A 132,783-nucleotide genomic window follows, 5' to 3' on the forward strand; every position below is an offset into this window, starting at 1 on the left:
CGCATCATACACCTCTCTGTCTTACACCCAAGCTAGATTCACTGAGCAGCGTGATCTCGCGAGACCGCGCTGTGACATCACTTCCGCCCACAGGTCTCCCTCCAGGCCGATGAGAAGTCCCAGTCATCGGATCGGTAGTAGCAGCAGCAGCAGCCTGGAGGGAGACGAAAGATGTTGTCTTCAGACGCAGGGATGAAGGACCTGTGGGCGGAAGTGACATCACGGCGCGGTCTCGCGAGATCACGCTGCTCAGTGAATCTAGCTTGGGTGTAAGGCAGAGAGTTGTATGATGCGGATTGGCCAGCGTCATACACCTCTTTGTCATACGCCCACTTGGTTAAAAATTAAAAAACGCCCAGTTGGGCATTAAGGACCTCATTTGCATAAATGTTCTAAACGCCATAACTTTGTTAAAAAACATCGTTTTTAAAATAAAAACACATTGCTAGTAACTACATTCCAGCGCCGATAAACTGATGTAGGAGATAGAGCATTTTTATTCTGGTGACAGAGCCTCTTTAAAGGGGATCTCCCATCAAGGACATTTATAATATATCCACAGGATATGTCATAAATGTCAGATAGGTGCAGGTCCCAGATCTATCTCTAGAACGGGGCACCCTAAACCCCGTTCTACCTCTTTGTGTTGTGGCTGAAGCGTGTGATTTCCGCTCATGAAGACGAAAAGAGTGTAGCTTGCTGAGCTACGCTGTTTCCGTAAGTCCCATAGAACTGAAAGGTAGGTTTGGAAACAGCATAACTCGCATGCTACGCTGTTTCCGTAACTGCTATTCACTGCTATGGGGGTTACAGAAACAGCGTAGCTCAGTAAGCTACGCTCTTTTTTTCTTTATGGTCGGAAATCAGCCGGAACACAGAGAGGTAGAACGGGGTTTAGGGGGCCACGTTTAGGAGACAAGTGCGGGTCCCAGGAGGTTACAACAACAACTTACTGCTGCGAGTTCTTTTCAAAACTTACCATTGTAAAGAGTCGACCGCTCCAGACTGACGGCATCATCAATACCGGCGAACATTACACGCCTCACCGAAGAGAAGAAGCAGTTCCAGCCATCACATCAGGGGTGAGTTAAGTAGATGTTTGACCAAACATAGCAGGATCATTTCTAAGTTGATAATTTTGTATGGCCCGCGAATGATTTAATAAATATCCAAATGGCCCTTGGCAGAAGAAAAGTTTCCCCGCCCCCGATATAAACGTTTGTTTGCCTGATCATTGGCACTTGTAAAAGGGCCTTTACACTTATAGTTCTAAAATAAAGCTACAATGTTGTTTTTAACAGTGTTGACTTTTCGATTACTTATCAGCACCGTCTGCAGATAACCAAACCATGGCATACAAGTTTATATCGCACATGGGTTGGATAAGCATGGAAGTTAATCTGTAACAAATTAGTGGATAGTTTTTAGTCTATTTATTTATGGGTATGAACACACTAGGCAGATACGCTGTGTAAAACTACACAGCGTATCCGACTTAGAACTTACAGCACATTCCGTCCAAAAAACCACACCACATTGTGGTGCACTTTTTCGTGCGGAATTTCCTCTGCGAAAAGTAGCCTAGGAAAAACTAACAATGTTCAAACTTACCCCGGCCGTAGTCATGGCGATGCGTCCCTCTCTTCTGAGCATAGCCCGTCTTCCTGGGATAACGCTGTAGTCTATGTAACCACTGCAGCCTTTGATTGGCTGCTGCAGTCACATGGGATGAAACATCATCCCAGGAGGCCAGGCTGTGCTCAGAAGAGAGGATCGTATCGCTAGGACTACGGCCAGGGTAAGTATACAACTTTTTTTTATTCATTTCAAGTAAATAATACTTTTTTTTTTATTTGCAAATTTTTCCGCGGGATCACAGCGTTTCCGCCACAAAAGTCACAGCATAGTTCTTTGTTGCGGGTTTTACCTCCCCATTTGAATTGAATGTGGAAAACTTGCAACAGAGAAGCAGCAATTCCGCAGAATAATTTGACATGCTACGGCTTAAAAAAAATGTAACGCAGGTAAATTTCTGAAAGGTTTTTCTGGCTAATTTTTTTTGCTATGTGTGGATGAGACTTGTTCAAATCTCACCCATACAGCTGTATACTGGTGCGGATTTTCCGCAATGAAGTCCGTTTTGGAAAACCCAGTGTTTACGCCTAGTGTGTTTCTACCCATAAAAGTTTTTTGTTAGACCTCTAAGGGTGGATTTACACAAGCAGATTTCTGCCCATACCTAGCTCCAATCGACGATATAAAAAGTCGGTCGGCACTCGTTTACAGACCCTTTTACATGGATCGATGCTATACTGTATAGGGACGAGCAATTATTAATATGACCATTCAGTCCCGACCAGTTTATCCAGAGAGATGTGCTGTCGACAACGATAATTTTAGAGGTTGCATAAAAGATGCGATCAGCCGACGAACTGGCGTTTGCTCATTTGCCGGCTGATCGATGGCCTGTTTACACGGGCAAAGAATCAGGAACAAGCGTTCAGAAGAATGCCCATTTGGACGATTATTGCCCCATGTTCTTAGACAATCTCTACCTTAATTTTTTTTTTCAAATTTACTTTATAATCTGTACCCTGCGCAGGGACGTGTTGTTCAGAGCTGTGTCATGTCAGATGATAACCAATTGCTGGCTATAGTGGTGAAGTTTTATCACTGCATTACTACAGCCAATGATTTTCTGCCGCGTTCACATGACATGGAGCTGGACGACGCGTGATTGCGCAATGATGACAACAAGACGTGGTGTGGGTCCCCAGTGACTGATGACAATAGAACGGTGCCAAATTATAAAGGCAAGTACATTTTTTTTAATGTAAGTTTATTTTTTTGAGACTGTGAGCACGTAGGAACAAATTCTTAGGGGTCAGAAAACTCTTTAACTCCTTCCTACCCTGCACTGTACATTTATGGCTGGGCCTTAACGTAAAGCACCATAAATATACCGTGTTTTTCTGACTAGAAGACGCACCTGACCATAAGATGCACCCAGGTTTTAGACAACAGAAAATAGGGAAAAAATAATTTATTAAAAAATAATTTATTCTGTTTCACCACATTCTGAGAGGCAAAACTTTTTTTATATTTTTTTTTATCGATTGAGCCGTGTAAGGGCTTATTTTGTTGCGGGACGAAATTATTTTATTTTTTACATTGTGCTTGGGGAAAAATGGGAAAAGGTTTTTTTTTACACTCCTAAAAATGTATGTAACATTTTAGCAAGATTTATTCTTGCTAAAAACGGTCTTATAGTCCGAAAAATACGGTTCATCAGGGCAATGGTGCGGGCCCGCACCATCAGCAGCGGGAGTCAGCTGCATCACACAACTGACACCCAGCTGCATCACACAGCTGACACCCAGCTGCAAGACCGGGAATGGAGCTAACTTACTTAATTCCTTAGATGGTTAATAGCAACCTTATTGGTATTGCCGCAAGACCATCGCAGTGTGCCGGGTTTCCATGAAAGCCAGGGGCCTAATGAAGTCTCTCAGGTCTGCCATCTTTGTACTCCTTTATACTATTAGACTCCTTTTTTCCCATACAATAGCTAAAAAAAAAAATAATTTCATATCTCCACGTTCGTAACAACTATAAAATTATGGTGAATGGCGTAAAAAAATTATCTGAAATACAATGCTATAATTGCGGTATTCTTTTAATTTATCCGGTCTCCCCAAAAAAACTAATAAAAAGTGATCAAAAAGTACTCCAAAATTGGCAAAAAAAACAAGCCCTCATACAGTTGTCGTCAGAAAATAATTTTTTTTTTTGTGTTTCTATTTTGTAAAAGTGGTAAAACATAATATACAGTAATAAAGTATAAGTATTTGTTGTCATATTCTTTCAACTGCAAATATCATCCTTTGTGATGTACTATAGGCATGCACTTGCCATAACAAAAAGTAGCTGCTGCTCAAGCAATTGTCCTTGCAGTGGTAATAAGCTATAGAATGTCAACATGGGGCTAAAATGTGCAATTTTTTTTTATTCTGCTTCAGACATAGCAGACACTGTTTGTGAATGTTCAATCGACAGATCTCTCAGAATGGAACAAATTTTGCGCTGTTCACCACCCAGGAAAGACTGATGTATAGATCCCCTTGCAGAGTGGATGGATGGTACCGTGTTTGGCGGCTCCGAGTTTCCAGCTGGGTAGATGAAGCTTTTGCTGTGCATAGCTGTTGGTTCCACTATCAGTCAGGTGGGTTTCCAGTTGTCTTGTCTTAATCCAGATACATGCAATAGCCTTGCTGCTGCGCAGCCAAACAGCAACATTTTGACGTAAAATGCCTGGTTCACCAGCCTTCAATGTAATAGAAACACGGCGGGATGCCGTTGATTGGAATATTTGCTGGTGGTATTGCTAAAACCATTTAGGAGCTTTTTAAGCTCCTTCCTCAGTATCTAATATATGTCTACTAGGCATAAAAACATGGCAGTCCTGCCATGACAACCATCTGCACCCCTCAAATCACTCCTTCCACAGGGATGCCAACTGGAAAACGGGTAGTTTTTTCCTCAGTTAAACCCCTTAGATTCAGCAGTCGTTATTGACTGGGTCATCTCCGATCCCGGCAGCTGCAGCAGAAAGTGGGCTGTATAGTACAGCTGGCAACCACTGCTAATAGTAAGGACACAGCTTTTGTGTCTGCACCATCACCATGATGTAACTGTATGTCGAGGTGCGAGATGTTAGTCCTCAATACGAAGTACAGCTACGTCGTTGTGCGGGTAGGGATTAAAAGGGAAAAAGCTTAATAAAGATATGATGTATATCCTTGTGTTAACTGGCAAATATAAAGCCTGGTACCAAGTTCTAGTAATGCTATGACCTCCTTGGTGCCTCTAGTACATAATAGTATCTGCAGCTGCTAACAGTTGAGGAGCCATATGAAGGGGGCTTGAGAGACACATGTAGCTCCCTAGCCACTCGTTGGGGTACAAATCATTATCAAAGTATCTATGTGTATTTGGCCCGGATAACACAGGATCATTTTCTCTGTTCTTTTATATCCCCATCTACAATCCACCCTGGTGACGTAAGGGCCTTTTACACGTGCCGCAGGGGCGTAGCTAGGTGGGGGAGGCGGGGCATGTGCCCCAAGCGCAACATGAGAATGAAGGTGGGTGGGGTGGGGTCAGGGCCGCACTGACCATGTCGGCAGACTGCTACCTTGCTGAGGGGGCGGCGGCGCCACTGAAACCAGCTGTCGCCACCCCCTCCTGGAGTGTTGGCGATGAATGGCTGGGTACAACGACTCAAGCGGCGCGATTACTTCTTTGCGTTGTTGAACCACGCTGATTGACAGGGCAAGTCATAGTTAATTTTACCAGTGAGAGATAGATTATATATAAAAAAAAAACAGAAAATCACATAGTCAAAATTATATATATTTATTTGCATTGTGCACAGAGAAATAAGTATTTGATCCCCTGCCAACCATTAAGAGTTCAGCCTCCTCCAGACCAGTTACACGCTCCAAATCACCTTGGTGCCTGCATTAAAGACAGCTGTCTTACATGGTCACCTGTATAAAAGACTCCTGTCCACAGACTCAATTAATCAGTCTGACTCTAACCTCTACAACATGGGCAAGACCAAAGAGCTTTCTAAGGATATCAGGGACAAGATCATAGACCTGCACAAGGCTGGAATGGGCTACAAAACCATAAGTAAGACGCTGGGTGAGAAGGAGACAACTGTTGGTGCAATAGCAAGAAAATGGAAGACATACAAAATGACTGTCAATCGACATCGATCTGGGGCTCCATGCAAAATCTCACCTCGTGGGGTATCCTTGATCCTGAGGAAGGTGAGAGCTCAGCCGAAAACGACACGGGGGGAACTTGTTAATGATCTCAAGGCAGCTGGGACCACAGTCACCAAGAAAACCATTGGTAACACATTACGCCGTAATGGATTAAAATCCTGTAGTGCCCGAAAGGTCCCCCTGCTCAAGAAGGCACATGTACAGGCCCGTCTGAAGTTTGCAAATGAACATCTGGATGATTCTGAGAGTGATTGGGAGAAGGTGCTGTGTTCAGATGAGACTAAAATTGAGCTCTTTGGCATTAACTCAACTCACCGTGTTTGGAGGAAGAGAAATGCTGCCTATGACCCAAACAACACCGTCCCCACTGTCAAGCATGGAGGTGGAAACATTATGTTTTGGGGGTGTTTCTCTGCTAAGGGCACAGGACTACTTCACCGCATCAATGGGAGAATGGATGGAGCCATGTACCGTCAAATCCTGAGTGACAACCTCCTTCCCTCCACCAGGACATTAAAAATGGCTCGTGGCTGGGTCTTCCAGCACGACAATGACCCGAAACATACAGCCAAGGCAACAAAGGAGTGGCTCAAAAAGAAGCACATTAAGGTCATGGAGTGGCCTAGCCAGTCTCCAGACCTTAATCCCATCGAAAACTTATGGAGGGAGCTGAAGATCCGAGTTGCCAAGCGACAGCCTCGAAATCTTAATGATTTACAGATGATCTGCAAAGAGGAGTGGGCCAAAATTCCATCTAACATGTGTGCAAACCTCATCATCAACTACAAAAAACGTCTGACTGCTGTGTTTGCCAACAAAGGTTTTGCCACCAAGTATTAAGTCTTGTTTGGCAAAGGGATCAAATACTTATTTCTCTGTGCACAATGCAAATAAATATATATATATAATTTTGACTGTGTGATTTTCTGTTTTTTTTTTTTTTTTATATAATCTATCTCTCACTGGTAAAATTAACCTAGCCTAAAAATTCTAGACTGTTCATGTCTTTGACAGTGGGCAAACTTACAAAATCAGCAAGGGATCAAATACTTATTTCCTTCACTGTATATGCAGGGTACTATCTACAGGGGTGGGCTATATGCTGGACACTATATACAAGGTGGGCTATATATGGAGCACTATAGGGGTAGCTATATGTGAGGCACTATATACAGGGATGGGCTATATGTGGAGCACTATTTATAGTGGGAGATATAGGTAGGGCACTATCTACAGGGGTGGGCTATATGTTGGACACTATATACAGGGGTGGGCTATATGTGGAGAACTATATACAGGCGGGCTATATGTGGGGCACTATCTACAGGGGGCTACATGTAGGGCACTATTTTCAGATGGGCTATATGTGGGCACTATATACAGGGGGCTATATGTATGGCACTATCTACAGGGGTGGCTATATGTGGGCACTATGTAGAGGGGTGGCTATATGTGGGACACTACAGGTGCTGTATGTGGGGCACTATAGGGGTCACTATCTACAGGAGGATCTATGTAGGGCCCTATCTACAGGTGTGTGTGTGTGTGTGTGTGTGGGACACAGCGCATGGTGCTATTATAATTAGAGGTGCAGTGTCTGGCGCTATTATATTTAGGGGCACAGTGTCTGGCATCATGAGAACTTTATCTTTGTTTATAGGTGCAGAAATGTTTGAAAAGTGACAAGCTGAAGATATCGGAGTTGCAAACTGCAGAAACGGGCTGTGGCCGAGAGAAGTCGTCAGAGGTCTGGACCGGATGGAGATGAAAAGAGAAAAAGAACAACTAGAATCTGACTTTACCTGTGAGTCACTTAATGTAAATGTTTATTCTGCCTCTAATCAGCACTGTAGTCACTGTATGATCTGCAGTGAGATGATCGGTGGTATGATTTAAAAAAAAAAAAAAAACAGCATCTCCCAACCATTGTTCGGGTCATGCTGGGAGCTGTATACAATATAGTGCAAGCTTATACGGCAGGGGTTGCACTAAATTAAGCTGTATTTGTGCTGGTGTTGTATTTATGTACTGATCTTCGTTCTGTCACTGTATTTATGTACGGAGCTTTGTTCTGGCGCTGTATACATGTACTGATCTTGGTTATGATGCTGTATATATGCACTGAGCTTTGTTCTGGTGCTGTATATATGTAGTGAGCTTGGTTCTAGTGCTGTATATATGTATGAGCTTGGTTCAGGTGTTGTATATAGAGCTATATTGCTTGTTAAATGTACAAATGGCTTTAAGCTTGAGTTATATAGAAAAAAATGTGGAAAAAGAAAATGACACCTCATGGATTGGTAGAGAAAACAAACATGGCGAGGGGGAAGGAGATTCTGGAAAGAGTTGGGGGGGGGGGGGCGCCAAACTGAATCTTTGCCCCGGGTGCTGGAGAACCTAGCTACGCTGATTTTTTTTGGGGGAAACCGCATCTCCCAGCATATCCTTAACATTTTTCGGGTCATGCTGGGAGCTGTATACAATTTAGTGCAAGCCTATAAGGCAGGGGTTGCACTAAATTGAGCTGGTGTTGTATTTATGTACTGATCTTGGTTCTGGAGCTGTATATATGTACTGAGCTTTGTTCTGGTGCTGTATATATGTACTGGTCTTGGTTCTGGCACTGTATTTATGTACTGAGCTTTGTTCTGGTGCTGTATTTATGTACGGAGCTGGTTTCTGGCTCTGTTTATATGTACTTAGCTTGGTTCTGGTGTTGTATATAGACCTATATTGCTTGTAAAATGTACAAATGGCTTTATGCTAGAGTTACATAAAAAAAAAATATGTGGAAAAAGAAAATGACACCTCATTGATTGGTAGACAAAACAAACACGGCGAGGGGGAAGGAGATGTCGGGAAAGAGGTTGGGGGGGGGGGGGGGTGCCAAACTGAATATTTGCCCCGGGTGCTGGAGAACCTAGCTACGCCTCTGACTGGCAGATGCAGCAAGCGCTGATCAACGAGACATCGTTAATCGGCGCTTGTTTGCTCCTGTCACACAGGACTATGGAAGGGGACGAGCGGTCGTTACTCCGATCGCTCGTTCCCATACATTATCATCATGTTGGCAGCATGTCTTTCCGGTTTACACAGGGAGATGTGCTGCCGGCAACGATATTTAACTTTTTTAGAACGATACGATCAGCAGATGATTGAGTGTTTGCTCGTTCATCTGCTGATCGCTGCCCTGTTTACACAAGGCAATTATTGGGAACGAGCGTTCTATGAACGCTAGTCTGCCTGATAATCGCCCAGTGTAAAATGGCCTTTAAAGAGGCTCTGTCACCAGATTTTGCAACCCCTATCTGCTATTGCAGCAGATAGGCGCTGCAATGTAGATTACAGTAACGTTTTTATTTTTAAAAAACGAGCATTTTTGGCCAAGTTATGACCATTTTCGTATTTATGCAAATGAGGCTTGCAAAAGTACAACTGGGCGTGTTGAAAAGTAAAAGTACAACTGGGCGTGTATTATGTGCGTACATCGGGGCGTGTTTACTACTTTTACTAGCTGGGCGTTGTGTAAAGAAGTATCATCCGCTTCTCTTCACAACGCCCAGCTTCTGGCAGTGCAGACACAGCCGTGTTCTCCAGAGATCACGCTGTGACGTCACTCACAGGTCCTGCATCGTGTCAGACGAGCCGGCACCAGAGGCTACAGATGATTCTGCAGCAGCATCGGCGTTTGCAGGTAAGTCGATGTAGCTACTTACCTGCAAACGCTGATGCTGCTGCAGAATCAACTGTAGCCTCTGGTGCCGACACGATGCAGGACCTGTGAGTGACGTCACAGATCTGCACTGCCAGAAGCTGGGCGTTGTGAAGAGAAGTGGATGATACTTCTATGCACAACGCCCAGCTAGTAAAAGTAGTAAACACGCCCCGATGTACGCACATAATACACGCCCAGTTGTACTTTTACTTTTCAACACGCCCAGTTGTACTTTTGCAAGCCTCATTTGCATAAATACGAAAATTGTCATAACTTGGCCAAAAATGCTCGTTTTTTAAAAATAAAAACGTTACTGTAATCTACATTGCAGCGCCTATCTTCTGCAATAGCAGATAGGGGCTGCAAAATCTGGTGACAGAGCCTCTTTAAAGCTAATGCTGAGAAAATATTTTACTACTCTACCCAAAGGCATCTTCAACAGATGCAAACATTTGATATGGTATTTGTATAAGACAGACAGAACACAACCTAATTTATGTTTATATAATCAGAGATAACGAGGATCCCACTAAATGTGATATTTTTCTGCCCTCTGAAAAACCTCCAACATACTGATCTTTGGACTGGGTTATTATACTAGTGCCAAAGTGTTGAATTCCTCTATTGTTTCTTGTCCTGTTTGTTCATTGCTGGGGATAGCCTTTTGTCTTCTGATATAACTATTTAGCGTGACGAGATTTTTGAGGACATGTGTAAGACATCAGAAGTTGTAAACCAGCTTAGTAAACAGGTGGCCACAAACGTGGGACTATTCTGTCATGTTATCAGTCATGGTTGCCCAATGGCATGATAGCCTATGAGTAACTAAATATTTAAAGTGATAGTGCGGATTCCATACAGTATATTATTAATAGAAAAGACAGTTCTCCACATGTCCATGTAGCAAACCAAAGCATCCACAGACAAAATATTTGTTGGGTGATTTTTTTTGCACAACAATTAAAATGTCTGCTATAATGACCGTTGTGTATGGTAATTCGTAGAAGCAGATAGGAGATCAATGACAGACAGAAACCTCTAACACTGCCTGAGGGAAAACAATAGAATTATGACACAATTACAATAGCCCGTTATGAAGTTTTGCTCATTTCTGAGTGTTTGTATTGTTAATTGTCCAGTGCAAATGAATTGGTGGCAGAATCGGCATATGTAAATTCCACTCTTAGCGACATTTACATTTTCTGCAGGGCATTGCTGCCTAGCACCAGACAAGAGCTATTACTAGTCAGCAATAAATTTAAATCGGCAGAGTGGCATTTCTTCCCCACCAGCAGCTGTACTGATGGAAATGGCAACTGATGGAAGCTTGAAAAGTCGTAGCATGCAAATGGACCTTTAGGCTCTGTTCACATCTGCATTGGAGGCTCCAGTTCAAAATACTGGAAAAAACAGTGCAACATGCTGTGCTATTTTTTCCAGTAAAATGACGGAATCCAATAAACTCAATGGGTTCCATCAGGCTCCAATTATGTCCGTCATGCAAAGAATCCGGCACTCCTATGACGGAGTAGCATAACGGAAACTCTGAATGCAGGTGTGAACATAGTCTTAGAAAGGAAGACTCCAAGACATTTTTTCTCAGACATCAGATGAGGGTCTGGAAGGCCATATGGACATAAACTTAAAGGGGTTTCCTATAATGGACATTTATCACCTATCCAAAGTGTATGATTTATGGGGGCCCCACTACTGGGACTCCCATTCTTTCTTACTTGCGCTACACTCGGATGTCTCTGCCGTTCCATTCGAAATCCTCCTCACTGCGATCGTGTAGTGAGCAGAAACGGGGGTCGGGACCCTCATTCTAATGATTGGTGGGGGTCCTAATCGTGGGCCCCCCCAGCAATCATACATGTATCATCTGTCCTGTGGATAGGTGTTAAATATCCAATGTGGGAAAGAATGACATAATAAATAAGAAGTGCAGAATGTCTACAAATAAAATGTTGGCTGGTTGGGTAATTACAAACTATTAGATTGGGTTCACACGACCTATTTTCAGACGTAAACGAGGCGTATTATGCCTCGTTTTACGTCTGAAAATAGGGCTACAATACGTCGGCAAACATCTGCCCATTCATTTGAATGGGTTTGCCGACGTACTGTGCAGACAACCTGTCATTTACGCGTCGTTATTTGACAGCTGTCAAACGACGACGCGTAAAAATACAGCCTCGTCAAAAGAAGTGCAGGGCACTTCTTTCAGACGTAATTTGAGCCGTTCTTCATTGAACTCAATGAAGCACAGCTCAAAATTTACGGCTGTCAGAGAAGCCTCGCAAAATGCGAGGAGCATTTACGTCTGAAACGAGGCAGCTGTTTTCTCCTGAAAACAGTCTGTCATTTCAGACGTAAAAGCCTGCTACCGTGTGCACATACCCTTAAACGAAACCCATTATTGTTAAAGAGGTTTTCCCAAAATCATAAAGGACCCCCACCGATCAGAAAATTATCACCTAACCCATGATTTGGGGAATACCCCATTAATAGAGGTGAGCAGGTGTTTTTCAAACTAGTGAATTTCCTATTACGAAGCCTTTTTTCCCTCATATAACAATGTAATAAAGCATTTAAGCCTTTCTTGCTACGTAAGGCCTAATACCCACTTCAATTTTTTTCTTCAGGGTGCTATACCTTTTTATTTAATGGATAGCACACGGACACATTTATTTCTATGGGGCCGTGCACACTTCCGTTGTTTTAACGGAACCCTGTGGCCGTTCCAACAAAAATAGCACCGGTCCTACTCCTGTCCGTTTTTGACGGAACAGTCTCGGCCACTTCATTTATTTGGTCCATTGAAACAACGGACTGCACACGGAAGCCATCCGTGTTTCACAGACCTGTCATTAGCGGCCATACAATGGGAAACAGAAGTGTGCAGGAGGCCTAATAGAAAATTCAATGGTTAGCAAACATCAGCAAAAAAGTTTTTTTTTTCCACGTATTTGCTTATCTCTAAATAGAAGAAAACAGATAGGCCTACAGTAACCGCACTATATGTGTGGGCAACAGTTGCAGAATATATGCTGTGAATACTTGCATATGGTAAGGCTATGGTTAGAGCAAATATTTGTCTCTTGCTTTAAACATATGCAGAATGAAGCAATACCATTTATTCGTGTAAGGAGCCAAATCCAGGCAGAGCTGATCTGTAAGACAGAGCCCACCCATCCACACCCATACAAATACAGCAAAACAGGGGCAGCAACTTAGTTATTCTGTGCACTGCACTTTCCACACGATCTCTTTTTTTCTTCTGTAAAGAACTAAATTCAATTTGTTTTCCTACATTGATAGCGGTGTAGTGGTAGAGGGTGCGGAGGTTGCATACACACCTAGGCCCTAATTCCTACATTGATAGCGGTGTAGCTGTAGAGGGTGCAGAGGTTGCATACACACCTAGGCCCTAGTTCCTACATTGATAGCAGTGTAGCGGTAGAGGGTGCGGAGGTTGCATACACACCTAGGCCCTAGTTCCTACATTGATAGCGGTGTAGCGGTAGAGGGTGCTGAGGTTGCATACACACCTAGGCCCTAGTTCCTACATTGATAGCGGTGTAGCGGTAGAGGGTGCGGAGTTTATAGGTCTCTAACAATCCATTAGTAATTGTTAGCCATAAAATACATTAGATCAGGTATTTACATGCAATATAATACACAGAAGGTTGTACATTCCCAATCAGAACTCCCCCGTCCCAAAAATTAACTTTTAATTATTACAACCTAAAACACCTTTTTCAAAGCCTAGGGCCACACAAGCAGTTTTCCTCCAGGAATTTTGAGGCAGATTTTGACCTGCCTGCACTCTTTAGAACGTGTTTCACATCTTTTTTTGTTCGCTGGCAAAAAACAGTGAAAAACGCTTTCTCTGCCTCACATTGGTGTCAATGGGAGGTAAGAGAGGGAAACGCCCGAAGGGCATGTCGCTTCTTTTTCCCGCCTCACATTGCAATCAATGGGAGGTGATTTCGGCCGTTTTTGCCGCAGTTTCCGGCAAAAAACTCTGTGAGCAGGGCCTAAGTGTTTAAAGTTGAAGGCTGGACTGGCGCGACCGCCAAAGGATACTTCGGAGGGCCCAGGCTCAGACAGAGTAATGGGCCCCAAAGATACAGTAGGAGACAACCGTAATTGGAGCGGATTTTGGAGCCAGTCACTTGACACTAGGGTCTATTTCTCATGGGTTGATTCACAAATAACCTATCATTACTCCGATCGCTCGTCCCCATTTTAAAACGATACGATCAGAAGATGAGCGTTTGCTCGTTCATGTGCTGATCACTGCCCTGTTTACACAGGGCAATTATCAGCAACGAGCGTTCCATGAACACTTGTCTGCCCGATAATCGCTCAGTGTAAAAGGGCCTTTAGACCTTTGTGTGCAATGATAACAACAAAGTTTATGATGCAATTAAAAGTAAACATGTATATGTTTGTACAGCTGGGGGTGGGCTCAATGAACCCAAGTCCAATACTTTTAAAGTTTGTAAAATTTAAATTGTTAGGTAAAATACGAAGAGGCATTAACAGGTTCCCGACCGCTGGCCGTAAATATACGGCCAGCGGTCAGGGTCTCTAAAGTCCGGCGTATAGTATATATACGGCCGCACTTCAGAGACTGTGCACGCGCGATCGCGTGCACACAGCTCTATGCCCTGGCTGTTGCTAACAGCCATGGGCACTGGGCAGAATGTCAGGGGTCAATCTTTTGGCCCCTGAACATGTGATCGCTGTGACAACCAATCACAGCGATCACATGCATTTCTGCATAGAAAACAGTGTGCACGCGATCGCGTGCACACAGCCCTGTGCCCTCGCTGTTACCAACAGCTCTGGGCACTGGGCAGAGTATCAGGGACCAATCTGATGGTCCCTGATCATGTGGTCGCTGTGAAAACCTATCACAGCGACCACATTTGTTTTATTTTGACTTTTCTGGCATGACTTAAGGTATGTTTGATGCTTCCGCTATCTACGACCTTACACCCCAAACCCCAATAAGAGACCACACATGAATTTTGGTGTAAAGGCCACAGCAGCCATTTATTAAACACACCTTTTTTCTGAAAAAGAGCATAACCATAAACACATCATAACTCCATGATAACATCCTGCTCTATTTCCCAACTCCAGATAAAGGATCCTTGAAGGCACTTCAATCATTAAACTCCATCGTTTCCTTATTAGGTCTGGACCCCTTACCCTACAGCCGTTCTGCACCTGACCCGAGGGCACCAACCATGTCCAAGACCTCTCTCTCCCTTCCTGGGGACCCTGCCCATCAGGAATATATATGAGCTGGGTAACCACTCCCCAGCCCCTCCAATACTATCCCGGGTTAAACGCCCCGAGTTCTCTTGCAACAATCTCCATTGTTGCTTCTCCTTCTCATTCCGTGCCTCCAAAGACCCCTCCTCCTACCGCCATTGCTACTGTGACAAAACAAAACCCCAACCGACAAATTCCCATAAACAGGAGAAAATACTGGGAGGGCGGGCGGGACAAAAATTTCTCCTGTTGTCCAGCGGGAAAGAGGGCTGCCTCTTCCCCGCATGGACTTATATACTTTATTCTCCACCCACCACATATAGATACATTTTGCCCCATGCCCCCTTTCACATAACCCTCCCATCCCTATAAATATAGCCTAAAACATAATACCTAAACATAATAGCCTAGAACTCCCAAACACCTAGTCATGCGCTTGCTTCATTACGGCTGCGCCTACATTACGCTGGGCTTACTTGACTTAAGGTATGTTTGATGCTTCCGCTATCTACGACCTTACACCCCAAACCCCAATAAGAGACCACACATGAATTTTGGTGTAAAGGCCACAGCAGCCATTTATTAAACACACCTTTTTTCTGAAAAAGAGCATAACCATAAACACATCATAACTCCATGATAACATCCTGCTCTATTTCCCAACTCCAGATAAAGGATCCTTGAAGGCACTTCAATCATTAAACTCCATCGTTTCCTTATTAGGTCTGGACCCCTTACCCTACAGCCGTTCTGCACCTGACCCGAGGGCACCAACCATGTCCAAGACCTCTCTCTCCCTTCCTGGGGACCCTGCCCATCAGGAATATATATGAGCTGGGTAACCACTCCCCAGCCCCTCCAATACTATCCCGGGTTAAACGCCCCGAGTTCTCTTGCAACAATCTCCATTGTTGCTTCTCCTTCTCATTCCGTGCCTCCAAAGACCCCTCCTCCTACCGCCACGACAATCATGTGTGACCCCTTACACATGATTGTCCCTCCACAACTGCAGGGCTTTCTCCATGCCCTCCTTAATGTCCAAGGTCCACATATCCAGACCCACCTCGTTTAGATGAACACCATCCGCCCTGAGGAAACCTACCTCTCTACCCTCCAACTCCTTATGCCTCACCACAACACCGCCATTGCGTGCCACAAACCTGCCAACTACCTTGTTGACCTTTGCTCGCGCTTTGTTTAAGCTATGTACGGAACGTGCCTGCCGCCACACCTTGCGAGCCACAATATCAGACCATACAATAACCACTCCTGGGAACGCCGACCACAACCGCAAAAGGTCAATCTTCACATCCCTCACTAAATCCCTGGACGACCGAATGCCCAAATCATTGCCGCCAAGGTGCACCACTAAGATATCCGGCGCCCTGTCCAATCCCGCATAAAATTGTACCTCTGGTAACAGCCTACACCACAGCATGCCCCGCAGGCCCAACCATCTGACCTGCACCTCTGCGTGATCCATGCCCAACTGCCGTCCGGCCGGACGAACATCAGCACGCACACCTCCCCAGTGTACGTAGGAGTGCCCCATGATCCAAATCAAGCAGGGACCTGCACCTAAAACAACACAAAACAACAACGTAACTACTCCATATCCACCTCCAGCACATCTTATCACCACCGCCTCAAAGCAAGTGAGGCCGCACATACAACCTGTATCTGTCTGACTCCCACCTACCAATCTTCTTAACCATCGCCGGGGATAAACCCCACCGAGCTGCTTCCGTAGCTGCGCCAATTCTAAAGGAATGAGAGCTAAAACCTGCTCCACCTCTGCCGGACAACAGGATACATTTTTTGAACACCTGTGAAAACTGGAATTTTGACAGAGACAGCCCGTCTGCATGAACCAACAAGGATGCCGGGCCCTCAGGCCTCACCGCAACAAACTCCCGAAAACAGCGGACCGGGCACACCCGCGACCCTGGTAACTCATACAAACGCACCACAAAACCTCTCCCCTCCTGATCTGTCTTAGATCTACGGAGCAAACAAGAAAGGCAGGAGCCATCCAAATCCACATCAGCATACAATAAACCCCCTGCCACACTCTTACTGGCCGACACCAACTCCGATATCCGGAACGCCCCAAAGAAAGCCAAAGAAAAGGCCAGTGTAAATAGCCGCACTTCAAATGCTGAAACACAAACCTCCCTCAACAATTCACAAATCGCTACCAACAGCTCAAATGACACCGGCTTCCTGAGATCCCTAACTGCGGAACCCCTCCTGAAACCCTTCATTGCCTGCCGCACCAGAAAGGACTTAGTCACGTCCTCCTCACCTTTCTTCTTAAACCAAAAAGCCAAGGCCGACAAACTGCGAGCGACCATTGCTGCAGACGACCCCTCACTGTACGCATTTCCTATAAAATACAGCAAACACGCCTGCCGATCTGCAATACCTGCCTGCGCATTTTCCAACAACGTCTCCCATACTTGCCACACCGCACTGTACCTCTGCCACGTGACCGCACTAACCGACCTTTCCACAAGCGACATCGCCATTGTCACACCACCTTCCACAGATGCTCTGGACAAGGCAGGCCATGAGACTCCGCCCCCGGCGCCAGCAGACGAAACCTGTCCCACTGTTGACGAGAAAGGGAATCAGCCACAGAATTCAGCACCCCAGGAATATGCACTGCCACAAAATGCGCATTTAACATCAAACCTCTCAAAACTAAATGTCGCAATAGCCGCACGACTGGCGGAGAATTAGCCGTCTGGGCATTAACAGCCTGAACGACACCTAGATTGTCACATACGAAACGCACTCTCCGGTCCCGCAGACAATCCCCCCACAACTCCGCAGCCACCACAATCGGGAACAATTCCAGCAGAGCCAAGTTACGGACAAAACCACATTCATGCCATGTATCAGGCCAAACTCCTGCACACCACTGCCCCTGGAAATAAGCCCCAAATCCACATGCACCTGATGCATCAGTATACAGCTCCAAGTCCACACTAGACACCGGCTGATACATGAGCACCGACCGCCCATTATAGGTCTGCAAAAACTCCCCCCACACCAACAAGTCAGCTTTCAACTCCGCCGACAACCTAATGAAATGATGAGGGGAATGCACCCCTGCGGTAGCATTCGCCAACCGCCTGCAAAACACCCGCCCCATGGGCATAATCCTACAAGCGAAATTCAAATGCCCCAACAAGGATTGCAAGTCCCGCAATTGTATCTTCTTCCTGCGCAGCGCACTCGCCACCAACTCTCTCATCTCCAGCAACTTATCATCAGGCAAGCGACACTCCATGTTATCTGAATCAATCATGATTCCCAAAAACTTAATGACCGTCGTGGGTCCCTCAGTTTTCTCAGGCGCCAAAGGTACCCCAAAATCCATTGCCACTCTCTCCATAGTGTGTAGCAATCCTGCACACACATAGGTACCCGGCGGACCGATAAACAGGAAATCATCCAGATAATGTAGGGCAGATTGCACCTGCGCCTCCCGACGGACCACCCACTCCAAAAACGTGCTAAACATCTCAAAATAAGCGCATGAAATGGAGCAGCCCATCGGGAGGCAACAATCCACAAAATATTCCTCCTGCCAATAACATCCCAGCAAACAAAAACTATCCGGATGCACCGGCAATAAACGAAAAGCGGCCTCAATGTCAGTTTTCGCTAACAGAGAGCCCTTCCCGTATTTCCGAACCCAAACAACCGCCGCATCAAAGTTAGTGTAACTGACCGCGCACAGGGCCGGATCAATGCCGTCATTCACCGACTCGCCTTCCGGATAAGACAAGTGATGAATAAGGCGGAATTTATTCACCTCCTTTTTTGGAACCAAACCTAACGGGGAAACACGCAAATTCTGAACAGGCGGGGAGGAAAACGGCCCCGCCATGCGGCCCAAAGCCACCTCCTTCAGCAGCTTATCCGTAACCAGATCAGGCCGCGCCAAAGCAGACGACAAATTACGGACTACCCCGTCACGTCCAACCGACGTACAAGGAATCCGAAAACCTTCTGAAAATCCTAACCACAACAAATCCGCCACTTTCTTATTTGGATAGCCCCTTAAAAACGGGAGCATCCTTTCCACCCTCACCGGCGTCGCCCCTCTTCTGCTCAGCATCTCCCTGCCTGCCCTTATGCTTCTTGAAGCATCTGGACAAACCATGGGCGCCTCCGCAACCGGAGCACTCGTGCTTGTACCTACAATCTGGGCCGAACTTGCAATGCCCCTCATTATACTGCCAGCAACACCCCTTTCCTGAGGATCCTGACCGACCCGCTGCTGACCCCTGACCGCCGGCCGCATCACGAAAGGGCTGCTGCCCCTGTTTTGGCGCAGACATCAGACGCATCCATAAACTGATATCCTTGTGATCCCATCGCAACGACGGGCGCACCGACTTCCGCTGACGAAACTGTTCGTCATACCGCAACCACGCATTACCACCGTATACACGATACGCCTCCCCTACCGAATCCATATAACAGAATAACGCCGAACAGTTCTCCGGCGCCTTCTCACCCACCACACTAGCCAAGATAGCGAAGGCCTGCAGCCAATTCGCAAAAGTCCGTGGAATCAAACGATACCGCCGCCGCTCCTCCTCCTCCTTCTTACTTTCATCCGGTTTCCACCGGTCCAAATTAAACTTCTCTAACGGCAGCAAAGAAAAAATCTCAACATATTCATCTTTCCATATCTTTTCCCTAATCTCCACCTTCAAATGTGCCCCCAGCGGGCCCTCAAAACACACATAAACCTCACCTTTAGCGGCGTCAGCCAAACGCACATCCTCCACCACCTTCTTAGCTGTACTAGCCGCCTCGTCAACTGCTTTTCCCACAGCCACTACGGCACCCACAACCGGCGCCACTTCACTAACACCCGCAATCACTGCCGCAGCTGCACCAGAAATCGCCTCATTAGCAACCGCACTCCCTGCCGCACTAGCAGACGCCTCACTAGCAGCGCCCCATACCCTCGCTGGCGACTGCTCTACGCCTGGCACAATTCTCATAAAATACTCCTGCATCCCTCTAAACAACAATTGCATCTGTGACATTGACAATATCCCCCCCACATCCCCCCCACACATCCCCGGCACCACATCAGTGGTAGACTCACCCGTACGTCCCTGAGGTGACCTCCCAGCGGACGCGTCCATCACTCCAGATAATCCAGGCGTCGGTCGTGACGATCCTAGGGAGTGGTGCTCCTGCACCCCACGCTCCCCGTAGCTCCCCGCACTTCCAGTCGCTGCTGCTCTAGGCTCCGCGGAATGCGGCCCGTCCACGATCCTGCCACCCCCTGGTGGCGTGGCATATTCAGAACGACAGCCCTGCCGATCCAGTCCTTCTGCAGGGCTGTCAAAATAAAATCTTCTTGTAGTCGTCGCTGCCTGTATAGCAGACCGCTGCCCCCCCTCGTCCGGATGGGGCCCGGCGTCATTCCAAGAAGTTGCCCGGGTACCTCCGGTCGCTGTCGCCGCCGCACGCCTCCCTGCTCCTGCAGGAGGCGATCTCGCTCCCCATCTAGATGCCGCCCGCCTCTTCCTGCGGGTCGGCGCTGGTGTCCTGATGTCTGTCCGCTGAGCTCCTCCGGCACCTGGAGCATCGGCGCCGGAGAAAGCCGTCACTTCCGGACCTGCGCGCGCATCCGGCCCCGCACGCACATCCGGTCCTGTGCGCGCATCCGGTCTTGCGCGCGCATCCGGTCCCGCCTCCACTTCCGGCGTTGTTGTTGAAGACAGGAGGGAGGAAGATGGCCGCCGCGGCCCCCCCCCTCCTGTCACCTCCGGTCTCGCCCGCCTGATGGGATTCCTCCCAGACCTCCGTGGACCGACGCCAGGGTGCAGCTCCGGACCAGCAGGAGGAGGAGGGTCCCTGGAGGGGCTCCCTCGGCGCCGACCAGACCGAGGCGTCTCTGCAGATGAAGGCCTCTCCTGAGGCCTGGAACGCCTGCTGCTGCGTCCCTCACTCTCCTCTCCAGCCGCTGGAACCGGAGGAAGAGCCCCGGCAATCAGCGCATCCAGCCATCCCACGCCGTGCTGCATCGCTGCATCGCGGATCCTGGCCATCGTTGTCTCCATCGCCGCTTCCATCAGGTAAGTAGAAATATTAATCTGTATATTTGTCTTTTAAATATAATAACAGGACAAAAATTTCTCCTGTTGTCCAGCGGGAAAGAGGGCTGCCTCTTCCCCGCATGGACTTATATACTTTATTCTCCACCCACCACATATAGATACATTTTGCCCCATGCCCCCTTTCACATAACCCTCCCATCCCTATAAATATAGCCTAAAACATAATACCTAAACATAATAGCCTAGAACTCCCAAACACCTAGTCATGCGCTTGCTTCATTACGGCTGCGCCTACATTACGCTGGGCTTACTGTCAATCTCCTGCCTCTTTTCTTCTCCTCAAACATTGTTTCAGTTTGAGGAGAAGAAGAGACTCGGGAGAATTGTTGCCAGAAGAATACAGTGAAAAAAAATACAGTTACACTAAAACATTCTCTGTATAGATAGATTTCTATCTATCTATACAATCTATCTATCCATCTATATTTTTTTCTATCTATCTACCTTTCTTTCTTTTATTCTATTAGAATAGGCAGGTAGGGAGTATATAATTATATATATATCCACATATATATAATATATATAGCAATAGCGGTTTATTTTTTTGTTAGCGGTAGTGTAGATATATATAGCAGTTAGTTTGTGTGTTTTATAAAAAAAAAAAAAATTTGTTTAGTTAGTGTTAGTGTTAGTTACGTTATGGCGAGGAAGTTGTTTAGCGCCGAGGAGGCATACGCCATGCTGTGGTCTGAGTCGGAGACCGCATCAGAGATGGCGTCCGAGATGGAACCTGTTTTAGGTAGTGACGATGACAGCGTCACTTCAGGTTCATCTTCAGGGGACGTTGTCCCTGATGCAGTCGAAACTGCAGAACATGAAAGCGCAGGGCCAAGTAGCGCTGTAGCACGGGAGAGCCTGGTCCCTCCAGTCCAGGCTCTTGTATGGGCACCTGCCCCATCTTTTGGGCCTAGAATCCACGGATTTACGGCCACTCCTGGCATAACCGTGGACAATACAAATTTTGTCCAAATGGATTACTTCCATTTATTTATAACGGACGACATCCTAAATCAGATTGTCCACGAAACAAATTTATATGCCACGCAATATATAAGGCAGAAACCTTCATCCACCCATGCCAGAGATTGGACGCCCACCAATTTGCAGGAATTAAAAAAAATTTTGGGGCTCACCCTAAATATGGGTATTGTCAAAAAGCCCTCCATTAGGTCTTACTGGTCAACAAGACCCGCCCAAGCCACCCCAGTATATTCTGCAGTAATGCCCAGGTCTCGTTATGAGACAATAATGAGGTTCCTCTACTTCAATGACAACGCACAGGCCCCCCCAAGTACCGATGCAAACCGGGATCGGTTGTTCAAAATAAGACCGCTAATAAATTCCCTGAATAATTTATTTCTGCAACTCTACACCCCTGAGCAGAATGTAAGTGTGGACGAATCCCTCCTCAACTTTCATGGCAGACTTAGCTTTCGCCAATATCTACCTTCCAAAAGGGCAAGATATGGCGTTAAGCTCTACAAATTGTGTGAAAGCGGGTCAGGATATACCACCGCCTTCAGGATTTATGAAGGGCGGGACCGCACAATAAATGTTCCTGGATGCCCCCCTGATCTTTCCACCAGCAGTAAGATCGTGTGGGAGATAATGCAGCCTCTGCTTCACAAGGGGTACCACCTGTACTGTGATAATTTGTATTCCAGTGTGCCCCTGTTTAGGCATTTGCATGCTGCAAGGACTGGGGCATGTGGTACCATGCGCAAAAACCGAATTGGTTTTCCACAGCAATTAGTGGGGAAGCGCATGGTAAAGGGGGACTCCTGTGCTTATGCATCTGAAGAATTGCTGGCGGTCAAGTTCAGGGATCGCAAAGATGTGTATGTGCTAAGCACGATTCATACCGCAGGAACAGTGGCAGTGAGGGAAAGAGGGGCAACATCGGACAAGCACAAACCAGTGAGCGTGTCCGAATATAACAAGTACATGGGGGGGGTGGATTTAAGCGACCAGGTTTTACAGCCCTATTTAGTAAAACGCAAAACTAAAACTTGGTACAAAAAGTGGCCATTTATCTGTTACAGGTGGCCATCCACAACTCATTTGTGCTCTATAAAAAAAACAGAGGCAGAGACACATACCTGGATTTCCAGGAGAAAATTATTGAAGGCCTCATTTTTGATGTTCAGGACACCCGAGAATGCCCCCAGTCTGAGGATGTCACGCGACTGACTGAAAGACACTTCATCAGTCGGATTCCCCCAACAGCAACCAGAAGCAACCCCCAGAAAAAGTGCTGCGTCTGCAGAAAAGACGGGCACCGCAAAGATTCCCGATATTTCTGTCCCTCATGTCCCTCGCAACCAGGCCTGTGCATTGAGCCATGTTTTAAAAAATACCAAACTGTTCTGCATTATTAGATTTTAGTTAATTCGTTGAAAATATATTTGCCCTACATTACGTTTTTATTTTTCCCCTGATTTTACTCCAAGGGTGAGGGAGGGAATGGGTGGGGGGTGGATGTCATGTTTGATGTTTTCTAAAGTTCATCTGCTGGAGAGCTCCATTTGCATTAACCTGAAATTTCTTATTTTAGAAAACCCCAAAAAATAAATTCCCATTATACCCCTAGATGAATATTTTGGGATCTCGGCTTCAAGAGCAGATATTTTGGAAGTGTTATAGAAACTCTGTTGAGTTTTGTAAAACCAGCTTTGAAAAAAAGCGATTTGTGAAATAATCTTCTTCTATCGTCCGCCCTCCTACATCTCTATGTGATAATAAGGCCCACATATTTGGTATCCCCGTGCACGGGAGAAGTGGCAGAATGTGAACGGAGATTAATTTAGTCCGTGGACTATACCGTGTGTGAAAAATGCTGGTATAAACTGACGCATTTGCAAAAAAAATTGCTAATTTTATTTTGATCCATCTTATTCAAGAAACTTTCAGAAGAAAACTGGACTGTCTAAAAATATGATAAACCCCTTGAAGGAAACCTTGTGGGGTCTACTTGTGTGAATGAAGTCATTTATGGGGTGTTTCTAATGTTTCAGAAGCATTAGGCCCCCCAGAAAACAGTATGCGGCTATAAAATCAAATGCAGAATTCCTGGACCGAAAAGGCCAAAAAGCCTCCTTTTATGCCAAGCCCTGGCACATGCCCGTGAATAAAGCACACATATTTGGTATCCCCATGCACGGGAGAAGTGGAAGAATGTGAAATGCGATGAATTTTGTCCGTGGTCCATTTTGTGTGTGAAAAAGCTAGCATAAACTGACGCATTTGTTAAAAAAAAAAGGTAATTTTATTTTGTTCCATCTTATTCAAGAAACTTTCAGAAGAAAACTGGACTGTCTAAAAATATGATAAACCCCTTGAAGGAAACCTTGTGGGGTCTACTTGTGTGAATGAAGTCGTTTATGGGGTGTTTCTAATGTTTCAGCCGCATTAGGCCCCCCAGAAAACAGTATGCGGCTCTAAAATCAAATGCAAAATTCCTGGACCGAAAAGGCCAAAAAGCCTCCTTTTATGCCAAGCCCTGGCACATGCCCGCACAGTGAATAAGGCACACATATTTGGTATCCCCATGCACGGGAGAAGTGGAAGAACGTGAAAGGAGATGAATTTTGGCCGTGGTCTATACCGTGTGTGAAAAATACTAGCCTAAACTGACGCATTTGCTAAAAAAGTGCTGATTTTATTTTGATCCATCTTATTCAAGAAACTTTCAGAAGAAAACTGGACTTGCTAAAAATATGATAAACCCCTTGAAGGAAACCTTGTGGGGTCTACTTGTGTGAATGAAGTCATTTATGGGGTGTTTCTAATGTTTCAGCAGCATTAGGCCCCCCAGAAAACAGTACACTGCTATAAAATCAAATGCAAAATTCCTGGACCGAAAAGGCCAAAAAGCCTCCTTTTATGCCAAGCCCTGGCACATGCCCGCACAGCAAATAAGGCACACATATTTGGTATCCCCATGCACGGGAGAAGTGGAAGAATGTGAAAGGAGATTAATTTTGGCCGTGGTTCATACTGTGTGTGAAAAATGCTAGCATAAACCGACGCAATTGTTAAATTCTTGCATTTTTTTCCAATTTTGCCCACTTTAGAGAAAAAAAAAAAAAGATATATACTGACAAATGCCACTAAAACAAAGCCCTATCTGTCCTTTAAAAAGAGTGTAAAATTCAAAGATGAACTTTATTCACCTGCTGAGTTATAGTCATCTAAAGAAGCGCATAGCAAAATTGTGAAATTTGCTCTGGTCATTTAGCTGTAAAACAGCCTAGTCCTTAACCGGTTAAGGCTAATATGTTCAAAGTTAGATGGATCCACTTCTGCAGCTGTAATGTACAGTACATTTGGATTGTGCAATGGTATGTGTGGGGAAGGTGGGAAGAAGGAGCAAGTCACTTCTTGAGACGTTTTAGGAGCCGTTTTTCATTGTGTCAATAGGAAAACCATCTCCAAAAAACAGCTGAAAAAAGTTTTCAGCTCTAAAAACGGCTGAAAATCAGAGGCTGTTTTCTCCCCCATAGAAATACATGCAGCCGTGTGACGGCCGTAAAAAAAAACAAATGACCATCACATGAACAATTTCAACGTTCGTCTAATAAGCCCTTAGGCTGTATTCAGACGAGCTTTGTAAAACTAAAACTGATGGTGTTACCATCAGGGAAAAACTGACTATTTTACATCGGCATTCAATCAGTGTTGCGCCAGAGTCCGTGTAGTATGAGTAATCAGCTGTTTTATACGTCAGTCAAAAGAAAACTTTCTGCTTGCTATTCAGTGACTCCAGCAACAGTCCGAAAATAGGACATGTGAACGAGCCCAATGACTTTAATGTGTCACAGTTGACAGCACAGGGGTGGATTACCAAGTCCGTTCTACACTCGGACAGCACATGGACGTGAATAAAACTAGTCTCAATAAGCCCCAACTGGGGGTTCAGTAAAGTCTCTAAATTACAGGAGCCTGGTTTTTCAGTTTTTGCGTGGAGTTTAACTTTAAAGCATCTAGGATAAAGGATCTACAATACAAAATGCTATAGTTTCTTATTTTTCTGTTCTCAGGCACTATGCTGCACCCATTTAAAGAGGCTCTGTCACCACATTATAAGTGCCCTATCTCCTTCATAGTCTGATCGGCACTGGAATGTAGATAACAACAGTGGTTTTTATTTTGAAAAATGATAATTTTTTAACAAGTTATGAGCAATTTTAGATTTATGCTAATTAGTTTCTTAATAGACAACTGGGCGTGTTTATACTTTTGACCAGCTGGGCGTTGTAAAGAGAAGTGTATGACGCTGACCAATCAGTGACCAATCACAGCGTCATACACTTCTCATTGTTCCAGCCCAGCTTCTTTCACTGCACAATCACACTGGAACAATGAGAAGTGTATGACGCTGATTGGTCACGGATTGGTCAGGGTCATACACTCCTCTGTACAACACCCAGTTGGTCATTAAGAAAAAATTAGCATAGATCTAAAATTACTCATAACTTGCTAAAAAATTATCGTTTTTCAAAATAAAAACCACTGTTGTTATCTACATTACAGCGCTGATCAGATTATGTAGGAGATAGGGCACTTATAATGTGGTGACAGAGCCTCTTTAATTTCTGTGAAAGCAGTCATGCAGTAGTGTCCACCTTCCATGATCTCATCACTAAAAAATACATGGCCTGGAGTCTTCAGGTGCCAGGTTGTTCACTAAAAACCTACCTTTATATATATATTATCCAATGTGTGTTCTCAACATCATGTATTATTTATGTATAAAGACACATGCATTCTTATGGTATATTGCATTGGCACACACAATGATCTTGTATGTACACAATGAGAAGGATAGTGTGTGCCATCTTACCTGGTAGTTATTAGCAGGGAAGTTTCCAGGTGAATCTAATTCCCAGTTTGCTCAAATATCCTGTGGAGGCCTGGCACATGTACTGGCATCTGTGAACAGGCTCCCCCACCAAAAACAAAAAAAACACCGGCAGTGCCCCTTTTGTCTCTGTTCTAAGAACACCATTGACAGCAGCTTTATTGTAGTAAATGAATTTCTGAGCCATGGAAACCTCTTAAAGATGGAGGAGTATGGCACTCCCTAGGTCGTGTCAGTAGTTTATTTTAAAGGGAATCTTCTATCAGCAGAAATAACTATGATGCTGGAATGGTGCATATTAGGGTATTGGTTCTGCCCAATAAAGGCTTTACATGTTTTTTAATCATGTGTGGAGGTTTAGTGACAATGCTGCCACATATGTATCAACTCATGCACCAAAACAGCTAGAATAGACCCGTCATATAGTTCACGTTGCTGTGGCACCACAATGAAAACAAACATGTACCAACGGCACCATTAATACATGGCACACACTCGGCCTCTGGTATGAAAGTGGTTTCAGAGAATATTTTTCTGCATATATAAAATGACAAGCATTGATCGTTATAACGCCTGTGACAATGGTGTCATTCTATTTGTTAAAATTATGGTAAATAAAGAAATTGCGAATGTTGTGGAGTGAAGTTGGAGTGTTACTAAGTGAAACTCAGGGCTGCTCTGCACATTACAACGGACACATACTTGTACATTGCCCCTCGGTAATAAATACTCAGTAGTGATAAACTCATGCTGTAAAGTACATTGAAGAATAGAAAATGACAGCAGACATTAGAGGGAAGGGGCCAGTTCCATGAAATGATTGGCAATATTCCATCTTTAATCAGCAATACTGTTTCTTTTTTTCACATAGAAGCAGAACAGTTAACCTCAATGTATAGGAGGCAACTACCATTACGAACACACTTAATATTTCTCCTGGGTTCTAGTGTTCATTCATAGCATTCAGCGAGCATTTCCTGTGTCGCATGCTCGCCAACAGAGCTCTATTCTGAGCCTGTAGAACCGAACGAAGCTTGTACATTGTGGCTGCACAGGTGAACCGTTGTACTGACTAGCCGTCCACCGGCTGCTTTCGTGTCCCAGCAGGCCACTGTTCCATAGCCCTTATTCACTAAACGGTGGAATGTCCAGCCGGTGTGTGTTATTTCTGAGAACCATTCAGTAGAAATATCTGGCTTGTGAGTCAGGAATATTGAGGGGTGGGGCAGGAGAATCCATGGAATTTGATCTGAAAACACACTCCTCACCTCTTTACAAAACCTTGCTTTATAGTGGAGACAGATCTGGTGAGTATTCAAGGAATGTCAGAGATGCACCATTAACCATATTATTATAAAAAAGAAACCCATGAGATTGCCCCATCTGAAACAATTAACACTTTCTCTCCATTTAGTTCATTTAAGGCATTTTTTCTTTATGTACGGACACTTTTTAAGCATTGTAAAGATTACAGCAAAATATTTTACTATAATAACAAAAAAAAGCAATCTGCATTAAAACAAAACTAGAATTCTTTGAGCGTTGGAGACTAGAGTTCCTTTTTAAATAAAGAAACCAATGAAATAATGCATAACTCCAATGGTTTCTCTACGAAAGCTCACATAAGCTTATGACAGTGGTATGGGACTCTCCGGCTTTCCTATATAAACTGAATCTAGCTTGCGCAGATGTCTACTCGTGGTGTCAGACCCACATAGACACTACTACGTATTTGGTAGAATTGCCCTTTAATTCAGACATTTTGGCAGGCAATTAATGAACAGATTAATAAAATGTTTAACTTCAATTAAATTAACGTTACAACTCCTAACCGTGTAAAAACAGTACTTACTTATCCCATTAGTTTTGCCGCTTTTTTGGTAGAACCAAACTGGGCGGTCCTCATCGCTTCCCCAGGTGAACGCGGAGTCCTTCATGTAGACTATATTTCCCATAGTCTCCGTGCCATCAACAGTGCTTCAACGCTTGCTCGCCAACAGTGTTTCCTAACATATTTAAACGGCATGTACTGCGCATGCTCGTCCTAATGCTATTGACTACAAAGTAGAAACCACCGCGCACGCACTGTTATACGACGCTACTGAGGTGCTTATATACACTGCATTGCAGAAGAAAGAATTTGCGCTTGCTCGTCCTAAACTCTAGTGGACAACATGAGGATGTAGCCACTAACAACATAGAAAAAACAAGGGATGTAAAGGGGTTATGGACTATGTTTATTTGACAAAAACGGTGCATTTTTTTTTCCTAATAACTATATTGGAGAAAAAGATTTCTGCCATTTATCTTTTGCAATAGATATGATCATAATCTTGGGAAAACCCCTTTTAGGGGTTAAAGCGTAACTCCGGTTATAAATAACTTTGGCTTAATCAATAGTACAAGCGAATGCAAGAAACTGTGTAATATACCGTGTTACAGAAATATGCCTCTCTCGCCACCTATCAGGCTGCTCCCCCCTTCCTGTTTTCTTAACGGTTTACGCCCTCAGAATTCACTCTTAGAATCCATATTCAGTGAGGCAGGGAGGATACGGCTTCTAATCTCCAGTGAGCGATCAGGTTACAGCTGCCAATAGAAGTCTATGAATGACACAGATGTGCTGTAGCTTCTCTTATAGAGGCTCTATCACCACATTATAAGTGCCCTATATTGTACATGAGGTGATCGGCGCTGTAATGTAGATTACAGCCGTGTTTTTTATTTAGAAAAACGATCATTTTTGACGGAGTTGTGACCTATATTAGCTTTATGCTAATTAGTTTCTTAATGGACAACTGGGTGTGTTTTACTTTTTGACCAAGTGGGCGTTGTGGAGAGAAGTGTATGACGCTGACCAATCACCGTCATACACTTCTCCCCATTCATTTACACAGCATATAGTGATCTTATTACAACACTATGTGCAGCCACATACACACACACACACACACACACACACACACACACACACACTAACATTACTCAAGTGTCCTGACAATGAATATACATTACCTCCAGCCAGGACGTGATGTCTATTCAGAATCCTGACACTTCTGTAGCGTCCGTGTGATATTTACAGCAAGGCAAGCATAATCTCGCGAGATTATGGTGCAACCTGCCATTTAAAACGAGATTACATTTGCCTTGCTGTAAATCTCACACAGACACTACAGAAGTGTCAGGATTCTGAATACACATCCCGTCCTGGCTGGAGGGAATGTCTATTCACTGTCAGGACACTTGAGTAATGTTATAGTGTGTTTATGTGGCTGCACATAGTGATGTAATAAGATCACTATATGCTGTGTAAATGAATGGGGAGAAGTGTATGACGCTGATTGGTCAGCGTCATACACTTCTCTCCCCAACGCCCACTTGGTCAAAAAGTAAAACACGCCCAGTTGTCCATTAAGAAACTAATTAGAATAAAGCTAAAATAGGTCATAACTCCGTCAAAAATGATAATTTTTTTCTAAATAAAAAACACTGCTGTAATTTACATTACAGCGCCGATCACATCATGTACAATATAGGCCACTTATAATGTGGTGACAGAGCCTCTTTAAGTGTTAGGTAACATGCACACGATGCGCATTACATATGGACTTGCCGTGGCAATCAGCAACATAATACAGTAGCAGCAAAGTAAATGATATTTCAAGTAATCTCATTTACATGTTGCAGAATTTCTCCACAGGTAAATTGACCTGCGGTTTGGATTTTAAAATACGCAGCATATCAATTTATCTTGCATTTCCATCTCCGAATTCTGTTACGTTTTTAAAAAAAAAAAAAAGCACCAAAATCCACACCAAAACGTAAAATCTACATCTAAAAACCCAATATTAAGTGCTGATTTTTCCTTAAGAATAACCTGTGTTTATCTGCGTTTTTTATGTGTATTTTCCAAATTTGATTTCGCAATGTGTGCATGTAGCATAGTTGTCTCACCCTAGTCCTGGATTCTCACCTACTCTGCTTATGACTGCTGTGTAATGTCCTCCATGCAGCAGCTAGTGTTTTATGGTCTCATTCTAGTGCTGGATTCACAGCTCCTTACTGCGTATAATGAGTATAAGAAACAGTTAGCAAGTCCCCTGCTCCCTCCTCCATAGACTTCTATGGGCAGCTGTAACCTGATCTCTCAGTGAAGCTTAGAGTCTGTCTCCACTATCTCAGAATTGACTCTTAGTAGTCCTAGAGTATAGAACAGTTAAGAAAATGGGAAAGGGGGGGCATGGTTAGTGGAGAAAGAGGCATTTTTTTTTCTAATAAGATATTACAAAGTTTCTTATCTTCACTTGTGCTATTGATTTATATAAAGTAGTTTTATAAATGAGCTTTGCTTTAAATGGCTACTCTGAGTAAAACTAACATATTGGTGGGGATAAAACTAGTGCAAAGAAAATGTGGAGTAGTTGCCCATGGCAACCAATCAGGTTGCTTAAATTTTTCAAAAGGCATCTGAAAAAAGGGAGAGGTGGAATCTGATTGGTTGTCATGGGCAACTACTTCACTATTCCCTTGCACCAGTTTTGATACATTTCCTCCACTTTGTTCTGCCTAATGCATGAGGCGGTGGTGCATGACACAGGGATTCAAACAACAACATAAAGAGAATAACAGTCACGCACCAGCCCGGCTGCTCTTTTCTGTGACTTTAAAGATATCTATGAACCGTGCAGGATAGAAAGAACGGAGCTGCCATCCATTGACAACACTGGTTTACACTTTTTCTCTGCATTTTTAAGCAGTATGGGGACAAACAGACACATCTGTATCCTGGTGGTTGGGGGCCACACAGTACATCATTGTGGGGCGCAGGTGGTGCACCCCAACAAAATACTAACATCTTGTAGATGACCTCTCAATGGAGAACTAGTGGGAGCAATAAGAGTTCCATGAATAATAACAACATTTTTTTTTTATTTCCTATATTTCTCGGCCTCAATGCAGGATATATCCTGGATAGTTGTGCTAGAAACATCCATATCTTTGTCTTATTAGAGAGTTAGACATACTATATTTTTTCAGCAGGCCCATGACCTTTTTCTTCCTTAGGAATTAATATGAAGTCATGATGTAGAAAGTTTGGGCAAGTTCTTTTTCCTATAATCCAATAGTAACATCTTTAGGGCTTCATAATTGAGGACTATAAACGGAAGACTTCACAAGGCATTATACAGACAGGACATCATAGAGCCCTCCAATATAGAACATTATGAACTTTGTAGATTGCTATAGTCTCTTTTGACTAGAAGCCATGCTACACCTCCTTAATACACTTTCTTCAGGTAAATACACCAGACTTACGTATTCCCTTGCAATGCCGCTTTAGCTTTCCAGGCTTTCTGTTTTGCCTTCAACCTTTTTAGTCTGTTTCTCTTATTATTCTTCTTCGAGTTAGTAACATTAGGTACAGAAGTAGCCGGCAAAACTTTGGTCTTTTCTTGGCAAGGAGCATTTCTTGGTTGATTTAGCTGTTGATAAGAACATAATAAACAATACACAATGAACAATACACAATGATCCACAATACAGGCGCTGATCTTGAATAAACAGAAAAAATAAAAATAAAAATAAAAATTATATATATATATATATATATATATATATATATATATATATATATATATATATATATATATATATATATATATATATATATATAGACTTTTCCTCAGACATTCAACCTTGCCCTTCCACCTGCCGGATGACAACCATTAATGGCAACCATTACAGTGCATTAGTAGTTGGCAGTAAATATACACTATTACATCTTTCCTGCTTCCCCTCTCCTACTAGTGAGCCTGTGTCATCTTCATTATTGCTCTGGAATTCTATTTTTGAAGAGGGAAGATTAAAAGGAACCGTGCCAAAGTTTTGGCCCATAACAATTTTTAAAGGGAACCTTTCACCTGCCCATACATGTGCAGCTGAGTGCAGCATGTAATGGGGAGGGCTGTACAAACTCTGGAGCACTTCACGTTATTTTCCTATCTTCCTCCGTTATTTAGATATTGGTGCCGTTATTTTTGGTACCGGATATTTAAATAACCCCCTGAACTGTCAGTGGGGCGAATAATTAACAAGGGGGTGTGTAACATCGCTGTGACACTATCCAAACAGCTACGGACTGTGTCACAGCAAGAGCTGGCGAGAGAGCGTGTGCGCAGCTCGGAGCTGTGAGAGCATGCGAGCGCACGCTCTCACTCTTTAGCTCTCGGCAGACAAGCTGAACAAGACTGTGTGATCTCTCGCGAGAAATCACAGTCTTGTCCTCGTCTGCAGAGAGCTAAATAGTGAGAGCGTGCGCGCACAGCTGCAATGCCACTGCGGAAGCTACTCCGGCCGCCATGGAACAGAAGAAGAATTCACATTCTTCTTCTCCTCTTCTGCTCCTTGGTGGCGGCGGAGCTGCGCGTGCACACGTTCGCGGACACGCCCTCCTCTCTCCAGCTTTTGCTGTGACACTGTCTGTAGCGGATTGGACAGTGTCAGTGTTATTTTACACGCCCCTTTGCCAATTACACACCCCATTGACAGTTCAGGGGGTTATTTAAATATCGGGCGCCAAACAGAACGGCACCGATATCTAAATAACGGAGAAAGATAGGAATTTTATTTTATTGTGAGACAGGGTTTGTACAGCCCTGCCCATTACATGCTGCACATGTACAGGCAGGTGAAAGGTTCTTTAAAGGGGTTGTAAGAGTTGCTTAAAAACATCTACTTTTCCCGTAAAACCACCGCTCGCCTGTGCATGGGTTGTCTCTGGTAATGCAGCTCAGCTCAATGCATTTGGAGAAAAACCAGACGACCTTTTTTCCTCATCTCATACAAACCCTGTACAGGGAATTGTGGCAGAACCACCAGAATATGAATCTGAATGGCGAGAATTAATTTTGCCGTAGGTTGTACTTGCAACCTATTGGATCTCTCGCAATTCTTTAATGTCATAATGAGGCTTCTATTTGCTCTCTTTCTTTCTGGGATCCATATTAGCAATTACTGGCAGTCGGTGCCAATCTTTATTGGGCTTTTGTTTCAAATGTAAGTAAGTGTCGTGAGTAACATTGAAGGTGCCAATCTTTATTGGGCTTTGCTTCAAATGTAAGTAAGTGTCGTGAGTAACATTGAAGGGTTTTAGATACATGTACAGTGAAGTCCTTTCATTTAGAGAATATGATACTATATATAACATATACGGGTATATTCACTATTAAAATTGAGCCAGAAATCTGGTGTACATGCCGTGAGCCACATTTATTAACTTATTGGCTTATTGGGAAAGGTGTAGTCTAGGAGAAAGGGGTGTGAGCTAAAAACCAAAATCATGGTCCAAAATGCACCAACATTTTGGCACAAAATCTGGGGTGCACTAAGACAACTAATAGGTGGTTTAGGAAACAGAAAATAGTCTTGCTTGATGCACCAAATTTATCATACAGCATGCACCACTTTGATAATTGTGACGCATTTTCCGACTGCTAATTTTTCACAATGAATACAAGAGAAGAAGCACCTCACAATTAGTTACATAGTTTGTCCCGAGTACGACAATACTCAATATGTGGTTGTAAATTCCTGTTTGGGCACACTGTAGGGATCAGAAGGGAAGGAGCGCCAGTTTGCTTTTGGAGCGTAGATTTTGCTGTATTGCTTTTCCAGTGCCATGTCATATTCGCATAGCCCCTGAGGTACCTGTACAGTGGAAACTCCTGAGAGGTGACCACATTTTGGAAACTACACCCCTTGTTTTTGAACTGCAGACTTTGTTGGAATGGTTTTCAGGCGCAATGTAGCATTTGCACAGCGCTGTGAGGTACTAGTACAGTGGAAACTCCTAAAAATGACCCCATTTCGGAAACGACACCCCTCCAGTTATTCATCTATGGCAGCAGACCCCAACCTTTTATGCACCAAGGGCCGGCGGTGGGGGGAGGCATGTGTTTGCAGTTGGGGAGGGGGGTTAGGGTCAGTTCACACATTGCTTGAATACCACGGATTTTCCACAACAATTAGTTTCGGAAAATCCACAGCATAATACAGCAGCAGCAAAGTGGATGAGATAGAACAATTTTCATCCACATGCTGCGTAAATAGAGAGTGGAAGAAACGGGCAGAAATTGACATGGGTGCAGAGTTTTATTGTGTAGCATTTCAATTGTATTTGCATAAACGCTGCTTATTTGTTGCGGGTTTTCCCCATTGAATTCAATGGGCAGGTAAAACCCATAACAAATAACAGCAACGTTTATTGCGTCGGAATCGCGGATTCCATCGCAAAAAAGCAACTCAGAAAAAAGAAAAAACTAAACCCGTATACTTACCCAGAAGTCTGTGTTCCTTCCTCCAGCGCGGCCTCCTGGGATGACGTTTCATCCCAGGTGACCACTGCAGCCAATCACAGGCTGTAGCGGCGGTCACATGGGATAAAACATCATCCGGCCGGCCTGGTTGACATCAGCAGGCCGGCCTACTGGGATGACGTTTCATCCTATGTGACCGCCGCTGCAGCCAATCACAGGCTGCAGCGGTCTCCTGGGATGAAATGTCATCCCAGGAGGCAAGCCTGCTCATCAGTTTTCCGTAGTGTACATTCTGGGCGAAAAACTGCCATATATGTGGAAGTATACTGCTGTTTGGGCACAGTGTAGGGCTCAGAAGGGAGGGAGCGCCATTTGGCTTTTGGAGCGTAGACTTCGCTTGGTAGGATATTGTTTGGAGCTTTACTGGTATTTCAGTTTATAATGTGGGGGCATATGTGAGCTGTGCAGAGTACATCAGGGTATATGCAAGCTGCGCAGAGTACATCAGGATACATGTAAGCTGGGCAGAGTACATCAGGGTATAACAAGAGGGTATAATAATGAGATAAATAAATAAAAAATATTAATCCATAGATATTTGGTACGCTGTGAAGCAATCCTTTATGCACAGGCTATTGTCACACTGATAAATGGTGTCATTTCTTATCCCCCTTTTGGTCCCCTTCAGTGGGAAAGTGTTGCCCTGGTACAATACAGGCACCCTCGCTTCCAGCAGATGTGCTTGGGTCCCCTTTTTCTTGGTTGCTATATATTAGGGCCTGGATAACTACTTCTTGATACAGAAGAAATATTTCCCTCTGGTCTGCACATCGGGAGGTTTTATCCTCCCACCTTACGAGATCTATAAACTTTTTTATTTTTCCACTGACGTAGCCGTTTAAGGGCTGAATTTTCCTGGTCAAGCTGTAGTTTTCATTGGTACCATTTTGGGGTGCATGCGACTTTTTATTCCATTTTTTGGGAGACTAGGTGATCACAAAAAAAAAGCAATTCTGGCCTTGTTGTTTTACAGCGTTCCCCGTACGGGAAATATAACGTGATAATTTAGTTTGCCTGGTCGTTACTGACAGGGCGATACCAATCAAGTATAGTTAAAAAAAAAATTTCCAATAATAGAGGCGATCTTTTTTTTTCAGTCCCACTATGGGACCTGAAGATCTAAACTTATGTAGTGCAGTGTAGTGTACTAGGACTATCAGTTTTGAACAAACAGGCAGACTATTAGGCCCCAACAACGACCAGCAACCCAGCGGCACACAGCGATCTAGTCATGGGGGGCCATTGGGGTACAAACCACAGTAGCTATCGACTGCAACATCTAAGGGGTTAAATAGCCTGTTACAGCGGATACTTGCTGCTGATGGCTTTAGCACGCCGCACATGCGACAACCATTTCCGACTGATGTACACACTTCTATGGACTTTTTATTTTTTTTTAACACATTTTTTTTTTTTTAGATAGATCACTTCTGATTTTGACTTCTGTTGCCAAACCTATCCAAATCGTCCCACCACTGGTAAGCACAACAAGAGGATTCCGATTCGTATGGCCAGTTTTATATCAGTCTATCTAATGGGAAGATTATTAACCCCTTACCGAAATCGTGAGGTATATGTACAGCGCAGGCACATGAGCTATGCCCATTCCATCTGTAGCAGGTGTCAGCTATCCCGCTGCATTGGCCAATCCGCATAGATTCTGTGGTTAACAGCCACTGCGCCTATTAGGCTGGATCTAGTTAGCAGGTAGTGGGTAATACTCACACGCATAATACATTGCAGTACAGCAGAAGTTACAATTCTGAAAATGTGGCGACAACAAACGGAAAAAAAAAATGTTGCATCCTGAAGTCCCAAAATGTCCTTAAAGGGAAGGTGTCACAATTTTATTTTTTTATATGTTATTGCTTTTAGTAGGTCATTAAAATAAATTTTATTTATTTGTGTTTTTGTGTTGTACTGTTTTCTTATTTCTTTCTTTTACTTCACTATGGGGGCTGCCATTTTTTTTTTCATCTCTGATAGCGTACGCCGTCTGTGTGGCATGCGCCACTCCCACACAGTCCAAAAGGAAGGTCTTCGGCAGAGCGACAACCGGCGCCATTTTCACGTGGACCGGAAGCCACGGCCGGACAGTAAGAGGACTACTTCCGATCGCGACTTCCGTCCATATGTTCAGAAGCAAGGGCTAGGAGCGGAGGCAGCGGCAGGAGCAGGTAAGTTATGTGTGTGTATGTGATGTGTATCTTCGTGTTATACTGTCTGATTACCACTGTATCTAATCCTCCTACACTGTGCATTCGCTCAAAAAATGGCGGCACACAGTGTAGGAGGTTTGAACATTCAAGCCCCTCCTTTCTCCTGGCACTAGCCAGGATAAAGGAGGGGGGATTGTTTGAGCACACTAGAGCGAGTGTGTCTTCTCCAATTTTGCAGCATAAAGCAATGAGGCTGCTTTACCACATGCCAATGCTGCAATTATGGGAATTGCTCCCTCTTGTGACCAGCACATGGAAATGTTATAAATTAGAATCTAAGTTATAATATTTCCTGACTTGTGAAAAAATTAAAAAAATTAGAACAATGTGTAATCATTTATATACTAACCGTTTAACTAAAAAAAAAAAGTCAGTTGGCATCTGCGGTTTTCCAGTCACATAGAATAATTTCTATTTATTTGTCACAGTTCAACACAAATGAAAGTTTAAGGTAACCCTGACCACAGACAGCAGCTCCTCTCTGACTTTCACGATAGGTAAAACTGCAGTCTACAGGAAGGTCTGGGTTACCTGTGGAGAAATCCAATCCTATTATATACAAACATATGAGGCTGTGCCACTATTAACCCAGGCGTGTCAAAGGAAGAAAGGCTTCTTTATTCTACTTAATCCAGAGATATGCCATAACTTGCAGCAATCGGATTATGCGCCCCACCTGAAAAAAGACACACACACACCTCCCCTTTGATATAGATAAGAGTTGAGAGGGAGGGGGTGATAATAAAAAAAACCTGACATGACAGCTTCTGCTCCTTAGACAACAAAAGCAGGGTGTGCATTTTGGAAACAGAATTTAAACTTTACATGAAGGTTTACACAAATTAAGATGGCCAGACACACAAAAAACTGGCAAAAGCCTAACGATGGCCTCCTGGTTTATCTACAGAAGCCTAAAGAAGTGTAAGGGTATGTTCACACAACCTATTTTCAGACGTTTTTCGGGCCGTAAACGCCCGAAAAATCGGAAGCAGAACGCCTCCAAACATCTGCCTATTGATTTCAATGGGAAAAACTGCATTCTGTTCCGATGGGCCGTTTTGAAAAGTGCAGGACACTTCTTGAGACATTTTTGGAGCGGTTTTTCACAGACTCTATTGAAAAAAAAGCTCCAAAAACGGCCGTAAAAAACGTCTGAAAATCAGGAGCGGTTTTCCCTTGAAAATACCCTAAATCTAACAGGTATCATACACTGCAAAACTTAGGTATTGCAGTATGTTACTCCAACTATCAGACAGTTAGATGTTCAATTTCCCTAGTGTGACTACATAAAAAAATAAGCTATAAAAGATTCAAAAAACAAAAATCACCTTTTTTCCCCATAATAAGTCTTTTATTTTGGGTAAAAAAAATGAAAATGAAAACAAACTATGCATATTTGGTATCATCGCATCTGGAATGACCGGAACTATAAGACTAGCACATGATTTATTCCGCACAGTGAACACCATTAAAAAAAAGCCAGAGTCTGTTTTTGGTCACCTCGCCTCCCAAAAAATTTAATAAAAAAAAGTGAACAAAAAGTCACATGTACCCAAACATGGTACCAATATAAACTATAGCCCATTCTGCAAAAAACAAGTGCATCACTGGCCACACTATGTTTATTTACCCCATCATTATACCCTTATTTATTCCACACAGCTTACATATGCCCCCACATTATAAACTGAAATACCAGTAAAAACCCCAAACAGAAATACCACCAAGAAAAATCTGAGCTCCGAAAGCCAAATGGCGCTCCCTCCAGTCTAAACACTACAGTGTACCCAAACAGCAGATCACATATATGACATTGCTATTTCTAAAAGCAGTTTGAGGTATTTGTCTTCAGTGGCACAAGGTGGGCACAAAATATTGCGCATTAAAATGGCATATCAGTGGAAAAATAGCAATTTTCACTATGCACCATACGCTACGCATTAACTTCTAGTAGAAGAATAAATGCTCACACCTTAAAAAAAATGAATTGAGGGGTGTAGTTTACTAAATACGGTCACTTTTTGGGGGTTTGTTTTTTAGTATTTGACCTTAGAGTCTCTGCATTTATGTGCCAATGTTGAGTAATCGTTAAAGGGGTTTCCCCATTTTATGCATTTATGGCATATCCACAGAATATGCTATAAATGTCTGATAGAGCTAGGACCCACACCTATATAAAGAACGGGGGTCCTCCGACCCGTTTTGCCTGGTGCATTGGCCACTGATCGAGGCAGAGACTAGCGGAGAGAGGGTCGCACCTTTATGCCGCTCTCTCCATTCTGTTCAATAGGAGTTACGGAAACAGCTGAGCAGCACTTGCTCAGCTGTTTCCGTAACTCCCATTGAACAGAATGGTCGGTATGGAAACAGCCGAGCAGCGCTTGCTCGTCTGGGTCCGGAACTGCAATTGAACAGAATGGGGGGGGGGGGGGGGGGTTGAGATGCATGCGCGACCCTCTCCCCAATGGTTCACGGCTGGATTCTGCGGTCAGCGGCTACCGCACCAGGTGAAACGGGGTCGGATGAAATGGAAAAAAAACAGGCAAATCTACCATGGTTTTGTTGTTCATCATGCGGTAAAAACGATATGTTAACTTCATTCTACAAGTTGATACGATTACGGCAACACCAAATTTATATTGTTTTTTATGTTTTACCACTTTTACAAAGAAAAAACTATTTATTAAAAAAAAAAATTTGTGTCGCCATATTCTGAGAGCCATAACTTTTTTTATTTTCGTCGTTTGAGCAGTATGAGGGCTTATTTTTTTTGTGGGGTGAGCTGTAGTTTTTATTAATACCATTTTGGGGTACATGGGACTTTTTATTTTATTTTTACAGTGTTTACTATGCGAGTTGAATAGTATTATATTGTAATAGTTCTGACTTTTACTGATGCGGCGATACCAGATATAGTTACATAGTTAGTACGGCTGAAAAAAGACACATGTCCATCAAGTTCAACCAAGGGAAGGGAAAAGGGAAGGAAAAATTTCTACACATAGGAGCTAATATTTTTTTGTTCTAGGAAATTATCTAAGCCTTTTTTAAAGCCATCTACTGTCCCTGCTGTGACAGTAGACAGTAGATGTTAACGTATTTTTTTCCCCTAAAGTAATGATAAAAAAAATTTGAAAAAGTTTTTTGTTTTTTTAACTTTTAATATTTATTTTGCATATTAAAAAAAACAACTTTCTTTAACTGTTTTTTCGTTTCTTTTATTAAGTTCCCCTAGGGGACTTGAACCAGCAATTGTTGGATCACTTGCACTATGTACTGCAATATTAAGGTATTGCAGTATATCGTGATTTTGACAGGCTCCTATTCAGCCTGTCAAAAATGGCAGACCTGGGTGCAATCTTTAGGTCCCTAGGCTGCCATGACAACCATCGGTACCCAGTGATCGCGTCGGATGGGGGGCGGTGGGCTGTTTGAGGGGGCTGCCCCCTCTTTCTAGCAGCTTAGATGCTGCAGTCGCTATTGATCTTTGATTCTGCCCATGGCATTGAAGTTCCAGCCCGCTCCATACTTCTCCTTGACGGTTGTCATATACATGTATGTGCCACGGAAACCACGGCAAAAAACGTGGCAAACGACGGCCAAAATTGCCTCCCATCGCGGAGAAGCAACATGCCCTATCTTGAGGCATTTTCCCCCTCAAAAAAAACATTGAAATGAATGGGAGACAGAAAAAAACGCTGCTAACGTCCGACGCGTATTTGAAGTGTTTTATGGATAAAACCGCTCGCGTTTTTTTCTTTGCCTGTTGAAGTAAAAAAAAGCTTCAAAATTTTGTGCAAAACCACTTAAAAAAAACCGAAGCTGATTTTTACAGGTTTTTTGCCTGCAAAAAAACTGTGAGAACAGGGCCTTCTAAAATTACATCTGCACACCCACAAAAGTTCTGGACCAATATCCTTTGGATTGATAAGTACAAGGTAAAAATGTCTGATCATAATGCACAGCACAATGTTTGGTGAAAACAGCAGAAGGGCCCGTGTGAGCGCTCAGCCACTTCGTTTCTGTTCGGCTTTTACCGGAAATCAATGTAGCGGTGTAGGGGCCCATAGACTTTATATTGAGTCCGTACACCGCTACAACGATTTCCGGAAAAAAGGCGAACAGAAACGATGCGGCTGAGCGCTCACAAGAGCCCTTATGCCGCTTCGTTTTAGTGATTGGTCATGGCCTATGTCACTATGACATGTCAGAAGTTTGTTGAACGTTTAGTGACCCTTTAAGAGAGTTGTCCATAAATTAATGACGTCAAACATTAAACCAGTTAGTGACCGCCAATATGCCTTCTCACGGCGGCGATAATGGGCTTTATTCCGATGCATACGCCTTTTCACGGTGATACATTGGAATAAATAAACAGAGCAGGGAGTCGTTAAATCTCCCCGCTCTGAGCTACCCGTGCTGGGAGCAGCCCTGTTTTACGAGCGAGATCGAGATCAGTATCGATCTCACCAGTTTAACCCCTCAGATGCGGCGCTCAATAGCGAGCGCCGCATCCGAGTGGATTTGGAGGGAGCTCCCTCTCTCACCCCACCGGCATGCTGCGATAAGATCGCAGGGTGTCGGTGTCTTCTATGGCAGTCGGGGGGGCCTAATAAAGGCCCCCAGGTCTAACACTAGTTATGCCTGCTTTTACACGGACAGGCATTTATACACTAATACAAAAGTATTGCAGCGCATTATAAAAGCGATTGGATGATCGCATAGTGAAGTCCCTGGTGGGACTACTAAAAAAAAAGTTTAATAATGTTAATAAAAAAATAAAGTGAAAAAAATGTAAAATCCACTCTTTCCCCTTACAAAATGCTTTATTAACAAAAAAAAAAAAAAGAAGTTACACATTTAGTATCGCCACGTCCGTAACGACCCCAACTATAAAGTTATGACATTATTTATCCCGCACGGTGAACGCCGTAAAAAATTTAACAAAGAACAATGCAAAAAATTCGGATTTCTGTAAATCCTGTATTAAAAATAAAAAAATAAAAAGATAAAAAGTGATCAAAAAGTCACATCTACTCCAAAATGGTACCAATAAAACTTACAAGTCGTCCCACAAAAAAGAAAACGCCCTAATACAACTGCATTGGCAGGAAAAAAAAAATAAGTTATGGCTATGTCTCTGTGGAGACACAAAAACAAATAATTTTTGAAAAAAAACAAAATTGTTTTTACTGCGTAAAAGTAGAAAAACATACAAAATCTATGTAAATTTGGTACCATTGCAATCGTAACAACCCGATGAATAAAGGTGTAAATTTAGGACGCAAAAAGTGTGGCGAAATTGCTGTTTTTTTTTCTATTCCCTCCAAAAAATGTTAATAAAAGTTAATCAATAAATTCGATATACCCCAAAATGGTGCTATTAAAAAATACAACTTGTCCCGCAAAGAACAAGACCGTATACAGCTATGTCCACGTAAAAAATAAAAAAAAGTTAGAGCTATTTGAATGAGACGATGGAAAAACTTTAAAAAATGCCTTGGTCGTTAAGGCCTAAAATAGGCTGGTCACTATGGGGTTAATGAACTGGAGCAATGTTGTAAAGAGTGGGAGGAAAGGTCACCAAAACAATGTGAGAGTCTGAAATTCTATTCCAAGTTATTATTGTTCATGGTGGTTTTACATGTTTGGCCACTTTGGTCAGTATTTGTAAGCCAAAGTCTGTAGTGGAACCTACACAAATACTGAGCAAATACCGCCGTGTGAAAGAGACCCTACTGATATTACGGTTATTGTTGGTTTCATTTTTGGAAATACATGACTACATTTTGAAATCTGTTGTATTCTTTCTTCTCACTGGAGGTTATTCGTTTCTTTATAGGGGTTGGTGAGGAGCACATAATTGTTATATAGGCCTGATAAATAGAAACAGGGGGAATTTATTAACTTTGACGCCAGTTTTCTGGTGTAGAATAGTCGCAAATGCATCAAAAATAGAAATTTGCGGGGGGGGGGGAATATATATAAAATAATTAAAATTGATTTATGATGCATTTACACATGCCTACGGCACGTTCTGAAAAGTGGGTGGGGTTTAGCCAAAGGAGGCTTGGCGCAACAAATTTACTGTAGTGTTTGCCGGAAACTGGCGTAAATAATTGCGGAAATTTCCCTTTCAGACGCACGGACAGCCAGAAAAACGCTTAAAGGGAACCTGTCACCAGAATTTCATCTATTGAACTTTACTTATCCCTCGCTGGCCGCTGCTATCAAAAGTTCATTGCCGTTATCCCCTCTTCTAAACTCCTCCTCTGACTGTAAATAACGGTCTGCAAACATTTTGCGCCTTTTATCGTAATAATCCGGTGTCCCTTTGTGAGCACACCCCCAATCAAAAGTAAGAAGGCGGGTAAACTCGGAAAGACTTGAGGGATGAAGATTTGACTCTTTTCAAATGAAGATTTGACTCTTTTCAAACAAAGATATGACTCTTTTATGTTCATTAGCATACGGCACGGGAACACTAAAAAGCGGAATACTAAAGCTACAGAGCCGACCAAGACAACAATTATAGGTTATATAGAAATGATTTTTCACCCACTACCACCTGGTATTGCCGGTTTAATAGGTGAAATGCTGGTGACAGGTTCCCTTTAATTAGGAGCATCTCACTCCAACTTTGACTGCATTGTGCCACTGGGGTTTTATATGGCACACGACCATAGTTTTCATCTGTAATTATGGAATTCACAATTACGGATGAAATTGCGGACCCATTTAGTTCTATAGGACACCATGGACACCTTTCCGTATATTTACGGATGTGTGTGTGGGCCGTAGAAATGATTCGCAAAATATAGAACACGTCCTACACTTGTCCACAATTGCGGCACGGACTTGTGCATAGAAGTCTATGGGTGCATCTGCAATTGCAGACAGCTACGGATGTGCATCTGTATTTGCGGACAGTAAAAACCCTTACGGTCGTGTGCATGAGGCCTTAAAGGGGTTGTCCACCTTCTGACAACTGATGACCAGTAGATCATCGGTGCGGGTCCGACACCTGGACCCCGCACCGATAAGCCCCTCTAGTGGTCTGTAGGCACCGGATGTTGTGGTACATAATGCTATGTAAGGAGCCGGAAGCAGTTGGCTTTGTACATAGCATAGTGGGCGTGCTGCTGAACTGCAGGTCTGCTCCTATTCTCAGTACTGCAGCTCGGCCGCTATTCTGTTGCCAGAGCCAACTGCTTCCGGCATGTACGTCTGGTGCATGGAGGTACCGGACCAGCTGATCTGTGCGGGGCCCGGGTGTCGGACCCCCGTAGATCATGTACTGATCACCCATCCGGTGGATAGGTCATGAGTTGCCAGAAGGTGGACAACCCTTTAATAAATCCCCATAGAATTTCCCATGACTGAAAGACTACTGTACATAGTGTTTTTATACAGCTGGCGATATAAATAAATAGCATTTCATGAGAGAAGCTAAACGTCAAAATATTATCATTTGGTTGAATGTCAGTAAGTAAACATTAGCATAATTTAATTTTAAGAATATAAATTGCTGACGGGTTTGTGAAACCGGTTAGATGACAGTTTTGTAGTAAAGCAGTAATGAAAATGTATAGAGTGAAACCTGCATCAAAATCTGCATGAACGTACCTTATATATTAGTATTTACAAAACGATTCAACATTTATATGGAGTATGGTAGAGCGTTTTCTGCTCATTTACTCTACAGTAAAGTGCTGCTACCTCGCGTGCAGATCATATCATGTAAACTGGTAAACTGGAAGGATACCCTATTCACTGGTATATTAGAACTTCTTCAGGTACAATATAACAAAATCCTCAGATAAAACACGACATCATTAGTAAGAAAAGGACAAACTACAATACATGGCAGTCTTGATAGGATGACAAATTTTTCCTTTTTTTTTTTCAAAATCAGCAACTCTGTAGAGATCCTCCCAGAATAAAGGTCACATCCAGACTACACAGGCAGGGGAATCCAATTCTTACAGACGTTGTGTGTTTGAGTTTGTAGACCACAGAAAGCACTTCATACTCTCCTTGTTTAACCCATAAAACAAAGCTCAGAGTTACAACATATTTTCCTTCTGGCAAAAAAAAAAAAAAAACTCCATAAAAAAAAACAAAAAACAACGATACACGTCTCAGTGCTTTAGGGAAAGTGTTTGGAAATTGGCAGAGTTCAGCAATTCTCCTTGACTGCTATGGGGTAGGATCCAAAAATGACATCAAACTCCATTTTCTGCAAATATTTAACTCCCCCCTCCTCTGACACGGGAGAGGTCTTCAGACTTTTTCTACAAACAGCAAAACCAATCCCTACACACAAGGCTTCTTTGCCATGATCACATACACAACAACTAAAATTTGTTAGGGTGCATTTACATAAGTTGCTTTTTAGTTGCAATTTTGGTAATGACATCAAACAAGCAGCTGTTTCCACAAAAATTGTGCTGTTTTGCAACAATTTTAAGAATCGTGGCAAAAAAGCAACAAAAGTAAAGGTGAGGGAAAAACAGACACAGGGATTTGCAACAGCAAAAACAGGAAGGGTTATTTATTGTTCTAGCGGGAATTCTATAACATAATAGAAATCACTACAAAGCAACAGAAACAAGGATTTTGGGAAGATAAATATAAAGTGACAAAACGAAACATTTTAGTGTCTTGCTTTGAGGTCAAACATCAAGCTTTCACAGTAAGGCCAGATTCAGACGAACGAGTGTAAACTCGGACGTGAAAAATGGCCGTTTTACACATCCGAGTCGCACCCCTTTTTACGGATCCCTCGTAGACTTGAACGGCCCCCTTGAATTGCATGGGTCCATCTGCTCTCCGTATTTTTAACAGTAGTCTGAATAAGACCTAAGGGGCAGTTCACACAGCATTTTTTGGGGCTGATTTTGCCATGAAAACCCCCATCGGAATAAGCGCCGATAATTTTAGTGGGAGGTGGAGACTTTTTTTGTTTTCACCCGGGCGGCTTTCGGTCGCTAGTAGGAAAAAAAAAAAAAAGCAGAGTGCTCTTTTAGCTATTTCCGCCTTTGACCTGATGGAAATAAAAAAAACAAAAAAAACCTGTGGCGCTCGTTTGGAGTGTTTTTTCGATTTCTGCATTCGATTCAACGGCCACAGGCAAAAAACACGAAGAAAAAGCGTAAAAAAAAATAATCTGTCTAAAAAATTCCAGAAGGAATTTTGAGGCAGATTTTTTTCTCACTGCGTGAACTTTACCAAATAGAGTTCTCCTCTTAAGACAACTCCTTTCCATGTGCACTATAAGGGCATGTTGTGTGCTTTTACGCAGCGTATCCACCCTAAACGCCACAGGGAATTCTGGCCGAAAAACCACGCCAAATTGTGGTGGAGTTTTATGGCTGGAATGTCAGCTGCGGAAAACTGCACACACACAAAAAAACAAACTGGATATTTACCATGGCGATGCGTCCCTCCGAAGTCCTGACGTCATGATGCTCTGCAGCCCTGGGATGATACGTCATCCCAGGAGGCTGGCCTGGACGAAGAAACACAGTCTTCTGGGTAAGTATAAGATTTGATTTTTTTTGAGTTGCATCTTTACCTTCCCATTGAATTCAATGGGGAAAACCCGCAGCAAATAAGCAGTGTTTACGCAAATACAATTGACATACTCCAGATTAAAAAACCGCACGTCAATTTCTGAGCTGTTTTTCCGCTCAGCATTTAAGCAGCGTGTGGATAAGATTTTTTCAAATCTCATCCACTTTGCTGCTACTGTAAATCCACAGTATTTACGCTACGTGTGAACTTACCCTTAAGGCCACTTTCACACGGCAGTATTTTTGGCGGTAGTTTGCATCAGTATTTATAAGCCAAAACCAGTAGTTCCAAAACATGGTAGAGGTACAAATCTTCATTATGCTTTTACTGTTTATGTTCCATTTCTAGTTTTGGCTGATGCATATGGATTAAGGGGTCCCCCAAACAGAACCTACCTCTATTAGCCAGAGCAAAGAGATGCTACAAAGTGGTGTCTATCATTCTGCAGGGCCCCTGCTGTGCAAGTATTACATGGATGCTAAGCAATTTCAAAGAGCCTCGTGTAATGCTTCTCAACGCTTCACCCCCTCTGCACAACATTGTGCCTCATGAGGAACTGTGCAGAAAACTGCAACACAGACCCGTTTAACAACCTGCACAGCACAAGGTCACGAGTAGCGCTGTGCAGGGGAACATTTACTCTTGAATGTTGTAATCAGTGAGGGTCCGAGAGGTTGGACCCCCATGATCTGTAAGTAATGGCATACACTAGGGACATGCCATAACGTATATTCATGTGACAGCAGCTTTAATAAGCTAGTTTCACAAGGCTAATATACAATTTGCATCTCCAGCTGGTACAGTGGTGGGCTCTACACAGTGTATCATGTTGTCTACAACATACCGGACATATTGTGCCATATGAACAACCGCACACACTCACTTTTCCACTAAAACCAGAGGAGAGGTGGGAACAAAAACAAAAACAACCTGTGGTTCTAATGAACTGTGGGGTCCTAGCTCCCAGATCAACACCAATCGTATAGAACATAAAAAACAGGTTTTTTTAAGTAGAAAAAAAACCTCTACTGTAATAAATAGAAAATCTTGTATTAATTTTTTTCTATTAATAACCTATTTCAATGTTCAAGCTCAGCTACCATCTTTGACAGATTAGATGGAAACTACACCTACTACACTGTGTATAATGTCTACCCCCAGTGGCAGGAATGTGCAGAAATCCACATGCATCCGGCCGGCAGTGAGTGATACAATCACAGTATTTTACTAATAATTGAACACTTACTTTTTTTATTCCTGTATCTTTCTCTGGTGCAGGCGGGAAAGTGCAGGGTGGACGGCCATGTTGGATGTGATAGCTCAACAGGAGATTGGGATTTAAGGGCACCCAGGGAACAGACAGAGATGAGGGTGCTTTAGGAGGATTACAGTGCATGTCATGCAGATTATAGGCTCCTCTTTTGTAGTCTGTGGTACTTTTATAGAGGTAGACAGAGGAGTCACCAGACACATGGCTCAATAGGTAGGATCCATCCTGGAGACTGCTTGGACAAAAAAAAATCATCAGACATAGGGGAAGATTTATGAAGACTGCACCAGTCTTAAAAAGAATTAAGATGGAGTAAGATGTGACCATTATTAAAAAGGCACACGCTTCTTAGGCGTAGTTTACACTAGCGGTAGTAAACGTTTACCTCCCTTCCGTCAGTGGAAGAGAGGATCGAAACATTAAAACGGAAAGCAACGGTTCCGTTAGAATTACCATTGATTTCAATGGTAATTCTAGGTCTCGTTTTTTTTTTAACGGAAACAAAAGTGCAGTCTGCAGAACTTTTGTTTCCGTTCAAGATAACAGAAACCTAGCGAACGGAGACAAATGGAAAGCAACTGAAACCAAAGAATTACCATTGAAATCAACCGTTGCTTTCCGTTTAATCTTTCGATCCTCTCTTCCTCTGATGGATGAGAGATAAACATATACGAACGCTAGTGTGAAAGAAGCCTTAATAAATTTGTCGCATCTGTTTCTTTCGCTTGTTACCTCCTTTGTCCTGACACACACAGGTCCCTTTCCTCTAATTTTTTCTTTTTCCTCCGCTCCAACGGTTATGCTAGGATTTTAGTGCCTATATTGGTTTATGATAACCGTTTGAGCTATTGTTTCTATTTTGTATCCGTGTTTAAAACAAACAGACTCAAATACTATTGTGAAAAAAAATAAAAATAAAAAAATCGGAATAAATGTCGGATCTTCGGACATGTATATTTTTTTAAAGTAGACAGCTTTGTAAAAATCGCACCCAGCACTTTACATTCACGGACACCTTCATGCAATTTTGCATCAAAGCTTAATGTAAAAAAATGCATAAAAGGTCATTTTTGTGGCAAAAAGTCTGATCCAAGCAGAGGCTGAGATTCAAAACATAATCACCAGAAATAAAAAATAAAATAAAAAAAACCTCCAGATCCAGATGGCGCTAAACATTAGAGTGGAAACAGGGAGTCTGATCAGACGCAGGGGGTGATTACATGTGTAACTGCTCAGCTCTCTAGTAAGAGAAAAGAAGCGCCCCCCCCCCCAAATGTGACAGTCAGAGAGCACATATACCCTCTGATTGCTAAGAGGACTGATAACATGAAAAATGCCGCTGTCCCACCCTCCTGGGGTCATGGAAAGGCTGTACAGAGGAAAAGATTACAGTAACAGGCTGTGAGCTTTCTTCCTGCTATCCCTTGCTTCCCACCCATCCCGTACACAGACACAAAATCAGGCAGGAAAACTTTCCATCCTGCTCCTGCTGCACCCCGAAAATTGCACCTACAGCTTAGATCTCTGAGCTCTAGCCCTTGTATAATCGAGGCAAGCATTTAAAGAGGCTCTGTCACCAGATTTTGCAACCCCTATCTGCTATTGCAGCAGATAGGCGCTGCAATGTAGATTACAGTAACGTTTTTATTTTTAAAAAACGAGCATTTTTGGCCAAGTTATGACCATTTTTGTAGTTATGCAAATGAGGCTTGCAAAAGTCCAAGTGGGTGTGTTTAAAAGTAAAAGTCCAAGTGGGTGTGTATTATGTGCGTACATCGGGGCGTTTTTAATACTTTCACTAGCTGGGCGCTGTGAAGAGAAGTAACATCCTCTTCTCTTCAGAACGCCCAGCTTCTGACAGTGCAGATCTGTGACGTCACTCACAGGTCCTGCATCGTGACGGCCACATCGGCACCAGAGGCTACAGTTGATTCTGCAGCAGCATCAGCGTTTGCAGGTAAGATTGACTTACCTGCAAACGCTGATGCTGCTGCAGAATCAACTGTAGCCTCTGGTGCCGATGTGGCCGTCACGATGCAGGACCTGTGAGTGACGTCACAGATCTGCACTGTCAGAAGCTGGGCGTTCTGAAGAGAAGAGGATGTTACTTCTCTTCACAGCGCCCAGCTAGTGAAAGTATTAAAAACGCCCCGATGTACGCACATAATACACACCCACTTGGACTTTTACTTTTAAACACACCCACTTGGACTTTTGCAAGCCTCATTTGCATAACTACAAAAATGGTCATAACTTGGCCAAAAATGCTCGTTTTTTAAAAATAAAAACGTTACTGTAATCTACATTGCAGCGCCGATCTGCTGCAATAGCAGATAGGGGTTGCAAAATCTGGTGACAGAGCCTCTTTAAAGCCATGTCATATTACATACATCCTTGACAATGAAAGTGTTAAAGGAAATAACGTTGTTGTGTAGAAATGTATTATATATCTTTCCTCCACCATGTTGTAGTTTAGTAACAGTGGACACAGACTGAGCAACAATGCTGGATCTACAAGCTCTTATCACTCTGGTAAGGTAGCGCTCATTGAGTAGAAGTGCTGGTCGCATATACTCTGGCGCACACACGTCCTGACTACTAGTGACAAAGATGGCTGCCGGGGCCCAGCGCTAGATCTGGAAGTGGAAGTTGATTTTTTGGAATTCTATGCCATATACACACATAGACTTAGCTTTTCATCTACAGCAGGGTTTGCTCTGACAACTACAGGTGTGTAAACTAAACTGGGCATATTAATGATATGAGTCACCATTTCCACCTAAACTAGGAGACAGCCAATAACTTGTTTGCACGGATGTGTGTCTGGGTCTGCCCAATACACATTTCCTCTACATCTTGCTGTGATGATTTACATTACAAACAAATATGCAATATGATAGCGTAGATAAAATCAATAAGATAGTGCTCAGTAAGGCAGTAATGAAATCCTTGGTTTTATGTACTTGTAACTAGGCTTGTATTCCAGAAACAATTACGGACAGGATAACTTGAAAGCTAAAAGTGCCTCTATATATAAAGCCATTAACATCGGATCCTTACCCAGTCACCCATTTCAAGATATGACGTAGAGAGTTGAGGCAGTTAGCCGGCCTGTACAGAAAAAAAACAGAACATCATTACTCAGACACAACCCCCTCCCCCCAGTCATTACAGCTCCATATGAGGTTTTATCCACTCCGTCTTCCATCGCCATGATTTCACGGCAGTGTTGTCGATCATACTGCCATTTTATTTCTGTAAGCAGTGTGTAAAGATAAAACCTAATGCTCTCGAGAGCTCCTGCATTGCACAAGAACTCTTTTGTCTCTGGTTAGTGGATGAAGATATCACATAGTTCCATAGTTAGTACGGACGAAATAAGACATGTCCATCAAGTTCAACCAAGGGATGGGAAAAGGGAAGGGAAAAATTTCTACACATAGGAGCTGATATTTTTTTGTTCTAGGAAATTATCTAACCCTTTTATAAAGCCATCTACTGTCCCTGCTGTGACCAGCTCCTGCGGTAGGCTATTCCATAGATTCACAGTTCTCACAGTAAAGAAGCCTTGTCGCCTCTGCAGGTTGAACCTTTTTTTCTCCAGACGGAGGGAGTGCCCCCTTGTTTTTTGAGGGGGTTTTACAAGGAACAGGATTTCACCATATTTTTTGTATGTGCCATTCATATATTTATATCAATTAATCATGTCCTCCCTTAGTCGTCTTTTTTCAGGGCTAAATAGGTTTAATTCTTTTAATCTTTCCTCATAACTTAAATTCTCCATGCCCCTAATTAGCTTCGTTGCTCTTCTTTGTATTTTTTCCAACTCCAGGGCATCCTTTCTATGAACTGGAGCCCAGAACTGAACTGCATATTCTAGATGAGGCCACACTAATGCTTTGTAAAGTGGCAATATTACATCCCTGTCCCGTGAGTCCATGTCTCTTTTAATACACGACAATATCCTGCTGGCCTTTGAAGCAGCTGATTGACATTGCATGCTGTTATTTAGTTTATGATTTACAAGTACACCCAAATCCTTCTCAACAAGTGACTCCCCCAGTGTAGCTCCCCCTAGGACATATGATGCATGCAGGTTGTTGGTACCCAGATGCATAACTTTACATTTATCTGCATTAAACTTCACTTGTCAAGTGGACGCCCAAACACTGTTTGTTTAAATCCGCTTGCAATTCACGAACATCTTCCATAGACTGAACTATATTACATAGCTTGGTGTCATCTGCAAAAATAGAAATAGTGCTATTAATACCATCCTCTATATCATTAATAAATAAGTTGAATAATAGTGGTCCCAGCAATGAACCCTGGGGTACACCACTTATTACTGGGGACCATTCAGAGTAGGAATCATTGTCCACAACTCTCTGGATACGGTCCTTGAGCCAATTCTCAATCCAATTACAAACTATATTTTCTAAACCTATAGTCCTTAATTTACCCATTAGACGTCTATGAGGGACAGTGTCAAATGCCTTTGCAAAGTCCAAAAACACTATATCCACAGCGGCCCCTCTGTCTAGACTTCTGCTCACCTCTTCATAAAAACAGATCAGGTTAGGTTGACAACTTCTGTCCTTAGTAAAACCGTGCTGGCTCTCACTTATAATACTATTTATTGTCACATAATCCTGTATATAGTCCCTCAATAGCCCCTCAAACATTTTCCCCACGATGGATGTTAAGCTTACTGGTCTATAATTACCCGGGGAAGACCTAGAGCCCTTTTTGAAAATAGGCACCACATTTGTGCTGCGCCAGTCCCTTGGCACTATACCAGTCACTAGAGAAGCTCTGAATATTATGAAGAGGGGGACTGAAATAACTGAACTAAGCTTTCTAAGAACTCTAAGGTGTAACCCATCTGGTTCCGGAGCCTTGTGCACATTTATTTTATTTAATTTAGCTTGGACCATATCTACATTCATCCAATTCAGTATATCAACTGATCTATTAACAGCACTGGCACCGGCTACATCAGCTGCTCCTTCTTCTGTTGTATATACAGAGCTAAAGAACCCATTAAGTAAATCTGCCTCCTCTTGATCCCCTGTGACCAACTCCCCATTACCACTATCTAGGGGTCTTACATGTTCAGACCTTGGCTTTTTTGCATTTATATACTTGAAGAATTTTTGGGGATTTGTTTTACTATCCTTGGCCACCTGCCTTTCATGTCTTCGTTAATATTCCCAATGTGCTTTAGTGTCAAGGTAATGACTGTAGAAAAAGATACATAAACCTGCCCAAATAGTTTGGATTTAATGGGATTGTCAAGGTTAAAAATAAAATAAAAAATGGGTCGGTTTCTAGATTCAGAAATAGCGCTAACCTTGTCCATGGGCTGCGTCTGATAATGCAGCCCAACGCCATCCTAGTGAATGAGACTGATTTGCAATACCCAACATAGCCCAGTGGTGCCTTTTCTGGAATAAAATTAAACCCTTTTTTCTATTTCTAGACAATCCCTTACTAGTAGTTAAAGATGTCACATCCCAACTTTTTGTTCACATATAATTATGTCGAAAGTCATTGTTAGCCTTTGCTTTTGTGTGTATTCATTTTCCCCTACAGGTTTGGGTGAGTAGTTCTTGCAAATCTTGTTGCAAGCCATTTTCGCTTACAGGAGATTTCATGCAATTTAGTATAGCATTAGGAACGCAAGGTACAGATACTATATACACAACACAAACATAATTGTAGTAATTTACGATTCATTAAAGAACACCCGGCAGTAACCCGGCGTGATGTAATATATTACATGGCAGTACAATGATCACACCTACTTGAATGTATTCATGCTTGCCTTCAAATTTTCATGGGTAATTTCCTCTAGCATGAAGAACTTAGAAGTTAAAGCATCAACGTGTCCTATAAAGCAAAAGAAAAAAGTGAGCAAAAACTTGACTTATCTTAAAATCCTTGAGCACATCAAGAAATCGATGGCACTCTCCACAGGAGGGGAGCAGTGAATCATTATTTTTTCATTAGCAGAGGTGGAAAAAAGCTCAAATCTGTACTTGTAATTTCAAACATTTTGCCTGCACTCGTTTTTATGTGAGGCCTAAAAGTCAGCATTAACTATAGCAAACAAGACATATTCCATTTTCAGTGCAGATTAAAAAGTAAAATAAGAGAAGTAATCGGTTGCTATGGCGAATACTAAATGTGTAGTCTAAACTATTGTTTATGCATAAATCGGTCGGAATGGCGCATTTCTACTAGTAAGAAGCAAGACATGTGGTAGCATAGAAAAGGGTACAGGATGATAGCGTCACATTTCATTGTGTAATAGTAACATACCGGTAGAAACATCCTCTCATTGCAAATCGCAACCTGATAATAGATCTGTAATTTTTTTTTATAGTTGCGTAGTCTGTTTTTTTTTTTATCAGGAGACTGTTCTACCCTGCCATCTTACATCATCTAGTCTGTGCTCAATTTGTGATTAACAAAACTTACCTAAACTTTCAGGTGACTTTTCAGAATAAGCTTTCATATGTGTGTACATGAGGATTAACACAATTTCTGACCATTATATGATTTTTAACCGTTTTCCCCTTTGCAGGCTCGATCTCGAATTCTCAGAGCTAGTGGGTGGAGACTAACTGCTATCAGGTCTTCTATAAACTGTACACATAGATTAGAGGAGAATCATGCTCTCCTATCTATCACTCGAAGCAGCATGGAGGGGATTATACAGCAGTAAATGAGAAGTATGCTAAGAATCCAGCACTGGGGTGAGATGGAAGACTTACTAGTTGCTGCAGCATTGTCTGTGTCTGAAAGAGGCTCTGTCACCACATTATAAGTGCCCTATCTCTTATATAAGGATATCGGCGCTGTAATGTAGGTGACAGTAATGCTTTTTATTTAGAAAAACGATCTATTTTAAACCATTTTATGAGCGATTTTTAGCTTTATGCTAATGAGTTTCTTAATGCCCAAGTGGGCGTGTTTTACTTTAGACCAAGTGGGCGTTGTACAGAGGAGTGTATGACGCTGACCAATCAGCCTCATACAATTCTCTCCATTCATTTACACTGCACTAGCAATATAGTTATATCGCTATGTGCAGCCACATACACAAACACTAACATTACTGCAGTGTCCTGATAATGAATATACAGCACTACCAGCCTGGACGTGATGTCTCTCTCCAACCTCCTCCCCCTCCCCCTCCCTTCCCATAAACATCTATGGACAGCTGTAACCTGATCCCTCAGTAAACTGAGATGACTGAGAATGCAGTAAATTCAGAGAGGAGCCTGAAAAGTAGAGAGGCATTTTTCTCTTATAAGATATATTAAAATGTTTCTTATATTCTCTTACACTATTGATTTATACAAAGTTTGTTCAACGTGCAGTGCTTATTTATAGTTTGACAGAACAGAACAAGAACAAAGAGAATCAAACAGTAAAGCAACATAAATGCAATAATGTATGATATTTATAAGAAAATAATTGCAAGTGGAGCTATTTAATGTATGCATTTATGAAGAAATCTATATATGATATTGACGAGAGATAATGCACAATAATAGAAACTATAACTATATATAAAAGCCGCGGCTTTGTAATCAGAGATAAAGCCTTAGTCAAAACCAGAACTCAAATTCAGGATGTCCGGATGGGCAATGTATCTGCTGCATACATTGAAACCACAGTGCCATGTGACATAGATTTTAAACAAAGAGGTTGCAAGATCACAAGTTCAAGAGAGGAAAGTTTACAGGGTGACATTTGCGGAGCACAAGGGTTTTTATTCTAGAAGTTATAACATAGTTGTAGATACGGCGGTCCATCCTACACAGCTGCTGAGATGACTCGCACTCATTCTTGGGAAGGAGGCACGGTTTCTCTGCCAGATCCATTATGACAATACACAATTGACGACTCACAAACAGCCACTCACCATCCATAGAAAGCTTTAACATTTTGGGCAGTTTTGTTTAAATCTTATGCAGAAGACATTGTTCTAGTCTCACGTCTACCACATCATATGTTATAACCCTTCACTTGCTTTCATCAGTATTACAAACAGATTTTATTTTATCTTTTGCTGTTACGATTAATAGCAAGATGTGTAGTATTTACAGGGAAACGGACCAGCAACAGTGTACGGATATATAAAAAATGACAGAACGGTGATGTTTGACTTGGCCACAGGGAGGGGCTTTACTATGGAAACCACTAAACAAAACATACATTATTTTCCAGAAGAGGAAATGGAGTAATCACACAGGATGAGGGATCTGCTCTGACTCACACCGCTGCTTCCAGAATGCACTTTTCATGGTCCTGGGCATTTCTTCAAATCTCACACTCATCACTTCTCTGCCAAGCAGCAGGCAGTATCGAAGCACTCCAAACTGGCACTCAACACACAAGGCACTAGTTTAAGCAAATGGATCATATTGCATGAATCTTTCCTGTATCCATAATTATATGCACTCGACACGGACATCTCAGCTACCACACTGCATGCTAAGGCATCTGAGGAGGAATGCTGGCGCAGAAGTCACATGATAAGCGATACGAGATTTCCATAGGCCAACTGTAGAAAGGATATAGGCGAGCAGGCGTGGTTTTAAAGGCATGCTACTAGATTGATAAAAGCAATGTAAGGACTACTGTTAGGGTATGTGCACACACACTAATTACGTCCGTAATTGACGGACGTATTTCGGCCGCAAGTCCCGGACCGAACACAGTGCAGGGAGCCGGGCTCCAAGCATCATACTTATGTATGACGCTAGGAGTCCCTGCCTTGCTGCAGGACAACTGTCCCGTAGTATAATCATGTTTACAGTACGGGACAGTTGTCCTGCAGCGAGGCAGGGACTCCTAGCGTCGTACATAAGTATGATGCTAGGAGCCCGGCTCTTTGCACTGTGTTCGGTCCGGGACTTGCAGCCGAAATACGTCCGTCAATTACGGACGTAATTAGTGTGTGTGCACATACCCTTAGAGGTCTAAAAAAAATAAATATAGTCTTTTAGATCATCTGGTTACGTATAAATCCAGGGTTAATATACAAGCATGTGGCACGTGAACCGTCCCTTCCAAGAGCTGTACCACACTAGGAAGGATAGTTTTTTTATTTTTTATTTACAGCATAGGCCCATTTACACAAAAATAAATATGTTGTTAACCCCTTAATGACCAGGCCTTTTTGCATGTTAATGACCAAAAGTCATAACTTTTTTTTTTTATTCCGTTGACATAGCCGTATAAGGGCTTGTTTTTGTTTTTGGTTATTTTTCAATTGCATTCCAATTTTGGATGAATATCATATATTGATTAACTTTTTTTTTTTTTTTATGAGAATTGAAAAATAAACAGCTACTTCAGCAATGTTTTTTCGCGTTATAAATTTATGCCGTTCACTATAAATAACATGTTACCTTTATTCTATGGGTCGGCTAAATAAAACCACTTTTTTGGGGGAAAAAATAGGGGTTTTATTTTTTTTTCATAAACTAGCAGTTTTTACTTATTTGTCCCACTAGGGGACTTCACTTTGTGATCTTCTGATCGCAAATCTAAATTCTTTGGTATACTTCGTATACCAAAGCATTATTGCCGGTCAGTGTAAAACTGACAGGCAATCTATTAGGGCCATGCCCATACCTAGGCAGTTGCTGAAGGCAAACCTGGGAACCTTTGTTAGGCCACCAACTGCCATGGAAACCCATTTGCACCCCACAATCTCGGTGTCGATGGGGTGACAGAGGGAGCTTCCTTCCTCTGTCAAACGCATTTGATGCCGCGGTTGCTATTGGCAGTGGCATCTAAGAGGTTAAACTGACGTAATCTGGGAGTTCTTCGATTCCGGCAGGAGCCTTGCTGTGTTTAACAGCCGTGCTTCTGCCGCTGATCTCGTGGCTACAGTGGCAGTACCCACGAGATCAGAGTGACGGATACATCTATCGCTATGCGGGAACTAGCTCCTGTTTGTGACAGATATATCGGTCACTTGTCATTAAGGGATTAGATCCCATGCATATGAACGTGCTTTTGCGGCCGCAATTCCCCCGAAAATCCATAGGAGAGTTGCAGCCCCATTCATTTCTATGGGCCCATGCACACGACCGTGGTTTCCACGTACCGTGCATGGCCCAGGAGACGGGACCGCAGAAAGAACAGACATATCTTATTACGGTCGTGTTCTGCGGTCCAGGCTCATAGGAAATAATGGACGCGGCCATGTGCACGGCCCGCGATTTGCAGGCGGCTCGCGGGTGACACTACGCAGCCGGCCGACCAGAAAATCACAGCCGTGCACACGGCTACGGTCGTGTGCATGAGGCCTAAATCATAAATTTCCTAGACATCGTAGCGATAAGTGCCTTCTGTAAACAATGGGGGAACCGCTGAGCAGTTTTCCCACTCCTCCTACACCCATTTCTACCTTAAAGAAGCTTAATGTAGGGGCGGGTAAAGCATTCTATAATTCTTGACAAGCACAATATTCTGGGTGAGAGGTGATGACTATTTTGCCTAGTATCTTTCAGCAGATGAAAATTAGTTTTGCTACCAATGATCAGGTTCCAAGGAACCCTAGGACTGTAGAAAACTTTGGTTGGGAAACACTGGTATATAGCATTATAATAAATAGGTAGGAACCATGAAGTTAATTTGATCCAGGAAATGGGATTGTTCTAATGGTGGTGGGGGGTGGGGGTCATGAAGAATCTTTTTTTTTTTTTTACCACAGTTCGGAGTTTTATTTTGCCATCCACTAGACCAAACAGATAGCTATACAGTTAATGGACATGTCCGTATTCAACCAATATTAATTCAGAAACAAGATTTACAATATCGGTCATCCTCTCAAGCCTAGTAATGGCCCACTCCTCCTTTGCGCCCTATGTAAATTATTAATGGCCTACGAAAAATGCTTTATGAATTTTGCATGGGACACATACAGCATGTAATAAAGATAGCTACTCATTTAGCTTTAGTACCACCAATACTTATGATGTTTTAACCCCCACCACGCTGTACATTTACATGGTTGGCAGGACGTAGTTTCTGCAGTGGTATAAATATATTGCACGGACTAAGTAGTTGTGCCTGCGTTATCAGTAGCAGGTGTCAGTTGTAACATCCCTTTGTAAGCCCATCGTTAACCCCCCCCTCCCGACCGCGGGATGCTGATAGGTTGCCATAGCAGTGTATTATACAAGCGTTTAAAAAGATCATATATTCAAAGTCCCATAATAGGACTAGAATAAAAAAAAAAAAAAAAACATTCAAAAGAGTTTACAGCAAAAAAATTAAAAAAAGATAAACTCGAAATAATTGGTATTGACGCAACTGTATCGACCCATAAGATAAAATTAACACAAAAACGATTTTTTAAAAAATGTATCATTTTATTGTGCAAAAGTGGCAAAAAATAAATAAAAATACTATATTCATTCGGTCTCACCGTAATCGCCACAACCCACAGAATAAAGTAAACAAGTCGTTTATACCACATGGTGACTGCCGTAAAAACAAATCCCCAAAAGAGAATGGAGGAAATGCGGTTTTATTTCTAAGCATGTTCGGCCTTCCTCATTTAGTTCAGTAGGACGACGTGCAGATTACTGTGCAGATTAAACACCGGGGCACGACATTATAATGGAGTAAAAGGGAACATCTTGCATCTGGAGATTTTTTATAACATAAGATCAATTACAAAACAAATACATTTTTAATGCTGAATTATATTGCAACAACATTTAATTCTAGGGCAACTCCTTTAAAAGGCCCAAACTAGGATGTGTGGACATCTCTCAAGATATTTTTTTTTATTGCATGTTTTACGTAGGACCAAATATTTTTGTAATTGGTTTTAATTAAAAATTTTTGCAGTTTTTCTTCTGCAGCTTGCATGTATTCAGATACATTGCAAGCTTCTCAATGCCAACCATGACAACCGGTCCCACGGTCAGCTCAGTCTGCAGACTCTCCTGAATGCGAATCGATGTTCAATTCCAATTATATTTAATTTACATTCATGTATTTTCAAACTCATCAAGGACATGACCAACAAGTATGTAGGACAAAAGAATGAGAGACAACTCACCAACATACAGTTCACATTTAGAGTGTATAAGGCTTTCAGTCCACAATCGACACCTCTCACTCTCTGTTAGCGTCTCCACACCATAGCAAGTCTGATAATCCACCTTGGTGAGCACAAAAACTGGGATTTGCTAATATGGAAGATAAAAAGCAATTCATTAAAAGACAGATAAAAAAGTAAAGCTATCAGCTTGCTCTTAACAGCATTATTGGAAATAAGCAGCTGTTCAAAATACTAAAAGCGAAGGTTTAAAAAGGGATATACCTGGGATTGACGATGACCAGTGGTCTACTATTATGGCGGCTGTCCCCAATGTTTCACTGAGCGAGGGTGACTCACAGCTATATATATTGCATCGTGTCTATAAGACGCCTGTAGAGTTGCACCGTATTGGTGTCCGTCCTGACGCTACTTGCCCGTGATGTGGTATAGAGCCTGCTGATCTCCTACATATGCTGTGGGACTGCCCGCAACTAGATATGTTTTGGTCCCGTCTCCTGACAATTGTGGGGAAGGTGTTCTCTATGTTGGTGCCCAGAGTCCCTAAGGTTTGTTTATTGGGCTACGTAGATGATCTGCCTCTGGACTCCAACGGGAAGGTGGCCGTGGGGAGATTGCTGTATGTGGCTCGAAAACTGATTGCGCAGCATTAGATACAGCCCTCTCCTCCGACCGAGCAAGAATTTGCAGCAAAGGTAAATCTGTTGCTTATCAATGAAAAGGCTGTTTTTCTTAAACGTGGAGCGTCTGCTAAATTCGACAAATTATGGGCATGTTGGATAGAAACTGATAGCCTGGCCTGTGCCTCACTGCTCCGGTATAGAGGGGGGGGGGGGGAGCTATGTATTTATGGTTCCTACTGCATAGGGGGTGGGATTTTGGGGGTCTGATATATCTCTGTGTTTACATACGCTAGGTTACCCTCTGACAAATGGGGAGCTAATGGCTTTCTGATGATGTAACTGTACATGTGTCTGCCCTGCGTGGCGAGAACTTCCTGTGTCAATGCTATGGTCCTTTCCTTCTTGTTCGCTCTGGCTGCTTGGTTGAGTGGAAAGGGTGGGGGGTTTCTTTTGTGTATGTTATTGTATTTGTTGAAAATGCACAATAAAAAATAATTTGATTTAAAAAAAAAAGCCAAGGTTTAGCCATGCTAAGAACTGCTGCTTGTTTAAAAGATTGTCGTTTTCTTTTCGGTCTCCTTGGCAACAGACTACAAATAATACCATAAATGCTGACTGACAGTTGTTGCTAAGACGACAGTGAGAAGAAACTGACAAAATTATAAATAGCAAGCTGCAAATCTCAGAACTTGAACTAGTCATAAAAAGATTTATCTGCAGATTCCACCAATAATCTAATGGTTAGACTATCCTTTGTCATCTTCTGTCAAGAGAAATATTAACCCATCTGATCCTATTTCTCCTCAGAAGAAAAGCGATATCAGAGGTGTCCGGCAGCCATTTATCTCACTCCCACTATAGAAAGAGCATGCCTGTTAAGACGCACTAAACGGGCACGTTTATGTGGAGTTGCAGGAAAATAGCTGTCAACCAAAAAGATCATTTAGCCAACAGTCAACTTTTGTGTATAGCAATGAACAGTGAAAAGCGGTATATCCAGCACACCTGTAAAAAAAATAAATAGGTTTCTATTTAGGTCATATTAAAAAACAGGACAATTAAAATGATAATCCCGGGACCACGCTTACTCGTTTCAAACCTCGAGGGTTCTTAATCAGCTATGATTAAGAACTCTAAAGGTTTGAAACGCGTAAGTGTGGCCCCCGGGATTATCACTTTAATTGTCCTATTTTTTAATATGACCTAAATAAAACCTATTTTTTTTTTTTTTTTACAAGAGTGCTGGATATACCGCTTTTCACTGTTCATTGCCTTACATACCTGCTGTCGACTCAGGATTTCTCCCAGGATATCTTCGAGCACCAACGTGGTCCGAACAAATGCAAGGAATAATGCAGTGGAAACGTGGTAAGCAAACCCTTGTATATTTTTTCTGTTTTTCCATCTTGTGTGTATGGTCAGTTTTAACATATTTGTGAGTACATTTTAGAGCTTGGAAGTATCCAATGCCAAGCTTATGGGCACTGCAAGACCTGAGCGATGCCCATACACGACAGGTATCGTACTCTCTCATAAATGTGTCTGCTTAAACAAGCTGAGCAGGCATGTTTATTTCTACAGAGTAAGAGTCCTATTACACGGCCCGATATGGGTCGTGTAAACGAGCGCTGATCAACGACACAGCTCGTTGATTGTCATTCGTTTTCTTCAATCGCAAGGCTTGGTTATGTATGGGAACAAGCGATCGTTACCACGATAGCTTGTCCCCATACATTTTCATCACGTCGGCAGCACATCTCCAAGTTTACACCGGAAGACGTGCTGCCGACGTGATGAATATGTATACAAACGCTCGTTCATCGGCTGATTGTTGCCCTGTTTACACAGGTCAATGATCGGGAATGAGCATTCATATGAACGCTCAATTGCCCGATAAATGGCCCATGTAAAGGGCCTTAAGGCTTAGCTGCTCACAGACTTATAAACAGATATGCCAGATCCATTTGTAAACCGATACCAACATACCCCTTTAACTTATAATGGTGTTCATCAGGTTTCCAGTATTTTCAAGGAAAGAATTGTGATGCAGACAGTTCTCTTGCAATCAAAAATGTCAAAGTCTGATGTACTGCAATAGCCACAGTGTGAACAGAGACTTACTGAGATAAGCAACTGCCAAACACCCCTGGGAACAAAGAATCAGTCCAAAGAAATAGATCAGGGGACTGTCAGGTGGATCAACAGATAAATATCTAATGTGTATTTATCTGATGTGATCGACATCAGGGGGGGGGGGTGGAACAGACTTGACAGGTCGGACTTAACTTGTCAGATGCTCATCTCCTTTTGCATATTTGACACAATTGAATGTTTCAGAACAAACTACTTTTAATGTTAGATAAAGAGAACTCAACTAAACACATTAAAAGAAAAATGCTGTTCAGTCCTACCTGACCCTATATGAAAAAAAGAATTGTCCCCTTCGCTACTAAATCAAGCAGTTGACCAAATTCAATTAACAATTGGGTTAAATTTCACTAACCACACACCTTAAATAGAACCTGTCTGGCAATGTGAAGCAGGCTAGAAGGTCTCAAAAAGCAGAACATGATGCCAAGTTCTAAAGAGATTCAAATACAGATGCTAAACAAAGTCATTGAAATCTACCAGTCTGGAAAGGATTACAAAGGCTCTGGGACTGCAGCAAACCACAGTGAGAGACATTATCCACAAATGGAGACAACGTGGAACAGTGGTGATCCTTCCCTGGAGTGGCCGGCATACCAAAACTATACCAAGAGCGCATTGATGACTCCAAAAATGGCATCCATTGGCGAGTTGCAAGTCGCAAAACATCACTGACCAAAAAGAATACATTTCCCTTTTGTCATAAAACATGTAGACGACTCCTAAGACTTTGGGGATAATATTCTGTGGAGTGATAAGTCAAAGGTGGAACTTTTTCAAAATACATGGGTCTTGTTACATCTGGCATAAAGCTTACACCTTATCCCAGTATAAGAACATCATACTAACAGTCAAACAAGGTGGCAGTAGTGTCATGGTCAAGGGCTGCTTTTGCAGGACCTGGACAACTTGTCATAATTGAAGGAACCATGAGTTCTTTGCTCTATCAGAAAATCCTGAAGTAGAATGTCCATACGTAAGCCTGGATTCACACGAGTGTGTTCGGTCCGTGATACACGGATTTGGTTCGCATTTCCCAGACCAAACACACTACAGGGAACCGGGCTCCTAGTAACATAGTTATCTATGACGCTAGGTGTCCCTGCCTCCCCGTAAAACTACTGTCACGTACTGAAAAAATGATTACAGTACGGGACAGTTTTCCCGCGGTGAGGCAGGGACTCCTAGCGTCATAGATAACTATGATGCTAGCAGCCCCGATCCCTGCACTGTGTTCAGTCCGGGAAATGCGGCCGACATGTGGACCGTATATCACGGACCGAACACGCTAGTGTGAATCCGGCCTAAGTTCGTGACCTAAAGCTTAAATACAGTTCGGTTATGCAGCAGAACACTTATCAAAAGAAAACAAGCAAAGTCCACCTCTGAATGGCTCAAAATTATAATATTTGGAGTGACCAATAAAGTCCTGGCTTGAATCCCATTTAGAGGTTGTGGAAAAACTATAACCAGGCAGTAGTTCATGCTAGAAGAGTGGGCCAAAATTCCTCCACAGCAATGTAAAAAGACTCATCACAAGATATATGAAAACATTTGATTGCAGTTGTTACTGCCAAGGGCGCCACAACCAGTTATTCTTAGGGCATGCCCCCACATGGCGGATTTCCTCCGCAACTGTCCGCATCAATGCCGCACAGAATCTGCGTTGCAGATTCTGCTGCGGATCTGCCCAAAATGTGCAGTAAATTGATGCGGACTAGCTGCTGCGGACTGCGGTAAAAGTACTTCCCTTCTCCCTATTCAGTGCAGGATAGAGAGAAGGGACAGCACTTTCCCTTGTGAAAGTCAAAGAAATTCATACTTACCGGCCGTTGTCTTGGTGACGCGTCCCTCCTTCGGCATCCAGCCCGACCTCCCTGGATGACGCGGCAGTCCATGTGACCGCTGCAGCCTGTTATTGGCCTGTGATTGGCTGCAGCCGTCACTTAGACTGAAACGTCATCCTGGGAGGCCGGACTGGAGACAGAAGCAGGGAGTTCTCGGTAAGTATGAACTTCAATTTTTTTTACAGGTAGCTGTATATTGGGATCGGTAGTCACTGTCCCGGGTGCAGAAACAGTTACTGCCGATCGCTTAACTCTTTCAGCACCCTGGACAGTGACTATTTACTGACGTCTCCTAGCAACGCTCCCGTCATTACGGGAGCCCCAATGACTTCCTCAGTCTGGCTGTAGACCTAGAAATACATAGGTCCAGCCAGAATGAAGAAATGTCAAGTTAAAAAAGCAAAACGCATCTGCAGCACACATAACATGTGCATGACAGCTGCGGACTTCATTGCGGAAATTAGAATCTCCATTGAAGTCAATGGAGAAATTCCGCCATGAGTCCGCAACCAGTCCGCCACTGCTCCGCAACAGACAGAGCGTGCTGCGGACACCAAATTCCGCTCCGCAGCCTATGCTCTGCAGCGGAATTTTACGCATCGTCTAAACGAACACTGCTACATTAAAGTGGAAGTCAATGGAGAAACGGCTCCGCTGCGGATTAACGCTGCGGAGTGTCCGCAGCGGAATTTAAGTGAAATTCCGCCACGTGTGAACCCAGCCTTAGGGGGACAATTACTTTTTTGTTACCTGGGGGATATAGGTTTTAAGTATCTCTTTATAAAGAATGATCATTTAAAAAGCGGCATTTTGTGTTTACTCGTGTTGTCTTTATGTTACATTAAAATTAGTTGGATGATCTGAAACATTTAAATGTGACAAATTAGCAAAAATAGAATACGTATTCACAGCACTGTATCTTAACTGTTGGTTGAAAGGTCTTTCAGATGACAGAAGAATCAAAGTTCTTTGCAACTACTTAAAGGGGTTGTGCCAACATCAACATTTATAAACTATCCAAAGGGTAGGACCCCACCAATAAATCGAGTCGGGGTCCCGAGCCCCCCATTCCTTCTCGCTGCACGACCGCAGTGAGGAGGAGTTTAAATGGAGAGGGGGTCGAGAATGGACGATGCCGCTCCATACAAAGTCTTTGGGACTGATGGAGATAGCCAAGTCCATAGGATCAGACATTTATCACTCTGTGAAACTATCTTGGCACAAACCCTTTAAAGGACAGGCGTCACGGGAAATTTTTTTTTTTATATAAATTTGCTTTTAGTGTTATTAAAATACATTTCATTTATTGGTGTTTTGGAGTTTTACTTTTTTCTTACTTTTACTTCACTATGGGGGCTGACATTTTTTTTTCATCTCTGTATGTGTCGATTAACGACACACACAGAGATGGAATACGGCACATACATCCCCATAGAGAATGCGAACGGAAGCCGTTCCACTCACTATAGCGTACGCCGTCTGTGTGGGAACGGCGCATGTGCCGCTCCCACACAGTCCGAAAGGAAGGTCTTCGGCCGAGTGATATCCGGCGCCATTTTCATGTGGACCGGAAGCCACGGCCGGACAGTAAGAGGACTACTTCCGGTCGCGGCTTCCGGACATATGTTCAGAAGCAAGGACTAGGAGCGGAGGCGGCCGGAGCAGGTAAGTTATGTTTGTGTATGTTCGTGTTTTACTGTGTGATTACCACTGTATCTAGCCTACTACACTGTGCATTCGCTCAAAAAATGGCAGCACACAGTGTAGGAGGTTTGAACATTCAACCCCCTCCTTTCTCCTGGCACTAGCCAGGATAAAGGAAGGGGATTGTTTGAGCACACTAGAGCGAGTGTGTCTTCTCCAATTTTGCAGCATAAAGCAATGAGGTTGATTTACCACATGCCAATGCTGCAATTATGGGAATTGCTCCCTCTAGTGACCAGCACATGGAAAAGTTATAAATTAGAATCTAATTTATAATATTTCCTGACTTGTGAAAAAATTTAAAAAATTAGAGCAATGTGTAATCATTTATATACTAACTGTTTAACTAAAAAAAATAAAACATTTCTAGCGACAAATTCCCTTTAAGGGTAGCTCAATCTTCAGTGAAAAAAATGCCAACATTTTTTCTGATAGTAAAAGAGAGCTGGTGCAACGGTCACAAATATAATATCGCTACTGAAAGACTGCTTTTAAAAATGACCTATAAAAGAATGACCAACCAGTTTGAATCTTTTTTTTACTGAACGGGTCCTTGTTGTGTGCACAGTGCTTTTAAGCAGAAGCAGCATATCATCCAGGCTGAACAGTTTATATGCAAAGTTTTCTTCTGGTACCACTGTATACTCAGCCGCATCCTCTTTCAAGGCCATGAGATCACTAGGAAGTATGTCTAGAAGAGAATATATGCATAAATATACCGCTTAACATAAACTACTGAATGCAGGATGGGACAAAGTGAATGAAATTCAAGTGTATAAAACAATGAGAAAAATATAAAACTCCACATGATCAACTTTACAAATACTTTGCATATAAAGTCCTCGTGCACATACCTGTATTACGGCTCTGTACAACCTTCAAGTTGTACGGTGCCGTAGTAGGACACTTATCGATCTCTATGGGGCCCTTTTGTTCATTCATATGCCTCAGATTTCATACAGAGGTTTTTTTTTTGGGTCGATTCAGTATGAGAAATGCATATTCTGTATGATAATTATGGCATGCCCCATCGGATACCGTATTACATATTGTTTTTAGGGTAGAATATGTCTGACATACATCGCTGCATGGAGCACCATATGACTGCACACGTAGTGCAGAGTCGCAGGGACTACATGTGCCTCTGTAAAGGCTCTTCTACTTTGTGCACAAGGCCTTACATATGCAATGCTAGTCCTGGATTGTGCGCAGATCTTAATTTGACACACACACAGAGTGGGCTCACAAAGCAATAAACGGTGGATTCAACTATTATAATAAAACTGGCCAAATGAAAGATGAGATAAGTAACAAAATATAACAGTGTTAGGCGTCACATCTAAACTGGTCATTAGTTCAGGTACCAAAAGAACATAGTTTAGTCACATGAAGCAAACTTTGGGCTGGCATTAGTATATGGGTATATTACTTTCACCAATTTTGTCCACTGAGGATCTCTAGCAACAAAACATACACTTTAGCCACATTATATTTGTGTATATCATGGTATACTGACCTTTCAAACAGGCAAACTAACAAAAATGTTTTATCTGTATATTTTGTGTCTCAGTATTCCATACGGACATAGACCTGCACTGTAAATAGGGTTTAAAGCATTGCCACTGCAGTAAGTCACAAAATGATGACTCCCCCTTACCAATGTTTTGCTCACAGTTGTCCAGGAAGATGAGATACGAGAGATGTTTGGCAAAGTCCTCACACTGGAAAGCTTGTGACTAGTGACTTTATTTCCCCGTCTAACAAAATAGCAGCTCTACATGGTCTAACACTGCACGGTCGCTATTCATCATTGGTGATGCCCGGCTTTCAAGTTTGTGTACCCCGTCTAGCATCTTGCCATATCTCATGTTTTTTAACCCCTGTGAGTATGACATGGGGGGAGTGGGATAATGGAACTGTGAACCTCTGTTTATTGACCATGACACCTACATTTGTTATTAGTTGGGTGACTAACGTCCACCTTCCTCTGAGACTCCAGGGATGAACTTGGGAGAATCTGTTGGATATTGGGTGCATGTTGTGTTGATTGTTCACTTTTCTCAGTATTTACGGAGCTTGTTTGTTCCATCTTCTTTGTGTCTGCTTTTAGAAGCTGTGTTTGCATCTTCAGAATCTGTCCCAAGGGATCAACATCTTTAGAATTTTTCCTAGCAGCCTTTCTCTGCCTAGGGACTTTTGGAGTAGTGTTAATGGAAGGAGTGACCACTACATTGCTGCACTCGCTCATTTTACAGTCAACGTCAATCACAAGTTTGTCATCATCCGAGTCGCTGTCATTGCTGCTGGTGATGGGTTGGACGCCAGTATTTGACGTAGAGCTTGATTTCAACTTGTTCTCAGTCTCAACACTCGTATCGGACTCCTCTTCATTGCATACTTTTTTTTTCTTCACATCGACTCCATATGAACTGGAACCTTTGTAACAAGGAACATCATTTGTGTCACATCTCAAGCACTGCAAATAGTAGTGCAGACTACACGTACATGAGCAGTGATGACTGCCGGTCAATAAATGCTTGTAATGCAATAACCTGGGAGCTGTCATACAACCATTCTAATAAGTCCACCTCAATATAGGAATTCTAAAACAAGTTTTATAAAGTTAGAGAGTAACTTTGTAATAAAACCCCTTTTATGATATGTAGTGCAGATACAAAGTGGAGGAATTGCAAAATAAGACGGCCACAATAATTTTCTAACATGCTATTGGTTATTACTTCCAACTTATCCATTTCTTTGTCCGGCCCAAATTAAATAAATTAGTATTATGAAAGTGCTCACAAGAATTAGAAAGCAAGGCCTCATGCACACAGTCGTATTACTACTCTGCAGAAGCACTGATTTGTAGTCATAATACGACATCCATCGAAGTTTATGGTGCAATACTCTGCCTCCGATCTGATATGGAGGAGTTTCCTATTAGATTCATTATGCCATCAGAATTGAATTGCTTCTTTTGGAGAGTGCCTGAGCACGTCACACAGGAGAAGCCGGTTAGCATCCAAGGGAAGAAAAAAAAAAAGCTATAGCAACGTTTAAGTTCTACCATGGAACTTTTTCCATGGTGGAAATGAAACGTCCCTTGGCTTTAAACATGCGCAAATAAAACTACAGATTTTTCACTGGACCTTGTTGGAGTGCTGCAACCTTATTTTTTTCATCCGCCATTTTGAGCTGTGGATGGAGCTCTAGCTGCTTTGCACCCACCACTTTATTACCCAAGGGCTGTTATAATTGAATATTTTTGGTTATATATTATAATTTTTTCCCATATATATAAAAAAATGGTATAGAAATAGTTTAAAAAAACTTATAATATTAAAAACTCTACATTTACAAGTGGTCATTTTTCAGGATAGTATCAAAGTCGTCCATAACTTCTATAAAGGTGTCTTCTTCAAACTACATTTGGGAGATCTGCTCTCCTGTACATCTTGGTTTTTTTAAAAGTGGAAACAGTGAAACATTCCCTAAGGAAATGTTTGGGAACGTTTACATTCACCTTTGTACTAGAATTCGTTTTTTTTAATCAAAAGACGTACAGGAGAGCAGATGACAACTTAACTAGAAACACAGATTCAATGGTGGTGTTCTATTACCAAACTTAGCTGGGTTTGAGTTGATGATCTGTTTTTCCATTTTCAATCTGTCCTGTAGAGAATTTTTAAGGGAGCACTGCAAGGACTCTGGAGACTTCGAATCAGATAAAGATGGATTTGAGTTTGCATCCTTATCCTCAGATCCAAATATTTCCAGATCTGTTACATCGGCTGTAAAATCCATTTCCTTATCCTCTTGTGACAAAATCCTATTTGCACTCTGTTCTTCAAACTGCAAGAAAAAAAATAAAAATAAGGGACAGAAATCTAAAATTATGAAGGCAAGACGACAACAAAATCACAATGAAACAATGGGGGTTAGAAATTACACAAGCAATAAAAATTTATCGTATGCTACAAAACATGGAGCTCTGCCCAGAGACCAATCAGCGTGGTCTCTGGGCATGTGATCATTGTGACAACCGGTAACAATGATCACAATACTATCCCCATCGGCGGCGCTTCCCCTTACTCGTGGCACCATCCACCCCCCCCTCTTGTTTATCTCATATATATTGATAAATAGTATAGTTTTAGGCTGGGGCTACACGGCGACTTTGGACACAACACAGTCGCGAGGCCAAAGATCACTATGTTCCGTAGCGTACATGGCAAGTCACGAAAGTGAATGTGGGCACGGAAATTTTAGCGGACAAAGATTTTTGGCCATAGGACCTGTGTCGTGCCCCAAGTCGTACTGTAGCTCCAGCCTAGAACTATACTATATATTAATATATAGGAGACAGAGATATGATATAGATAGACAGGTAGAGAGATACATAGATAGATAGATAGATAGATAGATATGAGCTAGAGAGATCGATATGAGCTAGAGAACTATGATAGAGAGATATGAGAGAGAGAGAGATATGAGAGAGAGAGATATGAGAGAGAGAGAGAGATATGAGAGAGAGAGAGAGATATGAGAGAGAGAGAGAGATATGAGATAGAGAGAGAGATATGAGATAGAGAGATCGATATGAGATAGAGAGATATGAGATAGAGAGATATGAGATAGAGAGATATGAGATAGAGAGATATGAGATAGAGAGATATGAGATAGAGAGATATGAGATAGAGAGATATGAGATAGAGAGATATGAGATAGAGAGATATGAGATAGAGAGATATGAGATAGAGAGATATGAGATAGAGAGATATGAGATAGATATTATAATCATCTAAATTGCGTAAAAAAATTGTGATATAAAGATTATTATTTTTATCTCGCTATCTCTTTATCTATATCTTTCAAATAAGAAATCCCACAGCACTCCAATAAAGCAACACACATAGTATATAAAAACGAACATTAAAAATAAGCGTCCATAAGTTTGATTTACACTTACGGTAATCATAAATGCAAAAATGTGTACAGGGGTTGGGATTACAAGGCCACTCACGAAAGTTGTATGTAAATCCATGTTTTCAAGTGTGCGGCTAACATCCATGTGATGTCTAACTACCTGGTGTCCTCCAGGCAACACTGCGCATACTCACGTAATCACAACGGAAGTATCTCGTTGCCTAGCAACTACACGGAGTGTAGTTTATTGCGCAGGCACGAGAGGTTTCAAAGAGCCTCGCTGAAGATAATACATAGTATAACCTAAAGGGTCGTCACAGAAGAAATCTTAACTGTGCATTACTTATATTAGATTATTTTATATAATTTTTTGTAATTATTTATATTTGTAAAATATCTGAATGTTCACTTGTTCAACGATCTCTCATTACGTAAATGAGGCACATACATATAAGGCACCAAATACGTGAAGGTTGGAAAAGTAATAGAACAATTTGCTTTTAAATTGGCACATGGCTAAAACGTGAAAATGGGCCTGTCAGGAAAAGGGGGGGGGGGGGGGGTAAAGCCTCTGGTCATGAAGTGGTTAAATACAGCTTTAGGGGCTATTCTCACGGCCAATTTTTTGCCGGCCCGGTAAACTGGGTCGTCAAAAAGTGGTGCATGCCCTATTTTCGGCCGTTCTCCCGGCCGCACGGCTCCCATAGAAGTCTATGGGGCCGTGTAAAGCACAGCTGTCACTCGGATGTGATCAGAGTGACTGCCGTGCTTTCCGCCACTCATTCGCTCTCTTCTCTTTCTCCTCACAGTGAGAAGTGCATCTGAGGAGGAGGAGGAGGGTATTTTTTTGCTCCCTGTAGGAGCGCAATCCCCAATCACCAGCCACAGCGTTGCCGACCCTGTGGCCGGTGTTTCCGCTCCAGGAGAAGTCCCTGACTTCACTCTCCATATATGGACATTGAAGTCAGGGACTTCTCCTGGAACAGTCCCCTACAGTGGCGCTATCTATAGAAAGGTAGGGGGGTGCCATCTATGGTGGGTGCTATGTAAAAGGGTGCTGTGTAGAACTACCCACAGGGGGGGCTGTGTGGCACTACTTCCAGGGGGGCGGCTGTGTGGCACTCTCTACAGGGGGCTGTGACAGTATCTACAGAGGGCAGTGTGTGGCATTATCTACAGAGGGAAGTGTGTGGCATTATCTACAGAGGGAAGTGTGTGGCATTATCTACAGAGGGAAGTGTGTGGCAAAAAAATGTACAAATTTAATTCATCCTTTTTAAAACGGACAGGGAAAAAAACGGATGCAAAACGGGTCAAACGTTAAAAACGGAAAACACGGAATGGAACGAATGCAAAACAGCTAAGAACTGACCAAAACGGATGTTTTTATCGGCCGACACTCGGACCCGGTCGTGTGAATAGAGCCTAAGCATGCAGTTTTTTGTGCATTGTTTAGCTAAAGCCATGATGGCTCCAAAAGGGAGAAACGCATAAGACTTCTCCTCTCGTTTGTATTCACGCTGTACACCAAGAACTAAATGCGAGTCCAGCCTTATAATGTTAAAGATTGTATTGCACTAACATTTTAGCAATTGCAAAACGTTGCCGATTTAGCAGCACTCCTAGCGAAAAGTGTAAAACCCCTTTAAATGACGGGAATTAACAATTTTGGTGTCAAATAACCATCTGCACAGGACACATACAGCAAATACACATCAAAGGCCACTGAGCTTGTTGATTTCAGTGACAGAAGCAAATAGTCTATGTGTATGAGAGCTGCACGACTGTACCAACATCTGCCATTGCGAGACTGAGGGTTGCGGCTAGAAGGATCAGGGATGTTGGAGTTTGATAAGCGCTGCAAAAATTGTTCGGCAGAGGACCATTCTCCTCTCGGCGTTGAAAGCTGTGGGTTTCATGACGTCATGTACAACCACCCAACTTCAGAGAGAACTGCAGTAACTAGTGGTGGAGCCTACAAAGAGGGCCAGTCATTGGGATTAAATGGGATTTTGTCAAGGGTCTCCACTTGGGCAAGGGTCTCCACTTGGGCGAGGACCGAAGTGTTTGGACAGTGCAAGTTCTTTTGTTGTTTTTATTTACACACTGCTTTCGCATATATGTCGGAGTATGAGAACTATTTCGCAAAAAAGGAACAGAGTGAACCATGTATTTCACAATTGGAGGCCAGTGTTTTCCATTCTTCTCTTTTATAGGGATCTTTGGAGGCAGAAACTTCCCGAGAAAGTGTTGTGGTCAAAAGCAACTTGTGATTTATAAACTGCTACCTGATCTTGGACATCATATTTTATGGTCTAAGGTCAGGTCATTCCCTTTGTATTGGACACATAAGTTAAGTCTAACAAGTTGTGCATAACACTAATTATTTTTCTCTGTGCTTCTATGTAATAAATGTTTTTGTCAGAATGCCTTTATCATAAAATATGCACACTATGCTGCTGAACAAGCCTCCTTCCCTTCATCGCACAAATTAAATTTATTCTCTTACACAGACACACCCTTTGTCTTTAAAAGGCTAAAGCAGAAACCCACAACTTCCAGGTTAACTCTGTTCATTTCATACAAATAGTTTTTCTGGTGTTCAATAGACACTTTCGTTAAATAGGTTTCTATATATATATATACACACTAGTAGAAAAACGGCAGCACTCTAATTCAATGTTCAGGTTCCAGTAATGAAGGGTGCCAGCTGATAGTCCCGATCCAAAGACCATACGTATATCCAAGAAGAAAATTCAGCAGCACTCCAGTGATCAAGGTGAAAAAAAGGTGAAATTTATTGTGCCAACATGGCAATGCAACGTTTCCGTCCCACCTTCAAGCTTGAGAAAGGTCCCAAGGTGGGACGGAAACGTTGCATTGCCATGTTGGCACAATAAATTTCACCTTTTTTTCACCTTGATCACTGGAGTGCTGCTGAATTTTCTTCTTGGATATATATATATATATATATATATACATACATACATATACACACACACACACACACACACACACACACACACACACAATGCCAGATGTTTCTTATGCAATGTGTTTTAAAGCAGTGGCATAGGACTAAACTAAAACAAATGAGGAAATAAGAACTTTACCTCAATTGCACAATATATTTCATTAAAAGACAAATACGCTAATTAAGTGCTAAGATAAAGCCTCGTTCACATGTGTTCAGGGTTTACATGGTTTTCTCTGGATCCCTAGCATGTCAGACAGCAAAAGGGCCCGACTGACTTTCACACCTTGCCACCACAGCCATTTTTCAGTTTTTTATTTTCGTTACTTCCTTGTTGCCTTTCAAAAGCCATAACTTTTTACAATTTTCTATGTCTATGGGAGTGAAGGAAACAGCGGAGTACAGCATCTGGCAGTTTCCATCAGTCCCATAAACAATAAACCGCCATTCCCTCTTACTAAGTTGGGGGTTGAGTAAGATTAAATGGGGGGGGGGGGGGGTTCGGTTCTCCCATTCTCGCGAGTCCCGTCGGAGAGGCCCCTAGCAATCAGACCGTTATGACCTATTCTGTGGATTGGCGATAGTTGTTGATTCTGGTACAACCCCTTTAATAGAATCACAAAGATGGCAGACCTGGGGACATGCCCCCAGGCTGCCATGAAAACCATTTGCACCTTGCGATTGTGTCACATTGGGTGAGTGGTGGTGGCGTGCTTCAATAAGATGAGGGCTTCCCCTCTTTCTCCGATCCCGAAATTACAGTGAAGTGTCGGCTTTAACATACAGTTGACACCCCTTCCAGCCATGACATACAGTTACGTCACATGTTGTAAAGGGGTTAATAGTTTCTGTCATGGTGACCATCAATTTACTAGACAAAATACCACAGCTTGCTGCGTGCTCCAGCATTTATTACCAGATCAATGACGCAGATGTGAACGAAGCCTAAGCATAAATTTAGAACTATAATGCTTTTCAGCGAAGCACCAAACTTAACCCCTTAAAAGACCCAGACATTTTTTGTTTTTACATTTTCGTTTTTTACTCCCTGCCTTCCAAGAGCGTTAACTTTCCGTCAAAAGAGTGGTGTGAGGGCTCATGTTTTTTGCGGGGGAAGCTGTAGTTTCTATTGGCACTGTCAGCAGATTATAAGTGCCCTATGTCCTACATATCGGGATCTGCGCTGTACTGTAGATAACAACAATGTTTTTTATTTTGAAAAACTATACATTTTGAGCAAGTTATGAACAATTTTTTATTTATGCTAATTAGTTTCTTCTTTTTTTTTTTAATCAAATATTTTTTTTATTGAACATTTTCAACAAATACAAAAACATACACAAAAGAAACCACCTCCCCTCACTCAACCAAGCAGTCAGAAATGACAAGAAGGACAGAACCATTACATATACAGAGGAAGTACTCGCCACCAAGGGCAGATGTATATACAGTTACAATATTTATCATAAGACAATTAGCTCCCCATTTGCCAAAGGGCACCTTAGCATATACCAGCGTAAAGACCTATTTTGCCCCGAGATTCCTCCAAACAGCCACGTACAGTGGTACCCAGGAACACCTATACAGCAAGCCTCCATTATCCCCCCTACACACTAGGAACCCTAAATACCTAACTCCTCCCCCCTCTATCCCTGCGCAGAGAGACACAAGCCAGACTATCAGTGACCAGCAAAGACGCCCATAATTTGGTGAATTTAGCAGACGCTGCACATTTAAGAAAAACAGCCCTTTCATTAAGAAGCAGCATATTCACCTTTGTTATAAACTCTTTCTTGGTCGGAGAAGAGGGCTGTATCCAATGCTGCGCAATCAACGTTCGAGCCACATACAGCAGTCTCCCCACGTCCCCCTTCCTGTTGGAGTCCAGAGGCAGCCCATCTACAAAACCCAACAAACAGACTTTAGGGTCCCTGGGCCCCGACAAAGAAAATACCCTCCCCACAATTGTCAGGAGACGGGTCCAGAACAGATCTAGTTGCGGGCAATCCCACAGCATATGGAAGAGATCAGCAGGCTCCAGACCACATCTCGGGCAAGTAGCGTCAGGCCGAACCCCAATACGATGCAGTACCACTGGCGTTTTATAGACACGATGTAATATATACAATTGAGAGAGTCTACCACCCTTACTCAAAGAAACATTGGGGGAAAGCCTCCATTATATTAGACCACTAGTCCTCGTCAATCCCAGGTATATCCCGGTCCCATTTACGCATAGCAACTAAAGGATATCTATCCAAAAATGTAGACAACAGCAGCTGATACAAAAGGAGTTATATCGGGGGTGTATTACCAGAAGGACCAAGGAGTTGAATAAGAGTGTCCCGTTCTATAACCACCGGAGACTGGGAGAATTGTGTCTGAAAGGCATGCCTTAATTGTAGATACCTGTAAAAAACACTATGGGGGATATGGAAGTCATCCTGAACCTGCCGAAAGGATTTAAAATCAGACCCGCTAACCAATTCGGAAACCCTCGCAAGCCCCACCTCTTTCCAGTATTCCAAACCATCTAGCGCAAAAAATTCTGTGAGCAAACCATTCCCCCACAAGGGAGTATATTCTGTGTGACCCTGCACCCCTCGTAATGGTTTAGCTTTTCCCCACGTTTTGTGGATAAGGTCTAGCGTTGGAAACACAGAACGTCTACCCGAGAGACGACCACCCTCAACAGCCTCCAACAGCACATCACATGTCAAATGATATTGCAGTATCAATGCCGAAGCCTCCTCTCCCACTTGTGTACCCCATTCCCTTGAGATGTTGACACTGCGCAGCCAGAAAATACGTCCAGGGGTTAGGGAGGGCAAGCCCCCACAAATCCTTGGGCCTCTGCAATATTTCCAACCTTAATCTAGGGTGACCTCTGCGCCATATCAAATCACAAAAAAGAGCATTTATCCTGTGTAAACCTATTGAGCGGGATCCACATCGATGCATTATGCAATAGGTAGAGCAACTGCGGCATCAATATCAATTTAATAAGGTTCACCCGACCCACGACAGCTTGCACCATGCACCAATCTTGCATTTAAACTTCTGTATTAGAGGAGTCAGGTTAAGATCTTCAAAATCAGACAGTCGTCTAGTCACCTAGATACCCAAGTATCGTATATCTGCTCAAAACATTGGACCATTTTCCCCATTCTCACCAAAGGCACAGGTAAGGGATCAAGCGGGAGCAACGCCGACTTCTGCCAGTTAATAGTGAGACCAGAGAGGCGTCCAAACTCATCAACCAGAGCCATAGCCGCCTCCAGAGAGGGTCCAGTATCCCCCAAAAATAGCAACGCATCATCTGCGTACAACGCAATTTTGTTTTCATAGCCACCATACTGAAACACTTTAATCACGGAGGAGAGTCTAACCGCAGCAGCTAAGGGCTCAATAGCAATGGCAAACAGGAGGGGCGAGAGGGGACACCTCTGTCGGGTACCCCAATAAAGTGGAAACCTCTCCGATAGGCTCCCATTTGCTCTAATTCTAGCCTTGGGACTAGAGTATAACACTTTGACCCAGGAGATGAAAACCGGACCTATCCCCATACTAGCAAGCGCGTGCCACAAATATGGCCATTCAACACTGTCGAATGCCTTAGCAGCATCCAACGAGAGGATGGCCCTATTACCAGCATTACCCGGCGGAATTTGTAAGCCAAGAAACAGCCGTCTAAGATTTACAGACGTTGCTTTCCCAGGCATAAATCAGATTTGATCAGGGTGAATAATAGAAGTAATAACCTTATTTAATCTATTTGCTAGGGCTTTAGCAAGGATTTTAACATCTGTAGACAATAACGATATAGGGCGATAAGACTCACTGAGCGAAGGGTCTTTCCCCTCCTTGGGCAGCACTACAATAATAGCCTCCTGCATAGATGCAGGGAGAAATACCAGCGCTAAAGACTCTTGGAGCACCTATAGAAGGCGGGGTAACAGTACCTCCTCATACCTCTTATACACCTCCGTGGGCAAGCCGTCCACTCCCGGGGCTTTTTCATTAGCCATACCTTGCACAGCCTACTGCAATTCAACAAGACTAAGAGGGGAATCGAATTGGACCCTAGCCTCCTCAGTTAATTTAGGCAGTCTAGCCGCATCCAGGAAACGCATGATATCTGAACTAGTAGGAGTGACCTTGGAGTAATATAGAGAAGCATAGAAGGACTGCAATATTCCCAATATACCCGGGACATCAGAAAGCAAGTTACCCGAGCCATCATTCAAAGCACTAATATAAGCCGAGCCGCGCTGAGCCCTAAATATCATAGAGAACATGTGGCCAACCTGCTCCCCCTCCGCATAGAACCTCAGTTTGGCAAACTGTCTCTTTCTATCAGCCACCTCCAGGAGGTGAGTCTTCAAACAAGACTGGGTTTGCTTCAAGCATTCACTAGTATCCGATGTCAGGTTAGCAATAAAAGTTGTGCGGTGTCCACAGCCTTAGACTTAGAAATATTAATGGACTTAATCAGCACCCCCCTTAAGTAGGCCTTCATAGCCTCCCATACTGAATGCACCGATGCCGACCCCGCATTAAATTCAAAATATTCCCCTAAAAAACGCGGGACCTGGTCCCCATCATGCATAATAGACAGCCAGAACGGGTTAAGTTTCCACAGCCAGGAGCCACTATATCCTTCCCCTTGTGCCACAACAAGCCGTAAGGGAGAGTGGTCCGACAAAGACCTAGGCAAATATTCAACTTCCTTTGTCTTGGGGCACAACACAGGACAACAAAGGGCCAGATCTATACGGGATAATGTTGCGTATGTTGATGAGCAGCAGGAAAACTGTCTATCCAGCAGGTGTTTGTCTCTCCATATATCTATAAGGCCAGCTTCTGCAATGAGAACACCGAAAGGGGTACACTCCGACACCACAGGTGTGGCAGCAGTATGACATCTAACCCAGGCCAAGTCAGGAACATTGTTAAAGTCCCCCACCAACATACACGGAGTACCAGAATGCAGGGCCACAAATTCCAACACCTCTTTCAGCAGAACCGAAGAAAAAGGAGGGGGAATATACAATGAGACCAGCACAAGGAGCTGCTGATCAATTTTACATAGGAGACACACATAACGACCTCCCTCATCAATGCGTTGCGCAAGACACTGGAAAGGCACAACCCCATGCACCATAATACTCACCCCTCTAGAATTATTAGAGTTAGGGTATGTTCACACGGCCTATTTCCGGCCGTTTTTCGGGCCATAAACGCCAGAAAAATTGGAAGCAGAACGCCTCCAAATATCTGCCCATTGATTTCAATGGGAGAAACTGCGTTCTGTTTCGACGGGTCGTGTTTTTACGCGGCCGTTTTGAAAAACAGCCGCGTAAAAAAACGGCCGCGAAAAAGAAGTGCAGGTCACTTCTTGGGACGTTTTTGGAGCTGTTTTTCATAGACTCTATTGAAAACAGCTCCAAAAACGACCGTGAAAATCGCGAGTGGCTTAAAAACGTCTGAAAATCAGGAGCCGTTTACCCTTGAAAACAGCTCCGTATTTTCAGACGTTTTTCCCTCAGCGTGTGAACATACCCTAAGTAGCATGATATGCAGAACTTATCCAAGGTCTCTGCATGAAATCAACCCTGTCAGTAGTGAGGTGCGTTTCCTGCAAACAATAAATAGCAGGGCGACATTTTAATATGAATCTAAACATCCCATGTCTTTTAGCAGCATCAGATAACCCTCTGACATTCCAGCTAATTATCGTTGATAAAGACATATTTCACACATGTAACATGAAGATGCAGTAAATAGAGCTTCATTTCCCATCCCGTCCACCACTCAGTTAATTTAAGACAATATGGTCCAGCACCTTTAGCCAGAATTGGATGTGGCGGACGCCCAGGCGGCAGCGGCCTAGTGGGGACACAATGAGCCCTCTCAATAGCAAATAGAGGAGACAAGACATCCTTCCCAAATTGTTGTAGAAACCATCCTTCAATAAAATCTGTAGGATTAGATCCCTCGGCTTTCTCAGGGACTCCAATAATGCGAACATTGTTGCGTCTCGATCGGTTCTCCAGGTCATCCACCTTAGACCACAAAGCCATGGAGTCTTGCATGGCTCTCCTAGAAGATATTTTTACTTTGAGCATATCATCCTCCAGAGTCAAGGTTATAGCCTCCACCTCAGTGGTCCGTTCAGAAATTTTGTGAACGTCCTGTCTGAGGACAGATAATTCTTGTCTCATGCCCCCCACCTGTAGTGACAGTGAACTGATGGCAGTGTTACATTTAGAGATGGCTTTTATCACATCAAGCAGGGTGGGCTCACCTGTAGCCACTCCAGGGTTCACACGTGCTTCAGGGGATAAGAGTTGCAGAGACAGCGGCGCCATTGCTGTATCAGCAGTGTCCTCCTCAGAAGATAGCTCCGCGGAGTCTGAGCCGCCCTGTCGGTCGTTCTGGGGATATGTAGAAGATCCCCCTGCCACCACAGCGGGCATATTGCTTCAGACGGGCAGCGACATCCACCCCTCTCTGTGCTGGAGTCTCTGACCTCCTTTTGCGCCCAGCGCCATCTTGAAAATCGGCGGTGCGCCCGGCTTTCATGGGGGTTTTACCTCCTTTCCGCGGCATACCAGAGAAATAAATATATGCCCAAGCTCAGCGTGTGCAAAGGATGACCACTCTATGCAAGAGAGGTACCGTTGTCATCAAGAATGCAGTGAAATCCGGATAAATGTACAGAGTGGAGGCAGGAGATCAGAAGCGTGCGTCCTACTCCATGCACAGTCAGGCCACACCCCCGGTAATTACTTTCTTAAGAGACAATTGGGCGTGTTGTTACTTTTTTACCAACTTGTTGTAAAGAGAAGTATATGACGCTGACCAATCAGCGTCATACACTTCTCTCCATTCATCTTTAGCAGTACTTGCAACACAGCGTGATCTCGCGAGTGCAGTCACATCCTCCCACATTAACTTTACCGAAGTGTCTTGAGAGTGAATAGACATCACCTCCAGACAGGACGCGATGTCTATTCACACTCTAATGTGGGAGTATGTGACTGCACAGCATGATCTCGCGAGATCACGCTGTGTTGCGAGTACAGCTAAAAATGAATGGAGAGAAGTGTATGACGCTGATTGGTCAGCGTCATATACTTCTCTATACAACGCCGAGTTGGTAAAAAAGTAAAAACACGCCCAGTTGTCTATGAAGAAACTAATTAGCATAAATCTAAAATTGTGCATAACTTGCTCAAATTTTATCGTTTTTAAAAAAAAAACAAAAAACAAAACTTGTTATCTACATTACAGCGCTGATCAGATTATGTAGAAGATAGGGCACTTATAATCTGGTGACAGAGCCTCTTTAAAGTACCATATGATGTACTGGGAAACGGAAAAAAAAATATTTGTGGGGTGGAATTGGAAAAACTGCATTTCTCCATTGTTTTTTGGGTTTCGTTTTTACGGCTTTCACCGTGCAGTAAAAACGACAACTAAACTTTATTCTGCGACTCAAGACGATTACGGTGATACCAAATTTAGTTGTTTTCTTTATACTTTACTACGTTTACAAAGAAAAAAAAAAAATAATAATAAATGTTTTGTGACACCACATTGTGAGTCATAAATCTTATTTTTTTCCGTGGACTTAGCGGTATGAGGGCTGATTTGTGGCAGGATGAGCTGTACTTTTTATTGGTACGATTTTTTGATCACTTTTTATGACATTTTTTTTTTTTTTAGCGACAAAATCAATGATTTTGGTGTTTTAATTAAAAAACATTTACGCTGTTCCCCGTGCCAGTTAAATATCATATTATAATAGTTCTGACTTTTATGGATGCGGCGATACCAATTTTTTACATTGTGCTAGGTGAAAAATGTGATTTTTTTTTAACTTTTAATATTTTTTACACTCCTGAAAAACGTATTTAACTTTTTTTTTTTTTACACTTTTTATTAGTCCCCCTAGGGGACTTGAACCAGTGATCGTTAGATCGCTTGTACAATACACTGCATTACTAATGTATTACAGTATATTGTCACTTTTACAGGCATCTGCTAAGAGCCCGGAAGTAGGGCTTAGCAGAGGCGGACCTGGAAGCATTCATTAGGTCCCTGGGCTGCCATGACATCCATCGGCGCCCTGCCATTGCGTCGCAGGGGGGCTGATGGGCTGTTGGAGGGTGCGACCCCCTAACAGATTAAATGCTGCGGTCGCTATTGATCGTGGCATTTAACTAGTTAAATGGCCAAGAACAGAGCACTCTCTGTCCCTGGCCGTTAGAACAGCGTGTGGAGCGTGCTCAGCACATGAGCCGACTCCAAACTTCACCCCGCCCTGCTCCATGACATACAGTTTTGCCATGGGGCGAAAAGGGTTAAACTTGTTCTAGCTTAAGAATGTCCCCCATCCAAGCTAGTAAATCTCTAATCCCCTCATAGAAAAATGTCCTATTTTTGGTAGTTGACCCATGGCAATAACCTGTAGTGGGGACAACAATGACCATCTTAACCCCTTCCGGCACCTTGACGTAACTGCATGTCAACGTGTGCAGTAAGTTCGCGCACCTTGACGTGCAGTTACGTCTGTGCTTTGACAGTTAACCGCCGCGCGGCGCTACACCGCAGCGGCGGTTAACTGTGCAGGGTGGTCGTCGTAGGCTTCCTGTCAGTGTGACTGTCACGTCACAATGACAGTTGGAATGCATTACACTACGTGTGTAGTGTAATGTATTCCAGCAGCGATCAGAGCTGCAAGTCTAAGTGTCCCCTAGTGGGAAAAGTGAAAAATGTAAAAAAAAAGAATAAAAATGTTTTTAAAAAAGTGTAAAAATAAAAAAGTTATAAGTGACAAACATGAACTGCTTTTTTTCCTATAATAAGTCTTTTATTATAGGAAAAAAAATGAACACGTAAAAAACAGTACACATATTTGGTATCACTGTGTTCGTAACGACGCCAACTATAAAACTATAATATTATTTTTCCCGCACGGTGAACAGCGCAAAAAATAAATAAATGAAAAACAATGCCAGAATCACTATTTTTTGGTCACCACCCCTCCCAAAATATACAATAAAAAGTGATCAAAAAGTTGCATGTACGCCAAAATTATACCGATACAAACTACAACCCGTCCCGCAAAAAACAAGCCCTTACACAGCTTTTTTGACTGAAAAATAAAAAAGTTATGGCTCTAAGAATATGGTGACACAAAAAATAAATTATTTTCTAAATAAGTTATTTTATTGCGCAAATGCTGCAAAACATAAAAAAACCTATATACATATGGTATCGCCGTAATCGTACCGACCCGCAGAATAAAATATAATGGTCATTTATAGCCCAGGGTGAACGCTGTAAAAAATAAATAAAAATCATTGTCAGAATTGATGGTTTTTGTTCACCATGCTTGTCGAAAAATTGAATAAAAAGTGATCAACAAAATCACATGTACCCCAAAATGGTACCAATGAAAATTACAGATTGTCCCGCAACAAATAAGCCCTCATGCAGCTCCGGTGGTGAAAAAAAAAAAAAAGTTCCGGCTCCCAGATTATGGCGATGCAAAATGTGCAGAGCGTTCCAAAAGCGGATAAGATTGGGAGCCATTTATAATATAACTGCAACACTGGCCACATATCAGCGGATTATAATTTATTTAACCCATTATTATACCCTCTTATTATGCCCTGATGTACTCTGCCCAACCTACACATGCCCCCACATTAAAAACGGAAATACCAGCAAAACGCCAGAGCTTCTACCAAGCAAAATCTGCGCTCCAAAAGCCAAATGGCGTCCCTCCCTTCTGAGCCCTACAGTCTGCCCAAACAGCCGTTTACGTCCACCGATATGGCATCGCCATACCCGGCAGAACCCGGTTAATATTTTATTTGTGGTATTTGTGGCACAAACTTGGCACAACATATAGTGCCCTAAAATGGCACATCAGTGGAAAATTGAAATTTTCACTTTCCACCATCGGCTGCGCATTAAACCCTTCGCGCACCATGACTTAATAGCATGTCGTGGTGTGGGGGGTGATATATGGAGCGTCTCACGCGCGGAGCCCGCGCCATACGCTGCAGGTGTCAGCTGTGTATTACAGCTGACACCCGGGACTAACGGACAGAAACAGCGATCGCACTGTTACAGGAGCCTGTAAAAATTACAATATACTGCAATACATTAGTATTGCAGTGTATTCTACCAGTGATCTAACGATCGCTGGTTCAAGTCTCCTAGGAGGTCTAATAAAATATGTAAGAACAAAAGTAAATAGTTATTATTGGTGGAAAAAATTAAATAAATATTTAAAGTCCAAAAAGAAACCCTTTTCATATTTTTTCTCTAAAATAATGTAAAAAATTAATAAAAAATACACAAAATTGGTATCGCTGCGTCCGTAAAAGTCCAAGCTATTACAATATACCATTATTGAACTCGCATGGTGAACGCCGTGAAAAATAAAGAATTTTAAATGGCAAAATCGCAGTTTTTTGGTCACCTTCGCTCTACCAAAAAATGTAATGAAAAGTGCTCAAAAAGTCTTATGTACCAAAAAAAACTACAGCTCTTCCCGCAAAAAATAAGCCCCCACACCACTCTATTGACGGAAAAATAAAGAAGTTGTGGCTCTCGGAAAGCGGGGAGGACAAAACGAAAAAGAAAAACATGGATCAGTCCGGAAAGGGTTCATTATTTTCTAATGAAAAAAACATTTATGACCACATGTTGGGTATGGCCGTACTCGGGAGAAATTGCTTCACAAATGTTGGGGTGCATTTTCTCCTTTATCCTTTGTGAAATTGAAAAAATTCAACATTTTAGTGGAAATAATGTTGATATTAATTTTCACGGCCTAATTCTAATAAATTCTGCAAAAGACGTGTGGGGCCTAAAAGCTCACTATACCCCTAGATAGATTCCTTAAGTGGTGTAGTTTCCCAAATGGGGTTACTTTTGGGGGGCTTCCACCGTTTCGGTCTCTCAGTGGCTTTGCAAATTCGACATGACACCCAAAAGCTATTCCAGCTAAATTTGAGCTCCAAAAGCCAAATGGTGCCCCTTCCCTTCTAAGCCCCGGTGTGGGTCCAAACAGCAGTTCATTACCACATATGGGGTATTTACGTATTCAGGAGAAATTGTTTTACAAATGTTGGCATGCTTTTTCTCCTTTATTCCTTGTAAAAATTCAAAATTTCCAAGTTCTTACAGAAAAAAAGTAGATTTTTACCTTTACAGACTAATTCCAATGACTTCAGCAAAACAACTGTAGGGTCAAAATGCTAACTTTACCCCTAGAAAAATTCCTTGAGGGGTGTAGTTTCCAAAATGGGGTCACTATTGGGGGGTTTCCATGGTTTTCATCCCTCCAGTGCATTGCAAACGCGACACTAAACTGAAAACTATTCCAGCAAAATCAGAAATCCAAATGGTGCTCCTTCTCTTTTGAGGCCTGCTGTGGGTCCAAACAGCAGTTTATTACCACATATGGGGTATTGCTTTGATCGTAAGAAATTGCTTTACATATGTTGGGGTGTTTTTCTACTTTATTCCTTGTAAAAAATTTAAATTTTTATGTTTTTTCACAAAAAAAGTAGATTTTCATCTTCACATACTAATTCAAATAAATTTAGCAAAAAAACTGTGGGTTCAAAATGCTAACTATACCCATAAATTCCTTGAGGGGTTTAGTTTCCAAAATGGGGTCATTTTTGGGGTGTCTTTACTGTTTTGGTACCACAAGACCTATTCAAACCTAACATGGTGCCTAAAATATATTCTAAAAAAAGGAGGCCCCAAAATCCTCTAGGTGCTCCTTTGCTTCTGAGGCCGGTGCTTCAGTTCATTACCGCACTAGGACCACATGTGGGATATTTCTAAAAACTGCAGAATCTGGGCAATAAATATAGAGTTGCATTTCTTGGGTAAAACCTTCTGTAGTACAGAAAAAATGTATTACAAATGAATTTTCGAAAAAAATAAATAAATGAAATTTGTAAATTGCACCTCTACTTTGCTTTAATTCCTGTGAAACGCCTAAAGGGTTAAAACACTTCTGAATGCTGTTTTGAATACTTTGAGGTGTGCAGTTTTCAAAATGGGGTGATTTATTGGGACTTTCTAATATATAAGGCCCTCAAAGCCACTTCAGAACTGAACTGGTCCCTGAAAAAATAGGCTTTTGAAATTTTCTTGAAAATATGAGAAATTGCTGCTAAAGTTCTAACCCTTGTAACGTCCTAGAAAAATAAAAGAATGTTCAAAAAACGATGCAAACAAAGTAGACATATGGGAAATATAAACTAGTAAGTATTTTGTGTGGTATTACTATCTGTTTTACAAGTAGATGCATTTAAATTTAGAAAAATGCTAATTTATGCTAATTTTCTCTAAATCTTGGTGTTTTTTTACAAATAAATATTGAATTTATCGACCACATTTTTTCCCTAACATAAAGGACAATATGTCACGAGAAAACAATCTCAGAATCACTTGGATAGGCAAAAGCATTCCGGAGTTATTACCACATAAAGTGACATGTCCGATTTGACGAGCATTCTTGTCCTGTGTGACAGCCGTCTGTGCGCGCGATCTAGAGCGGGGTAACGGCTGTAATACACAGCCACGGCCCTGCACTGACAGCGGAGAGGAAAGAAACATATTCTCTCCACCGTTAACCCTTTGAATGCCGCGATGAAAGCTGATCGCGGCATTCAAGGAGAGGGGACTGCACTTTGATCGCGTCACAGAAGATAACTGTGACGCGATCAAAGCCAACAACTCGTATGGCCAGACAGCCCAGGGTCCATTGAAGGACCCCAGGGCTGTCTGAACATGTTTCCTGTTAGGGCATACTGAGGTATGCCCTAACAACTGCCTGTGTACAATCAGTACACAGGCTAATGTACTAGCATATAGATCTATGCCAGTACATTACAGTTACAAAACAAAAATCAAAATGATAAATCCCTTTATGGGGTTAAAAAAAAAAAAAAAGTTAAATGAATGTAAAAAAAAAAATTATGATAAATAAAAAAGTAAAAAAAATACACACACATTTATTTATAATAAATAATTTTTTAAAATATAAGTCCCAAAACATGAAATAATAGAGACATATTTGGTATCGCCCCGACCGTAACAACCTGTACAACAAATGTATAACATTATTTATGATGATCAGTGTATGGTGTAAAAAAAATAAATATTAAAACTGCTGCGGAACTGCTTTTTTTCTGCATTTTCGGGCAAATTTTTTTTTATAGAAATTAAACGATAATGTATTTGTGCCCAAAAATGGTACATATAAAGTACAACTCGTCCCGCAAAAAACAAAGTCTCATACAACTACGTCGTACAAAAAATAAGAGTTATCAGCGTCCGGATGCAAAGAGGGGAAATATAAAAAAATTGTTCTGTCCTCAAGACCAAAATTGGCCATGTCCTTAAGCGGTTAAAGAGGACCTGTCACCTCTCCTGACATGTCAATTTTAGTAAATACTTGCATTGCCTATGAAGCAATTTGGGAACATCATTTCTTAGAACATTGCATTGTGCCCTTCCACTGTTATTCCTCCTAGAAATGTATGAATAAATTGATAACTTGGTGTTCGCATCCCATTTGTAAAGGGGCGTGTCTCTACACAGTTTCACTGTCAGCACTGATTGGATACGGTCAGTCTGTGTAGAGACACCCCCAACTGTTAACCCCTTAGTGACCAGCCTATTTTAGGCCCTAATGACTAAGCAATTTATTTATTTTTTTCGTTTTTCTATAGCCGCATTCAAAGAGCTGTAACTTTTTTATTTTTCCGTCGACATAGCTGTATGAGGACTCGTTTTTCACGGGATTAGTTGTACTTTTTAATGGCATAATTATGGAGTACATATCTTTTTATTAACATTTATTAAACTTTATTTGGGGGTGGGGTAGAAATAAAACCCTGAAATACCTCCATTATTCTATGCGTTTTAAATTCACGCCGTTCATCGCGCGGCGTAAATCACGTTACCTTTATTTAATGGGCCGGTACGATTACGACAATACCACATATGTATGTTTTACGACTTTTGCACAATAAAAACTCTTAAACCAAAATTATTTGTTTTTACATCGTCGCTTTCCAAGAGCCGTAACTTTTTTATTTTTCCCGTCAATGTAGTGCTATGTGGGCTTGTTTTTTGCAGGACGAGATGTAGTTTTCATTAGTTTTTGGGGTACATAGGACTTCTTCATTAGCTTTTATTATGACTTTTTTGGGGGGGCAATAGAAAAAATAGCAATTTCACCATTGTTTTTTGTGTGGTCTTCTTACGGCGTTCACCTTACGGTTTAAATTACGTTAACTTTATTGTTTTGGTCATTATGGTCGCAGCGATACCATATATGTGTACTTTCATTTATTTTTTACACTTCCTAAATAAAAACTACTTTTTATGGAAAAAAAAGAATTTTCCTTTTTTTTTTTACCATTTTCTTTATTAATAATTTTGATTTAACATGAATTACTTATTTTCTTAGTCCCACTAGGGGACTTCACTGCACGATCTTTAGATCGCAGATATAATGCTTTGGTGTACTTGGTATACCAGATCATTACTGCCGGTCAGTGTAAAACGGACAGGCAATCTATTAGGCCATTCCTCTGGCATAGCCTAATAGGAATATAGCCAGGGCAGGCCTAGGGGCATTTATTAGGCCCATGGCTGCTTTGGCACCCCATTGGAGGCCCGCTGTCGCATTTGCGGGCTGCCGATGGGTGAGAGAGGGAGCGCCCTGCCTCTGTAAACAACTTAAATGTTGCAGTCGCTACTGACCGCAGCATTTTAGGGGTTAAGCGGCCGCAATCAAAGTAAACGTGATCGCTACAGTTGGAGCAGGGGCCTGGCTGTCATTAGACAGCCGAGCACTCGCTCCAGCCTGCACGGGACGCCCGTGCAGGACTTAGACTTGGCTGCCATGAAAAGGCGGCAGCCTAGCGTAAGGCCCCTTAGTGACCGCCGTGAAAAGGCGTATTGGTGGTCACTAAAGGGTTAACACCCAGTTATTAATTTGCTCATAAACGATTCGAAAGGGGAGCGAAACAATGCAGAGTTCTAAGAGAAGATGTTCCCGAATTGTTATTTCTTGGGAATACAATTATTTACTAAAACAGACATGTCAGGTGTAGTGACAGGTCCCCTTTGAAAGAAAATTCTAGAAAACGAAACCCCAAAAGTAAAGTAGTTCGAATTTGAAGATATTTTTTAGAATTCAGTTTATTTTAAATTAACCCCTTACCGCAGCAGCCAGTTTGGCCTTTGACAAAGCCATATTAAATCTGACATGTGTTAGGCTACATGCACACAAGCTTATCAGATTCACACGCATTAATCTGGTCCGTGTGTGTTGCGTTATGCATCAGAGTGCTTTGAAGTGGCATGCGTTCTTCACGCACTCGCAAAGCACATTTTTTTTAAATTATTATTTTTCATAGAATTGATGCGCAAACCACGCACCGCACACGGATGTGCATCCGTGTGCAGAGCGTGGTTTTCACGCACCCATTGACTTCAATGGGAGCGTAGGTGCGTGAAAACGCACCAAAATAGGACATGCAGTGAGTTTCTCGCAGCGGACTCTCGTGCATGTGCGAACGGACTCTCGTGCATGTGTGAACGGCCCCATTGAAATCAATGGGTCCGTGTGCTGCGTGTGATTTCCATGCGCAGCACACGGACGTTATTCAAGTTCGTGTGAAAGGGCCCTTACTTTGTGTGGTAAAATATATTCATAATGCTTTTACGTATCGAAGTGATTCTGAGACTGTTTTTCGAGACACATTGCACTGTATGTTCGTAGTAACTTTTGTTCATTTGTGAAAATTATCACAATCTATAGAAAATTTGGAAAAAGTTGAATTTTTAAAAATGCGATTTTCTCTGGTTCTAAGACAGGTAGTCATTCCACAGAAATTAGTTATTAACATTTACCTTTTGTCTAGTTAATGTTGGTGTAATTTTTAAAATGTTCTTTTATTTATTTTATAAGTTTAGCATCAATTTTTCAAATTTTTCCAGAAAATTTCCAAAACCTATGTTATACCTAGTGCAGGGTTTAAGGTGGTGGTGCATTGCTGATCTTTTACCTGTAAGAAGCTGAATAAATAAAATGTGTTTCACATTGCATAACTAATGGCTAAATGGTGAAATACGTGTTTGTTATGACATCAGTACAGGATATAAATAAAGTCCAATACAATATTTGCAGCAAAAAAAATACTCACATGGGAATCTGCATTCTCCGTGTCCAGAAGAGTGATTTGCAAAGGAATCATAGAATTTTTCACCATGAACTTGCCCAAAACAACCTCATGAAACATTTGACTTCTCTCTCTTGTGCTCAGCTCCTTCTTGGGAAGAGGGGAATCCAAAGACACCACTTTACATTGTTTACCATCTGGTAAGAGAGAGACAGCAGAGAAGTTACATCAGTGACACGAATGTCTTCAATTCTGACATTATATTGGACACACTTTCCTCTAAGTATGTGCCTATGAATTGGCAAAAATGTTAAATTACAAAACCACAAAGCTTATCAATGACAACCCAACCTCTGGTAGGTGAGGGTGCAATTAAACTTTTTGCTGCCTTGAAAATGTATTAAATTTTTGATTTATACAAAAAATTATTTTTGTCATGTAAGTTACAAGGTAGGGCCTCCAGCACATGCCACACATGCTGGTTAGGTCTTTAATCTAGGGACTTTGGGAGGCCAAGTCAACACCTTTAACTCTGTCATGTTTATCAAATCATTCCTAAGCAGTGTTTGCCGTGTGGCAGGACGCATTATCCTGCTGAAAGAGGCCACTGACATTAGGGAATACTGTGGCCATGAAGGGGTGTACTTGGTCTGCAACAATGTTTAGGTATGTAGCGCGTGTCTAAGTAACATTCGCATGACAGTCAGAACTATAGTGCCCATGGCCGCGGGCTGTCGGGTTTACTCACCTCCCGACGCTCGCAGCCATGGATCTGTGAGCGCTGGCCTCCGTCTCCCTCCTAGGAGATGCCAGCGCTCACTTCCGCTCCGTTCGGCTGGATCATCACCATCAACTGCCACGATTTCCTGGTCTATAAGAAGGCCCCTGGCCTTCTAATCCTTGCCTGAGCGTTGTTAGTCTTTCCCAGTCTGTCTCGCAAATGGTTCGTTAGTGTCTCCCGTTCCAGCTGTTACCCGTGCCCTGTTACCGTTCCTGTATTCCGTGTTGTTCCTGTGCCTACCCGCGTTCAAGTGCCATCTGCCACGTCAAGTGCCTTCTGCCACGTCAAGTACCTTCTGCCACGTCAAGTGCCTTCTGCCACGTCAAGTGCCTTCTGCCACGTCAAGTGCATTCTGCCACGTCAAGTGCCTTCTGCCACGTCAAGTGCCTTCTGCCACGTCAAGTGCCTTCTGCCACGTCAAGTGTCATCGGATACTGCCCGCCACGTCTGGCGCCACTTGCCGCACCTGCCTCCATCCGTGCTGAAGCCACAGCCACCGCCCGGACTATTTCAGGTACCCAAGCTTACTGTCTACCATTTACTTCTGCTTAGACTGTGACCTGGTCAGCTGCCTCCCCGCTACGGCGGAGCGGCCTAGTGGGTCCACATACCCTGTGCCCGTGACAAGAACCCAGCAGAACATTGCCCAGAGCATCACACTGCCTCCGCTGGCGTGCCTTCTTCCCATAATGCATCCTCTCTACTCCAGGTTAGCGACAAACACGCACACCCAGCCGTCCACATGATGTAAAAGAAAATGCGATTCATCAGAACCGGCAAACTTCTTCTGTTGCTCCATGTTCTAGTTCTGATGCTCACATGCTCAATGTAGGTGCTATCGGCGGTGGACCAGGGTCAGTATGAGCACTCTTACCAGCCAATCGCTAGGCAAGAAGCGATGCACTGTGTTCTGACACCTGTCTATCATTGACAGCAATAACTCTTTCAGCAATTTGTGCTATAGTAGCCCTTCTGCGGGATCAGACTAAAAGGGGCTAACTGTAGTTCCCTGCTCGCATCAATGAGCATTGGGCACACATGACTCTGTTGCTATTGTTGAACCCCTTTTGGTAGGTACTAACCACTCCATACCGGACACACCCCACAAGAGCTGCCAGTTTGAAAATGCTCTGACCCTGTCGTCTAGACATCACAATTTGACCCGATCCTTACACTCGCCCATTTTTCCTGCTTCCAACACATCACCTACACTGACTGTTCACTTACTCCCTAATATATCCAATTCCCTGACAGAGATAATTAATGTTATTCACATTATATGTCAGTAATGTTATGGCTGAACAGTTTGGGGTTAATTTAAAAACTTTTCTATGCCTGTATTTTGGAAAAGAAAAGTCACAAAAGGCCCAAAAAAGATGTAATTTGCATTGAAAATTGCGACTTTTAGACATTTTACACCTGCCTCGCCACTTTTGGAAAATTGGGGTGTGACGCCAGAAAACTGGCGCAAATTATAGCAGAAATCTAGGACCTGCTGTAGATTTCACTCTGTGGAGCGTAGAAAGGTATAGGCCCGTGCCTCTTTGGAATTTCCATTTTTAGTGTTCCTTTATTAAAGCAATGAGGCTTTGTCTGTTTAGTACAAATCAAGAATCCTCACACAGATAAAAGGGGTTTGCAGGAAAATGTAAAGGTTTTTTTTAGTCTAAAATAAACCATTCCAATACACTTAAACCTTATATATTGTATATACTTATGTCTGTTTCTCATTCACCTGCAGTCGTTCCCTGCATAGCGACATGTGTTCCTCGGTGAGTGATGATGTTGCCCATAGTAACGACCGCATAATGGGAGTGCAATAGCCAGGGATTGGCATAGCGCTGACATGTCATCGTTCATTGAGCAACACATAAAGCAGCAGGGGACAGAGACAAAGCAATAAGGTAATTATATTGCCAATATTTTTAATTATTTTCTACTTCTGGAAAACATGTTCAATTTATCAAAATGGCAGCAGTTCTTTTCTCCATTACAAGCCCCAATCCATAATAGGGATCATGTACAGCTGTATAAGGATCATGTCCACATTGGTGAAAGACCCTGGCTACGTTTTGACAGGTTAGATGTGGGGAGAAATAACTCTTCAGGCTTATATATAACAACCAATTTCTTCAAACACGGATGAGACAGTAAGTACACTTCAACCAATCACCCCCAGAAACCATGCACATCTTCAAACTATACCGTGGGGACATATTTGTCAATGGACATCTACTAACCCAGACACAAACAAACATTTAGGCTCCATTCACACGAACGTGGCCAACTGTGAACGTGAAAAACTACAGTTTTTCACATCCAAGGTGCACCCGTGCGGGACGCATTATCACGCATCCCCCATAAACTAGAAAGTCTATGGAGGGATGTGTGAAGCGCAAAAAAATAGGCCATGTCCTATTTTTACTATGGACCCTTCACACACTCCGTTGAAACAGTCATGTGAACGGCTCCATTAAAATACATGAGTCCGTGTGATGGCCGTTGTTTTAACTGCCATGACACGGACGTAATACACGCTCGTCTGATTGAGCCCTTAATCAATACAGTACATTCACATATAAGTCTGGCCCATCTGCTTAAATTATTAACATTACATTACAGCCATCTTACCCAGTCCAATAATGGTCTTCACAGACAGAGGAATCTCCCATTGTTCACTGTACCCAGGAGCATGGTTGTTAAGGAGGGTAAACAAGGCCTGGGAAGTAAGCACGACCTGTGGACAATACTTGGATGCCAGTTTAGAAATGTTTGGATCTGAGCTCACGTTCTGTTGAGAAGCAAGAAACACAATTCAGATCGACCTGCAAAGAAGACGTGTATGTATACAGTCGTATGAATAAGGGCTTGAGGCCTGTTTACAGTGGTCAGGTATCGTTATAATTCGCTTGTTTCCAAGTGGTTGTACCGATAATTGGCCAGTGTGTATGAAGACGATCAACGATAAAACTAATTTTCATTGATTGTATAGCCATGCAAATTGTTATTATCAGCCTCATGATTGGTCATTGGAAAATGCTGCTCAGAGCAATAGTTACAATTGATGCCTAGTGCAGGCCCTCGGGAAATCCGCCGCTAGGCAATAATGATGCTCCTCGAACTCCACCAATCCAGCAACGAGGATCGTCCTGATGGAGATCATCCATCAGTTCCTCGGAAAAGCCTTTTGAAACCACCATTGTTCATCAGTGATTTGAAAAGTGTCTCTATGTAAAGGGACCTTTAGCCTGTAGGATAGCTTGATTGAATTGGTATTACTTCTGGTAGTGAACACAGCTCACAAACCTTCCAAACATTACGTTTTTATTATAATGGATGTCCATGGGACCAACAAGCTTCATTAAAGCTCTGTTCTCATCGTTATTTCCGTTTTTAGATTCCATCATAGGAACAGAAATTAACTGAAAAGCAAGATCCATTACATAACGGACATCAATGGCGTTTGTCATTTTACCAGACAAATTAGCACTACCTTCTGTGCTACTTTGTCCAGGAGTTTGGGCAAAATTTGCGACAGAGGGTCCTAAGAGTCTCCAACTCTTATGTGAATACAGCCTAAGCGTGTAAATACAAAGAAGTTGTACATTAGTAAAACCTGCTTAACGGAATAGTACCATTGACGTAGAACAGTTTAATGACAAACTCACCATATGCACATGGTCAGCCTTCTTCATTGGAGGCATCATCTGAGACACCTTTTTGTATGCGGTTGGCAGAGTAATCTCATCAGACGGAAATGTAATTTTCACAAATTTCACAGATCCCTGAAAACAAGTTCCCATATTACAAGTTACAAACAATTGCTGCTGCGAATAATTATTGGCATTAACATAGAGTAGTATAGAGATATTTTGAACATGGATTAAGATATGAAAACGTTAAGTTTTTAAAAATAGACACAATTGCACAAAAACCATTATATACCCGCAGCCTTCAGTTATGTGTTATGTAAGGTCACATACTCATGACCGTGCCCGTAATCACTGCCCGTGATTCCGGAGACGGCCGGCCGCGGACAGACATCCGCATTTTCGGCCCGTGCTCCCGTACAAAGTATGGGAGCACGGCCCGTAAAAAGCGAGAGAACGGACATGTCCTATCTTTTGCGGTACACTTCTACGGCCCAGACACCTCCTGTAAATATAGGGGAAGGTGTCCGCGGTCAATAGAAGTGAATGGGTCCATAATTGCGGACCACAATTACGGACGATTTTTACGGTCGTGTGCATGGGGCCTAAAAAAGTGTATACAGACTAACCTTACGCTATGGACTTTATATGCTGCGTGCTTTTTTGGGTTCATTCATCAAAAGACCCTGATTTAAAGGGGGTGTCCACTACTGGACAACTGATGAGCTATCCACCGGATAGGTCATCAGTACATGATCTGTGGACCGTTAAGCCGCTACGGCTGCCTCCGAGCACCGGATGTACATCCTGGAAGAAGTTGGCTCCGGCCACTGAATAGCGGTGAGCTGCCGTACTGCAGCTCTGCTCCTATTCAGCACGGCTACTCTGCTATGTACAGAGCCAACTGCTTCTGGCTCTGTACATAGCATAATGGGCCATAACATTGCCATCTGGTGCCCAGAGATAGCCGGAGCGGCTTAACGGTGCGGGGTCCAGGTGTCAGACCCGCACCGATGATATACTGATGCCCTATCCGGTGGATAGAGCATCAGTTCAGTAGTGGACAACCCCTTTAAGGGATGGTTGTCACAGCTCTTAAAAGGGGTTGTCCCAGGATCAACATTTATCACCTATCCAGATAGGTGATAAAGGTCTGATCGCTAGGGACCCCCACTAATCACTAGAACGGAGGTCTCGTGCCCCACTTTCATCCTCACTGCACCGTGAAGTGAGGAGAACGTTGAATATAGCAGCAATCTAGCATGTGATCTGCCCCTATGTCAAGTAGGATGAGGGAAATAGCCGCTGTGTTGTTCAGTCCTATAGACTTTTAATGGAGCGGCACTGCACATGCTCGACCACTGCTCCATTCAAAAGTTCTCCTCACTTCAGTCATGAAGTGAGGAATGGGAGCTCGGCATCCCCATTACAGTCATCTGTGTAGAAAAGTGGCAGAAAACAAGTCACACTCCTCACAACTCAAGCTCTAACTACTTTTCCAACTTATAAATGATTCTGATAAAAGGGCGCAGGGGCATTGTAATTATAGGACTAAAGGGTCAAATGTAAAAAAAAAAAAAACAACCTGTGGATTAATGCATTAAGTAGCAACTAGAGATCTTAACATGATTACATGTTAACTGATCATTTCAACTTGTTAACTGATCATTTTTAAATTTTCGGACTACTACTCGAATGTTTGTTAAACAGCTTCGGTGCCCGCGCAAACATCCTGATGTACATGTACAGTTAGGTCCAGAATTATTTGGACAGTGACACGATCTTCATGATTTGGGCTCTGCATGCCACCACATTGGATTTGAAATGAAACAACTGAGATGGAATTGAAGTGTAGACTTTCAGGTTTAACTCAAGGGGTTGAACAAAAATATTGTGTGAAACGTTTAGGAATTACAACCATTTTTCTACACAGCCTCCTCATTTCAGGGGCTCAAAAGTAATTGGACAAATTAACATTACCAGAAATAAAAAAAATTGTTTTTTTAATACTTTGTAGAGAATCCTTTGCAGGCAATGACTGCCTGAAGTCTGGACCCATGGACATCCCCAAACGCTGGGTTTCCTCCTTTGTGATGCTCTGCCAGGCCTTTACTGCAGCGTCTTCAGTTGTTGCTTGTTTGTGGGTCTTTCTGCCTTAAGTTTTGTCTTAAGCAAGTGAAATGCATGCTCGATCAGGTTGAGATCTGGTGATTGACTTGGCCATTGCAGAATATTCCACTTTTTTGCCTTAAAAAACTCCTGGGTTGCTTTCGCAGTATGTTTTGGGTCATTGTCCATCTCGACGTCCAATCAACCTTGCTGCATTTGGTTAAATCTGAGCAGAAAGTATATCCCTGAACACTTCAGAATTCATCCGGCTGTTTCTGTCTTCAGTCACCTCATCAATAAACACTAGTGACCCAGTGTCTTTGGCAGTCATGCATGCCCATGCCATCACACTGCCTCCACCATGTTTTACAGAGGATGTGGTGTGCTTTGGAACACAAGCCGTTCCAAGCCTTCTCCATACTTTCTTCCTCCCGTCATTCTGGTACAGGTTGATCTTAGTTTCATCTGTCCAAAGAATGCTGTTCCAGAACTGGGCTGGCTTGTTTACATGTTGTTTATCAAAGTCTAATCTGGCCTATCTATTTTTGAGGATGATTAATGGTTTGCACCTTGTGGTGAACCCGCTGTATTTGCTCTCATGAAGTCTTCTCTTTATGGAAGACTTAGATACTGATACACCTACTTCTAGGAGAGAGTTCTTCACTTGGCTAGATGTTGTGAAGGGGTTTTTCTTCACCATAGAAAGGATTCTGCGATCATCCACCACTGTTGTCTTCCGTGGACATCCAGGCCTTTTGGAGTTCACGAGATTACCAGAGCACTTTTTTTGTTTTTCAAGAACGTACCAAACTGTTGATTTGGCCATCCTAGTATTTGTGCTATCGCTCTGATGGATTTCTTCATTTTTTTCACTTGCATTGAGAGGTCCTTTGACCTCATGTTGTGGGTTCACAGTAACAGCTTCCAAATGCAAATGCCACACCTGGAATCAACGCCAGACCTTTTACCTGCTTAATTGATGATGGATTAACGAGGGAATAGCCCATGCAGCCCAGTAAATAGCTTTTGAGATAATTGTCCAATTACCTTTGGTCACTTGAAAAAGAAGCAGCTACATATTAAAGAGCTTTAATTCCTAAATCCTTCCTCAAATTAGGATGTGAATACCCTCAAACTAAAGATGAGAGAGTCTGCTCTTTAAGCCCACATTATATAACTGTATATTCAATATATTTGGGTAAACAGCTAAAATGGCAAAACTTGTGTCACTGTCCAAATAATTCTAGACCTAACTGTATGTCAAAATGCAGGAATTACCTTCCACTTAGAATATACATTTGCAGGAACTCTTTCAAATACACATAAAACTGACAATCAAAACATAGGACTGCAAAAAATGTAAAATGTGGACAGGGTAGAAAAGAGAAAGTTGTGTTTTTTTTTACCATTTTAAGAAGGCATTTCTCCAGCTTAAATGTTAAGTCTGAGATGAACTTCCCCCCCAAAATGCTTGTGATCTCATGGACAGTGTAAAACGGAGGGTAATTCTTCACATAAGTTTGACATGCCTTTACCATTTCCTAGAAGCAGAAGGGGGAAAAAAAATATATATAATAAGGCTTGTATGCAATCACTAGATTAGGCCATGTTCACATCTGTATTGGAGGTCCAGTGAGGGGCCTCCGGCACAGATACAGTCAAAAACAACGTAGCAGGCCTCGCTACTTTTCCAGTAAAACGACGACCACCATGACTGAAACCCAACAAAACCCATTCAAGTCAAAGGGTTCTGTTGGGCGTCGTTGGTATAATTCATGCGACGGATCCGTCACTACCATTATTTTCGTTGTTCTGCTTCTACGACAGAGCAGAACAAAGAAAATAGAAACACATGTGAACAGAGCCTTAGATGGAACAAGACACTTTCAATGTTTATCTGACATCATGCATTCTACAGGGAGAGCTCTGGCTCTGTTTAACCCTCTCCTGTCGCTAATATGCCTATTTACATCGGGAAAGGGTTTTTAAAAATGGCGCCAGCTCAGAAGCCGAACAGGCACCACGGCCGCAGGGGTCTCTGCTGTGTGGCACAGCAGGGACCCAGCGGCAATGCTTGCGATCAGAAAAATCTCTGATCACAAGCATTTAACAGATGCCGATGTCAGATGTGACCCCCGGCATCTGAGGGGTTTTTATTGCCCCTTTAGATATCGCAGAAGCCAGTGTAGTACTATAGCAGCTGGGAGCCTTTTGAACGCTCCCAGCCCTGCTATAGAAAGATTGTTATAGGGAGCTGCCTGTGGCAATGCACAATTTTGCCATAGACTGCAATATTGTGATATTGCAGACTATGGCATAAGCAATCTAATGATCGCAGGATCAAGCCTCCAAAAAAATTTTGTTTCTTTCAAAATGTTACATTTTTTTAAAGGTACTAAAACATAAAATCTATATACATTTGGAAGCACCGTGATCGTACTGACCCACAGAATAAAGGTAATGTGTCATTTTCACAGTACAGTGAACACCCATAAGAATATGGTGGAACTGCTGTTTTTTTCCAATGCCACCCCATTCTGAATTTTTTCCCAGCTTCCCAGTACATCAAACAGAATACTAAATAGTACCATTAGAACGTACACCTTGTCCCGTAAAAACTAAGCCCTCGTTTGGCTCGGTCAACAAATGTAAAAAGTTATGACTTTTTGAAAGCGGGGAGGAAAAAACAAGAGCATAAAAACGAAAATTAGTCTGGTCCTGAAAGGGTTAATCTATGCTGGGCTGGCAAGAGAACACACTTTCCAGGGACAGTTTTAGTCCATTTGAGGACTGGATTTGTCCAGTCCAGAGATTTCAGAAATGTGATCTCAGTTCCAACAATCTAAAATAAGGTGTACAAGACAGAAAGGCAGCTCAGTGGTTAGCACCGTTCCATTGCAGCACTGGGATCCTGGGCTTGACAAACCAGAACCATCTGAGTTTTATTTGTACGCTCTCCACGCAGATGCGTAGGCTTTCCTTGCGTATTTAAATAAAATGCCTTTCTAAGAAATTGGTACGCGTGTGTGTGTGCATGTACCAGCATGTCTGTGAATCGGATAACGAGGGAAAACTGGACAGGGATTGATGAGTGCTAAGAAGCCGTGAATGGCACATGTGGCAGCACTCGTACAATGGTGGCATGTGAGCAGTCGCATGGGAAGACATGAAAATGTCCTCTTTATCCCAAGTATTCAGAGTTCTAGTATAGGACACTAACCTGAATATAGAGTTCAGCATCAGCACAAAGCACATTGTAGTCCTCTACACAACTCCGAGCTGCATTCTGGAGAAATTTCTGAAATTCTGGAACTTCACTGCTTGATTTTGATTTCAAGAACTAATTGAAATGATATAGTGGAGACGTTTAGAGCACAATAAGATCTAACAAAACAATAGGAATAGACTATTAAGCAGACATAAGAATCCAGGCGTTTTTGACCTTTTATGCAGTTGTTGGCTGTCCAAGAAATTACATGCCTGTTTGGCAAACTTGGTAGGGCAAATTTATAGTTAGATTTCGTAAAGATAGCGGTTGTCCAAACAACGTTAAGCTTTAGCCAATGTCTTTTGCCCAATAACATTAGTAACGAAAAAACAGTGTAACAAAAATTGTAAAAATAAATTTAAAAAAGGGAAGGAGCAACTATCTGAAAACAATAAATCAGGGGAAAACTGCCCATAAATAATTTGTTGTTAGACGTGCCCGCAGCAGCATCACTTTCAGTTACCTGGTAATGGTTATATTCCTTGATTCGTTGAAAGGCAACATTAGTGTTCTTATTGTTGAGGAATTTGATCATCAGTTTTACGTATGCATCCTGCTCAAATGCTGTAAGAGAAGAGAACTTCGGGAATGGCACGCGAGGCTCTGGAAAAGGTAGTATGTCCTTGGTGGAACCTGGTACAACAGGAGTTTGACGGTCAGTGAAAGGAGCTTGGGAACCTGAAGCCTCTGAATCTTTTTGTGTAGGTTCTGCTGGTGCTGGTCTGGGAGTAAAATAAGAAAACATGAAGGAGAAGGATGGTTAATATCATAGACCGCGATTTTTGTAAACGATCCCACCTGTAGAAAGAATTAGAGGTTAAATGCCTTGTAAGGCAACCGATAGACATCAATGGGTTTCACATGTTTGTCTTTTAGATGAAGAGGACCTGTCACCTATACTGAAATGCCAATTTTAGTCACTAATTGTAGTCCCCATAAAATAACAATTCTGGAGCATCTTTTTCTTAGAACTCTGCGTTGTGCCGTTCCTCTGTTATTCCTTTTATAAATTTATGAATAAATTGACAGCTGGGTGTTAGAAGTTGGGGGTCTGTCCCTATACATATATATCATCCCAGCTCTTGAACGTGACTGCAACGCCTTGCAAATATATACAACCGAACTAGAAAAAAGGGTCATGCAATCATAACTATTTATATCAAATAGTATACATTTTATTGAAAATCTAAAATATAGCACATAATAAAATCAATGATGGATCACCAAAAAAGACCAGAACACATACTAAATAAACAGTGGACAACCACATTAGAATAGGAGATTATAAAGTAACATATCAGTTGTATGAAAGATCTCTAATATAGCAGATGGCTAACCCAATAATGATTAATGTAATACAGTGATATAATAGATTGCCAGTTCACAATATTAAACACTATGTAATATGGGTAATAAATGCAATAAAATTGTATCACCTATCAAGAATGGAACTGGAAAACAACATATGTGTATAGGTATAGCTTCAAACTGCACTAGATCTATCAGGTATAAACAGTGAAAAAATAGCTCACCTACGTAACTGGTCAGTAATGTGTCTGGTCACCTTGCCTCGACGCGCGTTTCTAATTAGTTTTCCTCAGTAGGCGTGAAAGTGCACCAGCTCAAGATAAATGGAAAGTGCACCAATCACCAGTGATAAAAATTATCACATGATATGATGGGTACGTCATGCAGCCCACCCCTGTCCCTAGTAGGGTAGTCACGATACCAGAATTTGGACTTCAATACCGATACTTCGTGTAGTATTGCGATTCTCCATACCAAAACGATATTTTGCTAACGATATTTTTTGTACATTTTTTTATTTAACATTTCTTTATTATTTTTAAACTTTTAATGTACTGGCATATATCTATATGCCAGTACATTAGCCTGTGTACTTATAGTACACAGGCAGCTATTAGGACATACTTAAGTATGCTCTAACAACAGGAAATATGGTCAGACAGCCCTGGGGTCCATCAATGGATCCTGGGCTGTCTGCCCATATATGGTATGTCCCTATATGGCATCCCCCATTCTCATTTTCCTCTTGAATGCTGCAGTCCGCTTTGATCGTGGCATTCAAGGGAATAGCAGTGGAAATCAGAGGTTTCTCTGATCTCCGCCGTTACAGCAGGGCTGTGTAATCCAGCCATTGCCCCGCTCCTGACAACAAGTATGTGAACGCGGTTAGCATGACGTGATGCAGCCAGCGCTGCACTAATGAGCGGTGGCGACGGCACTGAACACAGAAAAAATGGGGGTGTTTTGCAGTGCACCTGACATGTTCTCGGTCTTCAGTGCCGGCCGCATCTCCTCGTGCTGAGCGCGCGCACACACTTGTTGTCAGGAGCGGGGCAATGGCTGTATTACACAGCCACAGCCCTGCTCTGACTACATTCATGTGTTACAATACTAAGCTGTGCGGCGGCACAGATGAGTATTGAAATACATGAATTAACGGTATTGAACAGTTTCAGGGTGCATGGCATCTGACTGACAATGTCTAATCAGTGCTGACAGAGCGAGACTGTAGGGTCACGCCCCTCTGACAAGAGGAATGGTAACACCCAGTTGTCAATTTATTCATACACTTCTAGGAGGAATAACAGAGGAATGGGACAATGCAGAGTTCTAAGACAATATGTTACAGAACTTCTATTTCCTGGGGAATACTAGTATTTACTAAAATAGACAAGTCAGCAGAGGTGACAGGTCTTCTATAAAGGCTATGGACACCTTTGAAACGGGGAAAAATAATTTTACACGTAAGTGGTTACCTGGAATTTAAAAAAAAATTGCATCAAGTTTTAGGCTGCAATCTTCATTCATTTTCAGACTCCCTGCTATGCAGTTTACAACTTTCTTCTAGTTTCAGACTCTCCTCATGTAAAATTGGGAGGGACACGTTAACATGCTGGATGTGAGGTGTGTGTGTGTCCAGGATGCTGCTGCCGTCACCTTCATGTAATCAGCATAGCTTTTATGTCAGAATTTGCGGGTGAAGATACACAAACACTACAACAGCCGAATTGTAAGACATTTTTAATAAAGACCATTTAGAAAGTTGCTTAGTTTTGCATTTTAGAAGCAAATGAACAATTAAAAATACAATAAAAAAATAAACACAAAGATGTCTCTAGCCTTTAACTGGAAGAACTGAAGAAAAGAACAGGCAAATCAATTTGCCAATAGTATCACATAGGCTAGTGGATTAGCATACAGATTTGGTGAAACAATCAGCTCAATGTGTTTTATTTTTTAAACCATTCACGGCTATCTCCCGTGTCTTTAGCAACACTACCTACATAATCATTTACCATTAAAGTGCCTCTGTCAGCTGTATATCCTGCCATATGTAAGGGCAGCATGTTACAGCTACAGGTCTGTATTTCGGTTATCCAAAACGGCACCAAAACAAATTTGTGCTGTTTGGGTAATAGGAGCGAGGAAAGAATACAGTGGATTCAGTTATGAGTCCAGCGTATCCATAAATAAAGGGCTCCACTACAACTCTCTGCTGTGACTGACAGGCTGCTGTGTATGAGGCCCTGTGAAAAGGGGCGAAAAGAGCGTTCCCCTCATGAATACAGCGAATTCATAACCATCGCTCCTATTACCCAAATTTGTTTTTGTGCCATTTGGGATAAAAGAAATACAGCTGCAATATACTGCCCTTACATACGAAAATAAATTCAGATGATAGATCCACCTTAAAGGATGAAATAGTTTATAAAAGTTATCCAAAATGTGTTATGCTTTCTTATTTCAGCACACAGAAGCAAAAAATTCACTTAAGCAATGGAGAGATGATAGTACATCGTCAGCACAAGACACGTCATAGCTGTCTCCACATAGGAGAAGATGTCGGTCAGGGAGACAGGAGCTGGCACATGAAATTATCTTGAAAGGAAAAAACGCTGACTAAGTGATGCAGCAGAAAGAACGAATTGAATGCAAATGAATTCCAGTAATAGAAAAGCTTTAGAAAATATTAAACTTATGGAACAAATGGCACAAAAGTCATAAAAAATGTGGCTGCAAATGGTTAGCAACAATGAGGCACATCTGATCATTGACTGTCTTTGCCAACTATCTGTTTGCGTACATATTATACACAGCATCCAAACTGCTGTCCTCCGCACCACTTATTGAAAATAGTAGATCTTTGCAACTCAGCAAGGGCACCAAAATCTGCCAGGTATGACTGCACTCTAAGAATAAGTTCACACACAGCAGATTTCTTGCAGAAATTTCTGCGATTAAAAATCAGTTTCATTCATCTAAATTCGTTTTTTAATGCAGTAGGTGAATGGATTTTTGCATTTTCAGTCGCAGAAATTTCTGCAACGTGTGAACTTACCCTAACACAGCTTTTCCAACATTATACAATAGCATAAACGTTGCTTGTATTATGCTATTGTACCATGTTGGAATAAAGCTTTAATTGCATCTTGAAGACAAGTTCAGTGCCTGGGGTTCTTTCTCCTTCTTATTGTATTCAGGTAAATCAATCATTTATTAGTCTTGCTTGCTTCCTTTTTCTTAAGGAGGATTTCCATAGAATAAAGGGAATGGTTTCTTTTTCTTCCGTCAGAGGTCTGCGTTGGGTGGATCAGCTACAGAGTTCCTAACCAGAGCATCGCTTGCGCTCTGGCCAGGGACTACTGTGTTGGGAAAGCCCTTGACATCACCGTCCATATATGAATTCTCTAGATGTATGCGGATACAGAAACGTGTAGATTCAAGTGTAACCAGTGGGTGAGAGTTAGTAATAAGGGAAACTGCAGATCTTTGACCCTAGAAAGCTCTTTCAGAGACTGAGCAAACCGGTTGTCACACTCAACCGATAGCAACCATTTAGTAGGATTGTAATAGACAAACCATTAATCCTATACAAACTAAAAAAAAAAATGAGCACAGCAATTTTATACTTATTTTATAGGTGTTACAAATAAATGATACATTTAATAAATGGCAAATAATTGCTACACTTTAAAGTCGTCGTGAATTCTCAATGAATATAAGAAATATTTAAAGGCAAACGCTATTATCATATTATAATCAGTGATAGCACCAGAGCTTTGCTACAAACTAGCAACGAAGTACTGGCTATCTTGACTGTTTCTGGAAGAGGCCTGTCGGTACTGCTTCGTACCCTGACTGGGACTCTGCCAGCTACCATGTACTTGTAAACCTATGCTACTCCAAGGCCTGTTTTACACAAGAATTAAAGGAGTTATACGGAGAGATAAAATTGATGGCCTATCCTCAGGATAGGCCATCAATATCTGATTGGTGGGAATCAGACTCTCGGCACCCCGGCACTCGTGCGAGCGCTGCATCTTTATTCCTCATTCCTTTCATTGCTCCATAATGACAAGCACAGACACATTTGTAGTGGTAGTTCGAAGAATTACAGCCCTCTCCCATTCTAGTGAATGGCTGTAATAATGTGAACCTCTCCCACCCAGGCTGAAAGAGGAAAGCATTTTTAGGGATCCCTCATGGTAAAAATGTTAGTAATCACAGGTTCAAACTATTTTAGGGGTTACCTTTGCTTATTTAGAAATATGGTCTCTCTCAATCTTACAGCAAAGAGGAGTCTTGGCAAGGTTATGCACTGAAATTCACTGTTAATCTATTGTGCAATGTAGATATCACCATTTATTTGCACTCGCTTACAAAATATGTCCACGTTTGCAACCAATTTTTATTGCTTCAATGCATCGAACTGCAAATAGTCTTGATTAAAAAATATCCTACCTTTTTTGGGTCTACAGCTCCTATCAAAACCTATGTGTTTCAATGGTTACAGACAACAAACGTGTAGAATTCCATGGAGAGATACGAAATACGAAAAGGTTTTGAAGGTGGACATAACCGATCAGTGACTTGATGCTGCCCTCGGACCAGACAGCATAAAGTATGATTTCAGAATGCTGTCACTTATGTCGGATAGTTAAGTGACTTTAAAGAAATGACATTTGGAACGTTGCAACGCTCCCATCGCGCTAGGAGGGGGGATTTCCGGCATATTCATGAGCATGCACTGCATCTGCCGACGATGGACAGCTTTCTCCCTATGCACCATACTAGGGAAAGCTGTCAATCATTGACGAGGAGCAGCAGCTTTTATATATTTTATATATCAGCTCATAACTACGCCGGACTCCTTCCTCCCAGCGCGATGCGAGCGCTGCAACGTTCCAAATCTAAGTTCTCTAAAATAACTGAACTATCAAACTTAAGTGACAGGCCGCTGTCACTACTTTACGCTGCCCTCAGAGAGAGAGCCACATAAAGTTACCGACAGCTTCCCTTTAACTGAGACTTTGGCAGGGCTATAAAATGTACAATAAAATTCAGAAGACATAAAACATGGCAAATAAATTAAGAACATTTTCTTTGGGCATAATAAAAGAAAAGAGCTTTACTTGCTGGAGAGGAGTAACAATTCCGCCAGTGTTGGACCCAAGAAATATTTCTCATAAGACTCACATGTGAAGAAACAGCTTCTGCCATTGCTAGGTTCAATATCCCTGTGGAGAAAAAAAATATGGCATATGACAATGCATGAATTAAAGTCGCAGTTGATGGCATGCTCTCTTCTAGCTGGTAATCCTCTATACTAGAGATTAACCGTCCAAGTCTTCTCCAACATCTAGCTTCAAACAGCAGCACCCACGTCTGGACATATAAAGCACATTGACATGACACGGAGCTGTACCTCATAGGGTCATTTATGAGAGGAGCAGATCAGCGCTGTCACTAACCTGCACTAGAAACTAACACTTATTTCTGCACTAGTTTACACAAATGAGTACCTTTATGAACAAAATCTGCGGATGGAGTGCGTGAAAATGATCTCCACATGAGCCTGCGGACTTAGAGGCGTTACCTGCAAGAATTAGCTAAGAATCACCCCAAACACATTGAGGCCGCTGCATAGCAAACAGCAGGACCAGATACTGGAATTACTTATTAGGAAGGAGTCTGGATGAATCATGGGAACCCTGGTTTGTACAGGAGTTTCTCTTTAAGAGACAAAGCTTATTAAAGAGGACCTGTCACTAGCTCATATAAGTTGAACTGGTTAACGGACCTGAACAGCAATTTCTCAGATTCCAGCGCTGGTGCTTCTCATTTTCCTGGACCCAAACCGTTCCAGAGATATAGCCCACTGTTGTGTTGGCTCCCTATATGATCATTTTGTGCAGTTAGCCAACTGGGTGGAGCTAGCTTCCGTGATGCTGACCAATCAGTGTGAGGCAGCTTCAAAATAGCATAAAGGGAGCCAACACAACAGTGGGCCATATGGTATGGGGGGGGGGGGGGGAGGGAACCAGTGCTGGAATAAGGGAGACCGCGTTATTCGAGTTAGTATACAAGTTCAACTTATGTGACCTAGTGACAGGTTCTCTTTAATGTGTCCCTTTTATTCTATTTCAGAACTGTTGTATTGATATAAAGATATTAAAAGAGATTAGTCATGTTCAATGTAATCCCGAGTTGAGCCTGGGCTATAGAATACCATGACTAAAGCTGGAATTACACACTGATATTTTATATTACTACTTGAACCCCCAAAGTTCCAAAAAGAACTCAAATTACACCCTCTATTGTTAAAAATTACATTCCCATAACCTCTTCTCCATTTATTCAACCGTCAGAACAGCCCCCTCCCCCACTAATCTAGCTATCGCTTCCTTTTAAATTGGCCCTATTTGTGTTTAATATAGGGAAATTAGATTGTGAGCTCAATTGGGAACAGGGACTTGGGATGACAATCTCTGTACAGCGCTGCAGAATATGTTGGTACTATATGAGAAGTGTTATGAAGGTGAGTGTGAAAGAGACAATAGTGGGTGAAGATTGTGAGGAGATTGCAACCTTGTGGGTGGAACTAGAAAGGGAGGTAAACACTGAAAATATTACTTTTGGTGTAATCTATAGAGTAATGGCTCTTGAGAGCTAGAAACGCGTCAAAGGGGACGGACGCTTTCTGTAATTTGTCCACTTTAAGCTGTTCTTCTTTATTTATTTAAATAGCCAGCGGAAAAGCTGATTGATTTTTCTAATTCCACAAGGAGTGCTGATCTTTTCCTCCTGAATGTAAGCTATAGACCCCCCAATATAACTGAGGAGATGGAAGGTCAGCTATATAAACAGATGGAGCAGGCTGCACAGGCGGGTACTGTTGTGATAATTTTGAGATTTTAATTACCGGGATATTAATTGGCGTCATGGTTCGGCTTCAATTTTATGGGCCAGTTTGTGGAAGACCCGACTAGAGGTGAAGCTCTGCTGGATCTGGTCATTTCTAATAATGCAGAGCTTGTTGGGAATGTCAATGTTCGTGAAAACCTCGGTAACAGTGATCACAATATACATTCAGCAAATAACCCAAGCACTCAAACGTATGAATGAATAAGATTTGTTTAATTCTTGTATTATTTAATTTTCAGTTTGTTCTTCACTGAAATAAATCTTCACAAAATTTCAGTAATTGCTAACAATCTGCATGTGTGTCTGCCCGTGCTGTCAGCAGACACACATGCAGAGCGTCTGGTAGACGCCTCGTTACACAGTTCCACAGATCCATTCAGTCTTAGCGATTTCGAAAAAGGCCAGAGTTGGCCGAAACGTCATTTTCAATCGCTTGTCAGCAATCACTGAGATTTACAATCGCTTGTCAGCAATCACTGAAGATTTACAATCGCTTCTTAGCAATTACTGAAATTTTGTGAAGATTTATTTCAGTGAAGAACAAACTGAAAATTAAATAATACAAAAATTAAACAAATCTTATTCATTCATACGTTTGAGTGCTTGGGTTATTTGCTGAATGACTATTGTGGGTTTGCCAAACCCGAACCCTCACAGCACTTCAACATCTCTACCAGGAGTTCTATCCAATTTTTTATATATAGTGATCACAATATAGTTACATTTTACCTATACTGTAAAAAACAAACAGGCTGGGAGGGCAAAAACACTTAATTTTAAGAAGGCCGATTTCCCCAGGATGAGGGCTGCAATTCAGGATATAGACTGGGAAGAACTAATGTCAAATAATGGAACAAATGATAAATAGGAGATTTTCAAATCTACTTTGGGTAATTATAGTGCAAAATTTATTCCTATAGGTAACAAGTATAAACGACTAAAATTAAACCCCACATGGCTTACACCTTCTGTGAAACGGGCAATACACGACAAAAATAGGGAATTTAAAAAATACAAATCTGAGGGTACAGCTGTAGCCTTTGTAAAATATAAAGAGCTTAATAAAATCTGTAAAATGTAATAAAATCAGCAAAAATACAAAATGAAAGGCAGGTGGCCGAGGATAGTAAAACAAATCCCAAAAAATTCTTCAAGCATATAAATGCAAAAAAGCCAAGGTCTGAACATGTGGGACCCCTAGATAGTGGTAATGGGGAGTTGGTCACAGGGGATCAAGAGAAGGCAGAGTAACTAAATGGGTTCTTCAGCTCTGTATATACAACAGAAGAAAGAGCAGCTGATGTAGCCGATGCCAGTGCTGTTAATATATCAGTTGATATACTGAATTGGATGAATGTAGATATGGTCCAAGCTAAATTAAATAAATGTACACAAGGCTCTGGGACCAGATGGGTTACACCCTAGAGTTCTTAAGGAGCTTAGTTCAGTTATTTCTGTCCCCCTCTTCATAATATTTAGAGATTCTCTCGTGACTGGTATAGTGCCAAGGGACTGGCGCAGCGCAAATGTGGTGCCTATTTTCAAAAAGTCCCCGGGTAATTATAGACCAGTAAGCTTAACATTCATCGTGGGGAAAATGTTTGAGGTGCTATTGAGGGACTATATACAGGATTATGTGACAAAAAATAGTATTATAAGTGTCAGCCAGCACGGTTTTACTAAGGACAGAAGTTGTCAAACTAACCTGATCTGTTTTTATGAAGAGGTGAGCAGAAGCCTAGACAGAGGGGCCGCTGTGGATATAGTGTTTTTGGACTTTGCAAAGGCATTTGACACTGTCCCCCATAGACGCTAATGGGTAAATTAAGGACTATAAATTTAGAAACTATAGTTTGTAATTGGATTGAGAATTGGCTCAAGGACCGTATCCAGAGAGTTGTGGTAAATGATTCCTACTCTGAATGGTCCCCGGTTATAAGTGATGTACCCCAGGGTTCAGTGCTGGGACCACTATTATTCAACTTATTTATTAATGATATAGAGGATGGGATTAATAGCACTATTTCTAGTTTTGCAGAGGACACCAAGCTATGTAGTAATGTTCAGTCTATGGAAGATGTTCGTAAATTGCAAGCGGATTTGCACACACAGTGTTTGGGCGTCCACTTGGCAAATTAAGTTTAATGTAGATAAATGTAAAGTTATGCACCTGGGTACGAACAACCTGCATTCATCATATGTCCTAGGGGGAGCTACACTGGGGGAGTCACTTGTTGAAAAGGATCTGGGTGTACTTGTAAATCATAAACCAAATAACAGCATGCAATGTCAATCAGCTGCTTCAAAGGCCAGCAAGATATTGTCGTGTATTAAAAGAGGCATGGACTCGCGGGACAGTGATATAATATTACCACTTTACACAGCATTAGTGAGGCCTCATCTAGAATATGCAGTTCAGTTCTGGGCTCCAGTTCATAGAAAGGATGCCCTGGAGTTGGAAAAAATACAAAGAAGAGCAAAGAAGCTAATAAGGGGCATAGAGAATCTAAGTTATGAGGAAAGATTAAAAGAATTAAACCTATTTAGCCTTGAAAACACACAACTAAGGGGGGACAACGATTAAAGAGAACCTTTCACCTCCCCATACATGTGCAGCTGAGTGCAGCATGTAACGGGGGGGGGGGGGGAGGGGGGGGATGCACAAACCATGGGGCACTTTACATTTTTTTTTCTACCCACCTCCGTTATTTAGTTATCGGTGCTGTTATATTTGGCACCCTATATTTAAATAACCCCCTGAACAGTCAACTGGGCGTGTACTGGCAAGGGGGAGTGTTACTATGGCTGTGACACTGTCCAATCAGATATGGACAGTGCCATAGCAGGAGAGAGAGTGTGCAATTACAGTCTCTTCATCCGAACAGGTAAGGGGGTGTGTCAGCGCTCCCCAGCTCATACACTGTCCGTAGCAGTGACACGCCCCCTTGCCAGTTCAGCAGACAATACAAGACTGATCTCTCACCAGAGCTGGAGATGAGAGCGTGCTCTCCTCTCCAGAGCTCTTACACTGTCCGTAGCAGTCACATGCCCCCTTGCCAATTCGGGTGAAGAGACTGCTATCGCACACTCTCTCTTGCTGTAACACTGTCCATATCTGATTGGACAGTGTCACAGCCATAGTAACACGCCCCCTTGCCAGTACACGCCCCGTTGACTGTTCAGGGGGTTATTTAAATATCGGGCGCCAAATATAACGGCACCAATATCTAAATAACGGTGGGAGGTACAAAAAAAAAATGTAAAGTGCCCCAGGGTTCGTGCAGCCCTCCCCATTACATGCTGCACATGTATGGGGAGGTGAAAGGTTCTCTTTAACTTATATAAATATATTAATGGCACATACAAAAAATATGGTGAAATCCTGTTCCTTGTAAAACCCCCTCAAAAACAAGGGGGCACTCCCTCCGTCTGGAGAAAAAACGGTTCAACCTGCAGAGGCGACAAGCCTTCTTTACTGTGAGAACTGTGAATCTATGGAATAGCCTACCGCAGGAGCTGGTCACAGCAGGGACAGTAGATGGCTTTATAAAAGGGTTAGATAATTTCCTAGAACAAAAAAATATTAGCTCCTATGTGTAGAAATTTTTACCTTCTCCTTTTCTCATCCCTTGGTTGAACTTGATGGACTAACTATGTAATTATATAAACAATAGGAAATAAATAGATAAGTGGATGCTGTATGTTAGGGTTCGTCACTTTATTTATTTCAATAGTAAAAATAACCCCTCAGGTTTATAAGCTACGCTTTACTGCTTGCCAAAACCAACATAAATAAATGCTGTTAGTGGAAAAGTTTTTCTGAAAAAATGAAAAAACCGAATGACAGAGTAAACCAGCAGACTTTATTCACACCATGACGGTAACCCAACGGAACCCATTAAAGTCAATTGGATACATCGGTGGCACCGTTGGTGTCCTTCATGATGGAGCAGAGCAACGGAAACACAGATGTGAACGTAGGACAACACTTTCTAAAAGTAGCGTATCTTATGCCAGCCTAGGTAATATGGAAAGTTGGAGTGATTTGCACCAAATTTCTTAAGGGCTATGTACACCTTTCAAATCATTGTTTTGTTGGGTTTTTTTTTAATAAAAAAAATGTTCATCAGCGTGTTTGGTGCAACTTTCTAAATACCTTTTAGTAAAAATTATTTTTACTTGTTGAGATACAGCTGCTTTGTATTCTGAATCCAGAGCAACTGTATCTTGCACGGAGACCTGAATCTGTCAGGTCAGCGGCACTGACGGATTCAGGTACGAACTTATATGTGATCGGTAACAGCTCAATCCTGCGTGTCAGAAACACACAGGAGCCGCTGTCATCGAACCCGTCAGTCCCGCTGACCTGACAGATACAGGTTTCAGTGCTAGATACAGCTGCTCTGTATACAGGATACCAGGGGCATTTCTAGGGTCTGAATAGATGAATATGTTTACCCCCCCCCCCCCCAAAAAAAAATGTATGTATGTGTGTGTGTGTGTATATATATATATATATATGCATATTTGTAGCACTACACCCGATAGCTATGGATATAGGGTCCAGCTCGCTGACATTGTGGCTCCAGCGCTGGACACAGGAAAGGCAAGTATAATAATTGTTTTGATTTATGTGTTATTTTTTTTTTTTGTGTTTTGTGTTTTTTTTACAGTTGTGTACTACTTCGGATTCGAGGGCAGCGTTTTTTTTTTATTCTCAATAAAATGGTTAACGAGGAGTGTGGAGGTCTTTTATTTCAATAAAATATTTTTTCCATACCCTTGAGCAGCAGGAAGATGTGACAGATTAGGAGGCATGCTACTCTTATTAAACCTGTCACATCTTACTCCAGCGGAGTAGCATATGAAACACCAGTCTTAGTAAACCTGCCCCACAGTCCCAGCAATTGACACTTGTGACATATACAAACAACATGCCAGCAGTCTGAGTCACTGGACACCCCCTTTAAGAAACATTTACCATTAGTGATATGAGGCAGTTCCTTCTAGACCAGACATGGGCAAACTACGGCCCGCGGGCCACATACGGCCCGTTAGGCTTTTTAATCCGGCCCGCCGAACTTGTCCAAGATATATCCGTCCTCAGCAGCTGCTAGTTCGCGCAGGAGGACGGATATATCCGTCCTGTGATCGCGCGGGTACTGACAGTTTACCCACGCGATCAGCGGCAGGAGCACGGCTGTTATACACAGCCTGGCTCCTGCTGCAACTGCCGGAATCGAAGCACGCGCCGATTCCGGCAGTTTAACCCATTAAATGCCGCTGTCAACAGTGACAGCGGCATTTAATGTGTTTGACAGAGGGGGGAACTCCCTCTGTCTCCCGATCGGCGCCCCCGCAAACAAATCGCGGGTCGCCGTCGGGTTTCCATGACAGCCGGGGGTCTAACAAAGACCCCCAGGTCTGTCTTCAGCATCTGCCTGTTAGGCGATGCCAGAGGCATGACCTAACAGGTTGCCTGTCAGTTTTAGGGGAGATTCACACGAACGTTGCGTTTTTGCGCGCGCAAACAACGCAGCGTTTTGCGAGCGCAAAAACCATTTGACAGCTGCGTGTGTCATGCGTGTCTGATGCGCGGCTGCGTGATTTTCGCGCAGCCGGCATCATAGAGATGAGGCTTGTCAACGCCCGTCACTGTCCAAGGTGCTGAAAGAGCTAAATCTTTCAGCACCCTCGACAGTGAATGCCGAACACAACAGCGAAAAACCTGTAAAAAAAAAAGATAAAGTTCCTACTTACCGAGAACTTCCCGGCCGTTGCCTTGGTGACGCGTCCTTGGTGACGCGTCCTTGGTGACGCGCCTCTCTTGACATCGGGCCCCACCTCCCTGGATGACGCAGCAGTCCAAGTGACCGCTGCAGCCTGTGATTGGCTGCAGCCTGTGCTTGGCCTGTGATTGGCTGGAGCTGTCACTTGAACTGAAGTGTCATCCCGGGAGGTCGGACTGCAGGAAGGAGACAGGAGTAATCGGTAAGTTAGAACTTCGTTTTTTTTTTACAGGTTAATGTATTTTGGGATCGCAAGTCACTGTCCATGGTGCTGAAACAGTTTAACTCTTTCAGCACCATGGACAGTGACTATCTCCTGACGTCGCGTACCGATAATTTTTTTGCCGGGATCGGCCAAAACGAGTTTGGCCGAACCCGGTGAAGTTCGGTACGCTTGTCCGGCTTCGCTCATCGCAAAGACACTCCGTTTGGATGTTCGGAAACAGAAAAGCACGTGGTGCTTTTCGGTTTTCATTCATCCTTTTCACTGCTGTTGCGCGAATCACGCTCGTCCCACGGAAGTGCTTCCGTGTGGTGCGCGTGATTTTCACGCACCCATTGACTTCAATGGGTGCGTGATGCGCGAAATACGCAGAGTTTTTGAACCTGTCGCGCTTTTTGCGCAGCAGACAAACGCTGCGCAAAAAGCACGGACTGTCTGTACTGCCCCATAGACTTGTATTGTCCATGCGTGCCGCGTGAAAACCACGCGGCCCGCACGGACCGAATACACGCTCGTGTGAATCCCCCCTTACACTGACAGGCAATAATGCTTTGGTATACGAAGTATACCAAAGCATTATATATGCGATCGGCACATCGCATAGTGAAGTCCCCTGGTGGGACTAAAAAAAAAAAAGTAAAACCGTTAAATAAAGTTTGTGAAAAAAAAAATAAAAAAAATTACAGTCAAAGTCAAATAAAACTACTTTTTTGCCCCAAAAAGTGGTTTTATTTAATAAAACGGTCAAAACAAATCACACATACACATATATGGTATCCCCGCGATCGTAACAACTTGACCAATAAAATGAACACATTAATTAAACCGCCGGATGAACGGCGTCCAAAGAAAACGCAAAAAACAACGGCAAAATTCTCTCTTTTCTCCCATTCCCCCCATAAAAAATAAAATAAAAGTTCATCTATAAGTCCTATGTACCCCAAAATAGTACTAATGAAAACTACACATTGTCCCGCAAAAATCAATCCCACGTACGGCCACATCGACGGAAAAATAAAAAAATTACGCCTCTTGGAACGCGGCGATGCAAAAACAAGTAATTTTTTTCTAAAAGGGTTTTTATTGTGCAAACGTAGAAAAAACATATAAAACCTTTACACATTTGGTATCCCTGTAATCGTGCCGACCCATAGAATAAAGTGAACATGTTATTTACGCTGCATAGTAAACGGCGTAAATTTATAACGTGAAAATTAATGCTGGAATAGCTGCTTATTTTCAATTCTCTCCTAAAATAAAGTTAATAAAAGTTAATCAATATGTTATAAGCATCTAAAAATGCTACAATTACAAAATACAACTCGTCCCGGAAAAAACAAGCCCTTATACGGCTATGTAGACGGAATAAAAAAAGAGTTACGACTCTTGGAATGCGACCGTGGAAAAACAAAAAATAATCCTTGGTCATTAACGTGCAAAATGGCCCGGTCATTAAGGGGTTAATGTGGCGCGTATTTCTCTTTATTTCACTTTAATTTTCACTTCGTTTCACGTCACCATTAAGCCCTTCGGTTTTCAAAGAGTACAATATCAGCCGTCACTTTGCCACGAAGCATGCAAACTATGCTAGCAAGCAGTCAACACAAGAACGGGCGGCTACTGCTCAGAGGTTGGCAGCTAATTTACAGAGTCAACAGAACTTTTTTCTTGATAAATCACAGTGCGTATGTTATTTTAATCTATTTACATTTCCTTCTCCCAGTATCTGCAAAATAGTATGTAAATGCCATATCTTGCATATTCCTTGAGACAAATTTATTAACTGATAAGGGCTATTTTTCACATTTGAAAGACAGTTAATAAATTGGGTTGTAGTGTTCTTACTGTGCTATGAGGTTTGCACACACTACATTTAATGCTTTAGTATATCCGGCCCAAACACTCCCTCCAAATGCTCCTGGCCCGGCCCCTCTGTCAAATTTTAGAACCCATTGTGGCCCGCGAGTCAAAAAGTTTGCCCACCCCTGTTCTAGACCCTGAACGCAGCATTGTACGAACAGCTTCACGGACAAGGCGGCGTTTATAGCTGCTGAATGCTCCCGTCTATTTCATTCTCTTCTTCTTAGTCTGACTACAGACCTGGCGTTCAGTTTAAAAGGAAACCCGCATCTATAATAACCTTTAACGCCTACCCCACTATAGATATATGTGCCCCCGCACTGTACGTCCTAAGACAAATAATATCTCCCCCATCACGTGCATAGCTCCTGCCGGACATGCCACCATCCCCCAGCACTTACCAACTGAGCTCTCCAGCCGCCTCCATCACCTCTATGTGCGCGACTACCGCACCACGTGTGGCTCACAACATCTACGTCATCAGCCCGGAACAGCCTCGTCGTCGCCAAGAGCTTGTCTTGTCTGCACGTCTGTAAGTGTTCCAGCGCCATCTAGGGGTCACTGTGCTAATTGCACATGCAAGTCAATTTTACAACGTTTGGAAATTCCACTGAAAACCATTTCTATTCAAATTGTCCGACAAATACATGATGATTGTTTTTTTTCCCCGTTTTTTTTTCCTTTATTCTCCTTAACTGCACAATTACTGATATCTTGTCTGAAAATGTTAGGTTTAGTTTAAATATATAAGAGACAGAATTCAATTTGAACATCTAAATAAGTTATTTACCTTGCTAGATAAATCTAATAAAATGTTATGTATAAAACAACAAATAAAATGCTTTAGAAGTTATATGAGTGTTCATTAAAACTATTTGCAAACTTCCATAAATGCAGAGGAACATGGTCAAGCGTTTCCTGGTGTGTTCACGAGGGCTGTAAAATCAGACGCTGAATCTGCCTCGGTGCGATTTCCATGCTTATTTTGGATGCTGATTTTGAAATGTTGAATTATCAGCGCCGTGTGAACTCGGGACTCGGCCGTGAAAAGGCATCACTGTGGCAAAAGTACCTTTAATGACTGCCGTGATAAGGTGTATGGGCGGTCATTATCGGGTTAAATTGGAAGGACTGGTTAGCACACCACAGTTTTTTGCAGTTTTTGGAGGATAAAACATGGAAATATGCATCAAAAACTGCAGCAAACTTCTGGGAACCTGTCATAGGTGTGAACTGCACCAATTTGTATTGATATTGTGAAGGATGGTTTATTTGTTTATATTCTCTGTATTAAATTACATTATGAATTATCAAGCAAGATGCCGAATTACAAAGTTATGTATTCTCCATTATTTTAATGATCTTTCCTCTACATAGTTCTGCTCGAGTCTCAAAGAAATGTGTTATATTTATGTGGTCATCGTGTGGCCTTCATACATCCATGGCTGGCGGGTTGGCTGAACGCCCAGACATAAATGCAACTATTTGTCGTTATCGCAACAAACTTCCTCATGGGAAAGAACAGTTAACACCATCCCATTGTATGCTTGTCTCAAGGTGTTACCTGATGTCAGCATTTTAATGAAGAATTATAATTATGTATATGAAATATTCTCATGTATGCTATTGGCTGAATAAGAATTATTGTCACATTGCCTCTGATTGGTTAACCTCAAGCCTACACCCCATTTGAATGATATTATTATAATTGAGTTTGGCAATAAACCCCCACAGGAGTATTTTGAGCATACCAGCAGCGTCTGTGTGTTATTTCTCCTCTCTCGATATATATCGGTATGAAATCTCCTGATTAGGATGCTGGATAAAGTTCCTGGCGTGAGTGTCTGTTGGAACTCTCGTCTAAATTTCAGTCTAATATATATTTTGAGCCATTGACTTCCACGACAATATGTAGAGATTAGTAAATGATTTCTATACCAAATGAATTCCACACCAAATTTCCCAAAAGTTTTGGATTCGGTGAATTGCGGAAAAATGGTGGCCACTTGATTTTTAGCTATAAAACCAATGCCATGCTCCTGTCGGGCTTTCAAAGATTCTTGCAGACATGCCACTGATGAAATCGGCCACTTCTAAGTTTGCCCTACCAGTAGTCATCTGGGCAGTACTTGAAAGCTGGGGTGTCACAGCATCCAGGCTCTTTACATGCCTTTTTCTCCTTGTTTGCCACCCCCATTATCGTTGCGCAGTGAAGGTGTGCTCTAGAGGAGAGAAAAATCTGCCAAATCCAAAGGAAAAGTCTCATGGGATGTGGCGCATATGCAGTGAGCGGATGAAGCTGGGGACGGTACACAACACTTTGTTAATAAAGTGTGTAAGTAGCCATCTTGTGGGAGTCATGAGGACAAATAGTTGCTCTTCATCGTGGTCATATATAGTCCAAGCAATATGTGGATAGACTTAGTGTTAAGCTTGCAGGAGTAAGATGCGGCTAATATAGTTAGAGGCGCATCTTCTGCTGTCCGTGTGCAGAAAGGGAAATCTACGGCAGCTACAAACTGGCCTAGATTTGCGCTAGTTTCTGGTGTTAAGCATAGTAAATGTGTCAGGCCGTGGATGGCCATGCTACCTTCTGCTAAGCTGACAGCTTTTTTTAAGAGTAAGGGAGTAAAAAAAAAGCGCAAATTATTGCGCAAATATGACGTAGGCCATAGTTTGCGACTTTTTAAAGCCTGAAAACTAGCATAAAGCCCTTCATAAATTCTCCCCAAAGTGCAAATGTTTCTTGTAATATAACCATATCCAGTGTGATAATGCCTCATACACACCGCTCTCGCAGACTCCCCTGTCACCAGATCAAAGCATAAATAAAACAGTAATGGGATGTTTTTGTTTTTTTTTGAAAATTCAGTTTATTTTTAACAGTTTTTAACATGACAATTTATAAATTGCTAATGTGATGGGAAATTCTGATTATTAAGCCCTTATAACGTTCTCCTATGACTTGAATAAAAATGAAAGGCTTCTAATCACCTCTTTTGCAATACATAAAGGCATTAGGCAGGGATACCTTGTCTTCCTCCTCCTTTTTGTGTTAGCCATTGAGCCACTATTGACTAGCCATATGGAAGTAATCCTGACATAAAGGACTTCAAGATTGGACAGGAAGAAAACACAAATGTGCTATTTGCTTGCAATATTTTATTAACATTAGCGTCTTCCATTAACCCCTTAAAGGGGTTGTCCGAGATACCAACATTTTTTCAAAAACTGTGTCATACATTACCCCTCATACAGACAACCTAAATAAAGCATTATTTTTTTAAAAAATTCTACTTAGCACATTTCTTCTTTGAATTTAGCACAGCTTGTTTACATGCAGTTCAGCTCTGGTTTGTTGATCTTTCCTTGTTATGAAACTTTTTTCCCGTGCACGCTCATTGCAGGCTGCAATGAGCGTGCACGTACCTTCCAAGAGTTCACGTGAGCTGTCCTTGCTCCTCCCCGCTGACCTCCTTCACTGCACTTGTCTCCTTGCTGACATTCTTGAAGGATGATGAGCAAATGTTCTCCTCCCCATTATGTTTTTTACATTTATGTTTTCTTTCTCTTTTTAGGTCTATAAACCTCTTCGTGTCTCCCTCACCCTCGTCCACCCTCACCCTCATCCACCCTCACCCTCGTCCACCCTCACCCTCGTCCACCCTCACCCTCATCCACCCTCTTCTATCTCATGTCTCTCTCCACTAAGGCCATGTTCACACTGAGTTCTTTTGCAAGAGGAATATCTGCCTCAAAATTCCGTCTTGAAGTTTGCGGCAGATTTACCTCTCCCTGCACGTTGATTTTTGCATCGTTTTTCCCGGAGTTTTTTGTGCGCTGTTTGCGTATTTGTTTGCCGCTTTGTTCGGGGCGTTTTTCGCTTCGTTTATCTTGGCGTTTTTTGCTTGTTTGTTTGCGTCTTTTTTTGCGATGTTTTTTGCTGTGTTTTCCATTGCGTTTATCGTAGCCTTTTTCACGTCGTTTATCATTTCTTTTTTTGCGTCGTTGTTTGCGCCTATTTTTGCTGCGTTTTTCGTTGCGTCTTTCGTGGCGGTTTCCCAGTTGATTTTCACTGCGTTCTTTGCCTCTGTTTGCGGCGTTTTTCGCGTCTTTTTCCGCTATGTTTTTCGCAGCGTTTTCCGTGGCGTTTATCGTAGCCTTTTTTGCGTCGTTTTTCGCGTCTTTTTTTTGCGTTTTTTTTCGTCGTTTTTCATTGCGTCTTTCGTGTCGTTTTCCCTGTCGTTTTTCGTGGCGTTCTTTGCCTCTTTGTTTGGGGCTTTTTTCACGGCTTTATTTGCGATGTTTTTCGCGGCATTTATCGTAGCCTTTTCGGCGTTTTTTTTTTGCGTCTGTTTTTTGCGGCGTTGTTTGTGGCTTTTTTTGCTGCGTTTTTTGCGCCGTTTTCCGTGGCGTTTTTCGCCCGCGGCAATTGAGCGCCGCGGGCATAAAACAACGCGAAATACGCTTTCTCTGCCTCCCATTGAAGTCAATGGGAGGTCAGAGGCGTAAACGCCCGAAGATGGAGCATGTCGCTTCTTTTTCCCGCAAGGCAGTTTTAATGCTCGATTTTAATGCTTGTTACAACAAATTGCAGCATAAATCACGCACCAAACACGCTTGTTTGGTGCATGGTTTTCACGCATGCATCTACTTGAGTGTAGGTGCATGATAACGCACCAATAGAGGACATGCAGTATGTTTCACGCAGCGGACTCTCGCTGCGTGAAAACGGCCCCATTGAAATAAATGGGTCGCGTGTGCTGTGCGTGGTTTCGACGTGGTGTGAATGGGGCCTTATGCGCGATTTACACTAGCGTGAATCAAGTCTGTGTGCTGTGCTTTGAAAAAACGCACAACACACGCAACCCATTTATTTCAATGGGGCCGTTGACACATGCGTGACTTTTCACCAGCGAGAGTCCGCTGCGTGAAACATACTGCATGTCCTCTATTAGTGCGTTATCATGCACCTACACTCACATTGAAGTCAATGCATGCGTGAAAACCACAAACAGCACACACGTGTTTGGTGCGTGATTTACACAGCAATTTGTTGTAAAAAAGAAGAAAAAAATGGGCTGGCTTTGTGAGTGCGTGAATAACACATGACAATCGAAAAGCACACTGATGCATAAGGGCGGATTTAAACGAGCGTGTGCGTTTTGCGCACACAAATACGGTGGCGTTTTGCGTGCGCAAAATGCACTTGACAGCTCCGTGTCATGTTCATACGGATGCGCGGCTTCGGTTTTCGCGCAGCCGTCATCATTATGACACTCCGTTTGGATGTTTGTAAACAGAAAAGAACGTGGTGCTTTTCTGTTTACATTCATACTTTTTACTGCTGTTGCGCGAATCACGCTCGTCCCACGGAAGTGCTTCCATGGCATGCGCCTGATTTTCACGCACCTATTGACTTCAATGGGTGCGTGATGCTCGGAAAACGCAGAAATATAGAACATGTCGCGAGTTTACGCAGCGGACTCACGCTGCGTAAAATTCACGGACTGTCTGCACTGCCCCATAGACTAGCATAGGTCCGTGCCACAAGTGTGAAAAGCACGCGGGTTGCACGGACGTATAGCACGTTCGTGTTAATCCGCCCTAACGCAAACACATGGATGGGATTGACGCAAGTTTTTCACGCGCGGAAAATACACACGCTAGTGTGCATGAAGCCTTACTAATGGACGCTGTTAGACAGTGGCCATTAATAATGAACTAGTAATAAATTTTTAAATAAATGAGAAGGACATAGAAAAAATATTGTAATAAAATAACACACACAACACTGGTTAACGATTTTATTAAAAATAAAAAAGGTGTCATTGAAGTAGTCCTTGAACTTGATGTAGTACCAAGGACCCAACCTGTAAAAAACACATAATAACTAAGAAAAAAAAAAAAGAGGGATGCTTAGACACACTGCTCATGTGTGATACTGTTAGACCATGTATCTAAGCCTACCACAAGGTAGCCTTAGTAACATTACCCAAGCAGACAGTGTCACACATGGGCCATGTATCTAAGAATACCACATGTTAGGCTTAGATACAGGGCCCCAAAACACTAATCTTAGGGTATGTTCACACGGCAGCGTCCGTAACTGCCGAAATTACGGGCTGTTTTCAGGAGAAAACAGCCCTGTCGTTTCAGCCGTAACGGCATGTGCAGGCGCTTGAACGCCGCGTCCATTACGGACGTAACTGTAGCTGGTTTTCCATGTAGTCCATGGAAAACGGCTCCATTTACGTCTGAAGAAGTGACATGACACTTCTTTGGCGCGGGCGTCTATTTATGCGCCGTCTTTTGACAGCGACGCGTAAATATACGCCTCGTGTGAACAGACAAACGTCAGCCCATTGCTTTCAATGGGCAGATGTTTGCCAACGATTTCAAGCCGTAATTTCGGACGTAATTCGGGGGTTAATACGCCCGAATTACGTCCGTAAATAGGCCGTGTGAACATACCCTTATACAGGAATAAAAAGAATGTCACCTGGGGTCCTGTATCTAAGCCTACATTGTGTTAGGCTTAGATACAGGCTCCATGTGTGACACTGTTTGTTAGACCCTGTATCTAAGCCTAACAATGTAGGCTTAGATACAGGACCCCAGAAGATCTTATCTAGTTCAGGACGTGGCTATTTTGCGCCTTCAGGACCAGACACCGTTTAGCCATTTTTAGCACGTGTTAGTTAAATGGCTATAACTTTTTTATTTGTTGGGCTAACGACGTGATTTTTGCGACGTTTTTTCCGTAGACAATGCAGGTTTATTTTTTTATCGTTTTTATACACACCTTTTTTGCCATTTTTGAATTTTCATTCATAAAGTTTGAAAATAATAGTAAAAAAATAAGCTTTTTTACGTTTCAGCTATTTATTTATTTTTTTACCGTAAATTTTAATATATTACATGTCTATATTAGGGTAATTGGGTCAGCGCTAGCGTTACGATAATGATTGGCGGGGGGGGGAAGTTTTTTTTTTGGGGTGGGTATTTTATGTGTATTTATTATTAAAAAATTTTTTGCACTTTACTTTATTATTACTATGGTCTGTCCCCCAAAGGTCAAAGAAGACCTTTGGGGAACTTTATATATTTTTTTTCTTTCTTTTACACCATCTTTTCCCCTGTAACTGGAGCTGCACAGCAGCCCCAGTTACAGGGGAAATCAGCCCTCTCATAGTGACAATTGTCACTAATAGGGCTGTGCTGGGTCTAATAAGACCCAGCAGCAGTCTGCCACTAACGGTACCCGGTGATCATGTGACCAGTCACATGATCACCGGGAGGAATAGAGACAGCGCCGCTGCTGCTGTCTCTATTCCTATACACAGCGTTCATTGAACGCTGTGTAAGAAGACATCGGAGAAGACAGAAGCAGCGAAAGCTGCTTCTATCTTCTCCTCCGGGTCGCCGGCAGTCACTGACAGCCGGAGACCCGACATTCCCGCAGGTGCCGTCCCTCTTCAATTTTTTCACTGTGAACACGCATAGGCGCGCTCACAGTGAAAAAAAGATGCATAGGCTGGGCGGGCACCTGCAGAAACGACACGTCTCCAGTGACGTGTCGTGTCCCATCCGAGGTCTCGCTGGGGCGAGACCATGTGATCGGGACACGACACGACAGTGGAGGAGGAAGAAAACGTGACGTCAGAAGACAGGTGATCGGAAGAAAAGAGCTGCCAGAACGGAGAACAGAAGCAAGATTGCACAGGTAAGTATATTAGAAAATATTTAATGTGTGTATTGTGTGTTTAACTTTTAAATAAAAATATATCTCGGACAACCCCTTTAAGGACATGGACAATTTTCATTGTTTCATTTTAGTTTTTTCTTCCACGCATTCCAATAGCCATAACGTTTGTTTTCAACGACATAGCTGTGTAAGGGCTATATATATGGGGTAAAATGGGCAAAAACCAACAATTACACAATTTTTGGGGAGTTTTGTTTTTACAGCATCCATCAGGTGGTAAAAACTACATGTTCACCTTATTCTATGGGCTGATACGATTACGGCGATACCATATTTCTATGTTTTTTTTATGTTTTACCACTTTTATAAAAAAGCCATGACTTCTTTATTTTTTTGTCAATTGAGCGATGTGAGAGTTTATTTTTTGCAGGGCAAGCTGTAGGTTTTATTGGTACCATTTTGGGGTACATGGGTTGTTTCAATTATTATGTTTGATTATTTTATTTTTTACAGCGTTCACCGATTTGGTTATATAACGCTATATTGTAATAGTTTGGACTTTTACAGATGCAGCGATACCAGTTATGTTAACTTTTTTTTCAACATTATTTTAGGGAATTTTTATTTTATTTTTTTGGAACATTTTTTTGGAACTAGTTTTTACTAGTCCCTCTAGGGGATTTGATCCAGGGATTGTTAAGTGGCTTGCATGATATACTGCAATACTAATGTATTGCAGTATATCTCTATACAGACAGTCTCCTTTGAAGCCCTGCACTTAAAGCTTTAGAGGATCTATTGGATGAGCACAAGATTGATGATGTTGCAGGTAATATCCCAGTATGCATCCGCACCAAATCCAAGAAGTTCCCTGCCCTTAGCTTATGCCCCGCGGTTGATCTTTTTATTAAAACAGTGACCCAGGAATTTTGGAACATTCCAAGGCATATTAAAAATGATAACTTAACCCCCTCAGAGAGAAATAGCCTCAAACAATTACAAAAAATCAATGATGTGGTATTTAAGGCGGCGGATAAGGGGGGAAATGTGGTGGTCACAGATTTCCCCGGGGGGGGGGGGGGGAGTGGCCCTGACCTCTTCCGACCGCTGTCTTTGATTGGAGCAGGATGTGGGGGGCGCGGTCAGTCCTCGCCATCTCACATCCTCTCTGATGACGTGGTACAGGAAGTGGGGCAGCGCCATCTTGGTACCCCGCATCAGACGCCGATTTCCTATATCCGGTCTATGCTACCTCCTCTTACATTGTCTCATTAAACATACGGGCTGTGTACTATATATAGGTGGGCATAAGTAGTTTGACCCTAACCCCGGACGAAGGCAGTTGCCGAAACGCGCGTCGGGTTGGGACGTCTCATCCCCGTTTCCACCATGTCCACTGGTATGTTGTTTCACTTTTCCTGCCCTGTTTAGCAGCTATAGCTTCATTGTGCTCATTATTGTTGGTCATCTTTTGATCTCAAGCATATCTGGCATAACTTGGTTTATACCATTCACGTAACTGTTTGTGATTAATACTTACGTTGTACACTTACTTTGTAATCACCACAGCTACCGGTACCTTATTCCCCTTCTTGCTCCTGTGCTGTTGTCATTTGATGTACCTTGCTAGAATCCGTGTTGTTTTCAATTGGACACGGTTTCCTATGTGATTACATGCATTCATTTCTGCTGCTATAACATAAACATGTACACTGCTTACATGTGGACACAATATCCATACCTGGTTCGTTTGATTGATCAGACGTCTTTTTTACTGTGTGACTCATCCCCTATTTCCATTTTTATTTGTCTCATGTTTTTATTTCAATAAAAATTTTCATATCTTTTTCTAAATTTGTGCTTCAGTCGATCATGTTTTCTTGGGTTGGTCTAATGTATAAACATGTCTGACTCGTCGAAACATGGACTGCACAAGACTTCTGAAGGTTCTCTAAGGGGTTGTACAGGATTAGAAAAACCTGGCTGCTTTCTTCCAGAAACAGTGCCACAACTGTCCATGGTTTGTCTCTGGTATTGAATATAGGCTTTATTTAAGTGAATGGGACTAAATTGCAATACTGCACACAATCTGTGGCCAAGTGTGGCACTGTTTTTGGAAGAAGGAAGTTGCGAGGTGGGGCCTCCATGGATCAGACTTGTTTTTCCAGCACATCCCACAGATGCTCGATTGGATTGAGATCTGGGGAATTTGAAGGCCATGTCAACACCTTGAAGTGTTAGTCATGTTCCTCAAACCATTTCAGTTTTTTGCAGTGTGGCAAGGCACCTTATCTTGCTGAAAGAGACTACTGCCATTAGGGAACACTGTTGCCATGAAGGGGCGTACTTAACTGCAACAATATTTAGGTAGGTATTTGTCAAAGTAATATCCATATCTTCGCATATTGCATTCTGGTGCCATCTGTTCCCCTGGTAAGCAACACACCCGCACGTCCACATGATGTAAAAGAAAACATAATTCATCAGACCAGGCCACCTTCCTCCATTGCTCCATGGTCCAGTTCACGTGCCCATTGTAGGTGCTTTGGTGGTGGACATGGGTCAGCATGGGCACTTTGACCGGTCTATAGCTTTGCAGCCCCAAATGCAGCAATGCACTGTGTGTTCTGACACCTTTCTATCATAGCCAGCATTTCATTTTTCACCTATATATGTATAGCTCTTCTGTGGGATCGGAACAGGTGGGCTAGCCTTCTCTTTCCATGTGCATCAAGGAGCCTTGTGCACCCATGTCCCTATCTTTTGTTCACTGCTTGTCCTTCCTTGCACCACTTTTGGTTAGTGCTAACCAATGCATACCGGAAGCAGGGAACGCTACAGGGGGCACTATCTACAGGGAACGCTACTACCTACAGAGGGCTCTATGGGGAGAACTATCTATAGAGGGCTCTACTTGGAGCACCATCTACAGAGGGCTCTACTGAATGCACTATCTACAGAGGGTTCTATGAGGGGCACTAACTACAGGGGGAACTGTGTGTGGTGCATTACTTTACAGTACTTGACACAATTTTATTCAGGGGCACAGTGTATGTTACTATTATATTCAGGGGCACAGTGTGTAGCGCTATTATATTCGGGGACACAGTGTATGATACTATTATATTTGGGGGCATAGAGTGTGGTACCATAAGAATTTGCTCTCCGTTTATAGGTGCAGAAATGTTGAAAAAGTGAGCTTCCGAAGACATCTGAGCAGCAAATTTACCCATTTCCACAGAAATGGGTCATGGCCAGGAGGCATCATAGAGTTCTGGACCAGATGGAAAAGTAAAGAGAACGACTAGAATCTGAGAAGTCATCACCGGTGAGTCATTAAATTTAAATGTTTATTCTCCCTGTGACTGCTCAGTACCGTAGTCACTATATGATCTGCAGCGAGATAATGTGTGTATCGTTCTTTTTTGTGAAACAGCAACTCCCAGCATAAACTTACCATCGTTCTGGCTATACTTGGAGCTGTAGTTTTTTGCCGTACAAACTTATATGGCAAGGGGTTAAACTAAATTTGCTAATTATCTCTGTACTGATCTGTATTTGTACTGGTGCTGTATATATGTACTGAGCTTTGTTCTGGTGCTGTATATATGTACTGAGCTTGGTTCTGGAGTTATATTCATCATAACAACCAAGCTCAATACATATATACAGCACCAAGGGGGCTGTATATATGTACTGAGCTTTGTTCTGGTGCTGTATTTATGTACTGAGCTTTGTTCTGGTGTTGTATATATGGACTGAGCTTTGTTCTGGTGCTGTATATATGTACGGAGCTTGGTTCTGGTGCTGTATATATGTACTGAGCTTTGTCCTGGTGCTGTATATATGTACTGAGCTTTGTTCTGGTGCTGCATTTATGTACTGAGCTTGGTTCTGGTGTATTTATGTACTGAGCTTTGTTCTGGTGCTGTATATTTGTACTGAGCTTGGTTCTGGTGCTCTATATATGTACTGAGCTTGCTCCTGGCACCGTATCTGTGCATTAGCTGGAAGAGTTGTCGCGGCTTACTGCGCACGCTGCACTGTCCTCCACCCTTCTCATGTGCACAGACTAACTAAATGGGCTGAGCACACTTAGGATATTGAATGTGTGCATATAGGCCTATACGTAATGGGTGAGTTTTATATAAGATGTGGGTAGGTCTGTATGCTTATGTAATTATATAAATAGTGTGGCAATCCACACTAAAACATTCTGGACAGGGAATTTCTTTATTTAGAGTTCACTTTAATGTAGGGGGTATTTGGAATATCATAATTGTTTTATTTTATTCTTAGAATCATTTTCAATGGCGCGATACACCACAAAACACTGTGAACCCATCCCCCCCGCATGTCTTTGTCGAAAAAACAGGGAGCCTGTTATTAAAAATTTGAATCCCACCCCTGCTTGAGTCTATTGAGAGATTCGGGAAACTGGGCAAAGATAGGACATGTCCTATTTTTTCCCTAGCTGTTCACACAGTCCATTCTCCCTGTCGTCTGTATAGGGCCTTATAGTGAATGTTCACCCTTGAACAACATTTTGTTTTCTTAATCCAAATAGGTCCAACATTCTATGCTGATAATATATTTTTATAGCGGTCGGAGCCTCATTGTTCTCATACAGAACTCCAAATCTCTATTATAAATATAAAGTTAAAGGGGTATGCCCATCTCAAACTTTTCTGACATATCTACGGGATATTCCATAAATGTACGATAAATACAGATCCCACGTCTGGGACCCAAACCTATCTTTAGAACAGAGCCCCCTGACCCCTGACCCACCTTCTACCGCTGTTGCTGGGCTCCAGCCACTAAGTTACGAGGTTGTCAGGAGTACGGAAAAAGCCGGGCTTGCTGAGAAACGCTGTTTCCTTACATCTCACAGAAGTAATTGGGAGTTAGAAAAACAACATAGGACAGCAAGCTACGCAGTTTCTGGAACTCGGGGGCTACAGAAACATTCACTTCTATAGGAGTTTCGGAAACGGCATAACTCAGCAAGCTCCTGAGGAAAGTCTCTAAACGCGCATCGAGGCGTCCATAGGAGTGACTTTCCAAATTCTCTCATCATGTTTGCACCAGGTAATTGTATGGAAATACCCTGAATCCTAGTTATAGGTCCCTTTGAACTAATTCTACATTGGCACTTATGCATATTATGTCATTATGCGATTTGATCGTTGTTTTTCTCAGACGCTACGTTGCACTTGGCACTTTATAGTAATTGGACAGAAATTTGTACCAGTTGCATAAATACTTGTGTATATTAAGATCATTTTGAAGTGGATAATCTTTCTGGGTAATGGGCCTTTATGTCTTTTTTTTTTCATTTTTGGTACTGGGGCTGTATATATGTATATATGTACTGACAGGATAGGAGGATTCTGAATGCACAGGCTACCGCACTGTGCAGGAGGGAAAGCATAAAGAGTAATAGTGCAAAATAATGGCGGGCGGCTGCGGACCCCACAATCATTCTATGCAGAATGCAGGGGGTATCACTACCTTGGGCACACTATTACCTTTTAGGGGCACATAGGGGGATTATTACTTTGTGGGGGTCAAAAAGGGGGAATTTTCAGTGTGTTGGAGCACAAAGAGGGCAATTATAACTGCAAAGTATTATTGTTAAGGGCAAAAAGGAGGCATTATTATTTTGCAGTGGGCACAATGGGGGAATTATTACTTTGTGGGGCACAAAAGGGAACACTAGTACTGTGTGGGGCACAAAGGTGGGAAACATTAATGTGTATGGGGCACTGATGCATTGGGAAAAGACGCAGCAAGGTGAGTTTGTGTGCAGAGATGAGTCGTGGTTAAAAGTCGCCATTGCAGTCTCGGCCCAGGTAAAGAAGTGAAGAGACATTGGACTACTCCAATCAGAGGAGACGTCACATGTGAGTCACTGGATGTAACTGCACTGTATTCACTTTTCACTGCGTGTAACTGGTATCTGACTATTATTTAGAGCTATACTACCATAGATAGAGCTAAGCCGCTGTCTTTAAACCAGCTGTGTTATAAAAGTATGTCAAGGCCCCTGCTTGCTAGTGCTGCATATTAAGAGACCTTTGTGATGCAAATAAAAGTTATGGATGGGCAACAACCATGCAGTCAAGTTGCGCGAGGCAGGGGACCAAACTGAACTTTTGCACCAGTGCCCTTAGCTACACCCCTGGGGCCAGGAGACTCCTGAGAGACATAAGGAAACACCAGTTTCATAAATAAAAATTGGTAGTTAGGGGCCCTATTAAAGATTTTTCATTGAGGCCTTCAAGTTACGTCTCTGCCTGGTGTCTGATATATTTTCAACATAGGTACACAGAGGGGAAGAGTTAACAAAAATAGTGCAAGGAAAAGTGGAGCAGTTGCACTTCTTCTACATGTCATTTGTTTTTCTGTTTACTTCTGTTGAAAATCAAGTATGTATACAAGCCAGCGTAGTCTTGGATGTTATGTGCTGCAAAATTTGTTTGTTTTGTCTGTTGCAATCTGTAAAATAGTATCTACACAAAGAAGAGGACTTTTTAGAAATGAGAGAAGACGAGAGATTACAAAACAACACGGACACCCACAAGAATCAGATCCTGATTAAATTTATTGCAGAATAATTTACAGTTTGATTGTATTTAGAGAAGAATACCCTGGACTCAGTGTCTGATACAGATACCTGCCAGTTAGGTGCAGAGTTTTATTATATATATATATTTATAAATATATATTTATGTATATATTTATATAGTCAGCCAAAAAAAAACAGATCCAAAAAACTGGGATCTTAATTTTGATCACAAAATATGTACCATAAGCTAGCACCACACAAGAAAAACACAAAAAAATAACAGAGTAGGCTCCATCAAGCCTATAACAGAGAGTATATTAAATGTCATTTAACAGCATATAGTGATATTAATACCCTCTTTATCTGCCAAGGATGCCTGCAAAGATTAGCTGGCAAACATCTTACAGAAAGCGAGTCAAACAAATATATAGTGTCACGGAGTAGAAACATATAATGTGTAGATACAAATAGCCTGTATATTGCCAGAGTACAGATTGCATGTATATTAGACTGCTTGATTATTAGGCCTTTATTTCCAGCACATGAAAAATTTGCTTTAACTTAATTAAAATAGATGCGTAGATTGCTATTCTGTATACTCTTTGTATAAAAGTTTTATTAATAGTCTAACTCTGTAATACGAAAATGTCCACAAGCCTGGCTTAACATTTGGTCAGTTCACTCCTTAGTGGGTGGATTACTATTACTGTGCTATGGTCAGAACTACACCATTGGGTTACTTAACTGGTCACACTGAAAGTCAGGCAAAAAACACATTTTTATTTATTTTATTCAAGTATATAATTCTGTGATATGAAACTAGAAAAGTGCGTCAGTTGTATAGCTCAGGAATTATTCATTTGCAGGTCTAGATTTGTTCACCTTTAAGATAGGAAAGTGGGGTCCGTAACCGGAGACCCCCATTATAAGTAAGTGGCTCTTCTACTCTTCTGAGCACCATGCCCTGCAGTATATCTTTAAGATTTCTATATTTTCAAGCTATGGCACTCCAATGCACATTTCAATGAGAGCATCATTGACATAGCAAGGAGATATGAAAATATCAGAGCAATGGTAGAGACATGGCACTTGGCAGAGCACTTAATTATAGTGATCAGAGGGGGGTCTCAGCTCAACTCACAATAATCCAGTCTTCTGAGATGTCTCAATGACAAGCCAGAAGACAGACGAAGGTGGACCGACAGCTTTAGCACTATTAAATGTGTCATAATAGACATTTCATGGAGGCTTTCTACGAGATTTAATGTTCTAGCACACTCCGTTAAGAATTACAATTGCTAGAAATAAGTGAATCAATTCACCAACTTTGTGGTTTACAATTTGTGAAACAATTTAGACTTTAGCCATTGCAAGAGAAGGCCTAGTCACCAGCGGCAAGGAGATGGTCAATCAAATTTCAACATCAGTTCACCCATGTCTAGCAATGACTAAAGATTCCTCATCATCAAGTAGAAAACGGTACGACAGACTTTCATAGCCTAACAGGATTGGGGTGCTTTTATTTTATTTTTTTCCAGCAGTATGCCTGCAGTACTGTAGAACGGTTTCCTCACCATCTAGTGATTCAGTAGTATGAACGTAATTGTACTTGTAAGTCATTTTGAGTTACTGCAGACATCACAAGCAAAGTATGCGTTAAAACGCAAAAAAAGGGGTAAAAACTAGGAAAACTAAGGCCTCCCACCCATAAGCCACTGCAATTAAATAATGCCTGGCAGGCCTGACAGACATAAATACTTGTTTGGAAATTCGGACAG

The 132,783-nt window shown here is 42.3% G+C and overlaps 1 protein-coding gene across 1 annotated transcript; it reads right to left on the bottom strand.

Annotated features, from left to right (window-relative positions):
• Positions 1-31,720: 31,720 nt before the first annotated feature.
• Positions 31,721-117,216, bottom strand: ICE2 (interactor of little elongation complex ELL subunit 2). Its single transcript, XM_075857788.1, has 16 exons — positions 117,128-117,216; positions 107,063-107,167; positions 101,086-101,344; positions 100,575-100,694; positions 98,761-98,895; positions 95,264-95,380; positions 94,227-94,386; positions 90,839-91,011; positions 70,294-70,525; positions 68,624-69,109; positions 67,195-67,364; positions 60,352-60,481; positions 54,059-54,143; positions 51,312-51,362; positions 48,228-48,483; positions 31,721-32,294 (listed from the first exon to the last, which is right to left on the bottom strand). Exons 1-16 carry the CDS (start codon positions 117,151-117,153, stop codon positions 32,124-32,126), a joined length of 2,676 nt encoding a protein of 891 aa, XP_075713903.1. The 5' UTR covers positions 117,154-117,216; the 3' UTR covers positions 31,721-32,123.
• Positions 117,217-132,783: the final 15,567 nt, after the last annotated feature.

The sequence above is a fragment of the Rhinoderma darwinii genome, chromosome 3 (genome assembly GCF_050947455.1).
Source record: "Rhinoderma darwinii isolate aRhiDar2 chromosome 3, aRhiDar2.hap1, whole genome shotgun sequence".
NCBI lineage: Eukaryota > Metazoa > Chordata > Amphibia > Anura > Rhinodermatidae > Rhinoderma > Rhinoderma darwinii.

What these genes read in the sequence shown, in the direction of transcription:
- ICE2 (XM_075857788.1), bottom strand. Translation starts at nt 117,153, where the DNA reads ATGGAGGCGGCTGGAGAGCTCAGTTG. An exon ending in GCGGCTGGAGAGCTCAGTTG is followed by an intron (nt 107,168 to 117,127) that starts GTAAGTGCTGGG and finishes TTTTCTCCACAG; the next exon opens with GGATATTGAACCTAGCAATG. An exon ending in AGGAATATAACCATTACCAG is followed by an intron (nt 100,695 to 101,085) that starts GTAACTGAAAGT and finishes CATTTCAATTAG; the next exon opens with TTCTTGAAATCAAAATCAAG.